We start from the raw sequence: 144,179 nt of genomic DNA on the forward strand, positions 1-144,179 counted from the left end.
ACCAACATAAAACTGAATTATTTATTTACTTTTACATACCTCATTAACTCCACTACCAACATAAAACTGAATTATTTATTTACTTTTACATACCTCATTAACTCCACTACCAACATAGAACTATGAATTATTTATTTATACACCTTTTACCATCCTACTTCTTGTATACTATACCACCTTTAATTATTTATTTATATGCACTTTACCATCTCCACTAATTCCCTATTTATTTATCTGTTTGTTTCAATGTAAAACGTACGAGTATATGTCCCATTTTTAAATTGCTGTTGGGGGCTGTCTGTGTATATGTTCTCCATGAGAGTACTTACTTGCATCTTTGTTTTTGTTTATTAAGTTGAGGATGTTGAAAATGGAACAAAAATTGTGCAAATTCCTGTGTGTGACAAGATGAGATTAAAATGAGCAGCTTCCTCGAAATAGCATATGGTGGTAACAACTGGTTTGTTTGGATTTTTGTGCATGGGAATAGTGAGACACTAACCCGACGAAGGTAGGCGTAACACCTGTGACCAATTGGGTGGTACGAGTTGTGTCATTAAACAGTGTAAAGTCCTGCCTTGGACTTGATTCAACGACGACGTTAACGCCTGAGAATCGAGACAACATGGAGGACCTGGAAATACTGGGAGGTGAAATCAAAGCCATTTTTACTCAGTTCAGCAAAGACGCAGAAATTGATAAAGGTAAACGATTCCTTGTTTGTGACGTCCACCTTTAGTGAGTTTTATGATGAGTGTACTGTCTGGGTGTGTGTGTGTATGTGTGTGTGTGTGTGTGTGTGTGTGTGTGTGTGTGTCTGTGTGTTTGTGTGTGTGTCAGTATGTGTGTGTGTGTGTGTGTATGTGTGTGTGTTTGTGGATGTGAATGTGTGTGTTTGTGTTTGTTTGTGTGTGTATGTGTGTTTGTTTGTGTGTGTATGCTTGTCGGTATCAGTTTATGTGTGCGTATGTGTTTGCGTGTGTTCGTCCGTTTGTGTGTGTCACAGGTTGTTATCTCCATATGCGCGTTTCAGAAGATGGAACGAAGCCCTCTCAGATCTCAAAGTATCCCCCATCGTGTGTGTGTGTGTGTGTGTGTGTGTGTGTGTGTGTGTGTGTGTGTGTGTGTGTGTGTGTGTGTGTGTGTGAGTGCGTGTAAGTTGCTGTTTTTGGCTGCTTTCTCCACACATGGGCGGGTTTCAGAAGATAGAACGGAGACCTACCAGGTTTCAAAGTATCGAACTCGTGTGTGTGTGTGTGTGTGTGTCCGTGTCCATCCACCGAGGCCATGATGCACGACATGACTCATTACAATACTTATTTTCAGTAATTTCATAACTATTTGGTATTCAAAAGAGATCCATCTATGTTGACAATGTTCCTCACGCAGACAAATTTTGATTCAGATCATCCTATATTCATTCCATGTATTCAAATAAATTCTGCTTAATTAATCAGCTATTTATTTATATATCTTGTTTAATACTCCATTGTTAACGAGCCTCAGAGGTGTAATTGTTAAATCTCCTATTTTGCTCGATAAGCAGGTCAAACCCTGGCTGAATCCACACCAAAGACTTTTAAAATGGTTAAAAAACCACCTTTAGAGGCCATTTTTTCCCCACAAGCGGGGGTTGGCCTTTTTCGGGGACCGTGGTTGTTGTTGTTTTTCCGTCCCCTTTTTGAAGCAATGTTTTACGGCCGGATGCCCTTCCTGCCGCCAACCCTTTTTGCCGCCTTTTACGACACACAGGGAATTACCAGTGAACTGGTACTCAATTAGCCGACCTCGGAAGGATGACAGGCTGAGTCAACCCCCCTGGCGTTAATTCAGCGATCGACCGGGATTCGAACCCAAGATCCTAAGCCGGCACCCTAGCCGCTAGCCCAACACCAGGGATTTAAAAATGGTTGATATTCAGCATTTAAAAAATGTTAGAGCAAGGACTAACCAAGCACAAGTTAGTAATAATAGGGTAAGAGTGGAGGCTTCCATGGGTCCAATGGCCTCCTCCTTTGATGTTCCTCATTTTGAACTCTTATTTATTACTTGCAAAATCGAAGATTTTTCAAGTATATTGGTCGGTTGCGTCTGTTGTTACTAGTCGTTGCAAGTATGTTGATCACTCCGGTTTGTGTGTGTGTTTGTTTGTTTGTTTGTGTGTGTGTTTGTTTGTGTGTGTGTTTGTTTGTTTGTGTGTGTGTGTGTTTGTTTGTTTGTGTGTGTGTGTTTGTTTGTTTGTGTGTGTGTTTGTTTGTTTGTGTGTGTGTTTGTTTGTGTGTGTTTGTTTGTGTGTGTGTTTGTCTGTCCGCTCACTTATACTTGCCTACGGGTCACAATTTTAAACCGATCTTCACGAAACTTTACCAAATGGTGGAGTTCGTGGTCCGACAAAATCCTGTACATTTTTGGGGTCAAAAGGTCAACATAGGCCAAAGGTCAACCACTTCTTTCAAATTTCTACAATGCTCAATTTTCATCCGATTGACTTGAAATTTGAATAAGATATACACATCTGCAAACTGAATTCAACCACCAACTATTTTTGAGATCAGCATAGGCCAAAAGAGCAACAAAAGCCAAAAGTGAACAACAATTTCAAATTTTTTAAATCCTCAATTTTCATACGATTCAATTGAAATTTGAATGGGATATACACATCAGTTAACTGAATTCATCCAACAACTATTTTTGAGATCAGCATAGGCCAAAAGGTCAACATAGGCCCAAGGTCAACTGCTTTTTCAAATTTCTAAAAGCCTCAATTTTCATACGATTGACTTGAAATTTGAATCGGATTTTCATATCAACCAACTGAATTCAACCACCAACTATTTTTGAGGTTGAAAGGATTCTCTACTGAGTGCCATTCCACTTTGTTCTGTTTTGCCAAGTGACGCTCAATGAGTGATTTTTCATTCTGTTTGTTTGTTACTGGCTAAATTTTTTTTTTTTTTTGCAAGTATGTTGATCACTCCGGTTTGAGTGTTTGTGTGTTTGTTTGTCCGCTCACTTATACTTGCCTACAGGTCACAGTTTTTAACCGATGTTCACGAAACTTCACCGAATGGTAGAGTTTGTGGTCCGACAAATTCCTATATATTTTCGAGGTCAAAAGGTCAAAAGGTCAACGTAGGCGAAAGGTCAACCACTTTTTTCAAATTTCTATAATCCTCAATTTACATCCGGTTGACTTATATTTGAATAGGATTTACATATCGGATAACTGAATTCAACCACTATTTTTGAGACCAGCGTAGGCCAAAAGGTCAACATAGGCCAAAGGTCAACCACTTTTTTAGAATTTTTTAAATACTCAATTTTAATCCGATTGACTTCAAAATTGAATAGGATTTTCATTTCACCTAACTCAATTCAACCACCAACTATTATTGAGATCAGCATAGGCCAAAGGGACAACATAGGCCAAAGGTCAACAACAATTTCAGATTTCTAAAATCCTCAATTTTCATCCGATTCACTTTACATTTGAAAAGGATTTTCATATCAGCATACTGAACCCAGCCACCAACTATTTTTTGAGGTCAACATAGGCCAGATTTATAAGATTGTCAATTTTAAACCGATTCACTTAAACTTTGAAGATGACTTGCATGTCAAGTCACTGAATTCAACCAATAATCATTTTTGAGGTTAAAAGGTTGCTCTACTGATTGCCAATTCTACTTGGTTATGTTTTGCCAAGTGTCGCTCTATGAGTGATTTTTCATTTGTCTGTTTGTCACCGGCCTAAAGGTTACAATTCTAAACTGATCGTCATGGTACTTCACCAAGTTGTAGAGGTCATCCCAATTGAGAAGCCTATTGATTTTGGAGGTCAATTTTCTAAAATCGCCATTTTTCATCCGATTGACTTGAAAATGTAACAGTATTGGCATATCGAGTCACTAAATAGGGAAACCAAATATTTTTAGGTCATAAGGTCAAAGTTCAATTCAAGGTCAAACTTCCAAAATCATCAATTTTCATCTGAAAAACCGTCAATTTTCATCCGATTGACTTGAAAATAGAACAGCATTTGCACATTGAGTCACTAAATAGGGAAACTAACTATTTTTGAGGTCAAAAGGTCAAAGGTCAACTCAAGGTCAACCTTACAAAATCATCATTTTTCATCTGAAAAATCGTCACTTTTCTTCCTGTTGACCCGAGCTTTGATCAAGATTGTCAATTTTAATCTTGATGAAATGGACAATTTGCTGTATCAATGGAATTTCTTTATTGGGGGTGCGGGGCGGATTTTGCAAATATTCGGCTCCGCATGACGTCTTCTTGTTTATATTGTTGTCTTGCCCATCACAGAGATTGAGCGCGTTTGTGCGGCTTTGGTCGAGGCTGAATGGAGTCCTTCTGAAGTTATTCATCAGGAAGACATCCCTGCGAGCTGCTCTGGGGTTTTCTGCATTGGCCGTGTCATGGAGAACGAGGACGAGGAGACCGAGATCGTGTATGTGGTGGTGATGCGTGCACCGTTGTACCTGCGTTCGGCCGTGCGGTCCATGTTTGACCCCATGAAGGGAAACTCCGAGCTTCGCCAACTCCTGTACGCCACCGCAAACAGTGACCTGTACCTGAAGTGGGTCGAGTCCGAATCACACCTGGTGCACATGTACGTCGGTGCGCATACCACAACGGTAGTGTCAAAGTACAACTTTCACATCCACCAACCAGCACAAGGTGTACCACAAACAATGATGCACTGTGCACGTAGTGCAGCCTATCATTGAGTAAAATGCACATCTGGCGGAGGTATGCTCTCTGCCGAGTGCTATTCTAATTTGTAGCTGTAATGCATGAGCTGTGTGCTCTGTGTGCTCTGTGTGCATGAGCATGACTCGTGTGCGAGCGTGTAGTTTAAATGTATGAGCTTGCTCGAGCAATGTTTCAGCTGATTGCTGTAGAGTGAGTTTGTAGGTGTGATGTTCAAACTTGGAGCGAGAGCATGTGGTTGTGTGAGGTTTAAATGTAAGACCGCATAGTTTGAATGTGCGAGTGTGTCGTTTAAATGTGTGAGGGTGTAGTTTGAATGTGCAAGCGTGTAGTTTGAATGTGCGAGCGCGCAGTTCAAATGAGCGAGCGCGCAGTTTGAATGTGCGAGCGTGCAGTTTAAATGTATGAGCGTGTAGTTTAAATGTGTGAGCACGTAGTTTGAATGTGCGAGCGCGCGGTTTAAATGTGCGAGCATGTAGTTTGAATGTGTGAGCGCATAGTTTGAATGTGCGAGCGCGTGGTTTAAATGTGCGAGTATGTAGTTTGAATGTGTGAGCGCGTAGTTTGAATGTGTAAGCGCATATTTTGAATGTGTGAGTGCATAGGTTGAAAGTGCAAACACGTAGTTTGGATGTGGGAGCTCGCAGTTTAAATGTGTGAGCGCATAATTTGAATGTGCAAGAACGCAGTTTGACTGTGCGAGCGCGCAGTTTGAATGTGCGAGTGCGCAGTTTGAATGTGCGAGCGCACAGTTTGAATGTGCGAGCGCACAGTTTGAATGTGCGAGTGCAAAGTTTGAATGTGCGAACGCGCAGTTTGAATGTGCGAGCGCGCAGTTTGAATGTACAAGAGCGCAGTTTAAATGTGTGAGCGCACAATTTGAATGTGCGAGCGCGCAGTTTGAATGTGCAAGAGCGCCGTTTAAATGTGTGAGCGCACAATTTGACTGTGCGAGCGCGCAGTTTGAATGTGCGAGTGCGCAGTTTGAATGTGCGAGTGCGCAGTTTGAATGTGCGAGCACGCAGTCTGAATATGCGAGCGCGCAGTCTGAATGTGCGAGCGCGCATTTTGAATGTACGGGGGCGTAGTTTGAATGTGTGAGCGCGTAGTTTGAATGTGCAAGCATGTAGTTTGAATGTGCGAGCCTGTAGTTTGAATGTGTGAGCGCATATTTTGAATGTTGAGCCCGTAGTTTGAAGGTGCGAGTGCATAGTTTGAATGTGCAAGCGCATAGTGTGAATGTTGAGCGCGCAGTTTGAATGTGCGAGCGCGTGGTTTGAATGTGTGAGCACGTGGTTTGAATGTGCGAGCGCATGGTTTGAATGTGCGAGTGCATAGTTTGAATGTGCGAACGTGCAGTTTGAATGTGCGAGCGCGCAGTTCGAATGTGCGAGCGTGCAGTTTGAATGTGTGAGCGTGCCATTTGAATGTACGAGCGCACAGTTTGAATGTGTGAGCGCGTAGTTTGAATGTGCGAGCGTGCAGTTTGAATGTGCGAGCGTCAAATTTGAATGTGCGAGCGCGTAGTTTGAATGTGCGTGCGCGTAGTTTAAATGTGCAGGCGCGTAGTTTGAATGTGCGAGCACGTGGTTTGAATGTGCGAGTGTGTAGTTTAAATGTGCGAGTGTGTAGTTTAAATGTGTGAGCACGCAGTTTAAATGTGCGAGCGCATATTTTGAATGTTGAGCCCGTAGTTTGAAGGTGCGAGTGCATAGTTTGAATGTGCAAGCGCATAGTGTGAATGTTGAGCGCGCAGTTTGAATGTGCGAGCGCGTGGTTTGAATGTGTGAGCGCGTGGTTTGAATGTGCGAGCGCATGGTTTGAATGTGCGAGTGCATAGTTTGAATGTGCGAACGCGCAGTTTGAATGTGCGAGCGCGCAGTTTGAATGTGCAAGTGTGCAGTTTGAATGTGCGAGCGTGCAGTTTGAATGTGCGAGCACGCAGTTTGAATGTGTGAGCGTGCCATTTGAATGTACGAGCGCACAGTTTGAATGTGCGAGCACACAGTTTGAATGTGTGAGCGCGTAGTTTGAATGTGCGAGCGTGCAGTTTGAATGTGCGAGCGTCAAATTTGAATGTGCGAGCGCGTAGTTTGAATGTGCGTGCGCGTAGTTTAAATGTGCTAGCACATAGTTTGAATGTGCAAGCGCACAGTTTGAATGTGCAAGCGCACAGTTTGAATGTGCGAGCGGGCAGTTTGAATGTGCGAGCGCGTAGTTTGAATGTGCGAGCACGCAGTTTGAATGTGCGAGCGCATGGTTTGAATGTGCGAGCGCATGGTTTGAATGTACGAGCGCAAAGTTTGAATGTGCTAGCGCAGTTTGAATGTGCGAGCGTGCAGTTTGAATGTGCGAGCGCACAGTTTGACTGTGGGAGCATGCAGTTTGACTGTGGGAGCGTGCAGTTTGACTGTGGGAGCGTGCAGTTTGAATGTGGGAGCGCGCAGTTTGAATGTGTGAGCGTGCACCGATGACGTTTAATATACTGGTGTGTCGTTGGAATATGTGCTCGTGTAGTTTTAATGTACGAGTGTGTAGTTGGAATATGTGTGCGTGTAGTTTTAATATACGAGTGTGTAGTTGGAACATGTTCTCGTGTAGATTTAATATACGAGTGTGTTGTTGGAATATGTGCGCGTGTAGTTTTAATATACGAGTGTGTAGTTGGAATATGTGCGCGTGTAGTTTTAATTTACGAGTGTGTAGTTTGAATATGTGCGCGTGTAGGTTTAATATACGATTGTGTAGTTGGAATATGTGCGCGTGTAGTTTTAATATACGAGTGTGTCGTTGGAATATGTGCTCGTGTAGTTTTAATTTACAAGTGTGTAGTTTGAATGTGTGCGCGTGTAGTTTTAATATACGATTGTGTCGTTGGAATATGTGCGCGTGTAGTTTTAATTTACGTGTGTGTAGTTTGAATGTGTGCGCGTGTAGTTTTAATATACGAGTGTGTAGTTGGAATATGTGCTCGTGTAGCTTTAATTTACGAGTGTGTAGTTTGAATGTGTGTGCGTGCAGTTTTAATATACGAGTGTGTAGTTGGAATATGTGCTTGTGTAGTTTTAATATACGAGTGTGTAGTTGGAATATGTGCGCGTGTAGTTTTAATATACGAGTGTGTAGTTGGAATATGTGCTCGTGTAGTTTTAATTTACGAGTGTGTAGTTTGAATGTGTGCGCGTGTAGTTTTAATATACGATTGTGTAGTTGGAATATGTGCGCGTGTAGTTTTAATATACGATTGTGTAGTTGGAATATGTGCGCGTGTAGTTTTAATATACGAGTGTGTAGTTTGAATGTGTGCGCGTGTAGTTTTAATGTACAAGTGTGTATGTCGCATTGAAATAGATCATGTCTGATGTTTCGTAACACATCCTATGGCCGATAGCACATTGTTGCATGGTATACACTGGACAACTTTGTCCAACATGACATCAAACATATTTTGCACAACAAATTTACAACACCTGGCAAAGGGCGGATGAGCTCCCGTAAGGAGCCAACGGTCATCAAGGAAGGAGATTGTGTTTCCTAAAAAAACACCCATCCGGTTTGGACCAGTTCAAGTCATAAAAAAAGACTTAAAATGGTTCGTGGTGCCCTTCCTTGCTTGAAAAGGATAAAGCATGGACAATCCCCATTGGTTGGCATCGATGGGGAGGAGGAAATTCCTCTTGAGGAAATGCCCCGCTGAGTGCAGTGAGAAAAGCGGCGCCATTGTCATGACGTCGCTGGTAACCTTAGTATCCCAGGAAGTGACGGCAGTGGCGGCACCTCACTCAAGCTCAGTGGTTGTGTGTGTGTGTGTGTGTGTGTGTGTGTGTGTGTGTGTGTGTGTGTGTGTGTGTGTGTGTGTGTGTGTGTCAGCTCTATTACGAGCCTTTGCCGAGGTATTAAAACAAAATTAAAATTCTGTTGGAGTTTGAAAGTCCAAGGTAGTCAGGGCCCTTAGGGATATTTTGGTTCAAATTCTTCCAAAAGCATCAAATTTGGCGCAGATGTTGCCCATGCCATACTCTTTCGATTTTTGATGGGCGCGAAGGGCGGTATGATCCGGGGACCATACCGGTCCATCCCGCCATGTCACCTGACCTATGACGTCATAATTAGGATATGCATCCAATCACATGGCGTACTATAAGTGGTCAAAGTTCAAAATGAATCGATCGAAAAATGAAGGCAGGGATCCATTTTTAAGGTTTTCATAAAATCCAATATGGCCACCAGGTCACATGACCTATGACGTCATATTTATGACATGTATACAATCATGTATACATGAACCCGGATCATGATCGCACAAAAATTAAACACAAGGATATGGCATGCAGTTCATAAAACATCAAAATCCGTACCTTTGTAATTGGACTGATGAACTGCATATGCCTGAAAATTAGGAAATAGACATGTAAATATTTCCTCTAATTGTCAAAAATAAGGTCAGAGTTCGATTACCCAACCCAGAAACATAAAATGGTGAACCTCGCGTAAATCTTGACAAAAAAACTCAAAAACCGACATGTTTGACTCAAAAATGACCTTTAAGATGACCTTGAGGGTTGACCTTGACCTCGAATCATCAAAATAACATCATAATTGGATTCATCGACCTCGAAAACCCCTGAAAAGTGGTATCATACCCTTTTGGTTATTTAACTGATTTTCCTCTAATCCGGGTGGCGACCATTTAGTATTTCGCCAATATGGGGCCCCCCGGGGGGGGGGGGGGCGGGCGCCCGTCAAAAATCGAAAGAGTATGGCATGGGCAACATCTGGGCCAAATTTGGTGCTTTTGGAAGAATTTGAACCAAACGGCCCCAAAATATCCCTGAGGGCCCTGACTAAGGCCACCTTCAGTTTTTTTTGTGAATACTGGAATGCACTGGTAAACTCACTTCCTTGACTCTAATGTTGTTCTTCTCCAACCAGTTTCTAGAAAAAAAAAAATTTAATCAGACTTAATTTAAAATTTTTAAAATTACGGTTATGGTGCTTCTCCCTTGACATTAACCAATATTTTCCTTTGCCAGGATGAAACCAGAAGCTTGTCGTTCAAAGATGGAAGAGTACATCAATTATGAGCCATTATTTGAAGAAGATCCTAAATTTCCATGCAATATTCAGTAAGGAAATTTTGGGGCCAATTATTTTTTAATAATCGGCTTTCTCAGTCATGGCCTAAACCAGGCAACTCGCTTGTTTTCATGGATACTGGTTTTACTCTTCCTGAATACAGGTGTATGTACTCCATGACTTCTCTGTTGTGTAATTCTTTTGGATGAATTAACATTTTACTTCTAAGTTCTGATTACTCTTGGGATTGAAATCGCAAATTTTTCTGCAGTGATAAAACCTCATGCAGAGATTTGTACTTCTGATTACCTGAGAGACAAATATGTTGGTGTGTCAGAGGGGTCCGTTAACGCAGATGTCTATGAGCCAGGGGTGTAAGACCCCCGCAAATTCCGAAACGTTTTAAAAATAGTTTAATGCGCTCACTTAATCCCGAGATTCCCCAAGGATCAACCAAACGAGGCCAAACCAGTCGGGTTTAGGTCCGGTCCGTTGTTGCGCAGGTCTGGTGGGTGGTGACGAGAAGAGACGGCCAAAGAAAGGAGAGGAATGCTGCTTCTCTAAAGGTCCAACAAATGCCGCGCTCAGCAGGGACGCCCATGGCCCTCGTATACTTTGGGACCACCTTCTTGCATGGCAGGTTTCTATCATTGGCCGTTCGTGGCTGTGGGTGTGCCATGTTCCGGGCAATCCCGCCCCACCGGGTGGCCACAATAAAAAAAAAAGTCTTGCGTCCCCCTCTCCAAGGCTCTGCAGCCGATCACACCAAAATGGCTTGTGGTTTGCCGGCCAAACAGTCCATGCTGTTCCTTCCTAAAGCGCAATGCACCTTGCCTGGCTCGAAAACAGGAGGTTTTACACAACAAATGTACTCTATACTGGCTTAAGGTTAACACAATGCCTCCGCAATGTACATGATGACTTACCTATGGTAATGGGACACACACTCCTATCAGAGTGCTATCGCTTTCCAAGCCGGCTGTTCCTGATGAACCGTTTATTGGAGTGCTTGCTTGAGTGCTTAAGCCACTTGGCGAGCGCTCCACATGCTGATTTGTTTTATATATTGGAAGTTTAAAGTCATTAACAATATACAATACGGTGATGTTTAAATGTGAGTGAGAATAATTCGAAATTTTCAAAATGTTTCGTTTCCCTCATTTTAAGCGGAGGTTCAAACCGAAAATCGAAGCGGAGGTGATTTTTATGTAAGCTCACGCCATTTATGGGCAGCTGACTTCCAAGCAGATGGAAGATGACTTCGGATGAATGAATGAATCAGTGAATAAAGCAGAATGTTTGTGAAGTACATTGTCTTTTGAGTAAAATCATCAGCAAAGCAAAGGGTTATTATGCCTGTATTAAAATAAGGAAAAGTTAAGAAAATGGGTGAGGTCTAGTTTGGAGAGGGTGAGTGAGGAGGGGCTTTGAGAGGATGGGGAGAGGAGGAGCTAGGAGAGGGTGGGGTGAGAAGCCTGGAGAGGGTGGGTGAGGAGGAGCTTGGAGAGGGTGGGTTGAGGAGAAGCTTGGAGAGGTTGATGTGAGGGAGAAGAAAGACAGAGACAAGAGGGAAAGGGCCAGCCAATGGGAACCGATCGGCACTCGAACCATGACCTCGCTGCCATGACAAATCTGAGCAGCAGGGAAGAATAGGGAAGATGTGCCCCCCCCCCACATGATTTGGGGGGTACAACCACCGCAAAGAGGCGTCCCCAATACTTGTCCCTCAGGCAAGTATTAAACAATGGTAGCAACCATTAGCAATGAGGTTACGCGTCAAATAAAGGTCACGATTGGGCTGCAAGGGTGTCGGGGACATTATCTCTCATCACAAGTGAAGCCATCGCCGGGAGAAACGATATATGAGGCCTAAACAAGATACAAGTTATAAAAAATCAATATGCAGTTCACATATAATCTGATGGTTAGAAAAATGGAATACATAATTCATGTGTTACATCTCATTTAAGCACGTGTTGCGGCCTAACTAGCGGCCTACCTAGAGGCTTAGTAAATCGAGTCGGCTCAGATCCATTAGTCCTTGTGGGACGCAATGAGCATAGAATGCCTTACGGATGTCGGGTTTCCTCCACATTTCTTTCAGTTTAGTGTTAAACAACATCAGTGACAGTTAAAAAAAAGGTAAACATATTGTTACAGATCGCGGTTTAAGATGTTAGTTACCGAGCGGTTTGGTATTGCCGCGACCTAACAGGATCCCCGACTCACCCGATTCCACCCAAACGTTGGCCGGGTCGCACCACAGCTAGTCAATAGGGAAAAGACAAAGGCGACGAATGCAAAGAGGAAAAAGAAGGCAAAGAGAGGTTTGGAAATACGACTGAATTTATTTACTATTTACACACATAAGCAAAAAGGAGCAATCAAGTTTATTTACAACACATAAGACGCAGGTCACACAGTGCAAATACTAGCTTATCTACAGACTTAACTTATTCCCAGGACAGAACAAACAAAACAAACTCACGTATACAAGAAGGGTGGAAAGGCAGGAGGTGGATGGATGGAGGGAGAGGGAGGTCCAAGGGGGTCCCGCAGCACAACCGGCGCGTTTAGCAGCCGCCGTTCAGGCCCCACGCTGCTGTTTTGGCTGCTGTGGACGTCGCGTGCTTTGCCAGGCCTCGTCGGACGCGTCTGGTCCAAACCCTCCACTCGTTCTTGGTCCACTCACTCTTTACCACCGACTCCTCACCGCAACCAACGCAACCAACTGACCACCACCACCGACTCCTCACCGCAACCAACGCAACCAACTGACCACCGACTCCACTGACTGACTCCTCACGACTCTCTTGGCGACCAACTCAAAGTGCATCTCTCCTCTGTAAAAACGCATCTCTCTCTGGACACGCCCTGCCTTGGGTTATATAGGCCCCCGCCCCTCAACCTTTTCGAACCTCCCCGATCGCTCTTCCTCCGCCCTCTCTAGCCAAACCCCTGGCTCATGGTTGGTCGAGTGGGGCTGGCTCACTCCTCCCCTCTATGACGAGGTGGAGACACGCCTTTCTTCCCCGACTCGAGCCTCGTGGTCAATGGCGGTTATTGGAGGGGAGGTAATATGGGCAATCGAGGCTCGGCAATGACGAGAGGGGATGTAATATGAAATGGAGATTTTGGGGATGGGAAGGAAAGGGGATCTATTCTCTTTCACTGGTGCAATGGAGTATTTCAATTAACTAGGGCATGCCCGTACTATATATAAGCTAGGACGTGCCCGTACGTTCCTTGCCAAAAAAAAAAAAAAAAAAAAAATTTGTGTAGGGGTGTGTGTGTGTAAACATCCTAGGGCGTGCCCGTACGTGGGTGCAAAAAAACATGCGTGCAAACAACAACAACAAAAAAAAAACTTTGAAACCACGTGGCAGTAACGACCACAGAACCCCCCTCCCTCTATTTACATGAATGGTTTGGTCCATTCGCAACGACCACAGAACCCCCCCCTCTATTTACATGAATGGTTTGGTCCATTCGCAAAGCCAAAGCGAACGACCACAGAACCCCCCCCCTCTATTTACATGAATGGTTTGGTCCATTCGCAAAGCCAAAGCGAACGACCACAGAACACCCCCCCCCCCCCTCTATTTACATGAATGGTTTGGTCCATTCGCAAAGCCAAAGCGAACGGCGAACGGCTAAATCGCCATAGCTCGGTAAGTACTTGTCCGATTAATTTCAAACCTTGAAAAGGCACATCCTCGGGTCCCCAGCAATATACCTGGCAAGTTTCAAGTATATCGGACCGGTAGTTGTCGAGAAACAGCGGTCACAGACAAACAAACAAACGTACAAACGTACAAACGTACAAACAAACACACAGAGATTACTGGAATTATAGATAGATGGAAGACACAGCCTTACGCTAATACACATAATAAGGATATAACTGTCAAAAAAAAGATATATCGTGTCCTGCATGTATGTTTTATGGACTAACTACGGGAACGCCCTTTGACCTTTTATACAACCACAACGGAGGGAGGAGGGGTGATATTTTACAACAACCTTTTACAACAACATTTTACCACAACAATAAAATAAAAAAAACATTCTCATATCCACAACAATATGTTGGACAGAATTGACTGAATAGTTTGTGGTTATAATATTTTTTTACTTTTTTCCATGATATGCTATCGATACACCTTAACATGGTGTTCGTCCAAGGCAGAAAAAACCTTCTTGTGGAGGAGGGCAAATGAAGTCACTGCAACCTGAATTTTATGACTTGGTCCCCATGGCAAGTTTGGTTCAGATTGGATCAGTAACGACAGAATATATCACAGTCAGACAGACATACAGATGGACAGACAGACACCAAATTGCGTATTTTAGTATGATATTTATTTATTATGTACTCGCACTATAGCTCACTGTTAGTGTACACACATTGAGAGGTATTATCCCCTGGGTTGTGTATTCCCGAAGGTATAACGTAAAGTGTAAACCATTGCCCTCATTCTTTGCAGGTAAAGTGTTGTGGTCTTTAAATGGTCCGTGGTGACCTATGAAACCAGCAGGCCATTGTGTACCGGTAATGAGTATTGCCTAGTTGCATATTTTTTATGTACTCAAACACGCAATGATACAAAGATTCTCACAAGGAACATGAGCAGCAAAGACAAACTTTGGAACTGAAACGTTTTTTTCTGGCAGACAAACACGTGTCACAATCAACAAAACCTTTTCATCACATAAAAAACTCCCAAATGGTGTTCCGCAGGGAGCTGTCCATTCCTCACCACTTTTAAACTTAGTTTCTCCACAACATTCCAGAACCTTCTCCCCATATAACAATCCTTACTTTGGCAGATGACCTTCCCATAGCAACACAAGCCCACACCATAAATCTTCCACAGATATTTTACCCACAATTCTCTCTGCGCACATGGGCAGAGAGGAGTGGGATACTTTTTAAAAGCGGTGAAGCTGCTTCAATATTTGGCCATGTCCTTCCTACCTTCCATCTCAAATTAAGAAGAACCTTTTTCACCGGTAATTGGACGGAGGACCCTGGACCACGTGGTCGACTAATTGGCGTTCACTGTTGCCTAGCAACCCATCTAGGTTGCGGAGTTATTCGTACTTGGTGGTCTCGGGTGCGGTATTTCGAAAGGAATTTTTTTTGTAAGGAATATGTTTATGTTGCAATGCCATGGAGTTTCCGTACATCTCACAATATTGTCAGTTGGACAGGTGACCGTGATGGCCTATGACATGTAGGAGCTGTTTAGTTCACAGTTTCTGTGAAGTCGTTGATAATGATATATATTGTAGCGGTTACCGCTGGATGTACATAATCGCCTTGCACCGGCCAGAACACGGCCAGACGCGCCTCTCCCGGGCATGCCCGGACTCACTGTTCCCGGGCACGCCCGAACCTCCCGGGCACGCCCGGTCTCGTCTTTCCCGGGCATGCCCGCTCTCGCCTTTCCAGGGCTCGCCCAGAGCGTCCGGGCATGCCCGCTATCGCCTTTCCAGGGCTCGCCCAGAGCGTCCGGGCATGCCCGCTATCGCCTTTCCAGGGCACGCCCAGAGCGTCCGGGCATGCCCGCTATCGCCTTTCCAGGGCTCGCCCAGAGCGTCCGGGCATACCCGCTATCGCCTTTCAGTGCTCGCCCAGAGCGCCCGGGCACGCCCAGCCTCGACTTGCCAGGCCGCAGCCAAACACGCCCGGGCAGGTCCAGACTCGCCTTTCCAAGGCTCGCCCTTGATACCCGGGCATGCCCGGTATAGCTTTTGCCGGGCAAACTTCCCGACATAAATGTGTATATATATTGTTGCCCGAAAAACGGGCTTGTCAGAATACCTGAGCTGTTTTGTTTCAATAAAGCAACTCGGACGAATTCCGTCTTTGGTCGCGTCAATTCTTTCGACTCGCGTTGGAGCGCAGTTCCTTCATTGGTGACCTACCGACATGGATACGGCAGTGACGCTTAAACTGCCTACCTTCTGGGAGACTCACGCGGCTGTTTGGTTCGCCCAGGCGGACTCCCAGTTCGCCCTGCGAGGCATCACCGCGGACGACACCCGCTTCCACCATGTTGTGGCGGCGCTCGGTTCCACCACCGCGGCCCGCGCCTTGAGCCTCCTCCAGCACCTGCCGGCTGCTGACAAATACGACGCGCTGAAGACGCTCCTCCTCGGCGCTTTCGCCCTCTCACCGGCAGCACGCGCACGGCGCCTGCTTGACCTGCCCGAGCTCGGCGACACGCGCCCGTCCGAGCGCATGGACTATATGCTCTCGTTGCTCGGCGAGCACTCTCCGGCATTCCTGTTCCGGGAGCTGTTCCTCCGTCAGCTGCCTAACCCGGTACGCCTCGCCCTAGCTGGCACGTTGATCACGGATTCCCGCGCCCTCGCCAGGGAAGCGGATAAGATCTCCTCGGCGGGCCAGCACATCGGCGCGGTTACCTGGAGCCCGCCGCCGTCCGAGGCGACGCCCACGACGCCCGAGCGCCCTGCGCGGTTGGAGGCCGAACTGCCGGTGCAACTGGCGGCCGCCACGCCGCACCGCCCGCTTCCGACACGACGGCCGGGGCCTCCACCTGACCGGGCGTGGTGTTATTACCACGCCAGGTTCGGACACAAGGCTCGGACGTGCCGGCCCCCGTGCACTTTCGGCAGGTCGGGAAACGGCCGGGCCGGCGTTCATTCCCAGCCATGAGCGCCGGCCACTCGGGCAACTTGCTGTTTATTCGGGACAAAGCGTCTGGACGGCGTTTCCTGTGCGACACCGGCGCCCAACTGAGCGTCATACCTGCCTCCGAGCAGGACAGGCTGGACGCAGTTTGCGGCCCCTCTTTGGTCGCTGCTAATGGCTCGGCCATACGCACTTTCGGCCCACGCGTCGTCACCCTCTGCTTCGGCAGCCAGCGCTTTCAATGGACTTTTGTTACCGCCAGCGTCCCCGTGGCTTTGCTGGGCGCCGACTTCCTCTGCGCGCACGGGCTGCTGGTCGACGTCAAACGACGTCGCCTTGTCCACGCCGAGACCTTCAGCTCCCTGGCGTGCACAATGAGCAGCTCCGCGCCGACCGAACTGGCGTGCGCCCTCCCGGCAACGAACGAGTTCGCTCGCCTGCTCGTGGAATTCCCGGCCCTCACGCGGCCGACGTTTTCGGCCGTCGCGGTGCGGCACGGGATCGAGCACCACATACCCACTACGGGCCCACCGGTCTACGCCAGGGCCCGCCGCCTCGACCCAGCCAAGCTCGCCGTGGCAAAGGCCGAATTCGACGCGTTGGAGCACCTCGGCATCGTGCGGTGCTCCGATAGCGCGTGGGCCTCGCCACTGCACATCGTGCCAAAGCCGGGGGGTGGATGGCGCCCGTGTGGCGACTACCGCCGTCTCAATGACGCTACCACCCCCGACAGGTACCCGATCCCGCATATTCAGGACTTTTCCGCCCGTTTGGCGGGACGGGTCATCTTTTCGAAAATTGACCTGATACGGGGCTACCACCAGGTACCTGTCCGGGCGGCCGACGTCCCGAAGACGGCCGTCATCACGCCGTTCGGCCTGTTCGAATTTTTGCGGATGCCGTTTGGCCTCAAGAACGCGGCCCAGGCGTTCCAGCGCTTGATGGACGGCGTGCTGCGCGACCTGCCGTTTCTTTTCGTCTATCTGGACGACATCCTCGTCGCCAGCACGTCCCGCGCCGAGCACCTCCTCCACCTCCGAACACTGTTCGGTCGCCTCAGCGAGCACGGCTTAATTGTCAACCCGGTCAAATGCCACTTCGGCGCGACGACCGTTGACTTTTTGGGCCACCGCATCACCAAGACCGGGGCCGTGCCGCTGCCGACCAAGGTCGAGGCCATCACCACGTTCCCGCGTCCCCGTTCCATCAAGGCCCTCCAAGAGTTCCTCGGCATGGTGAATTTTTATCACCGATTCGTGCCCCGCGCTGCTCAGCTCATGCGGCCCCTTTACGAGGCCCTCCGGGGCAAGCCGGCCAAGCATGACATTGTTTGGTCCGCGGCCATGGACGCGGCCTTCGCCAGTGCCAAACGGGCCCTTGCCGACGCAACGCTGCTGGCTCACCCGGTGCTCAACGCGCCCATCGCCCTCACTACGGACGCCTCCAACTACGCGGTGGGCGCCGTCCATGAGCAATGGGTGGACGGGGTTTGGCAGCCACTCGCTTTTTTCAGCCGGCAACTCCGGCCGAACGAGTTAAACTACAGCACGTTCGACCGCGAGCTGCTCGGGCTATTCCTGGCCGTTCGCCATTTCCGACACCTCCTGGAGGGCCGCCCGTTCACGGCTTTCGTCGACCACAAGCCGTTGGTCTACGCAATGGCTAAGGTCACGGAGCCGTGGTCGGCCCGCCAGCAGCGCCACCTCTCCGCCGTGTCGGAGTTCACCACGGACATCCAGCACGTTGCCGGCAAAGACAACGCCGTGGCCGACTGCCTTTCGCGGGCCAGCGCGAATGCGGTCCACCTCGGCGTGGACTTCACGCTCATGGCGGCCGACCAGACCACCGACGCCTCGGTGCAGGCACTCCGCGTGGCGGACACGGGCCTCCGCCTGGCCGACATCCCCTTCGCGGGCACCGTCCTGCTCTGCGACGTCTCCCAGGGCCAGCCTCGCCCCATCGTGCCCGTTTCCTGGCAGCGCCGCATCTTCGCCTCCATCCACGGCCTTTCTCACCCGGGCCGGAAAGCTTCTCAGAAGCTGGTGTCGGCGCGTTTCGTCTGGCCCGGCCTTCGACGAAACATCCGCGACTGGGCCAACGCCTGCACGGCCTGCCAGCGAGCCAAGGTCCACCGCCACACCCAGGCCCTGCTGGCACCTTTCGCCGTGCCTGAACGGCGTTTCGACCACGTCCACGTGGACCTGGTGGGTCCCCTGCCCCCCTCGCGGGGGTTCACCCACCTGCTCACCATGGTGGACAGGACCACCAGGTGGCCGGAGGCCGTGCCCCTCACCTCCACCACCACCGCCGACGTGGCGCAGGCGTTCATCGCCACCTGGGTCGCGCGCTTCGGCGCACATCTCGTCCGACCGCGGCCCACAGTTCACGTCTGAGCTTTGGGGCGCGGTCGCCCGTTCGTTGGGGGTCACGCTGCACCGCACCACGGCCTACCACCCCCAAGCCAATGGGTTGTGCGAGCGGTTTCACCGCTCCATGAAGGCCGCACTCATGGCCGGCCTTCAGGACGACGGTTGGGCCGACCGGCTGCCGTGGGTCCTTTTGGGCCTTCGCACGGCCCCCAAGGAAGACCTCCAGGCGTCCGCCGCCGAGCTTGTCTACGGCCAGCCACTCCGCGTCCCGGGCGAATTCGTGCCTGACGCTACCAGTCCCTGGTCCGCCGCTCGCCAGCGCTCGGACCTCCAGGAGGCCGCCCGACGATTTGCCCCCGTGCCGACGTCCCGCCACGGTGGCCCCCAGTCCTACGTCCCCCCGGCGCTTCGCACAGCGGAGTACGTCTTTGTGCGTCATGACGCGCACCGGGGGCCACTCCGGCCGCCGTACGACGGGCCCTTCCGGGTCCTGCGACGGGGCGACAAGTCTTTCATCGTCGACTTCGGCGGCCGGCCGGACTTCTGTGGACCGCCTCAAACCGGCGCACATGGACGTCGACCGACCACCACGGTTGGCCCTTCCTCCGCGGCGAGGCCGCCCCCCGTCCACAGTTCCCCCCGCTCGACCACCCACCACCACGTCAGACCCCTCCCCACGACCCTCCAGGGGTCGCTTCGGCCGGGTCATCCGGACCCCCCTTAAATTGACCCTGCCGGTGCAGGTCGATTCTGGAGGGGCGTGTGTAGCGGTTACCGCTGGATGTACATAATCGCCTTGCACCGGCCAGAACACGGCCAGACGCGCCTCTCCCGGGCATGCCCTGACTCACTGTTCCCGGGCACGCCCGAACCTCCCGGGCACGCCCGGTCTCGTCTTTCCCGGGCTCGCCCAGAGCGTCCGGGCATGCCCGCTATCGCCTTTCCAGGGCTCGCCCAGAGCGTCCGGGCATGCCCGCTATCGCCTTTCCAGGGCACGCCCAGAGCGTCCGGGCATGCCCGCTATTGCCTTTCCAGGGCTCGCCCAGAGCGTCCGGGCATGCCCGCTATCGCCTTTCAGTGCTCGCCCAGAGCGCCCGGGCACGCCCAGCCTCGACTTGCCAGGCCGCAGCCAAACACGCCCGGGCAGGTCCAGACTCGCCTTTCCAAGGCTCGCCCTTGATACCCGGGCATGCCCGGTATAGCTTTTGCCGGGCAAACTTCCCGACATAAATGTGTATATATATTGTTGCCCGAAAAACGGGCTTGTCAGAATACCTGAGCTGTTTTGTTTCAATAAAGCAACTCGGACGAATTCCGTCTTTGGTCGCGTCAATTCTTTCGACTCGCGTTGGAGCGCAGTTCCTTCAATATCATGATAAAGGAGGGGAAATAGTTAAATATTCTGCTGGTTTGATGAGGTAATGAAGAAATATGTAATGATTGATGTGGGAATGGCCATTTGCTTTTGAGTGGGAAGACGGTGAGGTGGGGAGCACTGATTTGGAGTTAAGGCTGGGAAGGCAAAGATGGGACAGAGTAGGGAGAGGAAGTTTGAGACTTGGAAGAGGGGAGGGGAAGGTTGAGGAGTTTTGGTTATGAGAGGGGGGTGGGCAGTGGTTTGAAGGCCTAAAGTGGTAATGGGATTGACACCTTAGATTGGGAGAGGGAAGGTGAGGACTTTGGGTTTGTGAAGGAGGGAGGAAGGGTTGAGGACTTGGAAATCACATTTTACAATGAGTGGATGTTCAGCAAGTCACTGCTAGTACATATATAATGTATGTTTAATCGATCCCTCCTGCAAACTCAGTGAGATCATTGTAACGAACTCAAGCAGACTCCATCGTGCCGGAAGCGGAAAACGCGTTTATTGACGCGGTGATGATTCACTCGTGTCTGACGAATAAGCGCGTCCGATAAACCACAACAACAATGCAAATACAAGTCAGAATAATACGTTACATCCTCCTTTCTTTCAAGGAAGCCACTTTAAAGGAAACCAGCAAAGCAAATAACTCTATAAAGTAAAACTTACACTGAATTAATTAACAAACAGCATCACATTCAGATCACGTGAATCAATTGATTTAAATTTAAAGATCCAGACGTCTGGGAGGGTTAACCGCTCTGCCGCTCCTTGTGATGAACTTGGTATTTCTGGGAGATGCAGTGGCTCGAGGCGATGACACTGTTGGGAGACTTTGGGATTCAGATGCTTGCTCACTTGGACTTGGGGACTTGCAGCAGTTCCCCACTGGGGTGTCCTGTTGAGTGGTGGGATCAGGGAAGTCCCTCATGTCCTGGGAAGAGTAAAAGCGAGAGAGTGGCTGACTTCCCACCGGGCCAACATTGGCTGAATGAGGCACTCTGCGGAGATGGAGCCTGTTACGCCGGTACACATTGTTTGGGGTCCTCAGCAAATATGACCGGGGGCTGTTGTGGCGCGCCTCAACTACAGCCGGAATCCAATGCCTGGCCTCCGGGTTTGGCAACATCCTAACACTGTCTCCCGGCTGGAGCGGTGGCAAATCTGACATAGATGGCTTGTCATGATAGTATTTTTGTTTCTCCTTCTGTGTGTCAAGGCGTGATCTCACAAGGTGATGGTCATACCGCGCAGGCATGAGAAGAGTGCGGTTGCAAGGCAGTGTGTTTCTGGGGCGTCTTCCCATTAGGAGCTGAGCCGGGGACAAGTTTATTCCTTCCAGTGGAGTGGTGCGGTAGTCTAGCAGGGCTAAGTACTTATCTGCTGACTTCTTCCAGAGCCTTTTCACTGTCTGGATCGCTCTTTCTGCCTCTCCATTGGCACGTTGGTGCTTGGGGGACACAATGTCGTGAGTTATGCCATATTCTTTGCAAAACTGAGAAAATTCCTCTGACGTGTACTGACTTCCGGAATCGCTTCGCAGCTTCTCTGGAATACCATGTCGACAAAACTGCTGCTTGAGAGCTTCGATTACAGAGCGAGCTGTAATGTCCTTGAGGCAATCCACCTCCACAAACTTGGAGTAATAATCGACCGTGAGCAAATACTGCTTTGATTCGAAGTCAAAAACGTCGCTTCCAACTTCGATGAATGGAAGATCAGGCGTGTAAGTCGGCAAGAGAGGCTCCCGTTGCTGAGCGCTTTGATACTCTGCACACTTGCAACAATTCCGTACAGTTTCTTCGATGTCAGAGTTCATTGAGGGCCAATACACGACCTCGCGAGCACGCTGCTTACACTTTCACTCCGAGGTGCGATTCATGAATCAAGCTCAGCATTCTGGGTCTGAGGCTTGGCGGGATGACAAGGCGCATGCCTTTGTAGACAACACTGTCTGAGACTGCCAATTGCGTTCTGGAGTCAAAGTACGGACGGACCTGTGCTGGGACTTCCTTTCGGGAGTCAGGCCATCCACTTGCAATGACACCGCAGAGAAGGCTCATTTGACTCAGAGTAGCTTCCTGGATTTCGAGGTATTTCCCACTCGTGATCGCAAGGAACTGGAACATGTTCACAGGCTCAAGGTCTTTCCCAGCTTCTGAGTCGGTGTCCGGTAGAGGTGCACGGGACAATGTGTCGGGGAGCACCATCTCAGAACCACGGCAGTAGTTAACCTCCAAGTCATACCGTTGAAGCTTGAGCAACATACGCTGTAAACGCATGGGAGAAGATAGGAGAGGCTTCTTGAAGATTTCCTCAAGGGGTTTATGGTCATTATATACCACTACTGATTTTCCAAAGATATAGTAGTGAAATGCTTCTGTTGCATGGACGATTGAGAGCATTTCCTTCTCAATCATAGCGTAGCGACACTCAGTATCGGTCATACTGCGTGATGTGAACGCTATAGGGTTGCCATTCTGGAGCAAACAGGCTCCTACAGCGTTTTGGCTGGCATCGGCTTGTATTTCAACTGGCTGACTTACATCGTAGTACTGAAGGACCGGGGCCGAAATACATGCTTGCTTCAGCTTCTTGAAGGACAGCTCCTGAGCTGACTGCCAGGAGAACTCCACGTCCGCCTTGCAGAGATCACGGAGAGGCTTGCTTGTGTCACTTAGGTTGGGGATAAACTTCCCTAAATACTGAACGAATCCAAGGAAACGCTTGACGCCTTGTTTGTCTGTTGGACGTGGCATTTTCTCAACTGCCTTCGTCTTGAATGGATCTGGTAGCACTCCTTCTGCAGTAAGCAGGTGGCCTACATAAGGGACTGAGGTTCGCCGGATGAGGCATTTTCGGAAGTTTAGTTGCAGGTTATAACTTGTAGCTCGTTGCATAACTCGCTTCAGTACACAGTCGTGGTGGGTGATGTCACGACCAGCAACTAAAATGTCATCCATTACCGCTGTTGCCCATTCTATCCCTTCTAGCATCTGGTCCATGATTCGCTGGAATATCTCCGGCGAGCACCTCAATCCATAAGGGAGACGCAGCCAGCGGTATATTGAACAGCAGGTGTATTGAACGTGGTCAAGAATGAAGAAGGCTCGTCAAGGCGAATTTGCATGAACCCACTGCGGGCGTCAAGCACAGAAAATACTTTGGCTCCAGGGATTTGAGCTAAAACTTCCTGAACAGTTCTCATTGGGTAGTGCTCACGTTTTGTGCACTTGTTTAAGTCTTTGGGGTCTATACAGATGCGGACTTTGCCGTTGCGAAGAGCTACTACCATGGAACTCACCCACTCAGTCGGTCGTTCTACCTTCGCGATGTGACCTTCGGTGACCATCTCTTGTAGCTTGTCAACTATTTGCTCTCTCAATGCTGCAGGCTGTCTGCGAGGAGCGTGAACTACTCCCTGTGACCCTTCTACAAGCTTGATCCGATAAGTTCCGGGAAGAGTTCCAGTTGTCTTGGCAACTTCTGGAAACTCAGAGATTACAGCTTCCTGAGACACATTGACTAGAGGCTGAACAAGAGACAACTTATCGAGCTTGACAATGAGGCCTAGGGCTTCCGAGGTAGCGCCTGACATTACATTCTCCTGATCGAGGTCAATGACCTCAAAACTGGCTCTAACGGTCTTGTTTTTGTGAGAGAGAGGGAGTGTCACGGTACCGACAGGATGGATAGTATGGTTCGAGTATGTTTTAAGAACTTTATGCGACGATTGTAGATCGCCTGCGAGGTGCTGGACTAACTGGTAGTCGTTGAGTGTTAGTGTGTTGCACCTTGCACCCGTGTCAATCCGGAACCGAGTCGGCTGACCCAGCAACGTGACGGTCTGTGCCCACTTGTCATGAGTAGCCGTATTGATGCTTGGTTGTAGAGCGGAGATCCTTAAAATTTCAGATTCCTTGACGAGTTCTTGAGGAAGATCTACATGATCTAGACTGGTCTCCTCATCAAGGGACTTTAGGTCGCGCAGTCTCTTCCGACACGCCGCAAACCAGTGACCAGGCTTCTTGCAGTAGGAGCAGCTAGAATTAATTGCTGGACACTTGGCTTGCCTGTGCACTGACTGGCCACATTTGCTGCAGGGACCGTCATTCCGAAACCGATTCTCAGCTTTGAACAGCTCGGTGGCTTGTGTATGCCTATCAGGCTTGCTCTTACAACGTTGAGTCTGGTGCTGAGTTCGTTCGTTTTCAGATCTGAGGGCTGAGATGAGAGCATCTTCATCTCGGACTATTCTCATATGTTTCTGCGAGAACTCTAGCTGTTGGCCAATTTCTATAGCTTTAGCTAGTGAGAGCTCCTCACCCCTATCGAGTAATTTCTCTTGGACCCTCTTATCATGGCTGCCATCAATGATGCAATCGACGATTATGTCGTCTGGGTCTTGGTAATCGCAATCCATGAGAATTATCCTCAGATCTTTTATGAAATGATCAAAAGACTCACCACTCCGCTGGCGCCTTTGTTTCAGTCGGTGTCTGGCAACTCTTTTGTTCTTTCTGGGCTGCACATAGTTCTGGAATTTGTTCAGCACTTCCTGCGGGTCGTCTTTCTCTCCTTCCTCCCAAGATAGAGTTTGGTAGATTTGACGACCTTGTTCGCCGATCCACGTTCCGAGCCATCCTGCTTGACGAGGCTTCGTTATGTCTGCGAGCGGCCCTGACAAGACAAAACTGACGTGATTTCTGAACCGGCAAAACTCCTGGTAGAGATCCAGACTCTCCCAGTCGATCGAGGGATGATCAAAGTTCGGAGATGCCATATTTATGGAGACGAAAGGCGGCTTATGGCGTGAATATCAACGAACTTCTGACACCATGTAACGAACTCAAGCAGACTCCATCGTGCCGGAAGCGGAAAACGCGTTTATTGACGCGGTGATGATTCACTCGTGTCTGACGAATAAGCGCGTCCGATAAACCACAACAACAATGCAAATACAAGTCAGAATAATTAGTTACAATCATATCTATAATAACACGGGCATTTCACAGGAATCAAAGATGGTTGTAATTTTCAATGTTTGTTCATCTACAGTTATTTCCATGTGATACAAATGTGTATTTTTCTTATGTCAAAGTTGTTTTATTTAAAACGATAATGCTATTCCGCCCTCTATATGCACCGCCTGCTACACCGCCCGCTATACCGCCTGCGACACCGCCCGCTAAACCGCCCACTACAACATTTAGTGGTTTCTGAGAGGAATTGAACGAGATTGTTAATTGTTTTACTCTGTTAACGAGATTGTTAACAGTGGAATATATGAATAAACATGTTCAAAAATACTATGACGCGTATGTTACATGAGAGTATAACTAGTTATTTAATAATGTTATTTGTGATGATCAACATCTGACCTGCTCATTTTGACCTCTTGTCTAATTACCGTAAAAAAAAAAATTGGCGGATTTTTTTCCTCACTACTTTACGCTTCTTGAAAAAAATTCTTGTGAAATGTTCGTATTTTTTGTCTTACCCTATTATTACTATTTAGTAGGCTATGGTAACCCCAAATGCATGTTTGTCCAATATTTAGCTTCGACCTATATTGGTAATTATTTTCAAGCTTCCTTTGTTATTATACTTTCTTTCAGTCCTGTTTGGTTTTCTTATTTGGGAATAACCGTTGTAATCTCATGGTAGTACAATTCGAGGTGTGTTGCAATGTTTTATAGCTCATGTGGCTTCCTCGTTGTTTCATATCGTCACTTTTATTTTCCATAACAAGTGAGGTTCACATCTCCATACAATATTATAAAACCTTGGTGTATTACACACTACTAAGTGCGAGGCCATTTGTTTAATTTTGTCATACAGTATTTGAACTTCCTGTCATACAGAATTCGGCTCCTATTTTTAAATTCCTCGTTTCGTTTGATTTCGATTTTCCATTTGTCCTTAATTATGAGGAGCAACTTAAGCGAATAATGTAGTAATGACAATACTGTATTGTGAGCGGTGAATGTTCTACGTCTGCTATATAATACCTTCCACTAAACAGTGCAGAAATTGCACTATTGTAGCATTCCTAGACCAATAACTGTCTGATTAGCCCTCACCTGCCTAAACCCACCAGGTACGTTCTGTATGAACCTGGAGTTTATTTTTAATGGATTGTTCGTGGTTCGTGCTTTATCTTTAAGGCTGTCGTTTGATCGATCGATGGTTCCTTGTTGTTACAGACATGCGGTTTGAAGTTCGTGCCGTCGTCGACGGTGCTCGCCTGGGTCTTCTGTCTGGATTGGGAGCCAAAGGTGCATCTGTGGAGACCCCTGCTTGTTTGGTATATAGTCACGTGGGTTGTGTTCCTCATCTGACGTCGGATCTCCTCGCCTCTCTCGCTGACCTTCCACAGTGTCTGTACCTCCCCCTGCCGGAGTTGTGAGTCATCACAGCCACTAACTACACCACCCGTCTTATAAACATTGTATCATTTCCACGCAGTCTCATTGCACGTGGTTGTTTGCAGGGCTGGACATCAGGATATTTTGGAGAAGAATGGCGATGGAATCAGCAAATTCGTAGGTCAGCAGTGACTGTGTTTAAGCCTAAAGTACACTTGATTACATTGGTGACAGTATGGTGCAGACGAAGGGCACTTACCTTTAACTTAAGCTGTCTAGTCTTGGTTATATTCCCGGCCCGGCTATAAAATGTCGGCTTGGTGCTTCCTAGTCTGGGTTCGATTCCTGATCAGAACTGTGAGTGGTCATCCTGGTGCTCCTCAGGCAGGGCGACGCATCAATACATGTGCCATCACTCAGATGGACGTTAAACTGGTTGTTCCGTCTGCTGGCATTACCCTTATCCAATCTCAACCGAACTTGACAGGAGGACAAAGGGTCACAAGATGGAGGTTGTAGCGACCTGATTTACCAGCCTCCCCAAAGGGGTTGTCTGCCTTAGGTGAAACAGTGTTAAGGTTCATAGATAGCTAATCTGTTAAGATAAAATTGTTAAGATAAAATCTAATAAGCTGTTAAAGATAGCTAATTGTGGCATTTTTCCAAGCCCGCTTCTAATAACAAAAGTAATAACAACATTAATGACAATAGTATAATGTTCATTAATGTTATTTTTTTTACAAAACAATATTAATAATAATAACTAGAACGCCACTCAGTAGAGCGCATACTCCCGCCGTGGGTCAAGTTGGAATAGTACGATTTCACAAAAGTTTGAGGTAGTTTTTTTTGTTTTTTTTTGTATACTGAATCGAGGCTCGTGAAAGAGCTAACATTTATTGGCGCTGAGGAAGCGCCTCTAGCGATTGACTTCCAGCCAGTGTAACGCTAATTCCTGTCACAGGAATTCTGAGATCATATAAGTGGGCGTGGCAGTTCCTGATTGGTTCGTGTTGGGGAACGCCTTCTCGCTGCCGACGTGACGTAAATTCGCGCACGCGCACTGGTGATTGGCGCTGAGGAAGCGCCTCTAGCGAATGACTTCCAGCCAGTGTAACGCTAATTCCTGTCACAGGAATTCTGAGATCATATAAGTGGGCGTGGCAGTTCCTGATTGGTTCGTGTTGGGGAACGCCTTCTCGCTGCCGACGTGACGTAAATTCGCGCACGCGCGCGCACTGGTGAAGCTTACTCGATCTTACTCGATCCCATATTACATGTACTTTCATTGCATACAAATTATACTTCCTCCTAGAAATTGCATGCCCGAACCTCAGCGCAATCCAAGAGGATTCACTTGTTTCACAAACAAATCAACCAGACAAACAAAATATACAAAAAGAGGGAGCGGAAGACAAGATGGGGAAAGAAGGGGAAGCACACAACCACAACATTTGAGAGCAGGGAGAAGTGTGGAGGGAGAGGGCTTGGGGGCAGGAGGCGTGGGAAGGGGAGGGGGGGCGGGGGAGAGGTATAAAACACAAGGGGACCGAAATTAGCGGGGGTAGAAAAGATCAAGGTTTTGGATGGGGGAGGATAAGAGATGGTGGTGAACAGCTGTTTTAAAGACCTGGAGGGTGGAGTGGGATTGAAGAGAGTGAGGGAGTTTGTTCCAGAGGTGGGAGAAAAGAGGAATGAAGGAGTGAAGGTGAGCAGAAAGTCTTGATTTTGGCAGTTTAACCATAAGAGGGTTGCAGGCAGATCTTGTGCGACCTGTAGGAATATTTGGGGGACAGAGCCCAGAGAGAGCTGGGGGGGGGGGGGGGGGCAAGGCCGGAGAGGAGTCGGTAGAAGACTGAAAGACCACCAACCTGTCTGCAGTGAGTGAGTGAAAGGCCCTTGGAGTTAGCTTCATCGTGGGAGATTCCAATGATTCTGAATGCTTTGGTTTCAACAGTGTGAAGACGAGCTAGGTGTGAAGCAGGAGCACCAGACCAGAGGGGAGAGCAGTATTTCATAGAGCTGCGGATGAAAGCCTTGTATGTGGTGAGGAGCTCAGGTGTGCCAAGGAAGGACTTCGCACGACGGAGGATGCCCAGTCGGCGACTGGCTTTGGAGGCCAGATTTGAAATGTGGTTTTCCCAGGAAAGATCATGGCAAATAGTGGGACCCAAAAGCTTGAGTGACAGAACTTCTTGGAGAGGATTATTCAGAAAGTGGATGGGAGGGTTTTCCAGTCGGTCTTTTCGGAGAGACATCGTAAGAGTGTGAGATTTATCAGGATTGAAAGACGTGTTCCATTTGTTTGCCCAGTCTGTGATTTTGTCCAGGTCTGCAGAGAGTGAGGAGGCTGCAGACTGCCGATCTGAGGGATGAGGAATGGAGCGACAGAGAGTAGAGTCGTCAGCAAAAAGATAGAAAGGATTTTCAAGAGAGTCAGAGAGATCATTGATGAAGACCAGAAAAAGCACAGGGCCCAGAACACTACCTTGGGGAACTCCAGCCTGAACAGGAAGAGGAGATGAGAGAAACCCATTCAGGGCCACACGTTGACTATGACCAGAGAGGAAGTCCGCCAGCCATGCGTGGAGATTTCCATGGATACCAAAGAAGGAGAGTTTGGTGAGCAGAGCAGGGTGCCAGACCGTATCGAAGGCACGTGAAATGTCAAGGGAGACAGCTCTAATTTCCTGTTTGGTGTTGAGGACCTCCATCCATTGTTGAGAAAGCAGAAGCAGCATGTCCAGAGTAGAGTGACCAGGTCTGAAACCAAATTGATGATCAGAGATCAAGCCATTGGAGAAGAGGAAAGATTTCATATCTGAAGCAATGATGGATTCCATGACTTTGCTGATAATTGGGAGAAGGCTGATTGGTCTGTAGTTGCTGGGATCTGTTTTTGCACCTTTTTTGTGCAAAGCGGTGATGTTGGCTGATTTCCAAGCAGATGGCAGATGACCTTGAGCAAAAGAGAGGGTGAAGAGAACAGAAAGAGGGAGTGAAAGAGCGGAAGAACATGATTTTAGGACCCGTGGGCTGATGCCGTCAGTTCAGTGACAAGACGAGACAAGACAACACAAGACAGACACTGCACAGGTACAGGGCTGCACATATATATATATATATATATATAGAAGATAATGTAAAAAAAAAAAACAAGGCAATTTCACTTACATTTTCGGATTCAGCGTTCGATTCTATATAAGTGAGTGTATTTTGAGGCATGTGTGACTTCAAATAAAATTGTAAGCCAGGAAAAAACGTGCGTTTCATTCCTTAGGGATACAACATGTAAAACTGGCCCAAACGTCAAAACAAAACTCGCTCATTTTAAGTCGTACAAGCTAATGCGACCACTCATTCTTCTGCGAAGAATCCCGTGCACATGCTTGTCATACTTATAACTCACCTAAGTCTTTATAAGTTCATCAAATACCGACACCGCGGTTGACATTCGCTGAGGTAAATGTTGATATCTCTTCTGAGGTAAAAAAAACAAAAAACAGTTTTAAAGCATTATACGTATCAAACGATACATTTTATGAAACGGGGAAACCGAATACACACTTTGGTGGTTTTAAAATGACAGAATATGTCTTTATTAGAAAAAAAAAAGAACCTTGATGACGCTGCTGCTAACAAAATACACCGCTTTAACGCATAACCACGAGTTTAAACTACATTTCCAACAAATATAAAAACTATTTTCATATCACAATGTTAAATATAGAATATATAGAAGATAATGTTAAAAAAAAATGAGCCCTGTCTTCCAATGGTAAACAATCCTTCAAAAAATTCCTGGATCCGGAATAATATCCTGAGCTTCACCAAAAACTAATCAATTCTTTCTTATCCCAAGGGCAATCATCCCACCAACTTTCATCCAAATCCGTTCAGAACTTTTCCAGATATCTTGTTCACAAACACACGAACACACGCGCGCGCGCACACACACACACACACACACACACACACACACACACACACACACACACACACACACACACACACACACACACACACACACACACACACACACAGACACGATCGAATGCATTACTCCCTGGTGGGAGTAATAATATCCCCCCCTCCCAAAGGAGTTTTCCCTCAACTTCGTATTAATGTGTATAAATAGTTTATCATGGCGTTTTGTGGGGCAAGCCTATGTGGGGTGTGTTCAGTTACCAAGTTTGTTGCAGAGCGCTTGCCAAGTGGCTTGAGCACTCAAGCAAGCACTCCATTCAAAACTGTTGATAAGTAACGGCTCGCTTGGAAAGCACTAGCTAGCTGCTTGGTAATTGAACGTACCCCAGAAATAAAAAATTTAAAAAAAATAAACCACCAATACGTATGATTACCTTTTTGAACTAGAACGGCACTCAGTACAGAGCATACCTCCGCCAGGTGAACAGTTTATGTTTTGTATCCTAGAGTAGACCAGAAAATCACAATACAGAATCACATTTAATCAAAATAATCCATCCACAACTTTTTGAGATATCCTGCTATGTATTGTTTTTGGCCTGATCTCCCAATGGTGAAGAATTACTTGCAAAAATATACCAGTCGGACCCGGATCCAGATCTTCACCAAAATGGAATTGATTCTTCCTTGTCGCACACACAACCGGTCCACAAAGTTTCGTCCAAATCCATCCATAACTTTTTGAGATATCCTGCTATATGTTGGTTTTAGCCCTATCATTCAATGGTGAAGAATCACTTAAGAAATTAAATAATTCTCATATCCGAATCCATATTTCAGAATCATTGGAATCTCCCGCGATGAAGCTAACTCCAAGGGCCTCTCACTCATTCACCGCAGGCAGGTTGGTGGTCTTTCCGTCTTCTACCGACTCCTCTCTGGCCTTGCCCCCCCAGCTCTCTCTGGGCTCTGTCCCGCAAATATTCCTACAGGTCGCACAAGATCTGCCTGCAACCCTCTTATGGTTAAACTGCCAAAATCAAGACTCTCTGATCACCTTCACTCCTTCATTCCTCTTTTCTCCCGCCTCTGGAACAAACTCCCTCACTCTCTTCAATCCCACTCCTCCCTCCAGGTCTTTAAAACAGCTGTTCACCACCATCTCTTATCTTCCCCAATCCAAAACCTTGATCTTTTCTACCCCCGCTAATTTCACCCCAATTCCACTTTTTTGAAATACCAACTTCTGTCCTGGAAGTCTTTGGTGTCCTTGTGTTTTATACTTCTCCCACCCCCCCCCCCCTTCCCACACCTCCTCCCCCCAAGCCCTCTCCCTTCCACACATCTCCCTGCTCTCAAATGTTGTGTTTGTGTGCTTCCCCTTCTCTCCCCATCTTGTTTTCCGCTCCCTCTTTTTATATATTTTGTTTGTCTGGTTGATTTGTTTGTGAAGTAAATGTTAGCTCTTTCACGAGCCTCGATTCAGTATACAAAAAAAATAAAATAAATAAATTCAGATCTTCACCCAAATCGAATCGATTCTTCCTTGTCACACACACACAACCTCTCCACAAAGTTTTGTCCAAATCCGTCCATAACTTTTTGAGATATCCTGCTCTGTATCGTTTTTGGCCCTATCTCCCAATGGTGAAGAATCACTGTTAAAAAATCTAGTATCCGGATCTTCACCAAAATCTAATCATTTCGTTCTTGTCATATATGCTACATCTCTGCCAAATTTCGGCCGAATTCGTCCACAACTTTTTGAGATACCTTGTTCACAAACAAATTAGGAGTTGGGAGGAGGGAAGGGATGTGGAATTGGAATTGGAGTTGGGAGAGGGGGGAGGAATGTGGACATGGAGTTGGGAGAGTTTCGTAATGCAATAGGGCTTGCACCATGTGGATATCGTTGTGATTATAGACAGGGGTGAAAACGTAACCTCCATCCACCTTTGGTGGTGGAGGTAACAATCGCGACTGCTGTTTAACACTAAACTGAAAGGGAGGAAACCCGGCATTGAGGCATTCTATGCTTATTGCCTCCGCCACAGACTAACGGATCCAAGACTAGATCAATTGTTATCTACATACCCCAAGACGGATAATAACATGACTCTTCATCTTGCTCCCATAGGGAGTGGGTGTACTAGTTGCATTTTTTTTTCCAGAAATTTTGTTTGGTTGAGAATCAAATTGAACAAATTGCAATTTTCAGCCCAAATAGTAATGAGTTTCACTGTTATTCGGTGGCATTGTGGTTTGAGCATCTGCTCTGGCTCTGGGAGGTTGGCGGTTTAACCCTAACCCTGGCCAAAGATTTAAAAAACGGTACCTGCTTGGTGGTGGTGCTTCCTCCCTTCGCTCACTCAGCATTTGGATGACAGATCAAAGCTGTGGGATGGCTACTGTTGTATGTGTATGGATCGAGGAAGTCTTAACGAATCAAATGGCCACTCACAGCAGAATATCCTAATCTCAGTCTGTTTTGGTATTCATAATTCTCATTGCTTTTTTTTTTATGCTTCAGCTGACAAAGTAGCTGGAGGCGTTATGTTTTTGGGTTTTACGTCCGTACGTCCGTAAGGGCTAAACCTCGTTTTTCTCAGCAACCATATGGCTGATTGAGACGAAACTTTCAGGGTAGGAGTGACACCCACGCAGAATGTTTTTATGATAATTGTGATGTCATAGGTCACGTGGTATGGCAGCCATCTTGGATTAAAAGCAAATAATAAAAAAATTATTTCTCGGAAATCGCTGAATGGAATTTTTTTTAACTTGGCACATTGTCAAGTCCTCCCAATGGGGAACAAAAGCATTATGTTGCTGACATCATAGGTGAAGTGGTGTACCAGCCAAAAATGTTTTAATCAAATTCCTTATCCTAAAAATCTGAAATTGCATGCACACGATTTATGACCCATTTGTATTGAAATATTAAATTTCTGACATCATAGGTCACATGGTTTGGCAGCCACATTGGGTTGAAGGTAAATATTAAATAATTATATCTCTGAAACCGCTCACCCTATCAATGCAAAATTTTACAATTATCTAACAGCACTGTTGCATATAGTTTGAAAATGAGGATGTCATAGGTCATGTGGTTTGGCAGCCATCTTGGATAGAAAAACGAACCTTATCCGATCAAGATGAAACTTCGCAAACGTGATCACCTACCCATCCATACATATGCAGAGTGATGGCATCTACCCGTTGTGGGACTATGTGGAGGCATATTGGCGACACAGTCACATTGTTCTAGTTTGTTTCCAATATTGTAATTTATCTGTGTTTTTGTAAACCATGCAAAAACGTGCTGAGAGAGATAGAGATAGAGATAGAGATAGACAGATATATAATATAGAGATATATAGAGATATATAGAGATATATAGAGATATATAGAGATATATAGAGATATATAGAGATATATAGAGATAGTGTTGTGGTTTTGAGAACCCACACAGGTAACATCATTAAAGGTTAAAGGTTGCACCCCATAGGTAGGCCACATGCAACACGTAGGTCACCTTAGGACGTTAGTTATTTCATAGTATGTGTTTAGGATAAGGCCATATCCAATAGTTGCATCTGCGTTGTGTAAAACAAATAAGAGTAGGCCCATTCGTCCATTTTAGCAGCCTCCCTCCAAGCGACGCCATTAAGCGCGAGCCAGTCTTTACATCGCCCTCGCCCTTTAGGTTGCCAGCAGCCGTCGTGACCTCGTTGGCCTTCCGCTCAAACCAGCCCAAAGGCCACGAGGTAAGGCCTGAAAATGGGGCGGAGCGCAAGGGTGGAGGTGTGGCCACGTCAAGCAGCCATCAAGGCGGAGCCGGTAAGCCCTCACCAGCCAAGCAGGGCTCGAGGGAGATCGCCTGACAGGGTGTGGCTAGAGATTAGAGAGCGTTCGCTGTGCGTGGCAATGGAACCCCTTGCGCGAGGCCCCCACCTCAGTTATGATGGGAGAGGTGCCTGGTTTGAGTACCTGATTTATGAGGGGAGAGAGGGCTTGAACATTGTACCTGAGTTGTGAGAACGGACGCAACTGTGATCATTGTGAACAAGTTATGAGCGAGGAGAGAGCGGGCTTGATCAAAGCTATGAGACAGGCGCTCGAGTCTTGACCTGATCGGAGTTGAGTAGTTACGAGAGGGAGAGACGCGCTGTGGCAAGCATTTTACAAAGGGCGGACGCGCGGCACATGCTGCAAAGGACTGCAGTGTGAGAAGGACGTTGGTGAAGGGCGCTTGGATCGATCATAGTAATACCGGGAGCGCGTGTGAAGGCGCCGGTACACATATTACGTACGCCGTCTTATCGCCAGCTTACCTATCCCCCGAGATATAATTGTCCGCATCGCGCCTATGTCACGGGGAGAGCTGCCGGCCGTCTTTCATCAATCTGCACGGTACGAGTCGGGGACCGGACGAGCTGTGGACCCTTGGACCCTCAACCCGACCATCTTCAAACCCCGTGTGAGTGACCCTGAGAGTGAGTCTGAGAGTGAACGGGCCCGTGTCCAGGGATAAGTTAAGACTGTGATTAAGGCTGCCCTGTGTACCTGCTTCTTCCTCTTCCCTGTACATTCTTCCTTTTCCTTCCTCTTATTATTAGTGTACAAATTGGTAATAAATTCCTTGTTCTTCCTGGTTTTTTTTTTTGGTTTTTTTGTATACAAGATCGAGGCTCGTGAAAGAGCGAACATTAATCGCACAGAAAGACAAACGGACACATAAAACAAATAACATCGGGAGCGGTAGACAAGATGGGGAGAGAGGGGGAAGGACACAAACACAACATTTGAGAGCAGGGACCGAGAGACATGGAGACATCGAGAGAACTGTGGGAGGGAGAGGGCTTTGGGGGAGGAGGCATGGGAAGGGGGGTGGGGGGTGGGAGAGGTATAAAACATATGGACACTGCCAGGACTTCCAGGAAAGAAGTTGGAATTTCAAACAAGGTGGATCTGGGGTGAATTAGTGGGGGTAGAAAAGATCAAGGTTTTGGATGGGGGAAGATAAGAGATGGTGGTGAACAGCTGTTTTAAAGACCTGGAGGGAGGAGTGTGATTGAAGTGAGTGTGGGAGTTTGTTCCAGAGGCGGGAGAAAAGAGGAATGAAAGAGTGAAGGTGAGCAGAGAGCCGTGATTTCGGCAGTTTAACCATCAGAGGGTGGCTGGCAGATCTTGTGCGACCTGTAGGAATATTTGGGGGACAGAGCACAGAGAGAGCTGGGGGAGCAAGGCCGGAGAGGAGTCGGTAGAAGACAGAAAGACCACCTACCTGCCTGTGGTGAGTGAGTGAAAGGCCCTCAGAGATAGCTTCATCGCGGGAGATTCCAATGATTCTGAAAGCTTTGGATTCAACAGCGTGAAGCCGAGCCAGGTGCGAGGCAGGAGCACCAGCCCATAGGGGAGAACAGTATTCCATTGAGCTGCGGATGAAAGCCTTGTATGTGGTGAGGAGCTCAGGTGTGCCTAGGAAGGACTTCGCACGACGGAGGATGCCCAGTCGGCGACTGGCTTTGGAGGCCAGCTTGGAAATGTGGTTTTCCCAAGAAAGATCATGGCAGATAGTGAGACCCAAAAGCTTGAGCGACAGAACTTCTTGGAGAGGATTGTTGAGAAAGTAGATGGGAGGGTTGTCCAGTCGATCGTTTCGGAGAGACATAGTAAGAGTGTGAGATTTGTCAGGATTGAAAGACATGTTCCACTTGTTTGACCAGTCTGTGATTTTGTCCAGGTCTTCAGAGAGTGAGGAGGCTGCAGACTGCCAATCTGAGGGAAGAGGAATGGAGCGGCAGAGAGTGGAGTCATCAGCAAAGAGATAGAGAGGATTTTCCAGAGAGTCGGAGAGATCTTTGATAAAGACCAGAAAAAGCACAGGGCCCAGCACACTGCCTTGGGGAACTCCAGCCTGAACAGGAAGGGGAGATGAGAGAAATCCATTCAGGGCCACACGTTGACTACGACCAGAGAGGAAGTCCGCAAGCCATGCATGGAGATTTCCATGGATACCATAGGAGGAGAGTTTGGTGAGCAGAGCTGGGTGCCAGACCTTATCGAAGGCACGTGATATGTCAAGTGAGACAGCTCTGATTTCCTGTTTGGCATTGAGGACCTCCATCCATTGTTGAGACAGCAGAAGCAGCATGTCCAGAGTAGAGTGACCTGGTCTGAAACCAAATTGATGATCAGAGATCAAGCCATTGGAGAAGAGGAAAGATTTCATCTTCTTCCATTAGGCACTTACTTTGGGCTGGAGTACAGATTTACAAGTGTCGGGGACAGAGCTGCTTTCAACATTTTATTCCAAACTACATCCACTGCTATTTCTAATTCACATCTGTAGGGAGCTTGTGTGCAATGTTATATATGTCTCCGTATGTCTCCGTATGTCTCCGTATGTCTCCGTATGTCTCCGTATTAGTAAGTGCCTAATGGTAAGTGCCTGGTTTCTTCCTAATTCGATCGTCCTAGTCTTTTCTCCATTGGGTAAGCGTGGCACGATTAGGAACCGCTTAGAATCGGGTTTAGTACCTGCTAACGGCCCGAATCGCGGCTCGCTTCGCTCGGCGTGTCCACTAACGCCGTGGTTCGGGCGGGAGTTGTCTCCTTGCTTCACGGTCGGTGTTAGTACTTAGGTAATAGGACTAAATTCGACCAACAACCCTATTTAACACCGACCGGAAGGAACGTGATAGCTTCGGGATCGCGTCGGGTAGTAAAAGGACAAGGGGATTAACCCCCTCTTGATAAGGGGAAGGCCGACGTTTGAGATCCGCAACAATATATAGAGATATATAGAGATATATAGAGATATATACAGACATACGGAGACATACAGAGACATATATACACAAAGAATTAAGTTAAGCACCCCCCCCGTTTTTTTACAACCTCGCACATTACAAGTTTGTTGTCGTCAAAACAGTGTAATATACCCATGATATTGCTATATTTTCTGGAGAAGTGATATTATGGTCACATAAAAACATAACAATCATGCCGTTTTCAATATTTTATTCTGAATAATTTAAGGTGAAATTTTTTGGGAATTTTAGGCATATTTTCACCTCAATTTAAGTATGGAGCTATAGGTCCATCACGGACAGTGTGGATGACGTTTATGTTTTCTAACGTACAGTCATTGTTCTGAGAAGACCTCTAGCGATCTTTGCGTCAATAACGTGTGTAGGACCCACGTGATCGGATCACTGACTCAACCCTACGTCTCATAGACCCTGTAAGCCGTCGTATGCGTTGCTGTGGCAGGTTGAACCCCCTCGAGCACGTTTGGGACATGTTGGGACGACAAATTGCGAAGATGGTCCCTCCAATAGCCAATCTGGATGAATTGGAACGTGCATTACATCGGGAATGGAACAACCTGCCACAGCAACGCATACGACGGCTTACAGGGTCTATGAGACGTAGGGTTGAGTCAGTGATCCGATCACGTGGGTCCTACACACGTTATTGACGCAAAGATCGCTAGAGGTCTTCTCAGAACAATGACTGTACGTTAGAAAACATAAACGTCATCCACACTGTCCGTGATGGACCTATAGCTCCATACTTAAATTGAGGTGAAAATATGCCTAAAATTCCCAAAAAATTTCACCTTAAATTATTCAGAATAAAATATTGAAAACGGCATGATTGTTATGTTTTTATGTGACCATAATATCACTTCTCCAGAAAATATAGCAATATCATGGGTATATTACACTGTTTTGACGACAACAAACTTGTAATGTGCGAGGTTGTAAAAAAACGGGGGGGGTGCTTAACTTAATTCTTTGTGTATATAACATTGCACACAAGCTCCCTACAGATGTGAATTAGAAATAGCAGTGGATGTAGTTTGGAATAAAATGTTGAAAGCAGCTCTGTCCCCGACACTTGTAAATCTGTACTCCAGCCCAAAGTAAGTGCTTGGAAATGAAGAATAGCTAATTAATAGCCACATGTACAAGGTGACTAACTCACCAGTCTGTGTTTCCAAGTCGTATAACCTCTGGCTTTAGCTCATGAGCATGCTCACCAAACAGGTTTCCTTCCAATAGCTCTAGGGCCTAGGCATGTTTGGACTCAGTATGGCCAAATTGTAAGTTTTTTTAAATTTCGTTTAATTTTTTTACTGAATCATTTTATTGTTTTAGTCTTCTCAGAAAAGTTATTTTTCCCTGAATACTGAAAGGTTATTCTTACCTTCAGAATATTGCATGTTGTAGCTGAGTTTCTCCATAATGTTAATCTTACCTTGAGTATTTCATATTGGAGTTGAGTTTCTCAGAAAAGTTATTCTTACCTTCAGAATATTGCATGTTGTAGCTGAGTTTCTCCATAATGTTAATCTTACCTTCAGAGTATTTCATATTGGAGTTGAGTTTCTCTGAAGGTAAATTTTCCTTGAATATTGAAAGATCATTGCTGCCTTCAGAGTACAGTATTTCATATTGGAGTTTCACTACTGGTGTCAAGTAACCCATTAAGACATTTCCGGGTCATGTATTGAGGGTTCATAGAGAGTATTGTTTCACATGAATCAGAACACCTGCTGCCATGTTCGATTCCTGTCTTAGTTTTTATGAGGTACAACCCAAATGGATGATGTTTCCTCTGCGAAAACTATTACCAATTTGATCTTGCTATGTATGTAAAAATTAGATGCAAGATGAACGATTGTGTCTGAATGGGGTAAACGTTGTAACCACAGCATGTACAATGCTGAATGATAACTCATTTTAGAGCTCTTGGGTCCAGACATTGCATATAGAGGTGTACAAATATTTATATTCATGCAATTTCGAGTTTTATTCATTTTTGTAGCTCAAGTGGTGTATATGCTGAGTCGTTGGTTTGCACACCTTCTGGAAGTAAAAAAAAAAAAAAAAAAATATAACCACAAACTATCCAGTCAATTCTGTTAAAGTATAATTATTGTCCCCCGTCGCACCGCGGAGCGAAAGGGGGACTATGGTTTTCCCCTCTGTCCGTGTGTGCATCCGTGCGTGCGGGCGTGCTTGTGTGCGTACGTGCGTGCGTGCGTAAGCAAAGGACCAAATTCTAATTTGGTGTGTGGTTGCAACGCACGTCAAAATCCAAGATGGCTGCCGCCATGTATGTCTGATGCCATGTATGTCTGAACCTTGTGAGCGGAATATCTTGAAAAATAAGCGAAACTGTACCAACGTCTAATCTGGTGTGTGGGTGTATCTAGGCATCTATATAATAATACCGTAAGGACTCGACTTTGTTATCCCTTTTATGCCGCACCCAGTGACCCGATGCCCATGGCACTAATGGATTTACGATCTACGAACCGCGCTCTTTGTTTATCACGAACAGCCGTACTCGAAAAATCTGAATTAGCCGACGTTGGGGCCCAAAAGCATCCGATTAACTGCCGATACGACGCCATCTTACGACGCCATCGTATTGGCGTCTGCTGGGCGAAGGCGAAGCGAGCCGTCCGCTGATTGGACAGTCGAGTGGTGTGAACATGGGTGGTGTGAACCAAATGGTCTTTTTATTCCCTTGAACATTTTAAATTAGGATATATAAGGAAACGTCTTTATCGTTATTTTAATAAAGTTAAATGGAGTGACGATGCGATACTCAGGGTGCGTTGCATAAATCCTCGTAACACAGAGAGGTGTAGCAGGTGGCGAGACGTAAGGAAGCTTAAAGATAACGAGCTGAAAACAGACGAACGATATGTCAATCTCTTTCTACACCGAACGGAAATAAAAGTATGAGAGCGGGAAGGCATGGCCTGAGCACTTCGAGCAGAGAGGACTGCTTGGACTTAACTTAAAGAGAAAAAATTGGAGCTTAACGGAAGAAGAAGATCCCATGAGCGCTGCCGTCACTTATCGAGGTGTGTTGAGGTCTGAAGAGATGAGGTGGTTTCTAGGAGCGATTTGCACCTTTTTACTGCTTGAGGTGAGTTCGGTTCGTGTTTTGTGACTCGTAGATTTATTAATCAAAACATGGCCACAGTGGCGTCAGGCCCTGTGACCGTGTATGTGACTCATATTCGCGATTACCACAGAAGCACATCGACGGGGAGTATCTATATAATAATAGCGTAAGGACTCGACTTTGTTATCCCTTTTACACCGCACCCAGTGACCCGATGCCCACGGCACTAATGGATTTACCATCTATCCCCTATGCCATCCATAATGGTACACTCTATCCATACACCACATCCTCCCTTCCGTGGATGTTGCACGGGTTTCGGCTAATAAGAAAGAATGCTATTGAAAATTGGGTCACCACGTCAAAATCCAAGATGGCCGCCACCATATATATGTCTCAACCTTGTGAGCGAAATATCTTGAAAAATAAACGAACTACTAACTTCTAATCTGGTGTGTGGGTGTATACGCATAAGGAAGAACGCTATTGAAAATTGGGTCGCCACGTCAAAATCCAAGATGGTCACCGCTATGTATGTCTGAACCTTGTGAGCGGAATATCTTGAAAAATAAGTGAAGTACCAACTTCTAATCTGGCGTGTGGGTGTATCTAGGCATAAGGAAGGACGTTATTGAAAATTGGGTCGCCACGTCAAAATCCAAGATGGCCACCACCATATATATATGTCTGAACCTTGTGAGCGAAATATCTTGAAAAATAAACGAACTACTAACTTCTAATCTGGTGTGTGGGTATATCTATGCACAAGGGAGAACGCTATTGAAAATTGGGTCGACACGTCAAAATCCAAGATGGCCCCCTTGCGTCTTCCACTTTGTCAACTCGCATCACTTCACCGACGGGGGACCTAGGCGTAACGCTTGTTACCTTTCCATCAGTTTACTTCACCGATAAACCTTAGCAGTCATAACACTTATTGACTATTATGTGGACTAGGAGTTGGGCGGAGGGAAGGGATGTGGACTTGGACTTGGAGTTGGGAGAGTTTCGTAATGCAATAGGGTTTGCACCATGTGGATATCATTCTGATTATGATGTACCATACTCTGTTGCAGTGCTGCTGAAGCAGTTTCTTGGTGATGGTTATACTGGGCGGTTTGTCATTGCCTTCCCAGCAGTAGTCATGGCAGGAATTTGGAATTTGTTCCGTGTATCGGCGATAGCTCGTCTACTCTTCGTGAAGAAGACCGTGGGATCTTTAACATCCACCAACTAATGTCGACAGCCAGGACGGCCACTTGATGTCATTGGATCAATGATGGATCACCCTGCCTGTGAAACACCAGGACGATCGTTTATAAATGGGCCGAGATTCGATCCCAGGCTTGGACAGTTTGGAGGCGAGCGTGTGTACCTCTAGAGTCTAGACCATCCTGCCCAACCAGTATATATCAGAGTGAGTGGGGTCGTTTAACCCTCGTGTAATGGCAGGTTAATTGCTATTTCAAATGAATACTCGAAAATGACCCATTTTGTGATGCATTCTTTTTAACCGATGTTATGTTTTAATGTTGAAGGTGTTGCGTCGTCTTAAAACCATATTCCATTTCAGGAATGCCCGAGTATGGTACATTTGTTAGCCAGCATGACCCCATGGCTCCTGTACCCTCTGGATATAATGGCCACAAGGTATTTATTTATCTTTACCTTGCCTACTTATCTGAACACACTGAATTCAAGGGCTATCTATTTATTACATGTGGACATTCTAACATTGTGGGAACAAACAACGTTCCGCTCATGCCGAATATAGTGAGGTGTTGTCTAATCGTGAAGAGATGCAAAAACGATTAGTGATCATTGCTGGTGTGTGAAAGGTGCAATTTGATTACAAAGCAATGTGAATATTAAGTTGTAATTTCATTTTAAGAATGGGGTCAGTATATAGGAGATGGATGAAGTGATAATTAGGTTAATGCAGTCGGGATGTAGGGCTTAAACACTATAGCTTATCAGGTTGGACCTTATGCTCTACTTTATGTTTTTCATTCAGTTGTATCCGTTGTATCCGTTTTTCATTCAGTTGTATCATTTATGTAATCCAGTTAAAATGACCATCAAATATTGAAAACATAGACGTTACGGATCTTCCAACGACATAGTACGTGTTGGCCTTAGGCTTCATGCCTTCATGCCTCACCTTCAGGCCACTTTGGACAAATGAGCCCAAGTTTCTTAATACAGTAGTATCGTTTTCAAAATAATAATAATAATAACGTTAATAATAATAATATTATAGTGAATATGATCATAACACTGCAATCCCTTTGTCGTGACCGCAAAGTTTCTGGATTGAAGTGGTGTATGGTTCATGGATGACTCGAGGAGAAGCGGTGTACTAATTATTGCGGGAGTACAGAATCAGCCTCAGTTTATTAGCCCCCTTTGGACTTTGTCCGAAACGGGGGCTTATGGATTAAGTCTCGTCCGTCCGTCTGCAACCATATCTCGGAGATGCATTGACCTATTTTTTGTTCATACAGTTAAGCATGATACTTAACACAAAGACTATATATGATGGTATACATATGCACATCATTTTGTTTCACGATGCAATCAAAGATGGCCGACTGGTGGCCATTTTAGTTGTAAGAAAAACCCAATGTTGAACACGTTCTCAATCATTTATCGGACATGCATTTACCGACGTTGTTCAAACTTGGCACACTGATAACTAATGATGGCTTACATATGCTTCTCATTTTATTTCGAGATCAGATGCAATATGGCCGACTGGTGGCCATTTTGTTACTAAAACATGTCCCCAACCATTTATTGACATGCATGGACCAATTTTGTTCAAACTTGGCACAAGCGGAGTGCATGATGGCGTGCATATGCAACTCGCTTTATTTTGCGATCTGATCAAAGTTTGCTGACTGGTAGACTGGCGGCCATTTTAGTTGTAAAAAAAACCGATATTGAACACGTCCTCAATCATTTCTCGGACATTCATTTACTGATCTTCTTCAAACTTGGCACACAGAAAATGAATGATGGGTTACATATATGCACGTCATTTTCTTTCGAGATCAGAGTCAAGATGGCTGACTGGCAGCCATTTTGTTACTTAAATGTGTCCCCAACCATTTTTTGACATGCAAGGACCAATTTTGTTCAAACTTGGCACAAATACAATACATGAGAGTATACATATGCAGCATATTTTGTTTTGTAATCTGACCAAAGATGGGATGGCTGATTGATGGCCTTTAACGCCGTACAGCAAAATTACTAAAACCATGGGGGCTCTGACATTTTATGTGTTTTTCTTCATGTTAATACAGTAACATCGTCTTCATAATAATAATAATGTTAATAGCAATAATATAGTAAATATAATTGTAACACTGCAATCCTTTTGTCGTGACTGCAAAGTTACTGGATTGAAGCGGTGTATGGTGGTTAATTGTTGACTCGAAACATATAGAATAAACCAGTGTCTCAATGCAATCTCTTCACTTCCATGGTGACAGAGCTTAGAGACTTAGAGTACTTCAAAATAATTTTATACTTACATTATTTGCTAACTGGTATCTCCACCCAGGTCATACTATCCTCTTCAACTAAAGTATCAAACAAGCCTGACTACACTGCTGTTGGACTTTGCCTTGTTTTAAAATAACAATAAATACAAGGCGCAGGGAGGTGAAATTTGCTGCACGTGATGTGCAACGCACGCAGAGGAAATAGTAAGGGAAACATATGAAAATCTGTTAACTAAATTGTTACCAAAAAATTTCTTCACCAATATGTTTGTAAAGGTGTGTAATAACATGTGTTAAAATGTTGAAGGTCAACTCCCGTGGGAAACCCAGAAAAAAAGCTGTTGAATTCGGGTACCGAAAAATTATTTTCGAGAATTTTTATTTTTTTAAATCGGCCCTTAAGTAACTTATGAGGGGTCAAATAAGGGTTTTTCATGATTCTGAGTTGATTGTTAACATTTATATTTCACCACAGACACTCCTTTGTGGAAAAATAATTTCTAAATATATCTCATTTTCTACTTTGCAGGACATGGAGTCTAGCAATATGGATGAAGACGTTACTCCACCTGTGCTCAATTGCTTCATCTGTGCACGCTCGGATACACCAGCTGAAAGGCTCATACAGGCAACTCCAAAGGGATACTCAACTTTAATGAAACAAGCAGAAACTGTCGAAAATGTTACTGTTGTGGAACGTATGAAGGAGGCTCAAAAGGAAGGAAAACTGAGGTACCACCAGAAGTGTAAAAATGATCTGTACAACAACTTTGTTGCAACCACCAAGAAGTCAGCTCAAGCATCAAAGGCAGAGAAAGAGTCATCAAAGTTGAAGAGAAGACGCACTACTTGTGAGTTCAGTTCATCAACTGGCTGCAGTTCTAGAAGATCACAGTCAGTTGACCTCCTGTATAAGGATGTATGCATTCTTTGCAACCAACCAGCCCAGCTCTACAAAAATAATCCAGCACAAGCTCGAAAGAAATACAGAGTGCCAGATAATTTGACTGCAGATACACTGAAGGCAAGCTTGCTGAAGACAGCACGGAGTCGCGGGGATGACTGGGGCACTGAAGTCACTGGACGCCTGGAAGGGATCAACGACTTGGTAGCAGAAGAAACACTGTACCATTTGCGATGCAAACTTATGTTTGCGAGAGGTGACAGTTTGTCCAAGACTGATGAGGAAGGAAAAAGGAAGAGAGGACAGAGGAGTATTGATGAGGAGCGAGAGGCAGTTTTTATTGAATTCTGCGAATGGTGAGACTCAGAATTAGAGCATGGGGTAATGAACATGGACCAAGTCCATGAAAAGCTGCAGGAGTTTGATCAGTCACCAGAGAAGAGCCTTTCTTATTCAAAGCATTGGCTAAAGATAAAACTTCTAGAGAAATACGAAGACACCTTGTATTTCACAACACAGGAAAGAAGGGCAGATGTACTCTGTCTCAAAGATGGCACCGACAATATTCTGCGAGTGCATCATGCTAATCTTGACCATGGAGATGAGAAGACTCAGATCATAAAGACGGCACTCAAGTTCATATCCAATGATATTGCCTTGATTGATTTAGGTCCAAAGTCATACCCCACCACACACAGTATGACTGACATCGATAGTCAGCTGACACTTGTTCCTGCAAGCCTTCAGATGTTCTTGAGACCGATTGTCAAGACAGACGAAAGAGTTGCCGTTTGGGGGCAGAATTTTATTAAGGCCTGTCGACCTCGGTCTGGAGTATTGCCACACCAAATGGGGCTTGCCATACAACTTGATCATAGATTTGGGTCAAAATGGATGCTCAACAAGTTCCACCGGCTGGGATACACTGAGTCTTACACGGAGACACAAAACTACAAATACTGCTTCCTTAATAGTAGGAGTGGAGATGATGTTCCAGATACTTCTGGCACTCTTGACACCATTGTGGACGAAACCGATGAACAGATCAATGATGAGGTTGCGGTTGATGCTGCGCTTGAGGATCAATCAGTGATGACAGCCAAAGTGCCAGCCAGTGAAAGTGAATTGTCAAGTAATGATCAGGTGGTCTTTATGGAGGTTGGGGAAACAAACAATGCAGTCACTCAGTTTGTTGGAGACAATATAGATTTAAACATTGTCTCTATTCACGGAAACACTCCCTTTCACTCAATGGGTTGGATCGAAGTCACCTCTCCGGCACCACCTTTGCCAGATCCACTCTACCTCCAACAGAGGGAGACTCTACCTCCAACAGAGGGTGCAGCTGCACAACATTCACTCCGTGCCTACCTGCAGACCCGGGACTGGATCCTTCTACAGAGCATGTCTCTGAACCCCATTGACTATGGATGGACAATAGGTGTGCATGGGTATGAGCCAGTTCCAACACTGGACCCCACGGCTCCTGAGGAGCTATTGCAGTTCACGAGCTGTAATTGTCATGGAGATTGCAGCAACCGGCGATGCAGCTGCAAGAAGAATGGGGTCACGTGCATCTCGGCCAGTGGAGTCTGTAATGGCATTACATGCAGAAACTGCAGTCATGATGTTGTTGAGTCTGAAGAAGACATAGACAATGACTGTTGAAACTTCTGACATTGTGAATGAGAAATAACTCTTGAGTATTATATATGTATGTGAAATAAAAGCTACTTTGTGTGTAAATGTAAAAGTGAAAATATAAATGTTAACAATCAACTCAGAATCATGAAAAACCCTTATTTGACCCCTCATAAGTTACTTAAGGGCTGATTAAAAAAAATAAAAATTCTCGAAAATAATTTTTCGGTACCCGAATTCAACAGCTTTTTTTCTGGGTTTCCCACGGGAGTTGAACTTCAACATTTTAACACATGTTATTACACACCTTTACAAACATATTGGTGAAGAAATTTTTTGGTAACAATTTAGTTAACAGATTTGTGAAATATCTCATAAAATGCCCTTACTAAAAACGAATGTTCATTTATATCCGTAGGATCTCTAACAAATAAAGAAGATATAACCACACCTGACACTAGGCCGAGGCTTCAGACTTTGGCACGCTCACGAGGCTGCACCGTCAAATAAACTGTTCCAACCTGTCATTCTGATGGGCTTTTATACTAATCACTAATGTATGTGTGTATGTATATGTATATATATATATATGCACTAATGTATTCATGATTTTTATGTATGATCTGTAAGTAATCCACTTAACCCCATTCACTCATGCTGGATGTACTGCCCCAGACCTCTCCATCCTCCCCTGCTTTGATTATTTATGGAAAAGCCCCTAACTTTGCTTGTATCCTTTCCACGTGCTTTTTTCCCTAGTTTGTGTCTGTGTGGGCCACCGGTGGTCGCGTACAGCTCACCACAGCACGGTTCCTCTCGCTCATAGAGGCCATGCGACCAGACTGTTATGTTGCCATGGCTGACATCTTGTCGGACCATAAATCTATCAAACCCAAGTTCTTGCAACCCGGTGATCATGAGCGCACCAACGTTGCAGATCCAGTGCAGACTGGAGAATCTGTGGTTGATGGACTTGCCAGTGTTACGATTGCTGACAACAAGGTGAATGGACTTTCTAAAGCAAGCACCTTAGAGTCCCAACCTACGACGCAACAAACTCGACGTGCACAGGATCGGACATTGCAGTTCCTGGATGAGTGCCTTGCCCTACAAGCACGTTCGCAGGTTTTTGCACACTTTCTCATGATGATGCACATGTCTAAATACTACCTAATTATTCCAATTTTGACTGATTATTTCCTTAAAACACTGGTTAATCTATATAATAATACATCTGTCTGCCATCTGATATGCCCTGGTTGGAAGTTCTACATAAAAAAAAAAAAAGTAAAATATGGTTATCTGAGGAGCTGGAATATATATTTTTTGTATACAGAATCGAGGCTCGTGAAAGAGCTAACTAACATTTATCACACAAAAAAATCAAACAGACTCACAAAGTGTATAATAAGGGGAGCGGTAGACATGGGGAGAGAAGGGGAAGCACACAAACACAACATTTGAGAGTAGGGACATCGGGAGATCTGTGGGAGGGAGAGGGCTTGGGGGGAGGAGGCGTGGGAAGGGGGGGGGGGGGGGGTAGGAGAAGTATAAAACACAAGGACACTACAAGGACTTCCAGGAAAGAAGTTGGTATTTCAAAAAAGTGGATCTGGGGTGAAATTAGCGGGGGTAGAAAAGATCTAGGTTATGGATGGGGGAAGATAGGAGATGGTGGTGAACAGCTGTTTTAAAGACTTGGAGGGCGGAGTGGGATTGAAGGGAGTGGGGGAGTTTGTTCCAGAGGTGGGAGAAAAGGGGAATGAAGGAGTGAAGGTGAGCAGAGTGTTGATTTTGGCAGGTTAACCATAAGTGGGTTGCTGGTGGATCTTGTGCGACCTGTGGGAATATTTGTGGGACAGAGCCCAGAGAGAGCTGGGGGAGCAAGGCCAGAGAGGAGTTGGTAGAAGATGGAAAGACCACCAACCTGCCTGCGGTGAGTAAGTGAAAGGCCCTCAGAGTTGGCTTCATTGCGGGAGATTCCAATGATTCTGAAAGCTTTGGTTTAAACAGCGTGAAGCCGAGCTAGGTGAGAGGCAGGAGCACCGGCCCAGAGGGGAGAACAGTATTCCATTGAGCTGCGGATGAAAGCCTTGTATGTGGTAAGGAGCTCAGGTGTGCCAAGGAAGGACTTCGCACGACGGAGGATGCCCAGTCAGCGACTGGGTTTGGAGGCCCAATTTGAAATGTGGTTTTCCCAGGAAATATCATGGCAAATAGTGAGACCCAAAAGCTTGAGTGACAGAACTTATAGGAGAGGATTATTCAGAAAGTGGATGGGAGGGTTGTCCAGTCAGTCTTTTTGGAGAGATGTAGTAAGAGTGTGAGATTTGTCAGGATTGAAAGACATGTTCCACTTGTTTGACCAGTCTGTGATTTTGTCCAGGTCTGCAGAGAGTGATTAAGCTGCAGACTGCCGATCTGAGGGCTGAGGAATGGAGCGGCAGAGAGTGGAGTCATCAGCAAAGTGATAGAGAGGGTTCTCAAAGGGAGTCAGAGAGATCATTGATGAAGACCAGAAAAGCACAGGGCCCAGAACACTGCCTTGGGGAACTCCAGTTTTTCACAAAGTACGTTGTAACTTTAAATGATGCCATTTATATCCAATCAGTTTTGTGGTATGCTTTGAACAGAAACTGATCTGGCCAACTCCATTTAAGTATCTTCTTTTTTTTTTTTGTATACCAAGCCGAGGGTCATATTAGAGCGAGCACATATAACATCTAACACAGCGAGTGGGAGTTGAGGGGCCGAGAGAGGGAAGCACAACAGGCGGGAAAAGGGACATCAGGAGATCTGTGGAAGAGAGAGGGCTGGGGCCGGGTACACAGGATAAACAAGATGGACACTACAGGGGCTTTCAGGAAAGAAAACAGGGAATTTGAAGGAGGTGGGTTTGGGGTGGATTAACGGGGGTAGAAAAGATCATTTCATATGTGGGAATATATGAAATGGTGGTGAACAGCTGTTTTAAAGACCTGGAGGGAGAAGTGAGATTGAAGAGAGTGAGGGAGAATGAGAGTGAAGTTGAGCAAAGAGTCTTGATTTTGGCAGTTTCACTAGAAGGGGGTTGCTGGCAGATCTTGTGTGGAAATATTGAGGTGACAGAGCTCAGACAGCTTTTTAAGTGGTTAATAGCACAGGTGTGCCAAGGAAGGACTTGACTCATCGGCGCTGAGGCAGCTCTCTGAGAATGGCCAGAGAGATATCAGATGAACCGATTGGAGCAGATGAAGAACAGCAGACATTTGCTGGGACGTTTGTCATAATCAAGTCTAGAAGAGAAGATGCTCCGTTGACTGAGATCCGGGTCGGGAAGTTGACAGATTGTGTCACTTCCAGTTGGTCGCAGAAGTCCTTTGCTGAGGTGCCATGACTGGTGCGAGCGGTGCCCACACAGCCAGCTGGCATGATGACAGTTAAAGTCGCCACATATGAGGAAGAGAGAGTTGGGATGAGTGGATAGAAGTTGGTCCATGTTGTCAGAGAGTGAGATGTAGATGAGGTCATCGGTACAACAGACATATGAACAAAAGGTGGGAGCGGAGGGGAAGCCGTAGCCAGATGTACTCCTGGGAGTGTGGTGGAGTGAGGGCAGTGCAGGGAGAGTGAGGGAGAGAGTTTTTGATATAAATAAATAGTATTGTGGAGTAAATAGTAAATGTAAATAGATTCTGTAGTAAATTGGCTCTTTTCCTGTATTTGACATTTGGTTGTTGTATGCCTTACCTCATCTTCTACGTGTTTTTTTGTGACTGACCTGTTCATTCAGAAGACTTACCTCTTTACGCCATATGTCTAAATTAAATAACTTGTTTTGGTCAGGCCTTGCGTGACACTTCAATTCTCGCCCCAGTGCTGGGAGCTGGGATGGCAAGTGATGTCATCATGTTTGTCCGCAAGTTGGCCATTAAGCCTATTTCTGGCTTTGCCTTGCTGGGTCGTCAAAGCTGGCCAGATGAACTGTTGACTGCTGTGGTCACAGAACTACCTTATGACAAGTTACGGTAAGAGTTTGTTTCTCATTTTTCAAAACAGGATGGCATAAATTTACGACGCAAATTGTAATATTTTCTTACAATGACAAATGAATTAAAAGTATGATTAGTTCCACGGCCACGGGTTAGTTAAAAAAGGTTGCTTTTGTTGGTGGTTTATAAAATAAAAAATAACCACCTTTAGAGGCCATTTTTCCCCGGGAATTGTGGACATGTGGACATCTCCACCCAGGGAATTACCAGTGAACTGGTACTCAATTAGCCGACCTCGGAAGGATGACAGGCTGAGTCAACCCCCCTGGCATTAATTCGGCGATCGACCGAGATTCGAACCCAGGATCCTAGGATCCTAAGCCGGCACCCTAGCCGCTAGCCCAACACCAGGTGGTTTTTTTTAGAGGCCATTTTTCCCCGCAAAGCGGGGGTTGGCCTTTTTCGGGAACTGTGGTTGTTGTTGTTTTTCGGTCCCCTTTTTGAAGCAATGTTTTACGGCCGGATGCCTTTCCTGACGCCAACCCTTTTTGCCGCCTTTAACGACAAACAGGGAATTACCAGTGAACTGATACTCAATTTGCCGACCTCGGAAGGATGACAGGCTGAGTCAACCCCCCTGGCGTTAATTCAGCGATCGACCGGGATTCGAACCCAGGATCCTTGGATCCTAAGCCGGCACCCTAGCCGTTTATAATATATATATATTTTTTCTGGGTCCCCTGCTCTTCTGATGTGGTAGAATGTTTTCCTCAATAACTAATCATGCCTTGCAATCCTTAGCTTTAGCCCAGGAATAAGTTGTGGTTGCGTGACCGTGAGCAGAATGGTTTGTGGAATCGGGGAGCCCAGCGCAGTGTTGGATTGCGTGAGGAGAGGTGTGGACTTGTTTGACGGTCACTACCCTCAGCTGGCGACGGCATGTGGTTACGCACTCACCTTCTACTACCCAGGCCTTACTGCTGGTAATCAGGAGAGCTATTATTATAAGGAAAAGTTTATATAATTCAAGATTTTGTTTTATTTTTATTTACCAAATTGTTGTGCAAACAATCGAGAATACTGTTTACCCCATTGTTCCAGGCAGTGCTGTGTTCATTGCTTAGCTTAGACAAACAGAACAGAAAAACTATAATTTTTCTTCTTGAAGTAAAAGTTGAATTATTTTGCTGTTTTTACCATCTAATGAAGAAGAGGAGCATTTTATCTTCTGGCTCGCAGCTATGACATACAGCTCACAAGGTATTGTCATGTTCAAGTGGTGTGTTAACACGGATCACCGAACGATGGGCCAAACTGGCTTCGTCAATTTTGGCGGCTTCACACGCACGTGGATGGAAGGAGAAACACAAAAACCTTAGCTCTTTTAAAACAAACGAGTTTATTCCCGAACACAACAAATCAGGGGAAGATTGAATCGGACGGCGGGCAATCCAAGAGTGGGATGGAAGGGGAAATAAATTCAACAAACTATATACAGAGGTAAATACAGAGGATAATACAGAGGTAAGAGGTATATATACAGAGGTAAAATAAATCTAACGGAATGTAAGGGTCCTCACTCCGCACTCGATCACAGACGGTGAATGGGAACAAGAGCAGGGTGGCCTATCACATCCTATCACTCGATCACAGAGTTGGGAAGTCGAAGGTGGGGATGGCGCTGAGCAAGTGGGACAAGCAGGCGATGAGGGGGTGGTGCTGAGCAGCCACGAGCAGGTGGGATGAGCAGGCGATGAGGACGGGGTGGTGCTGAGCAGCCACGAGCAGGTGGGACGATCAGGCGATGAGGTGTTGAGGATGACGAACAGACAGAAGGCAAGTGAAGATCAGGCCCAGGGCGAAGGCAGACAGGACAATCTCCTCCACAAGTTCTCCTCAGCACAATCCAGGAACCCTCTGGCGAACTGCCCTTTTCGCCCTCCCCTCAGCGTCCACTCCCACGTGCCTCTCAAGCTCCTCCCCTTGCTATCCGGACAACACTCCACCCCAGAAGGTGGCCACAGCTCTGCCCCTCTCTTTCCTCTGCCTGTCAGAACCCCACCAAGATGTACATCACTCTCCCCTGCTCTTCTATTGCCACCCGGTGCACACGGTGGATAATAAGTTTTACATACGGACCATACTACTCTATACATTTCTAACTGTATGAAGGTAATCTCCAACCCCCCCACCCCCCCCCTCCTCAAACATAAAAAGTATTTGAAACTCTGAAGGGGATAAGTTGTTCCAATAGTTTGGTTGTTTTTAACTTCCACCACATCGGATACTTCAATCAGAGTTCTGTTAATTTCATCCATGACACTAAATATCCTTGGGTCAAGAGACCACACCAGTGAAGTAAAGTGGTGTCTTTCACACCTCATTGTGTGAACTCTTTTCCCTTTGACTTTCCTTAAACAGAAGTATTCTTGCTTTTTGACAATTTTTGCAGTCCTGCTTTGTTCTTGCTGTTCTTTCTGAGCTTGTAGTACAGTAGGTTTAATAAAGAAGCCATTTTAATCGAAAAATAATTGGCACAGAAATTATTCCACTTACACCTACCTCAATGTACAAAATATCCAAAGCATCAGCTTTTAAATGCAGGAATAACAAATATATGCCATGTCCAATTATGTGTAACTTTAATGAAAACTGCAAATTTACGACTGGAAAAAGTTTTTAATTTCTTCACAGGGACTCCTCGATTTACACTTGAGATGCGTTCCTAAAAAAACTGAATACAACAACAACAACAACAGGCATTTTTTAGACCATTTCCCTGCCAGAGCGGGGGTTAGCCTTGCGGGCCCCATGACAATCTTCTCCTTTTTGCCCTCTTTTCTGCATCTCCCCTTGTTAACCCCCTTGCCCACGTGCAACTATCTTCTCTGCCAGTCCTAAAAGTGGGTTACTCTCTGTTGCCACCCTATTCTTTCTCTGCATTCAACAGCATTTACATATATCTCTTCCATCTTTCTTCCACCACCTTCAGCCAAGTCTTTCTCGGTCTTCCCCATCCTCTACTTCCTTCTACATTCATTTCCATCACTCTTCTCAACCAGTCACTTTCATTCTTCCTCAACAAATAACCAAACCATCTCAAACTGTTTCTCTTCACAGCATCAATCACAGGCTCTATTCCCATCATTTTTCACAATTCATCATTTGTCTTCCTCTCTCTCAACGATACTCTGCACATCCACCGAACCATTCGCCTTTCCAGCCTTCGTTGCTGCTTCCCGCATGGGTTCATTACCCATGTCTCACTCCCATAAATCATAACACTTCTCACACATGCAGCATACACCTTTCCCTTCAGCTTCAACGACACTCCCCTCCTCGTCAGCACGCCACTGAGTTCCCGAAACTTCTTCCATGCACATCTCACTCGAGCAACCGTTGCCGAGTCTGATCCACCTTCTCCATTCAGGATGTCTCCTCGGTAGCAAAATGTTTTCACACCTTCCAGCTTCACGCCGTCTCCAAGATCCAACTCAACATTTCCTCCATCTGAAGCTCCCTCTGTCATCTGAAGAACACCATCTGAACACCATCTGTCATCTGAAGAACACCTTACACTTTAATGTAGCTACCACACTGGTTAATGACCCTATCAGACCACGACATTTTTGATGAACCCACTCAGCGCACATTGTACATTGAATGGAGTTCACTCCGACACTCTTCCTGCACACAGCACACGGCCACTTCCCAGTTCTTTCCACCTCACCACATGCTTTACCACTTGCCATCACCTTCTGTTTTTCCGATATTCACCTTTTTTTTTTTTTTTTTGTATACTGAATCGAGGCTCGTGAAAGAGCTGACATTTACTTCACAAACAAATCAACCAGACAAACAAAATATATAAAAAGAGGGAGCGGAAGACAAGATGGGGAGAGAAGGGGAAGCACACAAACACTTGAGAGCACACAACATTTGAGAGCAGGGACATGTGTGAGAGGGAGAGGGCTTGGGGGGAGGAGGTGTGGGAAGAGGGGGGGGGGGGCGGGTGGGAGAAGTATAAAACACAAGGACACCAAGGACTTCCAGGACAGAAGTTGGTATTTCAAAAAAGTGGAATTGGGGTGAAATTAGCGGGGGTAGAAAAGATCAAGGTTTTGGATGGGGGAAGATAAGAGATGGTGGTGAACAGCTGTTTAAAAGACCTGGAGGGAGGAGAGGGATTGAAGAGAGTGTGGGAGTTTGTTCCAGAGGCGGGGGAAAAGAGGAATGAAGGAATGAAGGAGTGAAGGTGAGCAGAGAGTCTTGATTTTGGCAGTTTAACCATAAGAGGGTTGCAGGCAGATCTTGTGCGACCTGCAGGAATATTTGGGGGACAGAGCCCAGAGAGAGCTGGGGGGGCAAGGCCGGAGAGGAGTCCGTAGAAGACGGAAAGACCACCAACCTGCCTGCGGTGAGTGAGTGAGAGGCCCTTGGAGTTAGCTTCATCGCGGGAGATTCCAATGATTCTGAATGCTTTGGTTTCAACAGCGTGAAGACGAGCTAGGTGTGAGGCAGGAGCACCAGCCCAGAGGGGAGAGCAGTATTCCATTGAGCTGCGGATGAAAGCCTTGTATGTGGTGAGGAGCTCAGGTGTGCCAAGGAAGGACTTCGCACGACGGAGGATGCCCAGTCGGCGACTGGCTTTGGAGGCCAGATTTGAAATGTGGTTTTCCCAGGAAAGATCATGGCAGATAGTGAGACCCAAAAGCTTGAGTGACAGAACTTCTTGGAGAGGATTATTCAGAAAGTGGATGGGAGGGTTGTCCAGTCGGTCTTTTCGGAGAGACATCGTAAGAGTGTGAGAATCGTCAGGATTGAAAGACATGTTCCACTTGTTTGCCCAGTCTGTGGTTTTGTCCAGGTCTGCAGAGAGTGAGGAGGCTGCAGACTGCCGATCTGAGGGATGAAGAATGGAGCGACAGAGAGTCGAGTCATCAGCAAAGAGATAGAGAGGATTTTCAAGAGAGTCAGAGAGATCATTGATGAAGACCAGAAAAAGCACAGGGCCCAGAACACTGCCTTGGGGAACTCCAGCCTGAACAGGAAGAGGAGATGAGAGAAACCCATTCAGGGCCACACGTTGACTACGACTAGAGAGGAAGTCCGCCAGCCATGCGTGGAGATTTCCATGGATACCAAAAGAGGAGAGTTTGGTGAGCAGAGCGGGGTGCCAGACCGTATCGAAGGCACGTGATATGTCGAGGGAGACAGCTCTAATTTCCTGTTTGGCATTGAGGACCTCCATCCATTGTTGAGAAAGCAGAAGCAGCATGTCCAGAGTAGAGTGACCAGGTCTGAAACCAAATTGATGATCAGAGATCAAGCCATTGGAGAAGAATAAAGATTTCATATCTGAAGCAATGATGGATTCCATGACTTTGCTGATAATTGGGAGAAGGCTGATTGGACTGTAGTTGCTGGGATCTGTTTTTGCACCTTTTTTGTGCAAAGCGGTGATGTTGGCAGATTTCCAAGCAGATGGCAGATCACCTTGAGCAAAAGAGAGGGTGAAGAGAACAGAGAGAGGGAGTGAAAGAGCGGAAGAACAGGATTTTAGGACCCGTGGGCTGATGCAGTTAGGTCCAGTTGCAGAATCGGAGTCGAGGGTTGAAAGAAACTTTTCCACCTTGTCAGGAGGAAAGGACACAGAGTCCAGGAGCAGCTGGGTACGACTGGGTACGGTGGGTACAGAGAGGGATGGGTTTTGGACACAAGATATAGAGGCAAACACAGAGTTGAGGCATTCAGCTTTTTCACGTGCGGGGTCAGCCGTGTGGCCGTTTGAGGTGAGGGAGGGGATGTGGGGGGAACAAACACCAGAAACAGATTTGACCAGACGCCACCAGGATTTGGAAGAGGGAGACAGATAAGAGAGTTCTGTCCTGAGAACGGAGAGATATTGTTTTGTGGCTCTCCTGAGGGTGGACACACACTTGTTTCGGGCTTTGTGGAAGGAAATGAGATTTCCTTCCGTTGGATTTGCTTTCCAGGAGACGAAAGCAAGTTGTTTCTGGGCAATAGCCTCACCACAAGATTCCGTGTACCATGGACGGGAGGAAGGGTATTAAAACTGAAGACGAGATGGGATAAATCTGTGCATGAGAGAGAGAGCAATTTACTTTGGAAGAATTCCCAGGATGAGTTGATGTCAGAGGCGGTAGAGATGGGAGACCAGTCCAGATGATTGATGGCTGCTTGAAGACAATGCCAGTTGGCCTGAGTAAAATGCCAGACTCGTCGACGCTGAAGAGGCTCTCTGAGAATGGTCAGAGAGATGTCCACTTTAACAAGCACATGATCAGATGAGCCGATTGGAGCAGAAGAAGAGCAGCAGACATTTTCAGGGAAGTCAGTCATAACCAAGTCCAGAAGAGAAGATGCTCCGTTGACTGAGATCCGGGTCGGGAAATTGACAGATTGTTGTGTCAGTCCCAGTGAGTCACAGAAGTCCTTTGCTGAAGAGCCATGGCTGGTGAGAGAGGTCCGCACACCCAGCCAACTGGCATGGTGACAATTGAAATCACCACATATGAGGAAGAGAGAGTTGGGATGGGTAGATAGAAGTTGGTCCATATTATCAGACAGCGAGATGTAGATGGAGTCATCACTGTTTGGTGGACGGTACAACACACATAACACACACAACACACACCTTCAGACCTTTTGTCTCCATACATTCCTTCCACTTGTTCATCTTCTCCTTCAATCCATCTATACTTTCCGCAATCTACACCAGATCATCTGCATACAACAACTCCCATGGTAAACCCTCCTTTACGTTCCGAGCCAGCTCCTCCATCACAGCAATGTGATGGAGGTGCTGATGGAGGTGCATCAATGCCCATGTCACTACTTCGCGTGGAACCCTATCGAATGCTTTCTCCAGATCAACAAACCCAAGAAACAACTTCTTCCTCTTCTCCATGTACTTCTCCTGCAATTGCCTTACAATAAAAAGCGCGTCTGTCGTTCCTCTTCCTGGCATAAATCCAAACTGCATTTCGCCAATCTTCACTTTCGTCCTTATCCTCTTCTCCAACACCCTTTCCAATACCTTCATTCCATGCTCCAATAACTTTATCGCTCAATACGAGCCACACTCCAGAGGGTCACCTTTCCCCTTGTATAGAGGGACGAGGGTACTCAGTTCCCAATCCACTGGAATGCGGCCTTCTTTCACCACCAGATTACAGATCTCTGTGATTCTTTTCACACCCTAACTTCCTGCTTTAATTTCATCTGGGTCCACAACGATTTGTCCCACTTCATCCTTCAAGCAACTCACCCCCATCTCATCACACCTCTCTTTTGCTATCTGCTTTGCAATCCTGAATACCGCTCTCTGACCCATTTCCGAATCCAAGCGTTCTCCGAACATTTTCCTACATGCCTTCTGCGCCTTTGCTACCTCTTTCTTTGCAGCCTTCTTGGCTGCCTTATAACTTTCATGCTCTGCTTTTTCTGCTCCCGTACCCTTCGCCTTCTGCCACTCCTTGAACTTCTTACTCTTCTCGTCAATCCTCTTTCCAACTTCATCATCCCACCACCATGTTTCCGAGTGCCTCGGTGGTCCTTTTGTCCATCCACATACCTCACCAACGGCTCCCAACAGACTAGCGTTCATTGACATCCAACCACTTTCAAGCCTAACCACATCATCCTCTACCATACTCAGCCTTTCTTATAATGCCTCCCTCACCATCGCCTCTTTCAACGATCACACCTTCATTCTCGGTTGGTACTTCTCCCGCCGAGCTCTCCTCGCACCTTTCACCCTTATGTCGCAGACAACCAAGTGGTGCTGTGAAACAGCCTCCTCCCCCGGGATCACCTTTGTGTCCCAGAGGTGCCCCCTATCTCGCCTACGCACCATCAGGTAGTCAACGGTTGTCGTCGACCCACCTGACGTATATGTAACAAGCTTATTATCCTCTTTCTGGAATTGAGTATTACAAATCAACAAACCAGCTCCATCACCAAACTCCTCAATCCTTTCACCTTCTCCATTCCTCACACCATATCCGTAACCCCCATGAACTCCCTCAAAACCATCTGTACTCCTTCCCCCATGTCCATTTAGGTCTCCTCCTACCACAACAACTTCCTCATCTTTCACGTTTTCCATCAGCTTCTCTATTGCACACCAGAACCTGTCCCTCTCTTCATCGCTCCGACCGACTTGCAGAGCATATTCTGAGATGTCGTTCACCAAGGGCTTTCCAATCATCATTTTCACCATCATCAACCATTCACTCATTCTCGTCACACTCACCACACTGTCTACAAACTCCTCAGAAAACAGGACACCAACACCATTCACGCCATCCGGGCACCCTTGCCACACAAACTTGTATTTCTGTCCCTGCCTACCCTTCACCATTCTCACACCACTTCCCTTCCATCTCGTGTCCTGCAGCACACAACATATGTCCACTCTTCTGCTGACCAATACTTCCACCACTTCTCCTGATCTCCCCGTCATTGTCCCTACATTCCATGTCCCAAACCTCAGAAACCGATATCCACGTGGGGCATCAGACGTTTCGTCGTCATAAATGGAGTGATTTCCACCCTTGCTTTGATCGGGTTCCCCACCTTGATTTTTGACGAGAGGGAGTGAGGTCCCCCACGGGGTACTTCGGGCTGTACTCTGCCCATATGTAGTTGTGATTGTCATGGTTCTCTTTTTGAGGCAATGTTTTATGGCCGGATGCCCTTCCTGACGCCAACCCTTTTAGTCGCCTCTTACGACACGCATGGATACGGTGTACCTATTCTAAACCGGGGTACACACCGGGTCCTAAATTCTAAAAGCCTAAAAAACTGAATGGAAAACGAAAATAGAAAACTATATATTTGTCCTCACATTTGAGGGAGGTAGGTTGAGCATGCAGACAATGTCCACCAAATGCTCCCCACCCTATTGTTCTGACTGACACTTTGTTTTACTAACTACCGTACTTGATTTGGATTTGTCTTGCACAGTAAACCTTTAAATATTGTGGGGGTTACGTTTCGGGAAAATGCTGAGATGGTTAAAACCGCGACTGAAAACCAAGGGCCAATGGAAAAATGGGGAATCAGTTCCTGGGCTTCGAGAAAATGTAGAGGAAGGTTGGTGGCAGCCAGAAATAAACACATCACAATTGAAATAAACATGTAAAGTAAATATAAAGCATGTTAACATGGAAATAAACATGCAAATCGTACAAAAATACGTAATTTGGTGTTTGTCTGTCTGTCTGATGATTTTGTGACTGCGATACATTCCGTCGTTGTGTACCCTGGTGTACCCCTGGAATCTATTCCGGCAAGTAACAAACAGGTAGAGGTGAAAACACAACCTACATCTTACTTTGGTGGGGAAGGTAAAAATAAGACTTTTACCTTTTAATTTTATTCTAAAACAGTGAGGTGATTTTTACAAAACAGCGCGGTGGGTGAGGGTAAGATGAGAACTTTAGCCACCTTGACCCAGAGCAGATCTTCCCTGCTTTGACGGGAAGGTGAGAGATGTAATCGTAGATCGTCCCCCACCCCCATGTTGGGGGGGGGGGGGGCAGGGAGGGAATTTTTTTCCCACTTTGCCTGCAAACTGACCCTGGGTAGTACCATTACGTGTGCAAAATTTGGTGGAGATCAGGCAAGCCCTGTTATTTCTATGATTTTCAGATGTACATTCATAAATACGGGCAATCTTGCCTTATTTAATATGGTAGGATAGAATGAATGTCTTGTCATTGTCTGCTTGTCGTTCTGCACACAGAACCTGCACAGGAAGTCTCTACATCCGAGGGAGACTTTTCAACGTATGGGATCAACCTCAACGACAAGCGGTCAGTGTTTGCTCATTCTAATCACTAAAAAATGTTTTTGTCAAAATGTTTTTTGTTGATCGTTTGTTTTATCCCTTGTGGGTGACTTGAATACTCTCACAGTCACAGCATTAGGAAAATGCAGCGAATAAATTGAGAACTTTTTTTTTTTTTTTGTATACAGGATCGAGGCTCGGGAAAGAGGCTCGGGATAAAGACTTTATGGAACTAAGACTATAAATTGAGAACTTTATATGATACATACATACATCTCGGCTCATGGAAGGGCTAAACGGCAGCAGATTAACTGACTGATGGTGTAGTGGCGGTTTATATGCAGCCTGTGGATTCCTGGCTGCATCATTTTCTGGAGGTGCGGTTGTTCCGCTGATGCAATGCCCCCCCACCCCCTCTCCCCCATTACCAGGGCTTAAACTCAGGTCCCTAAGATCTCAATCTAGCCAACTTAACCATTAAGCCAACACCAGGCATAACAGGCGGCATGGGAAGGAATTGCTCAATCTGTCTTTTCATTGATACACTGTACTGTACACAAAAATTGGGCCAACAGAAATGCCGAATGCTCCAGTTTATATGTAGCTAATTTACAATCCCCTGCCCATCCCCAAGTTCTCAACCGCCTCTGCTTCCAACCCCAAGTTCTCAACCCACCCTTCCTCCCCATTTTTTTTATTTTTTATTTTTTGTTCTTTTTTTTTTGTGTACAAGATCGAGGCTCGTGTAAGAGCTAACATTAATGACAAAAAAAAAACGGACACAAGAGGAAATAAAGGGAGTGGGAGACAAGATGGAGAACGAGGGGGAAGCACACAAGTACACCATTTGAGAGCAGGGACATCGGGAGATCTGTGGGAGGTAGAGGGCTCGGGGGTGGAGGAGGCATGGGAAAGGGGTGGGGGGTGGGAGAGGTAAAAATAATCTACACTAAACCCTCACTTTCCCAGCTCACTGCCCAACACCCCCACTCTCGCCCCATAACCAAACTCTCCCCTCACCCTTTTCACTCTTAACATCATTACATGAGGAACTTTGGCATAGAAGTAGGCCATTTTGGCCCATCATGCCAGCGTTGTTCCTGTTCCTGTTCATTAAGAACAATGTTAAAAGTAAATAAAAAAAACATTTAAGTAAGCTGAATGGTTAAAATCATATTGTCATTGGTATTGGAAAAAAGGAATATACAACCAGAACACCTTGGACAACGACATGTATAATGATATGGGGTTTATGGTCCGTGGTCGAGTAGTGCAAGAGAAAATCGCCGGATATACAAAGGACAAACAAACGGAAGAAGGGTATTATTATTATTATTATCATTATTATTATTATTATTATTATTATTAGGCTATGAGCCAAGGGGGTTGGTCGGTACCATACAGATGGAGTAAGGCTCATTGTGATTTTTAGCAAGATATATGTCCCTAGATATGAAAAAAAAGTGATAGCAGTGTATAACTCTCGGCCATCTCTGTGTTATCACCCGAAATATTATTATACGCCTGCTTCGCTTCGCCAAAAAATGTGATATTTGCTAAAATTGGAATAAATATATGTTTTTAAGGACCAGAGTGCCAATAATTTGCATACTGGATGCCAACTAATATAGTTGGGTAATACAGATGCAAATACAGTAATGTTTAACCCTTTAGCACCTATAATATCAAAATTAGGGGGTATGGTTGAACATATTTTGAACTTTACCAAAATATGTGCCCCAAACAACCACCATATTACAAAGTAATGATATATTCCAATGCAGTGGTTCCTTGCGAAGATTTTGAGGGGTCAAATGTTACTCTGGGAGTTTTCATTTTTGAAATATTGACAAAAATGTACAATGTGAATTCTGAACTCGAAGCGATTTCGACCACTTTTTCACTAAATTTAACATATTTTTTGTCATTATATCAAAAATTTGATAAATAACCCCCACAAATGTTCTATATTTCTATTACTATATTAGTTGGCATCCAGTATGCAAATTATTGGCACTCTGTGGTCCTTAAAAACATATTTATTCCAATTTTAGCAAATATCACATTTTTTGGCGAAGCGAAGCGGGCGTATAATAATATTTCGGGTGATAACACAGAGATGGCTGAGAGTTATACACTGCTATCACTTTTTTTTCATATCTAGGGACATATATCTTGCTAAAAATCACAATGAGCCTTACTCCATCTGTATGGTACCGACCGGTCAATTTGGGGGGTCTGGCTCATAGCCTATATTATTATTATTATTAGACAAGCAAAAGTACCTGTCGCCAGTGATGGGTAAAGTTTAGGTTAATCTATCAATTTAAATTATTTCATGGACTTTAAAAATGTTAATTATGTTGCAAAGAATATAGCCGATAATCTCAGTGAAATAGTTGATGAAAAGAGACCTCTGAAAAGAAAGAGATCTCTTTTCACCAACCTCCGCCCGATTTCCTTTCTCCTTTGCTCCAACGAAGGGTAAGGCCCAAAGTGTCAGCTTCTCACTATTTAAGGTATTTTCTTTCCCATTTGTTTTAATTTGTAAAGTTTGTTAAGACAAATCTCACACTCTCACTTTCTCTCTCCGAAAAGACCGACTGGACAACCCTCCCATCAACTTTCTGAACAATCCTCTCCAAGAAGTTCTGTCACTCAAGCTTTTGGGTCTCACTATCTGCCATGATCTTTTCTGGGAAAACCACATTTCCAAGCTGGCCTCCAAAGCCAGTCGCCGACTGGGCATCCTCCGTCGTGTGAAGTCCTTCCTTGGCACACCTGAGCTCCTCACCACATACAAGGCTTTCATCCGCAGCTCAATGGAATAATGTTCTCCTCTCTGGGCTGGTGCTCCTGCCTCACACCCAGTTCTGCTTCACGCTGTTGAAACCAAAGCTTTCAGAATCGTTGAAATCTCCCGTGATGAAGCTGATTGTGAGGGCCTTTCACTCACTCACCGCAGGCAGGTAGGTGGTCTTTCTGTCTTCTACCGACTCCTCTCCAGCCTAGCTCCCCCAGCTCTGTCTGTGCTCTGTCCCCCAAATATTCCCACAGGTCACACAAGAACTGCCAGCAACCCTCTTCTGGTGAAATTGCCAAAATCTAGGCTCTCTGCTCACCTTCACTCCTTCATTCCTCTTTACTCCCGCCTCTGGAACAAACTCCCTCACTCTCTTCAATCCCACTCCTCCCTCCAGGTCTCTAAAACAGCTGTTCACCACCATCTCTTATCTTCCCCCATCCAAAACCTTGGTCTTTTCTACCCCCGTTAATTCACCCCAGATCCACTTTCTTCCAATACCAACTTCTTTCCTGGAAGTCCTCGCAGTGTCCATGTGTTTTATCCCCCCCCCCCCCCTTCCCATGCCTCTTACCCCCAAGCCCTCTCCCTCCCACAGATCTTCCGATGTCCCTGTTCTCTGCTATTGTACTTGTGTGCTTCCCTCTCTCTCCCCATCTTGTCTCCTGCTCCCTTTATTGTATGTTTTGTGTGTCCGTTTTTTGTTTTTTTGTGATTAATGTTAGCTCTTACACGAGCCTCGATCTTGAATACAAAAAAAAAAAAAAAATTGTGTTGCACTCTTTGTTTCACTGGGAAACTGGCCCAAGCTCTGAGCTACTTTTACCACCCACCGCAAAATGGTGGTGCAACATCGGGCGGCAGAGGTTGCATTTGTCTAAAAAGAGGACAAAATAGCCTGCTTGTGAAATAAAATTTGGCATCGGCCTTTATTAATTCCTGTTCTCCCGTTCTCTCAAAAGTGAATGTTGAGCTTTTCAAACGCAGCGTGGGAAGTGGCCGCCGTAAGCGGGAGACAGATTAATGTACGGACAGACACCACGGTTCACAATATATAATCGATAGGATCGTGGTAATGGAGTTGTGATGAGTAAATTAATTACTTGTGAGCACTATGCTTCCCTCAATTGGCTGTTTTGTTGGTAGACAGTATACATTGTACACTGTTGGTCAATCTCCCAAATATTATAATTTGCTTGTCCCATTTGGAAAAGCATGGTTTTCAAGTGATGATGGGAATTGTTATCTGTCTCGTCAACCATGGCAGTTTCCGTTACTCTGCTCTGTGTGGGTATTTAAGAGCGTTGCAAGCACAGCCTACGAAGTGTCTGATGGTGCTGGAGTCAACTTGGCATTGCCAAAGACTGCGGCGTCCACTTAGCATTCACGAAACTGCTTTTTCAAACCAAAAACAAACGATATCCAGTTTGGTTGTGGGCCTCAATAATTTTTGCAGTCTTCAAATGACCATCTTTTGTGGGTGTTAACAGTTAACCAGTGCATTCTTAAATTCCAATATCTGTTTTCAATCTTCGTGCATTTACTGCCTGCTGGTTTGTTCATAAATATTTGACCATGTGCTCCTCTCCAGGTACCACTCGGACTTTCGGCCCTTGGTTCCTGGTTGCACATGCTGTGCTTGTCAAGCACACTCGCGAGCGTACCTACACCATCTGATGTGCGCACACGAGCTGCTCGCTTCAACACTGCTTGCCTCTCACAATGTGCATCACTACATGGGCTTCTTTGCAGCGATTCGCAAGGCGCTTGCATCCGGCAGGCTGAACCACTTTCACCATGCCCTCAATGCATGTGGACTCGCAGATTAGGATCCTCGCGTTCCGTATCATTCCTCATTGTTATTTATCATATCTAAGTGATCACACAGATTTTACTGTATTGCTCTCACTGCAATCTTTTTCAATTGCAAAAGAAAACTTTACAAAGTCTATCGATTCCCTCCCTGCTCTTGACAATATGGACTGAAATGTGCTTTAAAAAGCAATTCTCAAAGATGATGGTCTGGGCTTTGGGTTTTTAGCTTTTTGAGTTTTTACTGAATTTGGAATTTGGTCGCCTCAAAAGCACATCCGTCCATTTGCCATCTTTCATCGCCGGTGCCCGAAACTGGCATCCTAACTCTTCATGTATCAGTATTTTTTTTATATTTTTTTTTTCCAAAGGTGGTCAATTTTAAACGTTCTGGAGATGAGTGACACTATTTTACTTAATTTGAATCTTCACTCAGCTATACCTTGGTGTTTTGCATGCAGGGTGATGAGGACCCATCGGTGTGTCCACCGTCCATCGGAAGGACGTTAAGTCGGAGAATCGGTTTGACAGCGCTGGCGTTGGTGAATACTAAAGATCACGCGGTGTCTTTCTGGAAGAGTAGGCATGTTATCGCCGGCACCCTGAGCAAATTTCAAATTCCTTCTGCCTTCAATCAAACATCAGGCCTGGCCAGCCGGTTCCCAAAATACTTGGCCCAAAAACGTTCCCCAGCCACACAATAAGTTAGGAATAACTGAGGCCATTAAATAGGTCATCGTAGATCATAGTGCATTTTACCAAAACAATAGTAGGAAGTTTAAGCTTGCATATCGAGTCATTTATCCTGAAGTTTGAATTAATTGACGAAACTTATTGATGGCAGAAATGTTTATATTTTGGATGAAAGATTTTCAAAGCCACCACTGGCCTTCCAAAGGTTGTTTCCAGCTGAAGGAAGCAGTATTCGGTATTCAGATTTTCAGCTTCAGGAAGCTGTTGGGTTCAGAACTACTACTCATTACTGGTTCACCTTACTTATTAACCTATGGCCTTCAGGGTGGATCTGCCTGCCCCATGGGGCCTGGTCTACATGTGATGCTAGTTACTCATTATGATTGACTTTTGTAATCATTCTGAATGATTTTCTGTACTTTGCAACATTAAAAAAGACATTTAATAATCCAAGAAATGGAAAACCTTTTGAGGTTAAAAAAGTCCCAATGTTGTTTATTGTACACCGCTCCTTTCCTATGCCATCTCCAGGCATTGCAAAACGTCATTGCCGGGCACCCAAGGGGCTCGGCAGTGATGCACGCTGAAAGGGAGTACTCAGTTTTCACTCTGGTTGTTTGTTTGTTTGTTTTCTTGGTTGTTTGTTTGTTTTCTTGGTTGTTTGTTTGTTTTCTTGGTTGTTTGTTTGTTTGTTTTCTTGGTTGTTTGTTTGTTTGTTTTCTTGGTTGTTTGTTTGTTTTCTTGGTTGTTTGTTTGTCCGGGCGATATCTCAGCCATCCTTTGAGCTAGGAAGCTGAAATTTCGGCACAATAGTGAGCAAGTTCTTTCTCAAAAACGGTATTTTTTGTTTTTTGATTAATCAATTAAATTGAGGAGTTATTTAATTATTAGCGATGAATTAAGTACTTATTTAATTAATCAAATTTCCTTTCTCTTCTGACCATTAACTCAGGCACCTTTTGAGTTAGGAAGCTGATATTTGGACATGCCAATGACCAGGTGATTTGGCTGCAAAGGATATTTTTGATTTATTGATTAATCAATTAATTAATTAAGCGATTAATTATTTAATTATTCGATTAATGACTACTTTTTTTTTTTTTTGAAGTTACAGATTCTGATGAAATGGTGGTGGTTTACGTATTCTATTAGCCAATAGATTAACTATTTAATTTTTTTATGATTATTATTTATTTATTTTCATTATTAATCATTTATTTATTTTCTTTCTCATCTGGGCAATATCTCAGGCACCTTTTGAGCTAGGAAGCTAATATTTGGACATGACAGTGACCAGGTGATGTGGCCATAAAGGATATTTTTGATTTATTGATTAATCATTTCATTGATTAATTATTTATTGATTAATCGATTAATTATTTATTGGTTAATCAGTTAATTATTTAATTTTTTTATTAGTGACTTATTTAATAAAATTTCTAAAAGATACATCTTCGGATGAAGCACTAGTGGTTTAGTCATGCTATTAGCCAATTGATTAAGAAAATATTTTGTGATAATCTTTTATTGATTTTAATTATACAATTAATCAATCAATTTGTGTGCACCTCTCCCTCCCAATGCCGCGCTGTAGGATATTTAATTATTTGGCATGGGGGCGGTGTACTTTGAATGTATCTGTACTTGTATTGTACTTATTTTTTGAATAGTAAGTGCTGCAGTATATGAAGCTGATCACTGCAAAGGCATATTTTACAATTTCACTTTTGGCTTTTATTTCAAATGGTAGCCTCAGCTTAAATTTTAAATTTGCATTTCTTAAAATAAATTCACTGCTTTTAATTATTTCTTGCAATTGCAAGGGTCATAAATGACAACGCCATTGCAAAGCAACAAATATTTTCTCATGCCATTGATTCAAATTTTAATGTTGGCATTCTGGTATTTCTTGAATGGTCAGATTCGGCAGCCTTATATGTGGTTACTGTCGTAGAAATGAGTCTACAACAATGTCTCAATCGGTGAGTTTAATCGAAATCAATCTCCAGTAGGATCTAGGAAAAAATAAGTAAGCATGATGTCAGTACAGTGCAATCGTACAAGCAGGAATAGATGTGCCCTCCAAGCAAACAAGCAGGCAATACATGATGCGATTCTCCTTACCATTCTAAGCATTAGCATGAATAACACACGCATTAGCATGAATAACATAACATTAGCATGAATAACACGCATAACACACGCAATGAATATCACAGGACTGCCCTACGAAGCTCCGCGTCCCGAGTCTTATAGACGCCATGCAGTGGACAATGGATGCAATTACTCCTGGGTCATTTACTTGCGTACAATTTCACTACATTTACATCTTCAGCTGTTTTGTCACAATGCTGGCTAAAATGTACATTGGAGGTGTGTGTGTGTGTACGTACACATATTATAAAGCAGGAGTGTCTGTCTGTCTGTCCCCAAACTACTCTGTTTTGGGGCTAGCCCCGCCAAACCTCCTGTGGAACGTTTTGGGGTCCCAGCGGATGTTGTAAGGTAGGTCGGAGGTTTAAAAAATTCCTCAATAAAATTATGATTTTGAAATTGACTCGATACGAACCAGCCACAAATCTGGAAGTGGACAGATGACGGCAATGAGATGGTTTGATAATATCGTGATACAATCGTCATTTAACACAGTATTTTGTTAAAGTAACAAGTCATGATTGGAATGACGTTTGGAATTGAGTGAATACAATTACGATTTTGAATTCGTAATTGTATTCACCCAACTGGATGGAACTACTCCACATCCGGATTTCAATATTTGTTTATGTTGATATGTCATGAATGTTGGCAAAAGTTGATTTTTTATTTTTATATTAATGTTATTTAATTTGTGATTGGAGTTATGCTGTTTGGAATGAAAATAGAGACATTGAGTTCAAGTGAATGACGAAATGCCGTGACGGTTTCTACTTTCTAAGCGTGACATTGGCAGATCGCCATATGCAGATTCGCCATTGATTGGGTATGGAACCATTCAAACTGGCAAGTATTTTTTTTTGTGAAAGTCCTTCACGAACCTGCTGTCCATGTCTGATGTGCGACTGAAGGTGCTACAGGAATGTGGAATTTATTGGTTTCATGCTTTAGCATTCACCGTTTCTGCATTATCTGTTTGCTTATGGCCTCCCACCCATGTGTAGCACGGGTACCTCGCTAGTATACATATACAGTCGTGGCCAAAAATATTGGCACCCTTGCACTTTTTTGAAATAACTCACAATTTTCTCTAAAATAAGTTTAAATTGACGAATATTAATGCCTTTGGAATGTTTGTAAAAGCACAGAAATGTTTTTCATACAGGTACAAAGTCATACAATCTCAGATTGTATTTGATACATCAAGAAGCTTGTGTGACATACATGGTCCATTATGAACCTTGGATGACAAAAGTGTGTGTGTGTGTGTGTGTGTGTGTGTGTGTGTGTGTGTGTGTGTGTGTGTGTGTGTGTGTGTGTGTGTGTGTGTGTGTGTGTGTGTGTGCGCGCGCGCACGTGTGCACATACAGTTGTGGCCAAAAATGTTGGCACCCTTGCACTTTTTTCAAATAATGCACAATTTGCTCCAAAGATAAGTTGAAATTAACAAAAGTATTTGGTCTCCACAATTCTTTATTTCACTTAATATTACAGAACCTTTGTTTTTGATTCAGAACTTAATATATCCTTTTAAATCAGAAAATAAAAAGAAATGGCATTGACAAACTTATTGACACCCAATACTTAATATTTGGTAGCACTGCCTTTGGACAAAACAACTGCAGTCAAGCACTTCCTATAGCCATGAATGAGCTTCCAACACCTCTCTACTGGCAGTTTGTCCCACTCTTCTTATGCAAACTGCTCCAGTTCCCCCAGATTTGAAGGGTGCCTTCTCCCAACTGCTGTTTTCAGATCACTCAACAGGTGTTCAATGGGATTTAGATCTGGACAACTGGCAACTTCAGAGTTGCCATTGCTGGCAACTTCATTGCTGTCCAATGTTTTTTCTTGAAGCATTTCTGGGTGCTTTTTGAAATGTGTTTGGGGTCTTTGTCCTGCTGCAAGACCCATGACCTTCGACGGAGACCCAGCTTTCTGACACTGGGTTAAACATTGCGCTCCAAAATGTCTTGGTGATCACCTGATTTAATGATGCCCATGCACACATTCAAGGCACCCACTGCCAGAGGCAGCACAGCAACCCCAAAACATCACTGAACCTCCTCCATGTTTGACTGTAGGGAAGGTGTTCTTTTTTTTGAAGGCTTCTTTTTGTTTTTTTGTAAACATAGAAATGATGTGCTTTACCTAAAAGCTCTAATTTGGTCTCATCTGTCCACAGGACATTGTCCCCAGAAGGATTTTGGCTTGTTCAGGTATGTTTTGGCAAACTCCAGTCGGGCTTTCTCAGCAGTGGGGTCCTCTTGGGTCTCCTACCATAGAACCCCCTTTCATTGAGTTGGCGACGGATGGTGCGAGTTCAAGCTGTCGTACCTTGTGTCTGAAGGTCAGGTTAAATCTGTTTGGCAGTTGACCGAGGTGCTTTCTCCACCATTCGAGCAATCCTTCGCTGCAATCTTCAATGAAGTTTTCTCTTGCGGCCACGTCCAGGGAGGTTGGCTACAGTGCCATGGGCCGTAAACTTCCTGATAACATTGCGTGCAGTGGACACAGGAACATAAACGTCTCTGGAGATGTACTTGTAGCCTTGAGATTGTCCATGCTTGGCTACAATCTTGTGTCTGACCTCCTCAGACAATTCTCTGGTTTTCTTTCTTTTCTCCATGCTCATTGCGGTAAACACAGTGACACAAAACAGCAGAATGAATCCTTTTCTCTATTCAACCTGGTTGAATGAGTGATTTTTATATTGCAGGCACTTGCAACTCACCACCGGTAAGTTCAATTCTAAAGTAAAGGAGAATCACCTGCTTGAAATCTAATTATTTCTAACAACTTCCAAAAGGTGCCAATGTTATTGTCTGGGCCATTTTAAGATTTCTGTGTGGAATAGGCTAAGATTTAGCAATTTTTAATGCTTTTTGGGATTTGTTCCACTGCAAACCAAACAAATACAAATGTGGATACCAAAATGTATTTTTAATTTCAACAATTTTCTGGAAGAAATGGTGCATTATTTGAAAAAAGTGCAAGGGTGCCAATATTTTTGGCCATGACTATATGTATAATATGTTATTCTTTTACTTTTATTCCCTCTCCTGCAGTTCCACCTCGTGCCTCTGACCCTTCTTGCTCATGGACCGGTAGCGTCCAGTGAATTTTTGCTTCGCCTCCTCTGTGATCATGCCATGCCAAAGTGGTGTCGTAACTGGTGTCACCGGTACCAGTGATGTGGCACATTGCAGTGTGCCTTTAGTGGTCTTTGTGCCAGACCGGAGGTCTTGCATCCAAAGCGTGGGCCACGAGTGGGGTTTATATGCCCAAACAGGAACTGCCGACAACTTTGACATGCACCCATTCACCCCATGCACTCACCCTGGTTCACACAGCCTCACCTTTTCTGGACTCACCTCATGGACTTGTATCCTCTTCTCCTGCACCTGCAATGCGTTAACTCGATCTCTATACACGGTTTCAACACATTCCATCAGTTCTGCCTTGATTTTCTGTGCCCCCTCCTCCATCTCTAATCGTTTTCACTTCAATTTATCTATCATAGTTATATCCGTTAGTAGAGACTATTCTGAGAAAACCATTATAGCTAGCTCTACAAAACTTTAACTGATTATAGATACCTAATGTAAACTAGCGCTTGACGAAATTTGTTTTTTGAAATTTGATCTTTTTTGGCCGCCATCTTGGATTTATTGAAAACCTTAAACAATCTTTGCTGAAAGTGCTGAACAGATCAATGCAAAATGTTAAACATATGATAGACTACCGAAGAGGATAAGTTTGTGGAAAAAAGTCATCAGTTATGTGGTTTGGTGGCCATATTGGATTTAAAAATAAAACTTTTAAAATTTCCTTGAAAACTGCTTATCTGATAGATATGAAACTTTAAATAGTGGTATATGATCGTATACCTATGTGGAAAGTGTTGAAATTTTGATGTCATCAGTCAAGTGGTTTGGCCATAATGGATTGAAGGAAAATATTTAAAAAACGATTTATCTGAAACTGCAGAAATGATCATTGCGGAACTTCAAACGTATGATCGCATACACATGGGGAAGAAATGTGGAAAACGATGACGTCATCAGTTGCATGGTTTGGCAGCCATATTGGATTGAAAAAAGAAAAACCTTTAAAATCCCATTCTTCAAAACTGCTCAACTGATCGATATGAAACTTTACAGATAGGATTAACTGTCCATATGGAAAATTTCTTAAATTATGATGTCTTCTGTCACATGGTTTGGCAGCCATATTGCCTGGAAGCTTATCACTGCCTGCAGTTCTATTTTAATTGTTCCTGCCCTTCCTTAAATCCTTTTTATCGCCATCTGTACTTTATTTATTTTGACCTGGCCCACCCATTTTTTTTTTTTTTTTTTTTTTTTTTTTGGATACTGAATCGAGGCTCGTGAAAGAGCTAACATTTACTTCACAAACAAATCAACCAGACAAACAAAATATATAAAAAGAGGGAGCAGAAGACAAGATGGGGAGAGAAGGGGAAGCACACAAACACAACATTTGAGAGCAGGGAGATGTGTGGAAGGGAGAGGGCTTGGGGGGAGGAGGCGTTTGGAAGGGGGGGGGGGGGGGGAGGGAGAGGTATAAGACACAAGGACACCAAGGACTTCCAGGACAGACTGTGAAACATGCACTCCTTTACTCCATTCACCTCCTTCCATGCAGCCTTGATCCTCAATGCCACGTCATTGTTCATCACATCCTGCCATCGCTCAATGCCTCCTGTCCTAACTGCATTTGTGCCAAAAACTGGGCTATTAGGAGCTGCATATTGAACTGCGCTGGTGGTGTGGACTGGCTGCCTTGCAGCGGTAGTTCCATGGGTGCCACATTTTCTGGATGATGACGGTGGGGGGTCCTCAAGCTCCCACAATGTAATTTACATAATCAGTTTCCTCTTCCATATCATCCATTAAACCCACCTGGTCAATCTGCTTGCTTTGGTCTGACATAGCTGCACAATTAATTTTTAAATAAAAATTTCACCCTAATCTGTGCTCTGTTACAATTTCGAGTTTGCACAATCCTGACTCCTGATGCCATGGGGTCCAGAGGTTTGAAAAGTCCCAATCCTGCCAACCAAATATTACCTTTGGGGTTTCATCGTATCCTCACTCTGGACACCAAATGTTATGGCGTCAGCACACGTGCCGGGCTCTCGAGGTGCGTACTCGGACCTGCCGCCACAACCGACCCTGAAGCCACCAGGGCACAGATAACTCTGCAGCCCGACAGGTTGTTACCGTTTGAGATAATTAAGGCTAACAGGGTCCTTTTGGCTTTTTTGTTGTGTTACCTGAGGTGATCCCATGACCTCAACTAAGGTCCTTTCCCTCAGTGTTAACCCATTTTCCAACGACTACTACAGCTGAGCAAACCATGGGTAAACACTGGCTAACAACTACTGAAGCGAAACATCTGTCGACAGTGCATTCAGAAAGTATTCAGACCCCTTCAACTTTTTCACATTTTGTTATGTTGCAGCCTTATGCTGAAATCGTTTAAATTCATTTTTCCCTCATCAATCTACACTCAATACCCCATGATGACAAAGAGAAAACAGGATTTTAGAAAGTTTTGCAAATTTATGAAAAAGAAAAAACTGAAATATCACATTGACATAAGTATTCAGACCCTTTGCTATGACACTTGAAATTTAGCTCAGGTGCCTCCCATTTCTCTTGATCATCTTTGAGATGTTTCTCCACCTTGATTGGAGTCCACCTGTGGTAAATTCAATTGATTGGACATGATTTGGAAAGGCACACACCAGGACTCTTCCTAGAGCTGGCTGTCTGGCCAAACTGAGCAATCGGGGGAGAAGGGCCTTGGTAATAGAGGTGACCAAGAACCCGATGGTCACTCGGGCTGAGCTCCAGAGATCTTGTGTGGAGATGGGTGAAACTTCCAGAAGGACAACCATCACTGCATCACTCCACCGATCTGGTCTTTTTGGCAGAGTGGCCAGACGGAAGCCAAACAGTTCAATATTGGTTTCATCAGACCACAGAATCTTGTTTCTCACAGTCTGAGAGTCCTTTAGGTGCTTTTTTGCAAACTCCAAGCGGGCTTTCAGGTGTCTTTCACGAAGGAGAGGCTTCCGTCTGTCCACTCTGCCATAAAGCCCAGATCGGTGGAGTGTTGCAGTGATGGTTGTCCTTCTGGAAGTTTCTCCCATCTCTACACAGGATCTCTGGAGCTCAGCCCGAGTGACCATCGGGTTATTGGTCACCTCTATTACCAAGGCCCTTCTCCCCAGATTGCTCAGTTTGGCCGGGCGGCCACCTCGATGAAGATTCCTGGTTGTTCCAAACTTCTTCCATTTAAGAATTATGGAGGCCTCTGTGCTCTTGGGAACATTCAATGCAGCAGAAATTTTATTTGTAGGCTTCCCCAAATCTGTGCCTCGACACAATCCTGTCTCTGAGCTCTGCAGGCAGTTCCTTCGACCTCATGGCTTGGTTTTTGCTTTGAAATGCATTGTCAGCTGTGAGACCTTACATGGACAGGTGTGTGCCTCTCCAAATCATCTCCAATCAATTGAATTTACCACAGGTGGACTCCAATCAAGGTGTAGAAACATCTCAAAGATGATCAAGAAAAATGGGAGGCACCTGAGCTAAATTTCAAGTGTCATAGCAAAGGGTCTGAATACTGATGTCAACTTGATATTTCAGTTTTTTCTTTTTAATAAATTTGCAAAACTTTCCAAAATCCTGTTTTCTCTTTGTCATTATGGGGTATTGAGTGTAGATTGATGAGGGAAAAAATGAATTTAAACGATTTCAGCATAAGCCTGCAACATAATAAAATGTGAAAAAGTGAAGGGGTCTGAATACTTTCTGAATGCACTGTTGTAAGTGTGAGATTTGTCAAGATTGAAAGGCATGTTCCACTTGTTTGACCAGTCTGTGATTTTGTCCAGGTCTGCAGAGAGTGAGGAGGCTGCAGACTGCCAATCTGAGGGATGAGGAGTGGAGCGGCAGAGAGTGGTCATCAGCAAAGAGATAGAGAGGATTTTCAAGAGAGTCAGAGAGATCACTGATGAAGCCCAGAAAGAGCACAGGGCCCAGAACACTGCCTTGGGGAACTCCAGCCTGAAGAGGAGATGAGAGAAACCCATTCAGGGCCACACGTTGACTACGACCAAAGAGGAAGTCCGCAAGCCATGCGTGGAGATTTCCATGGATCCCATAGGAGGAGAGTTTGGTGAGCAGAGCGGGGTGCCAGACCGTATAGAAGGCACGTGATATGTCAAGAGAGACAGCTCTAATTTCCTGTTTGGCATTGAGGACGTCCATCCATTGTTGAGACAGCAGAAGCAGCATGTCCAGAGTAGAGTGACCTGGTCTGAAACCAAATTGATGATCAGAGATCAAGCCATTGGAGAAGAGGAAAGATTTCATGTCCGAAGCAATGATGGAATTCCATGACTTTGCTGATAATTGGGAGAAGGCTGATTGGTCTGTAGTTGCAAGGATCTGTTTTTGCACATTTTTTGTGTAAAGCGGAAATGTTGGCTGATTTCCAAGCTGTTGACAGATGACCTTGAGCAAAAGAGAGGGTGAAGAGAAAAGAGAGAGGGTGAGATAGAGCGGCATCGCAGGATTTTCGGACCCATGGGCTGATGCCATCTGGTCCAGTTACAGAATTGTTTTTTTAAATCTCAACTGGAACAGATTTCTGGAGAACATGTTTAATGGCACGTCATCAGCCCGTAAACACTTGCAACTTCTTCTCTGAAACCGCTAATGGGATTGTGACCAAACTTGCCACAAATTATATTTGGTATGTTGCAACTCAAGTTTGTTCATGAAAAAGATTGGGGTTTAAGGCGGTCTACAGGGGGTCAACGTGGGTCCAGGTTTGACCCCCACCCCAAAATAGGGATTTACTTTTTCATCTGAAACTAACACTATTTCGATGAAACTTGACCAGAATCTTCATCACCCATGATGTACCAATGTTGTTTGTTTATTTAAAGTCTTATGATTACGTTAGTATGATTCTTCATGCTTCCCTGTCTTCTAGGAACCATTGAAATTTGTTTAACATACCTTGAGTTGTTGTGGTATACTGCTTTATTCTACCAAGTGAGCGCCAGTAGGCCGGCAGCCCAGAGCATTTTGGTCAAACGAACAAGGTACCAATATCCGAGTACAGAAACATTTATTGTGTAACCGAACATATTCAGATATGGATGTCTGCCGGGGACCCCCTGCTGCGTGGGGCCCGTGGGGCCCAAAGAGGGGGGGGGGGGGCAAATAATGGGCTGGATCAAACATTGGGGGTACCACATGAAACCAAATGGAAATCAACAGGTACATCTCACAGAGCACAGAGTGACCACCGCCAGACAAATTTGCCTCTGCATAGGCCTCCCCAGACCCCCCTCAAAAGGTCCCAAAATTTGGGCTGGATTAAACATAGGAGGTACCACATGAAACCAAGTTAAAATGAATAACTACACTCTACGAAGTATAAAAAACCCATCGCCAGACAGATTGTCTGCTGCATAAGGTCCGCCAGACACCCCAAAAGTTGACCCTGGGGGCACTGTGGTAGAATTGGCCTAGAACATATATCAAAAGTACCACATGAAACCAAGTGGAAATCAACAGGTACATCTCACAGAGCACAGAGTGACCACCGCCAGACAAATTTGCCTCTGCATAGGCCCCCCCAGGCCCCCCTCAAAGGGTCCCAAAATTTGGGCTGGATTAAACATAGGAGGTACCACATGAAACCAAGTTAAAATGAACAATTACACTCTACTAAGTATAAAAAACCCATCACCAGACAGATTGTCTGCTGCATAAGGCCCGCCAGACACCCCCAAAAGTTGATCCCGTGGACACTATGGTATGGTATAATTGCAAGTAAGTTTAAATAAACAGGTACATCTCACAGAGTACAGAATGACCACTACCAGACAAATTTTCCTCTGCATAGAGTACCAGACAATCTGAGTCTGCATAAGGCCTGCCAGACACCTCCAAAAAGTTGACCCTGTGGACACTTTGGTAGAGTTGGCCTAGAACATATATTAAAAGTACCACATGAAACCAAATGGAAATCAACAGGTACATCTCACAGAGCACAGAATGACCACTGCAAGAGACCCCCTAAAAAGGGTCCACAAATTTGGGATGGATTAAACATTGGAGCATAATATACATAATATACATAATATACATAATATACAACCAAGTTAAAATGATCAATTACAATCTAGGACCCGTGGGATTTTAGGACCCGTGGGCTGATGCCGTCAGGTCCAGTTGCAGAATCAGAGTCGAGGGTTGACAGAAACTTTTCCACCTTGTCAGGAGGAAAGGGCACAGAGTCCAGGAGCAACTGGGTACGGTGGGTACAGAGAGGGATGGGTTTGGGACACAAGATTTAGAGGCAAACACAGAGTTGAGGCATTCAGCTTTTTCACGTGCGGAGTCAGCCATGTGGCCATTTGAGGTGAGGGAGGGGATGGAGGGGGAACAAACACCAGAAACAGATTTGACCAGACGCCACCAGGATTTGGAAGAGGGAGACAGATAAGAGAGTTCTGTCCTGAGAACGGAGAGATATTGTTTCCTGGCTCTCCTGAGGGTGGACACACTTGTTTCGGGCTTTGTGAAAGGAAATGAGATTTCCTTCCGTTGGATTTGCTTTCCAGGAGACGAAAGCAAGTTGTTTCTGGGCAATAGCCTCACCACAAGATTCCGTGTACCATGGACGCGAGGAAGGGTATGACAACTGAAGACGAGATGGGATAAATCTGTGCACGAGAGAGAGCAATTTACTTTGGAAGAATTCCCAGGATGAGTTGATGTCAGAGGCGGTAGAGATGGGAGACCAGTCCAGATGATTGATGGCTGCTTGAAGACCGTGCCAGTTGGCCTGAGTGAAATGCCAGACTCGTCGACGCTGAGGAGGCTCTCTGAGAATGGTCAGAGAGATGTCCACTTTAACAAGCACATGATCAGAAGAGCCGATTGGAGCAGAAGAAGAGCAGCAGACAATTTCAGCGAAGTTAGTCATAACCAAGTCCAGAAGAGAAGATGCTCCGTTAACTGAGATCCGGGTCGGGAAATTGACAGATTGTGTCAGTCCCAGTGAGTCACAGAAGTCCTTTGCTGAAGAGCCATGGCTGGTGAGAGAGGTACCCACACCCAGCCAACTGGCATGGTGACAGTTGAAATCACCACATATGAGGAAGAGAGAGTTTGGATGGGTAGATAGAAGTTGGTCCATGTTATCAGACAGCGAGATGTAGATGGAGTCATCACTATTTGGTGGACGGTACAACACACATATGAACAAAAGGTGGGAGCGAAGGGGAAGCCGTAGCCAAAGGTATTCCTGGGGGTGAGGTGGAGAGAGGGCAGTGCAGGGCGAGTGAGGAAGAGTTTTTTAAAATAAAGATAGCAACCCCACCTCCAGGACGAGGCTCAGGTGTATCATACCAAACATCTTCCATTTAAGAATTATGGAGGCCTCTGTGCTCTTGGGAACCTTCAATGCAGCAGAAATTTTTTGGTAGGCTTCTCCAGATCTGCCTCGACACAATCCTGTCTCTGAGTTCTGCAGTCAGTTCCTTCGACCTCATGGCTTGGTTTTTGCTCTGATATGCATTGTCAGCTGTGAGACCTTATATGGACAGGTGTGTGCCTTTCCAAATCATGTCCAATGAATTCAATTTAACACAGGTGGACTCCAATCAAGGTGTAGAAACACCTCAAAGATTATCAAATGAAATGGGGGGGGGGGGGGGGGGGAGGGGGGACCTGAGCTAAATTTCAAGTGTCATAGCAAAGGGTCTGAATACTTATGTAAATGTGATATTTCAGTTTTTTTCTTTTTAATAAATTTGCAAAACTTTTTAAAATCCTGTTTTCTCTTTGTCATTATGGGGTATTGAGTGCAGATTGATGAGGAAAAAATGAATTTAAACGATTTCAGCATAAGGCTGCAACATAACAAAATGTGAAAAAGTGATGGGGTCTGAATACTTTCTGAATGCACTGCATCTATTACGTAACGCTATGCCAGATAAATGAAATAAATTTTCCCTCTCTCCCTCCCCCTCTTGTCTCCCACTCCCTTTATTATATGTTCTATGTGTTAACTTTTATACGAGCCTCGACTTGTTATACAAAAAAAGACATAAGCGAGGCAGTTTGGAAAATGTAACTATTATTTATACACACAAGCAGGCAATTAGCAAGCATGGATTCACAAGCCTTTTTCAGATGAACGGATGTTAGTGTGAATGATAAAAGAATGAGGGGTCCGAATGGTGAGTGACACATGAACAGATGGATTGAATGTGAGGGAATAAAAGAATGAGTGGATCGAATGTACAGATAGACAATTGGGAATGATTAAAAAATGAAGGGTCAGAAACACAAAGGAACAATTGAGTGAGGAGCACCAATGTACAGACGGACCGCAGGACGAGAATAAACCAATCTTGGGGGTGAAGGAGCGGTTGGTGAATTCAGGCAAAGATATTGCTTGAATGGACCAATGATGGATTGAGAGAAAGAGTGCAGAAAATGGGAAGACATCACACCAGATTACACAGACTAACCTCAACGCATTCATCCCCAAAGCTCTAGACAATGAGCAAAGGTTTACCTTCACACCAACTATAGGAATAACGGTTGTGGAACACGTTATGCCCCACAAGTTGCAGAATGAAAACGCTCCACCGCATCTACTGCCAGCTGCCGAATACGGCATCACCCGATAACATCCCCGCAGACAATAGGCAGAGTACTCGCTCCTCTCACAGATACCCACAACACCCGCATGACTACTTATGTCCACCGTGTCCTGGGTCTCAATCGTTCTTCTTTTCCCGTTGGTTTAATCGTTCGATCATGGCTCCCAAGTGCAAGACCTTTGACAGAAATGCCTGGGCTGCCAAGAGGCAGAAGAAAGTGATGAGGCTGAGCCAGAAAGTGGAGCTGCTGGACCCACTTTTGAGAGGAGAGTGTGGCCTCTGTGGGCAGGCATTATGACGTGAATGAATCCACCATTCGCTACATATGGAAGAACGGGAAGGAGATCAGAGAAAGGGTTGCGGCTTGTGCTGTACTAAGCAACAAGGTGGTCACCCAGGTCTGGGATATCCACATAGTAGGAGGGAGAAGGATCCCAGCATATGGATAGAGAACAATGCACAGAAGAGCAAGCCTTTCAGTGGACCTCTCATTCGTGCAAAGGCGAGGCTCATTTACGTTCATCTGGCTGACGCGGGTGGCATGAGTAGGGGTGGCCCAAGCACAAGTGATGCGCTGAGCAATGTGGGTACGAACAGCCCCAGTTAATTTGCATTCACTCGAGCAGGGGATGGTTTCACCGCTTCAAGAAGTGGTTCGGTCTCAAAAATGTAAAGCCCACAGGCGAAGGGCCTCCACAGACTACAAAGCAGCCAAAACATTCCCTGCTCGACTCGTGCAGCTGATCGATGAGAAGGGATACCAGCCAGATGAGAGGTCTTCAATGCAGACGAGACCAGCCTCTTCTGGAAAAAAAATGCCCACAAGAACTTTCATCTCGAAGCGTGAGGGACAGCATTGGGATTTAAAGTTGCCAAGAACCGGGTATCTCTTCTTGGGCAAACACAAAAGGGGACTGTATGACGAAAGCCATGATGTACCATTCTCTGACCCTATGTACTCAAGGGCAGGAACGAACACCTGCTGCCCATGTTTTGGAGGGCCAACAGGAAGATGTGGTTGATGGCAGCAATCTACTTGAACTGGCTTCATAACTATTTCATCTCAGGTGGAGAGGTATCTGGTGAAGCAAAACCTTTCATTTAAGGTTCTGCTCATCGATAATGCTCTTGGCCACCCCGTGGACTTGGACATAGCTCACTCGAACATCAAGGTGATTTTCCTGCTGCCCAACACCATCTCCCTGACCCAAGTGCTCGACCAAGGTGTAAGCTCCACGTTCAAAATGTATTACATCCACCGCAACTTTTGCCACATTTTGGATGTGATGGAGTCTGCCCCAAGACTCACTGCTGGGCAGTGTTGGAAAGAGTTCAACATTGCCCACTGCATCGTCGCCACCAAGTTAGTCGCTGGATTAGGTGAGAGCCTCCACCATCAACATGTGCTGGCACAACCTGTGGCCACAGACAGTGAAAAACTTTACAGGATTTCCAGACAACTCCATGGAGAGAAAGGAAATTGTCTGGTTGTCACGGCAGGTGGGAGGTTGTCAAGGCTTTGACGACATGGAGCCTCAGGAGTTGGAGGATCTTATCACCTTGCATGGCGACGAGCTTATTGAGGAGGAGCTGGAGGCCATTACCAAGGTTTCCGAGGAGGAGAAGGAGGCAGGCAGTGATGAAGAGGTGCCAAAGCCAAACCTCACGGTCAAGTTTCTGGGTGAGGTGTTGCAGGTAGGACATGCAAGCAATTGCGGACAGGGTGCAAGAAGCCATGGTCAATGTGAAGGTCATGGAGCGATACCTTGGAAACTTATCCCCCTTTTCCACTTTGAAAGAATACCCGACTTTCGCGGTGTTGCCATTCATGGCCTGTTTCATGCATCAGGAACCGCCTGGAACCAATCCCTCGTTTATCCAAAGTTTACATGTCCAATCATTTGAATTTACCACAGGTGGACTCCAATCAAAGTGTAGAAACATCTCAAAGATGATCAAGAGAAATGGGATGCCCCTGAGCTAAATTTGAAGTGTCATAGCAAAGGGTCGGAATACTTATGCAAATGTGATCTTTCAGTTTTTTCTTTTTATTAAATTTGCGAAACTTTCTAAAATCCTGTTTTCTCTTTATCATTATGGGGTATTGAGTGTAGATTGATGAGGGAAAAAATGAATTTAAACGATTTCAGCAAAAGGCTGCAACATAACAAATAGTGAAAAAGTGAAGGGGTCTGAATACTTTCTGAATGCACTGTCGGTAATCAACTGATGTGGATCCATGATGAGGTTGTGTTTCCACTGATGTAGGTTATCTACTGATGTGGATCCATGATGAGGTTGTGTTTCCACTGATGTAGGTAATCTACTGATGTGGATCCATGATGAGGTTGTGTTTCCACTGATGTAAGTTATCTACTGATGTGGATCCATGATGAGGTTGTGTTTCCACTCATGTAGGTAATCTACTGATGTGGATCCATGATGAGGTTGTGTATCCACTGATGCAGGTTATCTACTGATGTGGATCCATGATGAGATTGTGTTTCCACTGATGCAGGTTATCTACTGATGTGGATCCATGATGAGGTTGTGTTTCCACTGATGTAGGTTATCTACTGATGTGGATCCATGATGAGGTTGTGTTTCCACTGATGTAGGTAATCTACTAATGTGGATCCATGATGAGGTTGTGTTTCCACTGATGTAGGTTATCTACTGATGTGGATCCATGATGAGGTTGTGTTTCCACTCATGTAGGTTATCTACTGATGTGGATCCATGATGAGGTTGTGTTTCCACTGATGTAGGTTATCTACTGATGTGGATCCATGATGAGGTTGTGTTTCCACTGATGCAGGTTATCTACTGATGTGGATCCATGATGAGGTTGTGTATCCACTTATGTAGGTTATCTACTGATGTGGATCCATGATGAGGTTGTGTTTCCACTGATGTAGGTTATCTACTGATGTGGATCCATGATGAGGTTGTGTATCCACTCATGTAGGTTATCTACTGATGTGGATCCATGATGAGGTTGTGTTTCCACTGATGTAGGTTATCTACTGATGTGGATCCATGATGAGGTTGTGTATCCACTTATGTAGGTTATCTACTGATGTGGATCCATGATGAGGTTGTGTTTCCACTGATGTAGGTTATCTACTGATGTGGATCCATGATGAGGTTGTGTATCCACTCATGTAGGTTATCTACTGATGTGGATCCATGATGAGGTTGTGTTTCCACTGATGTAGGTTATCTACTGATGTGGATCCATGATGAGGTTGTGTATCCACTCATGTAGGTTATCTACTGATGTGGATCCATGATGAGGTTGTGTATCCACTCATGTAGGTTATCTACTGATGTGGATCCATGATGAGGTTGTGTATCCACTGATGTAGGTTATCTACTGATGTGGATCCATGATGAGGTTGTGTTTGCACTGATGTAGGTTATCTACTGATGTGGATCCATGATGAGGTTGTGTATCCACTGATGTAGGTTATCTACTGATGTGGATCCATGATGAGGTTGTGTTTCCACTGATGTAGGTTATCTACTGATGTGGATCCATGATGAGGTTGTGTATCCACTCATGTAGGTTATCTACTGATGTGGATCCATGATGAGGTTGTGTTTCCACTCATGTAGGTTATCTACTGATGTGGATCCATGATGAGGTTGTGTATCCACTGATGTAGGTTATCTACTGATGTGGATCCATGATGAGGTTGTGTTTGCACTGATGTAGGTTATCTACTGATGTGGATCCATGATGAGGTTGTGTATCCACTGATGTAGGTTATCTACTGATGTGGATCCATGATGAGGTTGTGTTTCCACTGATGTAGGTTATCTACTGATGTGGATCCATGATGAGGTTGTGTATCCACTCATGTAGGTTATCTACTGATGTGGATCCATGATGAGGTTGTGTTTCCACTCATGTAGGTTATCTACTGATGTGGATCCATGATGAGGTTGTGTATCCACTGATGTAGGTTATCTACTGATGTGGATCCATGATGAGGTTGTGTTTGCACTGATGTAGGTTATCTACTGATGTGGATCCATGATGAGGTTGTGTATCCACTCATGTAGGTTATCTACTGATGTGGATCCATGATGAGGTTGTGTTTGCACTGATGTAGGTTATCTACTGATGTGGATCCATGATGAGGTTGTGTATCCACTGATGTAGGTTATCTACTGATGTGGATCCATGATGAGGTTGTGTATCCACTCATGTAGGTTATCTACTGATGTGGATCCATGATGAGGTTGTGTTTGCACTGATGTAGGTTATCTACTGATGTGGATCCATGATGAGGTTGTGGATCGACCGTTTGGAGGGATCTGGGCTGAAAGGATCTAAACCTCGATGAAGAACGATGCCCAGGTGATGATCCGTGCAGGTGGGAAACCAGTCAATTGCTTACACGTTATACTTTAGGGAAGGGAACGATGTTTTGAGGTTTACAATTCAAATGAAGTTTCGTACAGGATTTTGTGAAATTAACCTCATTTCGAGCAATTCTTTAGATTATATGAAAGTTTCGGAATAGCTGATGACGTAACTTTGGTTGTTATCTCCATATGCAGGTTTCAGAAGGTGGAGCGGAGTCCTCCCAGGGCTCGAAGTATCCACCTCGGTTTCGATAAGGAATCGCAATTCGTGGACCAAGTTGTGAAGTTTTCTTGTTCGAGTTTTGTTCTGAGCGCTCTTTTTAAGATCCTCAGCGAGCCCCGGACAGCTTCCAACTGTAGTTCGTTTGTAGTAAAGATCTCTCGAAGGTTCTTCATCATTCTTCTTTATCACTGGTACAACTTCAGTGCTCTCCAGCTTCCAGGCTCTTTTGATTTCATTTCTCAGTTGAGGGTTCAAGGTATGCAACGTGTGGAGACAAAATGCAGAGATCATACCTTCACCGTCTCAACAAACATTTCTCCACCTTGAACCTCAAGTTAAATATTAACATCAATAAAAGGACAGGATTGTTCTAGGATAATAGTTCTCTAGATCATGATAAAAAAACAATTACACTTCGATTAAAGTCCACTGAGCAGGGATTTACACTTTCTTCTCAAAGTGGATGTTTGGGCATTAATAGGAAAATGAAGCTTGGACAAACATGGAGCACGTTGGAAATGGTCCTCAGTGTGCTGTTGGTCCTGATGTCAGCTGTTGCCGTGGCAGCAATTGTAATGGCCTGGATCGGATTGAATCCCGATGACACTGGTAAGAATTATCCAGGATTAAGTATATTCTGCAAACGCAGATGTACAAAGAAGTGTAATGATAAGGTGCTGGAAGAATGGTTGTTTAGGAACTGAGCATAGTTCATAAACGTTTCTCTCTTCATCAAATCGGGATTCCAGTCTTGGGGGGGGGGGGGGGGGGGGGGGAAATAAGTCTAAGTTTCAATGGTTTGCTTGAACTACGTATATGATTCGAGACGAGAGTCGAGATGTCGGATAATTATTAGAGGAATCCTTCGATGAAAGTTACGTCTGGTTCATCATCATAATCATCATACCATGGTCATCATCATCATCTTCAGACCATCATCATCATACCATCATCAGCATCGTCATCATACCATCATCATCTTCAGACCATCATCATACCATCATCAGACCATCATCAGCATACCATCATTATCATACCATCGTCATCATACCATCATCATACCATCATATTCAGACCATCGTCACCATCATCATCATCATCAGACCATCATCATACCATCGTCATCATCATACCATCGTCATCATCATACCATCGTCATCATCTTCAGACCATCATCATCAAATAATCATCATACCATCGTCATCATCATACTATCATCATCATCTTCAGACCATCATCATCATATCAGCATCGTCATCATACCATCATCATTTTCAGACCATCATCATACCATCGTCATCATCATCATCAGACCATCATCAGCATACCATCATTATCATACCATCGTCATCATACCATCATCATACCATCATATTCAGACCATCGTCACCATCATCATCATCATCAGACCATCATCATACCATCGTCATCATCATACCATCATTATCATACCATCGTCATCATCATACCATCATTATCATACCATCGTCATCATCATTATCATACCATCGTCATCATCATACCATCATTATCATACCATCGTCATCATCATACCATCGTCATCATACCATCATCATACCATCATTATCATACCATCGTCACCATCATCATCATACCATCGTCATCATACCATCATCATACCATCATTATCATACCATCGTCACCATCATCATCATACCATCATTATCATACCATCGTCATCATCATACCATCATTATCATACCATCGTCATCATCATACCATCATTATCATACCATCATAATCATACCATCATAATCATACCATCGTCATCATACCATCGTCATCATCATACCATCATTATCATACCATCGTCACCATCATCATCATACCATCATTATCATACCATCGTCATCATCATACCATCATTATCATACCATCATAATCATACCATCATAATCATACCATCGTCATCATACCATCGTCATCATACCATCGTCATCATCATACCACCATTATCATACCATCATAATCATACCATCGTCATCATCATACCATCATTATCATACCATCGTCATCATCATACCATCATTATCATACCATCGTCATCATCATACCATCATCATCATACCATCATAATCATACCATCGTCATCATCATACCATCATTATCATACCATCGTCATCATCATACCATCATTATCATACCATCGTCATCATCATACCATCATTATCATACTATCGTCATCATCATACCATCATTATCATACCATCGTCATCATACCATCATCATACCATCGTCATCATCATCATCATACCATCATAATCATACCATCGTCATCATCATACCATCATTATCATACCAGCGTCATCATCATACCATCATTATCATACCATCGTCATCATACCATCATCATACCATCATATTCAGACCATCGTCACCATCATCATCATACCATCATTATCATACCATCGTCATCATCATACCATCATTATCATCATCAGACCAACATCATCAGACCATCATCATACCATCATCATATCATCATCATACCATCATCATAATCATCATTCCATCGTCATCATCATCAGACCATCATATTATCGTTTCATCATACCATCATTATCATACCATCGTCATCATCATACCATCATTATCATACCATCATAATCATCATACCATCATTATCATCATCATCATATTATCGTATCATCATACCATCATTATCATACCATCATCATCATCACACCATCATTATCATACCATCGTAATCATCATACCATCATTATCATCATCATCAGACCAACATCATCAGACCATCATCATACCATCATCATCATCATCATCATTCCATCGTCATCATACCATCATCATATCATTATCATTCCATCATCATACCATCATAATCATACCATCATAATCATCGGACCATCATCGTATTATTGTATCATCAGACCATCATTATCATACCATCGTTATCATACCATCGTCATCATACCATTATAATCATCGGACCATCATCGTATTATTGTATCATCAGACCATCATTATCATACCATCGTTATCATACCATCGTCATCATACCATCGTTATCGTCATCATCAGACCATCATCATCATCATACCATCGTCATCATATCATCATCAGACCGTCATAATCATCATCATATCATCATCAGACCGTCACAATCATCATATCATCATCATCAGACCATCATCATCAGGCCGTCATAATCATCATCAGACCATCACAATCATCATCATATCATCATCATCAGACCATCATACCATCATCAGACCATAATCATACCATCATCATTAGCATATCATCTTTGATTTACATATCAGCGAACTGAATTCAACCACCAACTATTTTTGAGATCAACATAGGCCAAAAGGTCAACATTTTCCAACAACATAGGTCACAAGGTCAATAACTTTCAAATTTCTAAAGTCCTCAATTTTCATCCGATTTACTTGAAATTTGAATGGGATTTTGATGTCAGTTAATTGAATTCAACCAACAACTATTTTTGAGTTCAACATAGGTCACAAGGTCAACATAGGCCAAAGGTCAATAACCCTTTCAAATTCCAAAAATCCTCGATTTTCATCCGATTTACTTGAAATTTGAATATCATTTTCATATCGGCGAACTGAAATCAACCACCAATTATATTTGAGGTCAACTTGGGCCAAAAGGTCAACATATAGACCATAGGGTGAAAAGATGAATACTGTATACCCTATTTTTTGAAAACTGTGACCCCCATCTTGGAATTACATGAAATTGAGAGATTAAGTAGATTTAATGGTGCTGAATCCAAATATGAATGTTGCTGAGCCGTAAATCCGCACGTTTCAATTATAACGGTCACTTGATGTTTTTCTTCGAAATTTGACTATTTTTCCATCCAAAATTGTAATTAAAACTTTTAAACAGCTTATGCAGGCACAGTGAGTCTCAAAATGTTATTTTGCAATGACGTCTATCAAACTGAGATGATGCAGGACTCAAAAGGTACAGTTCAGGTAAAACAGCGTGAACTTGATGTAAATTTACAATGTTGTCAGTGAAAAATACTTTTTTTGACCCGATTTTAAGAAATTGAAATGACGTACTTTTCGCTTCTGCCCTTTGACAATTCTTTTTAAATGTTTGCATACAGGTGAAAAACAGTTCAGTGATTTTATTTAAAAAAAAAAAAAACACATGCATAACAATGCAAATGGAAACCACTTTATTTTGCTGTTATCAACTTTTAATTCCAGCTTTCATTGTGTGTACAATATGATAATTTAACAAATGAAAAATGATAAATATATTTATGTATGTACAGAACAAAGTGTAGATCTTTACCTTATTGTTACTGATGTGGAGTCATGCTTCACTTTAAAATAATATGCTGCTGGTGACAACAAATAATTGAAGTAGACGTTGTTTTGCTTGCTTCCGTTTAATTGTAGTTGAAACCAAATCTTTGCAAACATACCTGATGGAACATATTACCAATGAAGTATAGGTACATTTCACAATTATTATTATTATTTTTTTTGTACACAATATCGAGGCTCGTGAAAGAGCTAACATCAATCACAAAAAAGGACAAACGGACACACAAAGCATACAATAAAGGGAGCGGGAGACAAGATGGGGAGAGAGGGAAGGACACAAACACAACAGCAGAGAACAGGGACAACAGAAGATCCGTGGGAGGGAGAGGGTTTGGGGGGAGGAGGCATGGGAAAGTGGGGGAGGGGGTGGGAAAGGTATAAAACACATGGACACTGCCAGAACTTCCAGGAAAGAAAGAAGTCGGGATTTCAAACAAAAAAGTGGATCTGAGTTGAATTAACGGGGGGGGGGGGGGGTGGGGGGGGGGGGGAGAAAAGATCAAGGTTTTGGATGGGGGAAGATAGGAGATGCTGATGAACAGCTGTTTTAAAGACCTGGAGGGAGGAGTGGGATTGAAGGGAGTGGGGGAGTTTGTTCTAGAGGAATGAAAGAGTGAAGGTGAGCAGAGAGTCTTGATTTTGGCAGTTTAACCATAAGAGGGTTGCAGGCAGATCTTGTGCGACCTTCAGGAATATTTGGGGGACAGAGCACAGACAGAGCTGGGGGGGCAAGGCCGGAGAGGAGTCGGTAGAAGACAGAAAGACCACCAACCTGCCTGCGGTGAGTGAGTGAAAGGCCCTTGGAGTTAGCTTCATCGCGGGAGATTCCAACGATTCTGAAAGCTTTGGTTTCAACAGCGTGAAGACGACCTGGGTGTGAGGCAGGAGCACCAGCCCAGAGCGGAGAGCAGTATTCCATCGGGATACGGATGAAAGCTTTGTTTGTGGTGAGGAGCTCAGAGGTGCCAAAAAAACAAAAACAACCTATGATTCTACTCATAAGAAATAAAGCTCACTTTGTGTAGTAAACCATTTTGCTATGACCTAGTAATCTGAGAAATTGTATATCGTTTGGAAATAGAGCATTCTGGATTGACAATTAAATATTGTGACAAATAAACATGCTTGCATTATTTTCATTACTTTGATAGTCAATGAAAAGAGTCTGCAGTTCTTACCAGGATTTGTGTCTATTCTCCCCCAAATCTGAAACGTCCCTGCGAACATCAATTTCTTACCCAATTCCTTGCCTACAGTATATTCAACCCAATTTGGAACTTACTAGAGACTCTTGGCATTTGTCTTACTTATATGAAATACTTTTTGAGCTTGGAAATTGCTGTTTTTATTAAAATTATCCCAATTGATGCACTTTTTTTTTTTACATGAAAACTCACTCCACGGTCGCCAAAAAGGTTGGTAGTAAGGCCCCCTTTACACAGCACGGAGATCGTTGGGTGACCATTGAGCGATCAAACATTGGCCCGATCTCTCAACGATCTCCTAAGCCTCGAAAAAGCCGTTTCTGTGTAAATCTTTGGGAGATCCCTGTGCGCTCGTTGTGCGATCAAAAATTCCATTTTCGGCAACTTTCATGGCGATCTATAGAGATCTTTGAGCGACCTTGGCGATCATTGAGCACCCATTGAAACATCCTTGAGATATCAATGGAGACTAAGCCTCCTGCAGCGACCATTGAGAGTTTGCTGAGCGCTCGTTGTGTGACCAAGAGAGATCACTGAGAGATATACGGAGATCGCTGAGAGATCAGGTGCGACCAAGAGAGATCACTGAGAGACCAGGAGAGATCACTGAGGGATCATTGAGAGTTCCTTGGGCGACCAAGGAGGTTGCTGAGCGTTTCTTGGGCGACAGGGAGCCTCTGGGTATATATATATGAGAGGTTTATAGTGCTCTTCCATCAGTCTCTGACAAAGTGTTGAAGAATGCCGCACTTCTCATCACCGCGGCAATCTCTCCCCAATCTCTCAACGAACGCTCAACAATCTCTCAAGCGGAAATTGATCGCCCAATGATCTCTCAGCAATCTCCGCCCCGGTCTTTCAATGAACTCTATTGGTCTTTCATCGAACGCTCAGCGATCCCTCACTGATCACTCAGCCATCTCTACCTTCGGGGTGGAAAAATTTGGCGTTCATTGAAAGATTGCTGAGAGATCATTGGGAGATCGATGAGATCGTTGAGTGCTCCTTGAGCGTTCGTTGAGCGTTCGTTGAGAGATCTCTTCCCTTGGCGATCGTTGAGAGATTGTTTTGGACCGAGTCAAAACTTTGAGGAGACCGTGGCGACCGTGGAGATCACTGGAGATCACTGGAAGATCATTGAGAGATCATTGAGAGATCTTGGCGATCGCTGGGCGCTCATTGAGATTTTTTCATCGCTCAACGATCTCTCAACGATCGCCACCCCTGTGTAAAGGGGGTCTAAACTACACCCACCATTCCCTCCCTTTCCCTCACTCACCGGAGAAAGCAGGGATGGTTAAAGATGTCTATGCCTCTGCAGCGACGTGTGGTGAGGCATGCGAAGTGCGTCAATGCACGCTAATACTTATAATACAACAAGAAAGATTCATAGGCCTACCACAGTTGATTCGGCGACTATCTAACCACATAAAATTGTACAGCATCCATCTTAAATATCGCAGTGAACCATGGGTAATGGAAGGATCTGGAATTACAACCGATGACACTACAGGGGACCTGGAATGACAATGTATGACAAAATGTATGACACCTAGTTAACTTCACCTGCTCCAAAAACTATTTCTACAGTGCCAGAGACGACCACAGCAGCACTGAGCACATCTACCATTGAACAAGGTAGTACTACAGCAGTACCAAGTTCCTCGAGTACAGCAGTACCAGGTAAATCCACATGGGTTGTTGTTTCCTTCCCGCTCCTCTCAGTCCATCCTGTTAAGTAAGACCTCAGTGCATTCCCATCTACCATTTTTCACATTGCTCTTTCGTGAGTTTAGACTTTGTGAACAACAAAAAGCGATTATAAGATTGTATTTCAGGTGCCAGTTCTGGAATAATGTTCAACTAACATGGACCCACGGAATGTAAAATGTGACTTCATGTCCTCAATCCAACCCTCCCACTCCCCCCCCCTCCCCAACCCTAAGGCATCAACCCCCTCGCCAATCCAGGCCTTCATAACCCCTCCTCACCGGTACCCCCTCCCCACACCACAACTCAACATCCTCCCCCAAAGCCTCAACGTCCCCAGGAAATCTGTCCCATTTTGCTCTCAACCACCGCTCCCAACCCCAAGTCCTCACCCTCCCTCTCCCACCCTTAAGAAATCCATCCCCTCCCCACTTCAAGCCTGCAAACCCTCACCCAACCTCCCCCAGCCACAACTCCTCAACCCCACCACCCCTCACCGATAGTCCTCAACCCACCCCTCCGCAAAGCGTCAACCTCCTCCTCCCAACTGTCCGATTTTGTTCTCTTCCCCCCCCCCTCCCCCTTCTCTCAAGCCCAACTCTATCCTCCCCTCCTCATCTTCTTCCCACTCATAAAAGCAAATGAGCATTCCCAAATTATTGATCAAGTTACATATTTCTTCATTACCTCATCGAAACAGCGGAATATTTTAGGCTTCCCCCTCCCCATGCTATAACCGACTTCATAGAAACCGAGATTGAAACAGCTCCTACATGTCATGAGCCTTCACGGTCACCTGTCCAACTCGCAATCTGACAAGATATGCGGAACCCACGTGGAATTACAACATAAACGACCCAAAACCAATTATTTTCCTGATGCATGTACAGTTCACAATCGTTAAAAGTAAATGACGGGTGTTTTCTTTCACAATGTTTCGAGATTCCCGGAAGTACTTGGACAAAGCCCTTCATTATGACATGGGTCTTAAGGTCCCTGGTTGAGTTGTTTAAGAGAAAATAGTAGGAAATAATAGCAAGGACCTTCTACATGCAATACGAGATGGTTTTCAAAGAATACTTACCCTGCGCAGTCAACTTATTGCAAGCCAACTCGTCTGTTTTTGAAAAAAAAATTATTTCATCCAATATGGCTGCCAGACCGCGTGAGCGATGACATCATAAATTTATATTCTCTAATATAATTGTTGCATAGATCATGCTCAATACATTTTAAACTAATCAGACCAAGCTTTGTCCCTGTCTAATTATGATGTCATAATTGTGGCACCAATGACGTCATCATTAACAACACCTATTCCCCATATGGAATTATTTACAATGAGCCATGTTTCAATTTTTTCCATGCAGCAGTTTTGGACATATAGAGGTGCAACATTTTTCGGTTTTTCCAAGATGGCGACTGTAACACATGACCTATGACGTCATGATTATCATTAAAATATTCGAAAGGAGGAGGCGCTCCCTTGGTGAAAATTTCGTGTCCATCAGACCAACAGTTGCTGAAAAAAATTAATAATGATCGGATAAGTCTTTCTCCCGCCTTTCCCGGATAAGTTCCGGATCTTTTCTCCCGCCTCTGGAACAAACTCCCCCACTCCCTTCAATCCCACTCCTCCCTCCAGGTCTTTAAAACAGCTGTTCACCACCATCTCTTATCTTCCCCCATCGAAAACCTTGATCTTTTCTACCCCCGCTAATTCACCCCAGATACACTTTTTTTTTTTTTTTGAAATTCCAACTTCTTTCCTGTAAGTCCTTGCAGTGTTCATATGTTTTATACCTCTCCCACCTCCCCCCAAGCCCTCTCCCTCCCACATTTCTCCCGATGTCCCTGCTCTCAAATGTTGTTTGTGTCCTTCCCCCTCTCTCCCCATCTTGTCTACCGCTCCCCTTGTTTTTTGTGTTTTATGTGTCGGTTTCACTTTTTGTGTGATTAATGTTCGCTCTTTCACGAGCCTCGATCTTGTATACAAAAAAAATAAAATAATAATAATAATAATAAGTGTTGTACTTGAAGAATTATGACGTCGTAATGAAGGCACCGGTGACATCATCATTAACATATCTTATTCCCCATGGGTAGTACTTGACAATGAGCCAGGTCTCAATTTTTTCCATGAAGTGGTTACAGAGATATAGAGGTGCGAAGTTTTTCCAAGATGTCGCCTGTACCACGTGACCTATGACGTCATAATAATCATTAAAATATTCTACAGGAGGATGACCTCCTGTGGTGAAAATTTCATGTCGATCAGACCAACGGTTTCCGAGAAAATGAATTTTTTAAATGCAGACACGGCACACGGCACACGTACGGCACACGGCATACAGGACACATACGTAACTGAATGTTTAACCCCGCTTTCGCTTCGCGAGCGCAGGGTAGTAAACGTGTCAGTTATTTCTTGCCCACCCTGCATATTGTGAACCATGGTGTGTGTTCGTGCGTTTGTCTGTCTCCCATTTATTGTGACTGCTTCCCACTCTACGTTTGAAAATTTGCTGATTGGTTATTCTGCATTTTCATTTCACTTTTCTGAATGCAATATCGTCAATCACTTCATTGCCCCTTCCAGTAATCTTTGAAATTAACATGAACATCTGGATTAAAGTAGATTTAATACAGATTTTCATGAAGTTTCACATTATTGAAATTTCTATACTTTCCCCTCTTTTTAGCCAAATCCAACCTCCGTCACCCGATGTTGCACCACCATTTCGCGGTGGGCGGTATAAGTAGCTCGCAGCTTTGGCTCTGAGTAAAACCAAGAGTGCAACACAATTAACCTTTTAAAAGTCTATGAAACAATTTAAAATGATAGATTAACTTAAACTTTTCCCATCACTAAGGGAAAAGTCACGTGATAAACTTTTCCTAAGTCTTCCATTTTTCAACGGACCGGGCTGAAATGTAATACCAACCTGGTCCTTGGGGTAAGGATGCTGCATGTCAAGTTTGATCAGAATCGGTTGATATTTGTGGACACTGGAGTGTTAACGTCGAAAAGTTGACAGACGACGACGACGACAGACGACAGACGCCGGAGGGTTCAGTATGTGAAGAACTCAACTGGACAGTAGTCCCTCGACTCTGAACACGTCGCTATGGTGTATCCCTTAGATACTCCTGCTGAGAAAGTGGTTATTTCAAATGTGCCACCCTTCCTGAACAACGATATAATCCTTACAGCGGTGCAGCGCTATGGACACTGTGTCCCTCTTAATAATGTTCCCTTTGGCCTGTCAAGATGAACTTGCCAGTCACGTGATGAATGTCCACAGGGAGGTATTTATGGTGCTCAAAAAGGAATATCACTCTCTGAACGTTATTTTCAAATTCACATTAAAAGGTCGCGATTACCAAGCGTATGTCACCAATGACACCCTAAAGTGCTTTGGTTGTGCTTCAGTAGGCCACATGAAGCAGTTTTATCCTCGTCGTAAGAAGCAGCCCTTAGCCAAAACGATTAACATCGAGTTAGGATAACTAATGTTAACGTTTCCCTCTCGACAAACGTGCAGGATAAACCAGCTGAACAAGTGGACACGCCACCTCTTAATGAACCAATGGACAGCATTACTGAGGGGTTCGTTAATATTTCCAAAGTAAAAAAAACGTAAATCGGTGATAAGAAAAGTGTCATCTTTTGGGAAAAGATAAATCGGTGAGAACTCCATCACTGACTGGAATTCCATGTGATAACAGTTTTGCCTCATTCGAGGAAGAGGAACATTTAGAAGCTTCCATTAGAACAATGGAGATCTCGTGAGATCTTGCCCGGGAGGTCACGGCTTTTTGAAGCTGTCCATGCTCTCCACGCACGCTCGAAGTTAAGTAATTGTTCACAATTGTATTTTTGTCGAAACTGTATTTATCTTACGTGTGTGTACCTTTCGTGTGTCCCTAGGAAGATTCTCGGTGTTAATCTTTCATACCTATATAAAATAGTCGAGTATTTTGTGCCACGTAATTTGCGGCCTAGTTCTTTAAGCTTCCTACCTTGAGGTTTTGATTTTCTCTCAGCGGTCCATTGTGGTCCATCTACTCTCGTTCTCTCAGTTTTTCCCAGTCTTTTCACCCCATACTTCCTTGTTTAAAATCTTAACTAAAAAACAACAAAAACATTGCCTTCTTTGTACTTTTCGTTCGTTCGTTCTTCGACCACGTGTTTCACCCCCATTTCACCCCCATTTTCACCCCATTCCCCCAGATAGTTTTCACTGTTCAATTTAAAATTGTTTAAACTTTGTTTATGCTTCCCCTTCTCTCCCCATCTTGTCTACTGCTACCCTTATATGTTTTGTGTGTCTGTTTGATTTTTTGTGTGATAAATGTTAGCCCTTTCACGAGCCTCGATCCTGTATACAAAAAAAATTAAAAAAATAAATAATTGTTTTTATGGGCAAAATGGAATCGAACTTGCCAATCCCAATCAGTGTTTCTAACCACGCAGACAGTGTCGGCTCGTCCAAGGACGTTCATTGTGTAGATTCTTCAACAGGTGCAGGACGAAGAAAAGCACTTACAATCTCTTCCTAATCTACCACATATAAAACACAATGTCAGTTTGTGTGTTTGTGTGTTTTTACAGATGTCTGCCCTCCCCCCCCTATAAAACACCATGTCGGTTTGTGTGTTTGTGTGTTTTTACAGATGTCTGCCCCCATCTATAAAACACAGTGAGTTTGTGTGTTTTTACAGATATTCTCTCTATAAAACACAATGTCAGTGTGGTGATATTGTCACCTAAGTTACAACACAGGTGTTATTCTATCTACTGTCCAATACACGGCTCCTATAAGAGCCTGCCCGTTTAGAGCGGAGTGCAGTCCTGTGACATATAATCCTATGGCATCCACATGCCTCATTAGAATGGTAAGGGTTTTGCATTGCGTGCTGCTTGCTTGCTTGAATAGATATCACCTGTATGCACCTGTAGTGTTACTAACATCATGATTGCTGGTTTTCCTTTCGATGCTGTCTGAGATCGATTTCGATTAAACTCAGATTGGAGACACTGTTGCATACTCTGATTTTTACAACAGTCAGTTTGTGTGTTTGTGTGTTTTTACAGATGTCTGCCCCCCCCCCCCCCCATCTATAAAACACAATGTCAGTTTGTGTGTTTTTACAGATGTATGCCCTCCCCCTATATAAAACACAATGTCAGTTTGTGTGTTTGTGTGTTTGTACAGAAATCTGCCCCCCCCCCTTCTATAAAACACAATGTCAGTTTGTGTGTTAGTGTGTTTGTACAGATGTCTGCCCCTCCCCCACCACCCCCTTCATATGGGTTGGTTTTAAAGGCCACTCTTTTAACATAACACGAGTGTGTGTTCACTACGGTCTATTTTGGGGGATAAAATCTCGAAAAACGTTTTCCATAAAAGAGTAATTATGTCTTTTCTATTGGAATTGCAGACTGTAGATTACAAACTGAGCGTCATGGGTGGTGTACAAAAGCGTTAAAAAAAATAGCAATACAAGGCGCAGGGAGGTGAAATTTGCTGCACCTGATGTGCAACGTGTGCAGAGGAAAATGTGTTCAATTACGTCTGTAGGATGTCTAATAAATAAAGATGACCAATAATAGAACAGAGCCTTAGAGAGAGTTAAAGACTGTTTCGGTCAATCTGTTCAGGGGATGTTTTTAATCCTTCTGAACACGACAAAAAAAATAAATAAAAATTATATATATTGTTGCGGATCTCAAACGTCGGCCTTCTCCCCTTACCAAGAGGGGGTTAATCCCCTTGTCTGTGACTGACCGACGTGATCCTGAAGTTACCCCGTTCCTTCCGGTCGGTATTAGTTAGGGTTGCTGGTCAATTTGGTCCTGTTACCTAATTACCAACACCGACCGTGAAGCAAGGAGATAACCTCCCACCCGAGCCGCAGCGATAGTGGATACGCCGAGCAAAGCGAAAAGCGACTCTCGCCGTTAACAATGACTCTAAACCCGATTCTAGCGGTTCCTAATCGTGCCACGTTTACCCAATGAGAGAAAGGACGGATGCGATCGGATGGAGAGGAAACCAGAAGGTAGGAAGAACAAAGATGGTTTATTAACAAATATACAGAAGAAGAGGAAACGAAAGAATGTACAAGAGGAAGAGGAAAAAGCAGCACACAGGGCAGTCTTAAAAACAGTCTTAACTTATTACCCCAGACAAACATACACACTCACACGGGGGTTGTAGCTGGTAGGGTGGAAGGTCCGGCAATGGGGTCCAGGCTCCAGTCGACTCCGGTCCAGCGGTGAAACCCGGCAGGCAGCTCCGCGTATCTTGGAACGCGACCGGACCTTATATATAGCGGGGGTGGGGGGGGGGGGGCTGGTGTCCTGCGTACGTAATATTTGTACGGTCGTGCTAAACGCACCCTCTCCAAGTTCTCTTATCAGCGCCAGCGAGCGAGTCCTCTTCCAAATGTGCGCTCCGTATCAGTCTTTTGAAGCAGCCAGCGTTCCCGATAAGTAGTCCCTTTTCAATGCACTCTCCCGACCAAGTCCGTCTTAGGGTTTTGTGTTTGCGCTTACATAACGCGCCACGCGATCACTCCGTGCTCCACAAAGCCATGCCCGTCGGCGATCTCACCTCAGCCCTGATTGGCTGGTGAGGGCTTCCCGGCCACGCCTTTGACGGCTGGTTGACATGCCACACCTTCTTCTTGGCGTTCCGCCCCCTTTTCCTCGGGCCTAACCGCATGGCTTATGGCGTCGTTTGAGCGAGCGCTAACAAAGGCGCATAACAGAATTGGGAGGGGTCATGAGGCACCGACTGTAGGGGCGCGTAATGGCGTCGCTTGGAGAAGGAGGTCGCAAAATGGACGGAATTGGGACCTACTCTTATTTAATTGATGCAACGCAGATTCAACTATTGGAAGCACGGCCTTATCTAAAACACATAATAATGAAATAACTGAGTTCCTACGGTGGCCTACGTGTTGCTTGTGGACTAACTAGGGGTGCTACCTTTAACCTTTAATGTCATATTTACAAGTGATGTCATATCATCTGAAGTGTGGGTTCTGAAGTGTGGGTTCTAAAACCGCAACAATATATATATACGGTTTTCGCCGCCGTCCTGCCCTTACCAAGGGGAGATTAAGCCCCTTGTTCATTTTGGGTCCGCGCAACCGAGAGACTTGAAACGCCCCTCCCGGGCAAACGCAGGGTAGGGTTCCGGGACGATGTTCGCACGTACCTAAGTACCTGCACCACCGTGGAAGTGGGGAAGCAAGCCTCGCACCGGCCACGCATAATTTGAGTACACCGAGCAGATTGCGTACCACGTGGTCCGTGCAGTTACCTTTGGTATTGGAACCCGATTCGAGCGGTTTTATTCGTACCACGCTTAGTCAATGATGGAAAAGACGAGACAGTCGAATAAAGGAAGAACACAGGTTTAATTATTATTTACACTACTATGTACAAGGATCGGGAGAAAGCAGAGACACATAGCAGTCTTATACAGTCTTATACACAGCCCAGACACGGGCCCGATCACACTCACAGGGGGAAAATGAAGGTAGGATGATGTTCACTCGCTGACTTGGTCATCCAGGAACGGCTCCGCCCGGCATGGATCTCCCCGGTCACAGCACGTCCCGCGATGAAGGCAAGCAGGCGGTGGGAGGGATCCTTGCAGTGCGTCTCTCGAACAAAGGGCAGATCAGGCAGGCGGGAGGGAAATGTACGCGTCTCTCACCGGCTTGGCGGTTTTCACACAGCGCGTTTAATTGACGGCGCGCTCTCACTCGCGTAACCCAATAGAGGCTCAGCCTCAAGCTCAACCTAGCGTTTAATTGGTAAGAGCGCTTATAGCTTGGTTCATGCGTGTCTTCTCTCAGAACTTGTAACTTGCTCAACACTCAAGCACCTTTCCCATAAGAACTTTGCAAGCTCACCACTCCACAGAACTGCACTCTCACAGAACTGCGGTGGGGGCTTCACGCAACGGGTTATATGGCCAACCCCCTTAGCTCTCTCGAATGGTCTAACCACGCCTTATGATGCAGTGCCGCAGCCACTCCCTTCGAGCCCTGATTAGCGGCTTGCTCTTACCGTCAGCTTCTCCTCCGCCCTCCTTCGGTCTTGCCTCGATTTGCCAGGCCTGCCTCGTGTGAATTTGCGCCAAAAAGCCAAAGGCGGCATAAGGCGGCATAAGGCGGCATAAGGCAATAAAGGCGACATAAGACAAGAAAGGCAGCATAAGGCAAGAAAGGACCTAACTCTCATTATTCTACTCAACGCAAAACTAACACAGGAAAAGGACTATGCTTACACATACTGTTACGTATTCGGCCCGAATGATTGTTGTTATGATTATTGTTGTTGGTTCGAAGTATTCTAGATATTATGCTTATTGTGATTTATGGGAAAGGGTTGTTGTGGTTAAAAGATTTAAAAGCGCTGAAAAGCGGGTTGAACCGCAACGTGTACGTCGGAGCGAATCTTTGTGAGGTTCCTCTCCACCGCTGTGTTGCTGGGGGCTGAGCACGTGATCTCGGGGTCGTCTCGCTCGTCTACGCCTCAATTGACCATCGGGCCGTGACTCCCCGATCGCAGGAGCGCACCGAGACATTGGGACTTCGCCTTGGAGGGGAGCAGAGGAGACATTGGGACTTCGCCTTGGAGGGGAGCAGAGACATTGGGGGAGGTGCCGTGAGTGTGGGGTTAAGGGGCTTGACAAGGATATTATCATAAGATCTGAAAGTAGGGGTGATCGCCATTGCTGTATGGCTCTTTGTGTGTGATTTATAATATATTATGGTTTATTTATAACCGGGTGTGGTTGCATCATTGATTCGACTGTTTCATTTGCTGGTTCCAGTGAGGGATATTATTTGCTGGGTTTCAACCAGGGATAAAACATCTTTCTGCCGGGGACCCTCTCGAGGTTCGGAGGTCCACCGAGACCAGAGGTAAGGGGGGGGACCCCGTAACAGAAATTGGGGGCTCGTCCAATTGATATTCGTGGGCTCGCAATTGGGTCTGCGTCCGGGATCTAAAAAATTCCTAAATTTAGTCTGGGAAAGAATTCCCAAGTTTGGAACTTTTTCCAACATTCCCAATTTTTTTCCAAAAACAAACAACAACAAAAAATAATAATAATAATAATTTTGTTTTTGTTTGTTAAAAAATTGTTATGTGAAGGTTAACAGGTGTTACCAGTAGTCACTATGGCGTTTGATGCAGAGAAGTTTACAGTGACCCCTAGTGAAGCACAGTTCAGAGCGTTAGTAAAATCGGACCTCTGGGAATTGGCCAAACATTTTAGCTTGGAGGTCCGAACTAATATGAAGAAGGCAGAGTTGCAGACAGTGGTGATACAATCTATGGTGGGAGTAAAAGCATGGAAAGAGGTAGCCTGGGATTGGTTACCAGAAGAGCAAGAAAATGTGGAGCTCCGGAAACTGGAGATGCAATTACGGAGCCAGGAAAGGGAAAAAGCACTGGAAAGAGAACTCCAGGAAAGGTTAGAAGACAAAAAAAGCAGAGGAAAGGAGAGCTGCAAGAGAACGCGAAGCAGAGGAGAGCAGAGCCGAAAGGGAGTTAAAGGACTGTGAATTGGCGCGTCAGCAGGAAATTAAAGTCAAGGAGCTGGAGTTATTGAGAGAACGGGGAGAGGTACCATCCCTGCTGACTGGTTCGACACCTAGTCAGAACACCTGGGATGTTGGCAGACATGTGAGGCTGGTCCCACCCTTCAATGAAAAGGAGGTAGCCAAGTTTTTTCCACACTTTGAGAAAGTGGCTCGACAGTTAAACTGGCCTGAGGAGTACTGGTCCATACTAGTGCAAAGTGTTCTGGTGGGTAAAGCTCAAGAGATTTATTCGGCTTTACCGATTGACCAATGTGCAGATTACGAGGTATTGAAGAAACACATTCTCAAAGCCTATTAATTGGTCCTGGAAGCTTACCCGCAATAATTCCGGAATGCCAGGAGGAGGGAGAGTGAGACCCACGTGGCGTTTGCCAGATTGAAAGAAACCATGTTTGATAGGTGGTGCGATTCGAAAGGAGTTGGGAAAGACTTCAAACTATTGCGACAATTGATCCTGGTGGAGGAATTCCAACAGTGTGTCCACGAGGACATTAAAATATACCTGGAGGAAAGGAAAGTACCAAAGTTGTATGAGGCAGCAACCATGGCAGATGACTATGCCTTAACACACAGGATGGGGTTCCACAAACCGAACTTCTCACCCAGACCTAGCCAGGGGAGCTATGGTACATCAGGGGCGGAGAATGAAAATCCATGGGGGCGGCCTCGGGATGAAAAGGAGGTCCACTTTGACACCACGCCTTCTAGAAATCAGGAGACTGCGGTTCCAAGACAGACCTATCGTCCGGGGGACTCGAGGCAGACCGCCACCCCCATGCCTTGGCAGACCGCGAGGTTCTCCTCCGGGCCTACTTGCACTTTTTGCCATAAACCGGGACACTGGATGTCCAACTGTTATGCTCTGGGAAAGGAAAATCAGGAGCGGAGTTCGACTAGTACGACTCCAAATGCGATGGCCATTGTGAGAAATCGCCCTCAAAAGGGTTACCAACCATTTATTTCCGAGGGGTTTGTGTCACTGGATGGAGCCTCGACTAACCGGAGACCGGTGAGGATATTGAGGGACACAGGAGCACATCAATCTTTAATGCTTGAAGGCATCTTGCCATGGTCCGAGGAGACGGCAACTGGGGATAGTGTTCGTTTACAGGGGATTGGTGGCTGTGTTAGTGCGCCACTTCATGTCATCCATTTGGAGTCCGATTTGGTGTCAGGACCGGTCACCATCGGTTTACAAGCCACGCTTCCTGTAGAGGGAGTATCGGTTGTTATTGGGAATGATTTGGCTGGTGGTCAAGTTTATGGTAACCCGATGGTGGTTAAAAAGCCCAGTAGGGAAAATAACACCACACCAGTTCGGGATGGCGACAAGTTTATTTAGCAAGTTATTTGTAGGTGGACTGAACTTCAAAACACAGGAAGATGTTTTGGAGTCTGCCTTCAGCAACTATGGACCGTTTTTGGAAGTGCTGCTGATAAAAGACAGGGAGACATGAAAGTCAAGAGGGTTTGGCTTTGTCACGTTTGAAAACTCAAAGGACGCCAGAGAGGCAGAAAAGGATCTGAATAACAAGGAGTTGGAGGGTCGGACCATCACCGTAGGGAAGGCATTTCCTAGGGGTCGAGTGGGCTACAGAGGAGGACCACGGAGTGGTAGTGGTGGTGGCCGCAAGCGATATTATTATGGAGGCTTCCAGAGTTGTGACAGCTCCCAAAGGAAGGGTTGTCGGAGCAGTGGCCGAGAAGGAGACTGCCAGTCAGAGGACTACTGTGACCAGTGGTCCCGCCGTAATTGTTAGAAGTCCAGAGAGGTTGAAGCACTGAATGCTGCGGAGCCACCGAGCCAAGATTCCTACATGGACTAACCGTGAACGCCACGTTCCTAAAGGCGTCCAGGTAGTGAAATTTCCTGCACGGACTAACCGTGAGCTCCACGTTCCTAAAGGCGTCCATGTAGTGAACTTTCCTCCCTGGACTAACCGTGAACTCCACGTTCCTAAAGGCGTCCATGTAGTGAATACTTCCAGGCCTCACCACCCAACCATCATGGAACCTGGCTTTCAGCTCGGCCTCCTGGGGAAAGTGCTATAGATTTGCTGGCCTTTGGGTTTTTTGTCACATCCCCTTAACCTTCATTCATGAGAAACTAGAAGTAAAAATCAGAGGGGCAGGGACAATGGCTTTGTTGACGATTGGTCCAGAGGGAATTAACTTTGGAAAGTTCTGGGGGTTGTGTAAAATTTTGTTGCTTTATTTTTGGGGAAGGTTGAATATTGTTGCCCACGGGGATTGCTGATTTGGGTTGTGAATTTACTTTTGCTTGTTCAAAGAGGGCATGCAAAGAAAGTTTTCGCGGTGTTCAAGCTTTCTTTCTTGAGGGGGGGAAGTGTTACGTATTCGGCCCTAATGATTGTTGTTATGATTATTGTTGTTGGTTTGAAGTATTCTAGATATTATGCTTATTGTGACTTATGGGAAAGGGTTGTTGTGGTTAAAAGATTTAAAAGCGCTCCTGGTAAAATGTGGCCGAAAATCCGGATCGAGACCGGAAGAGGTGGAGCGAAGGAAAAAGAGGTGGGAGGACATCGAAAAGAGACGTGGTGGTTGAAGCTCCGGGCCGAGCGTTCGACGAACAGTGCGAGGGAACTTTGCATCCTTGAGGGGAAGTTCGGTCGATAAGAAAAATCGCCGGAGTGCGTGGAGCCTGTGTCACCGGGTATTCTCATTGAGGTTCTGGAGGATCCAGGCCTTGATAATCTGGGTTGGAGCGAAAGCCATCCGCCATCTTGGCCACGCGAGCACCCTGCAGTGAACAGGCTTTCGTCGTGTCGGCTGGGCATTATTCCCTGGTGGATTGCCGGGAACGGCCGTGCCAGAAAGGGGAACGTGAGAATTCTACGGAGGCTCGCGGGTTGAACCGCAACATGTACGTCGGAGCGAATCTTTGTGAGGTTCCTCTCCACCGCTGTGTTGCTGGGGGCTGAGCACGTGACCCTGGGGTCGTTTCGCTCGTCTACTCCTCAATTGACCATCGGGCCGTGACTCCCCGATCGCGGGAGCGCACCGAGACATTGGGACATTGGGACTTCGCCTTGGAGGGGAGCAGAGGAGACATTGGGACTTCGCCTTGGAGGGGAGCAGAGACATTGGGGGAGGTGCCGTGAGTGTGGGGTTAAGGGGCTTGACAAGGATATTATCGTAAGATCTGAAAGTAGGGGTGATCGCCATTGCTGTATGGCTCTTGTGTGTGATTTATAATATATTATGGTTTGTTTATAACCGGGTGTGGTTGCATCATTGATTCGACTGTTTCACTTGCTGGTTCCAGTGAGGGATATTATTTGCTGGGTTTCAACCAGGGATAAAACATCTTTCTGCCGGGGAGCCTCTCGAGGTTCGGAGGTCCACTGAGACCAGAGGTAAGAGGGGGGGGAGGGGGGGGGGCCCCGTAACAATACTAAGAAATAACTGAACTATCGCGAGGCTACGTGTTGTAGTGTGACTAAACTATGAGGGGGAAATTAACCTGTATTCTACAAACTCAAAACCGCAACAATATATATATATATATATATATATATATATATATATATATATATATATATATATATACACTAGCTTGGCTCGGCTCTCTACACTCCCCTCACCACGCATCGTTACAGAGGAACGGGCTTGTTTTATCTGAGGATAATGACTGTACCTGGGTTGCTGTGTTGTCATGATTTACACCAATTAGAATACAAACAATTAGTTTGGACAAATGTATTTGTAGTGTTTGTAATATTGGATTTTTATAAGCAATTTAGGTTGAAGATTGAAGTTGATTTTTTTTTTTTTTTTTTTTTTTTCAAAAAGAACCCGTCAGCACATACATTTGGGAGGGGTAGGTGCAGACTGGAAGTTTGGGACGATTACACCTCACCACAACGAAATAAAAAAACGTCTCACCACCACGTAATTCAAAACACCTCACCACCACGTAATTCAAAACACCTCACCACCATGTAATTCAAAACACCTCACCACCACGTAATTCAAAACACCTCACCACCATGTAATTCAAAACACCTCACTACCACGTAATTCAAAACACCTCAGCACCATGTAATTCAAAACACCTCACCACCATGTAATTCAAAACACCTCAACACCATGTAATTCAAAACACCTCACCACCACGTGATTCAAAACACCTCACCACCATGTAATTCAAAACACCTCAACACCATGTAATTCAAAACACCTCACCACCACGGAATTCAAAACACCTCACCACCATGTAATTCAAAACACCTCAACACCATGTAATTCAAAACACCTCACCACCACGTAATTCAAAACACCTCACCACCATGTAATTCAAAACACCTCACTACCACGTAATTCAAAACACCTCAGCACCATGTAATTCAAAACACCTCACCACCATGTAATTCAAAACACCTCAACACCATGTAATTCAAAACACCTCACCACCACGTGATTCAAACACCTCACCACCATGTAATTCAAAACACCTCAACACCATGTAATTCAAAACACCTCACCACCACGTGATTCAAAACACCTCACCACCATGTAATTCAAAACACCTCAACACCATGTAATTCAAAACACCTCACCACCACGTAATTCAAAACACCTCACCACCATGTAATTCAAAACACCTCACCACCACGTAATTCAAAACACCTCACCACCATGTAATTCAAAACACCTCACTACCACGTAATTCAAAACACCTCAGCACCATGTAATTCAAAACACCTCACCACCATGTAATTCAAAACACCTCAACACCATGTAATTCAAAACACCTCACCACCACGTGATTCAAAACAGCTCACCACCATGTAATTCAAAACACCTCACCACCATGTAATTCAAAACACCTCAACACCATGTAATTCAAAACAACTCACCACCACGTGATTCAAAACACCTCACCACCATGTAATTCAAAACACCTCAACACCATGTAATTCAAAACACCTCACCACCACGTAATTCAAAACACCTCACCTCCACGTAATTCAAAACACCTCACCACCATGTAATTCAAAACATCTCACCACCACGTAATTCAAAACACCTCACCTCCACGTAATTCAAAACACCTCACCACCATGTAATTCAAAACACCTCACTACCACGTAATTCAAAACACCTCACCACCATGTAATTCAAAAAACCTCACCACCATGTAATTCAAAACACCTCACCACCATGTAATTCAAAACACCTCAACACCATGTAATTCAAAACACCTCACCACCACGTGATTCAAAACACGTCACCACCACGTGATTCAAAACACCTCACCACCACGTGATTCAAAACACCTCACCACCACGTGATTCAAAACACATCACCACCACGTGATTCAAAACACCTCACCACCACGTGATTCAAAACACCTCACCACCACGTAATTCAAAACACCTCACCACCACGTAATTCAAAACACCTCACCACCACGTAATTCAAAACACCCCACCACCACGTAATTCAAGACACCTCACCACCACGTAATTCAAAACACCTCACCACCATGTAATTCAAAACACCCCACCACCATGTAATTCAAGACACCTCACCACCACGTAATTCAAAACACCTCACCACCACGTAATTCAAAACACCTCACAACCACATATAGGTAAATACAGGACATAGGTAAATATTTACAATTTTTGTGGTAAAATATTTATTGAATTCAGACGTGTACAAAATTACTTATGAATTTTGACATGATTTCCATCATTTTCAAGCAGTTTGCATCCTTTTGCGATACTTGAATCAGATGTTTCAGATCTTGAATATTTGCTGGTTTCGTTGCTTAAACCTTGCCCTGACGAAAGGATCACACATATACATATACACACACATACACACCACATTAGTCAATTATGTTGCTCTAAACTCTAAAGAGAAGAGTCATGAGAGGGCTTATAATTATACTGCATAATACCTCAAGAAGAATTCCTTGTTAAAGGTCATTTGGTGCAATCCGAAATGGCTTTCAGCCCTAAGATAATTGTTTTGCTTGTGGTGCTGTGATCTTGTGACATCATAACTTTTACACTCATGTGATCAGATGTGAAGCACGTTTCCTGTTCATTTGAGAATGGATTTTGTGATTGGAAGCCTGACCCTGATGCTCCTTGGAGAGTCTTGAATGGTAGTAATTACCCATCATCAACTGGACCAGAAGTTGATCATACATTTATGAATTCCACCGGTAAGAATATAATTTTTCATCTCCAGCTTTTGTTTCTCTTCTGTATTGTCAAATTATTTGGAAAAATAGAATCGCAAGATAAGATGTATATGCAGTTTTGAATATCTGGAAGATGTATGCAAATTTGAGCCACCCCCTTTTTTTCATAAAACAATGCATTTGTTTTGGAAAATATAGAAAGCAATGGATTTGCTATCAAGGTGTGGAAAACGTCTGGAATTTGGTTTCATTTGGAAAACGAAAAAACAGCGTGAAAACGGAACAAAGATGATCAACATGCTGTTATGGAAATTTTGATACGGAAGCTTCTGAACTCAAATATGTATCCATATTATACACAAGTAATGAAAAATGTAAGAGGATGTCGAGATGGTATGTCAAAAAGCATGTAAACAAGGTAGGGATGGTCACAATAAATTATCATGTGAAATCATCCTCACATCTTCCTTTGAATAATGGTTGTGCCCTGTCCATCTCTCTGTCCATTTGCAATAATGTTTTTTTCCCCCACTGTCCTCATCACGATTGATGCACATTTTTCATCATGCGCACTTTTCAGACACATGTGCGTGTCAATAGGACATACTTCCCTGCATAAATAACCAGTTGATATTCATAGAATACTTACCCTGCACCGTCAACTTGGTGCAAACTAACTCTTTCGTTTTTGAACGTTTTTTTTCTTTGATCCAAAATGGCTGCCAGACCACGTGCGTGATGACATCATAAGTTTATATTCTCGAATATAATTGTTGCGGAGATCATGCTCAATAAATTTCAAACTGATCAGACTAAGCATTGTCCCTGTCGAATGATGACGTCATGATTAAGGCACCAATGACGTCATTGTTCACAACACATATTCACCATTCGGAGTTCTTTACAATGAGCCATCTTTCAATTTTTTTTCCATGGAGCGGTTTTGGAGATATAGAGGTGCAACATTTTTCGGTTTTTCCAAGATGGCGCCTGTACCACGTGACCTCTGACGTCATGATTATCATTAAAATATTCTACAGGAGTCGCCGGTCCTATGGTGAAAATTTCGTGTCAATCGTGACAAAAATTGCACAGAAAAAAAAATTCGCACAGTTTGGATCAAGCATTGTACTTGTTGAATTATCACGTCAACATTAAGTTAACGATGACATCATTAACATAATATCTTATTCCCCATGGGGAGTACTTGACAATGCACCATGTTTAAAGTTTTCCCATGCAGCGGTTTCAGAGATATAGAGGTTCAACATTTTTCGATTTTTAAAAGATGACGCCTGTACCACGTGATCTATGATGTCATAATTACCATTAAAATTCTACAGGAGGAGGCGCTCCTATGGAGAAAATTTCGTGTCAATCGGACCAACGGTTGCAGAGAAAATGTTTTTCACCCCTCAGCCCAAATTGGGCTAAGGGGTATTGTCGTCACGGGCGTCCGGGCGTCCGTCGACTTTTGGTTTCCGTTAATTTCAAGGAGAACGGCTTGTGCGATTAAATCCATTTTTGCAGTGTGTGTTGGGGTTGGGTAGCGGAAGGTTCCTTTCGAAAATGGGCGCGCTGCGATTTTCAATATGGCCGCCACGGCAGCCATCTTTAAATTGGTTTCCACCATGCATGGGCTGAGGGGTTACGCTCGCTTTTTGTTTTAATACTGATCATATCAAGTGTTGTCCTTGTCGAATTGTGACGTCATAATGAAATCACAGATGACATCATCATTAACACATGTTATTCCCCATGGGGAGTACTTGAAAATGAGCCTTGTTTAAGTTTTTTCCATTGAGCGGTTTCGGAGATAGAGGTGTAACGTTTTTCCAAGATGGCGCCCGTACCACGTCACCTATGACGTCATAATTATGAATAAAACATTCTACAGGTGTAGGTGCTCCTATGGTAAAATTTCGTGTCAATCGGACCAACGGAGAAAATGAATTTTAAAAATGCAGACACGTGTGCAACCGATTGCCGAACCGCTTTTCACTTCGCGAGCACAGGGTATAGATCGCAGCTCTGATTTGTATACTTCATTGATTTGTATACATTTCATCTCCCCTTCCTGTTCAGGCTGGAGTTCCCCAAGGAAGTGTGCTGGGCCCTGTGCTTTTTCTGGTCTTTATCAATGATCTCTCTGACTCTCTGGAAAATCCTCTCTATCTCTTTGCTGATGACTCCACTCTCTGCCGCTCCATTCCTCTTCCCTCAGATAGGCAGTCTGCAGCCTCCTCACTCTCTGAAGACCTGGACAAAATCACAGACTGGTCAAACAAGTGGAACATGTCTTTCAATCCTGCCAAATCTCACTCTCTTACTATGTCTCTCCGAAAAGATCGACTGGACAACCCTCCCATCTACTTTCTCAACAATCCTCTCCAAGAAGTTCTGTCACTCAAGCTTTTGGGTCTCACTATCTGCCATGATCTTTCTTGGGAAAACCACATTTCCAAGCTGGCCTCCAAAGCCAGTCGCCGACTGGGCATCCTCCGTCGTGCGAAGTCCTTCCTCGGCACACCTGAGCTCCTCACCACATACAAGGCTTTCATCCGCAGCTCAATGGAATACTGTTCTCCCCTATGGGCTGGTGCTCCTGCCTCACACCTGGCTCGGCTTCACGCTGTTGAATCCAAAGCTTTCAAAATCATTGGAATCTCCCGCGATGAAGCTATCTCTGAGGGCCTTTCACTCACTCACCGCAGGCAGGTAGGTGGTCTTTCTGTCTTCTACCGACTCCTCTCCGGCCTTGCTCCCCCAGCTCTCTCCGTGCTCTGTCCCCCAAATATTCCTACAGGTCGCACAAGATCTGCCAGCAACCCTCTGATGGTTAAACTGCCGAAATCTCGGCTCTCTGCTCACCTTCACTCTTTCATTCCTCTTTTCTCCCGCCTGTGGAACAAACTCCCACACTCCCTTCAATCCCTCTCCTCCCTCCAGGTCTTTAAAACAGCTGTTCACCACCATCTCTTATCTTCCCCCATCCAAAACCTTGATCTTTTCTACCCCCACTAATTCACCCCAGATCCACCTTGTTTGAAATTCCAACTTATTTCCTGGAAATCCTGGCAGTGTCCATATGTTTATACCTCTCCCACCCCCCCCCCTTCACATGCCTCCCCCCCTTCACATGCCTCCCCCCTTCACATGCCTCCCCCCCAAAGCCCTCTCCCTCCCACAGATCTCTCGATGTCTCCATGTCTCTCGGTCCCTGCTCTCAAATGTTGTGTTTGTGTCCTTCCCCGTCTCTCCCCATCTTGTCTACCGCTCCCGATGTTATTTGTTTTATGTGTCTGTTTGTCTTTCTGTGTGATTAATTTTCGCTCTTTCACGAGCCTCGATCTTGTATACAAAAAAAAAAAAAAAAAAATTGTACGAGGTATTACTTTCAAACTGACCTTCAGATATGAACTGCAACATTCGATTGCTGTCAGATTGATACGAGTGTTGGTGAGGCATGTACACTTGTGAAGTTATTTCTGGTAGATTTTGGGTGGCTAAAACAAAACCTCGTTTTCTCTTCCTCTAGGGTCCTACATCACCTGTTGGAGGGGCCCTACGGAATGCATAATCCGGAGCCAAAATCTATCAAGTGACCGGGCTTGTCTCGAGTTCTGGTGAGAAGTCAGAGTGAGTTTATGTCAAGTCTCGGGCAAAATTATAAGTTGTCTTGTTCGCAGTCAGTTTTACTAACTTGCATTCCTTCTTTCTGCTGACATTATCCACCTTTCCTCGCACAACTCATTTAAAATTTTTAATTGTTTAAAGTCCTGGTCACATGTAGAACTAGAACGGCGCTCAGTAGAGAGCAAACCTCCACCTGGTTGGCCATATCACTCAATGGTGAAGAATCACTTTAAAAATTCTACTAGCCGGATCCGAATCCGGATATTCACCAAAATTGAATCTGTTCTTCCTTGTCACACACACAACCTCTACTCCAAGTTTCGTCCAAATCCATCCATCACTTTTTGAGATATCCTGCTATGTATTGTTTTTGGCCCCATCTCCCAATGGTGAAGAATCACTTTAAAAATTCTACTAGCCGGATCCGAATCCGGATATTCACCAAAATTGAATCTGTTCTTCCTTGTCACACACACAACCTCTCCCCAAGTTTCGTCCAAATCCATCCATAACTTTTTGAGATATCCTGCTATGTATTGTTTTTGGCCCTATCTCCCAATGGTGAATAATCACTTAAAAAAAGAAAAATTCTCATATCCGAATCCATATTCAGATCTTTACGAAAATCGATCCGTTTGTTTGTCCGTTTGTGAACAAAATATCTCAAAAAGTTGTTGACGGATTCGGACGAAATTTAGCAGAGATGTAGCGTATGCGACAAGGAAGAAATGATTAGATTTTGGTGAAGATCTGGATCCGGATTCGGTTACGAGAATTTTTAAAGTGATTCTTCACCATTGGGAGATAGGGCCAAAAAGCGATACATAGCAGGATATCTCAAAAAGTTGTGGACGGATGATTTTGATTAAATGTGATTCTGTATCGTGATTTTCTGATCTACTCTGGGATACAAAACGTAAACTGTTCACCTGGCGTAAGTATGCTCACTACTGGGTGCCGTTATAGTTATGGTTGTAGTTGGTCATCTTTCTCCATGTGACCAAGGCCTATGGCTTTTGGAATACCTTATATCTACTTGAAAATGGACAATTATAATCTAATCAATTCGTCCTTGTCAAACACACAACCTGTCCACCAAGTTTGGTCCAAATTTGTCCACAACGTTTTGAGATATCCTGCTCACAGACAGACAAATAGACTAGAAATCACTCATGGAGTGACACTTTGTGAAACCGAACGAAACTAAAACAGCACTCGGTAGAGCGCATACCTCCATCAGGGTGAACAGTTTACCTTTTGCTTCCTTGGTCGGCCACCTACAAACACAAAAAATTCAGAACGATTGCTTCAAAACTGTGGACAATATTTTTTTGACAAACAAACAAAGAAGAAAGATGTTTGAGAGCACGATATTTGCGAAATCCCTAAAATAAATTTGTCATAAAAAATAATTGTTCGTTGAATTTGGGGACCTGATTTGCAAATAATATTCAAATTTCAAGTTAATCGGATGAAAAATTAAGATTTTAGAAATCAAAACTTAAGTTGATCTTTAGCCTATATTGATTGACCTTTTTGTGGAGGTTGGTCTAAAAAATAATTGGTGGTTGAATTAAATCGCCAAATATACAAATACTCTTCAAATTTTAAGTCAATTGGATTGAAATTGATGATTTGAGAAATTTGGCCTGCGTTGACCTTTTGACCTTAAAATATATGATGGTTGAATGCAGTGACATGATGTAAAAATCCTCTTCAAATTTCAAGTCAATCAGATGAAAATTGACGATTTTAGAAATTAAGCCCATGTTGACCTTTTGATCTTTAGACCTCAAAAATAATTGGTGGTGGAATTGAGTGACCTGATATGCAAATCTTGTCAAATTTGAGGATTTTAGAAATATCACCTAAGTTGTTGACCTTTTGGCCTATTTTGTCCTTAAAAATAATTGCTAGTTGAATTCAATAACCAAATATGTAAATCCTCTTCAAATTTCAAGTCAATCGGATGAAAATTGACAATTTTAGAAATTTGGCCTATGTTGACCTTTGGCCTATGTTGACCTGTTGGCCTATGTTGACCTCAAAAATACTTGGTGGTTGAAATCAGTGAACTGATATGCAAATCCTCTTCAAATTTCAAGTCAATCGGATGAAAATTGACAATTTTAGAAATTTGGCCTATGTTGACCTTTGGCCTATGTTGACCTGTTGGCCTGTGTTGAACTCATAAATTAATTGGTGGTTGAAATCAGTGAACTGATCTGCAAATCTTCTTCAAATTTCAAGTCAATCGGATGAAAATTGACAATCTCATAAATTCACCTGATGTTGTTGACCTTTGATCTATGTTGACCTTCTGTAATTTTGACCTCAAAATCAATAGACTTCTTCCTTATGACCAACTGCACCATTTGGTGAAGTTTCGTGAATATCGGTTTAAAATTGTGACCTGTAGGCGATTGACATACAGACAAACAACCAGACAGAATACCACACGTGACCAACCAATATACCTTCGGTGACGGAGGTAACAAAATATTCTTTGAAAACTACTTTTCATTCCGGCTCATGGAAGAGCAGCAGCAAGGTAGAAGTTGTCAGGTCGATCAACCATCAGCGAGGCGAACAGTGGCAGAGGACACCAAACATATACAAACACCTTGGATGGGAGTAAATAATCTGCAGTTAGATTAAGGGGACAGGTGCTGTCATCTGTTGCTTTTTCTCACCCAGGTACTACATGTATGGACGTGATGTCTACAAGTTGTCCGTTTTGGTTGGGACAGGGACCGAGGACGAACAGATTCTCTGGTCCAAGCAAGGCAACCTTGGAAAATCCTGGCTTCCTGGACAAATCTACCTTAATGAGACGGATACATTTTGGGTGAGTTTTATAATTTTACCAAGTACAGACTCTCTTGCTGTAACAATGAAGCCAATCTGTACATTATAGTGTTCGGCCGTGCTCATTTCAAGTGTTCCTCACTTCAGGTGTTCTTCACTTCAGGTGTTCCTCATTTCAGGTGTTCCTCACTTCAGGTGTTCCTCACTTCAGGTGTTCCTCATTTCAGGTGTTCCTCACTTCAGGTGTTCCTCACTTCAGGTGTTCCTCATTTCAGGTGTTCCTCACCTGAAATGAGGCCGTGCTCATGTCAGGTGTCAAAGTTTTATGCCAGACGGACTTGGGCATTGTTATAGGCAAAGTAATTCACAGCTCGTCGCATAAACATGCACAAGTCAGAAACAATGTGAATTTTTGAATTTGAATTTGACTGAATTTGAAGAAATGCTGAGGCATTCTGTTTTCGGGTTGTCCGTCCGTCCGTCCATCCGTCCGGGCTGGCTAAACGTCGTTTTTCTCAGCAACCTTATGTCCGATTGAGACGAAACTTTCAGGGTAGGAGTGACACCCATGCAGAATGTTGTTATGATAATTGTGACGTCATATGTCACGTGGTATGGCAGCCATTTTGGATTAAAAGCAAATAATTAAAAAATTATTTCTCGGAAACCGCTGAATGGAAAAAATTTAAACTTCACACATTGTCAAGTACTCGCAATGGGGAACAAAATCATGATATTGCTGACATTATAGGTAAAGTGGTATAGAACCGCCTTTGGAGGCCATTTTTCCCCGCAGAGCAGGGTTGGTACCTTTTTTTGGGCACCTTGGTCCTCTTTTTGAAGCAATGTTTTATGGCCAGATGCTCTTCCTACTGCCAACCCTGTTAGTCGCCTCTTGCGACACACAGGGAATTACCATGCAAGCTGGTACTCAATTTGCCGACCTCAGAAGGATGACAGGCTGAGTCAACCCCCCTGGCGTTAATTCAGCGATCGACCGGGATTCGAACCCAGGATCCTAGGAATCCCACACAGGCATCCTAACCGCTAAACCAACACCGGGTTAGGTGAAGTGGTATACCAGTCAAACATGTTTTAATCGAATTCCTAATGTTAAAAATCTGAAATTGCATGCACATTATCTATGACCCATTTGTATTGAAATATTAAATTTATGACATCATAGGTCACATGGTTTGGCAGCCATGTTGGATTGAAGGAAAATATTAAATAATTATGTCTCTGAAACCGTTCACCCTATCAATGCGAAATTTTACAAATATCATCTGACAGCACTGTTGCATATAGTTTGAAAATGATTATGTCATAGGTCACGTGGTTTGGCAGCCATCTTGGATAGAAAAAAGAACCTTATCCGATCAACACGAAACTTCACAAACGTGATCTCCTACCCATACATATGCAGCGTGATGGTATCTACCCGTTGTGGGACTATGCGGAGGCATATTGGCGACACAGTCGCATTGATCTCGTTTGTTAACGTTTTCATCGTTCCTTGCACGACATGATGGATGACTATTCTGTCACACTCCTGATTTGAGCTTTCTAGATATTGGAAAGGTCTGGGCAAGTTAGACAATCTCTGAGGGCATAGCATTTGTTTTTTCTTTGTCGACATGTTGTTATGACTGGTGCAGTTTAACATCTAGTTCATAATTGGCCCCTAGGATTGTGCCGTGAGAAAAGGCAGTGAGTGCTTCACCCTAGGTATTGGTAGCACGGACAAATGCTGGTTCATTGTCAGAAACATGAATGGTATTTACCCTGCGCTTGCGAAGCGAAAAGCAGGGCTAGGCATTCGGGTGCGTAAGTGTGGCGTGTCTACATTTTAAAAATTCATTTTCTTGGCAACTGTTGGTCCGATTGACACTAAATCCGCCTTTGTATTAAAAAAAAAAAATCATAATTATGACGTCATAGGCCACGTGGTACTGACGCCACTTGGAAAAAATCACATCTCGATATCTCTGAAACCACTCCATGGAAAAAAAATTGAAACATGGCTCATTGTAAAGAACTCCGCATGGGGAATAAGTGTTTTTAACGATGACGCCATTGGTGCCGTAATTATGACGTCATAATTTGACAGGCACAATGCTTAGTCTGATCAGTTTGAAATTTATTGAGCGTGATGTACGCAACAATTATATTAGAGAATATAAATTTATGATGTAATCGCTCTCTGATTTGGCAGCCATATTGGATCAAAGAAACAAAACGTTCAAAAACAGAAGAGTTGGCTCGTACCAAGTTGGCTGCGCAGGGTAAGTATTCTATGAATACCATCTAGTTAAGTCATTAAATGATCAGCAAACAGCCACACTTGTAAACCAATGATTTCAGATTTGAATTAAATTAAGTTGAACTCAGCAGCAACTTAAAGACACTTGGATAAGAAAATCTCGGGCAGCATGCAGGGGCTTGATTGCACATAATCCTATCTTGCTAATAAGACTTAGATATAAATATAAATGTTTCTGCTTGTTTCTCTCTAATGGTGTGCATTTGTGACGTTTTGTATTTTTATTACTGGTTTTTTGCAGTTTGTGTTTAAGGCTGAAAGGACTCGACGTGGAACTGAAAATGAAATATCTTTGGATGATATTTCTCTAACCATGGGTCCCTGTCCAATAAGGCCCAGTCCTGAACCGAAGCTACTCACCACTGCTGCTCCCTTACCTAGTAAGTTGTACCCTGATTGGATCTCACCTTCCCTATCGCCATGATACTTTGTCTCTCTTTGTGCCTGATTGGATGATTTCTGCACACGACTAAGGTTGTGGACCCATTGATCGGAAAGGTTCTGAGGTTGAGGGTCGAAATCTTTAACAAGGATGGTATGCAGTTGATGATCACTGGATGTTCATTAAATCAAGCAATCGTTAAGTTGAAGGAATCCCTCAGATCTTTCTTGAATCCCTCAGATCTTGATTTTTGCATCTGAATAGAATCCCATCAGAAGCTATGAGCATTGTGTTGAACTTAGTCCAACATGGGGCTTCTGGATTGGGTCTCATCTGTCCGTCTGTGTGTGAGTCCGCAACCATATCACAGAGATGTATGGACCAATTATGTTCAAACTTGGCATAAAGATTATGAATGATGGGTTACATATACACGTCATTTTCTTTCAAGATGAGATCCAAGATGGCCGACTGGTGGCCTACTTGTTACTTAAATATGTCCCCAACCAGTTCTTGAAAATGCATGGTCCGATTTTGTTCAAACTTGGCTGAAGCACAGCTCATGATGGCATATATATGTACTTCATTTTATTTTGTGATCTGATCAAAGATGGCCGACTGGTAGACTGGCGGCCATTTTAGTTGTAAAAAAACCCCGATATTGACCACGTCCTCAACCATTTCTCAGACATGCAGTTACCGATCTTGTTCAAACTTGGCACACAGAAAATGAAAGATGGCTTACGTATGCATGTCAATTTCTTTCGAGATCAGACTCAAGATGGCCGACTGGTAGAATGGCGGCCATTTTAGTTGTAAAAAACCCCGATATTGACCACATCCTCAACTATTTCTCGGACATGCAGTTACCGATCTTGTTCAAACTTGGCACACAGAAAATGAAAGATGGCTTACGTATGCATGTCAATTTCTTTCGAGATCAGACTCAAGATGGCCGACTGGTAGAATGGCGGCCATTTTAGTTGTAAAAAACCCGATATTGACCACGTCCTCAGCTATTTCTCGGACATGCATGGCCCGATTTTGTTAAAACTTGGCACAAAGACAAAACATGAGAGTGCACATAGGCAGAAGATTTTGTTTTGTCATCCGACCAAAGATGGCTGACTGGCGGCCTTTAACTCGGTCCAGCAAAATTACTAAAACCACGGGGGCTATGACATTTTATGTCTCTTTTCTTCTTGTTTTACAAGGAAGATTGTAATTGATTTAATGAAGGGATTGCTATAAAGGTGTCAAAATATTTACAGTATGTTAACTGTTATTTTATTCGATATTGTGTTTCTCCAGAGGACTGTGGAGGACCCAGGATATTCACGGAAGCAAATTCAAGTTTCACATCGCTGGGCTACCCTTCAAGATATCCAGAGGAGGCTGACTGTACAGTCCTTAGACCTATTTGCTTACTCACAACAATGATGTTGCTGCCTCATGATAATTAAATAATGAAGATGATATGTGATCCACAGTTTATTAAAGGAAAACCGGTCATGGGAATTGCTCACCATAAGTCACTGCTAGGTGAGAGATGGGCTTATATCTCAAAGTGGCACACTATACATGATACAGAAAGAATAGTAGGTTATGAATAGCTGAGGTGTGTGATGGCATAACCTACAACCTGTTTACACCAGCACTCGTTACCAATTTGAAAAAATACCCCTCCATCCAACCCCTCTCTGGATTAAAAACAAAACTTGTCAAAGGACTGAGGAGCTCCTAGTGAGCCAACGTCCAACCATATCTGGTGCCAAACGGTGCCTGGGGACGTCCTCCTGCAGTTGGGCTAGCCATTTCTAAGAGGTTGGTGCCAGAGCTTATCGATCGGATTTCTGAACTATACCCTGGTACTGAGAGTACTGTGGGATGTGGTGATTCCATCTCTGGCTTTTATTTATTTTTTTGTACACAAGATCGAGGATCGTGAAAGAGCTAACATTAATCACACAAAAAGTCAAACCGACACATAAAACACAAAATAAGGGAAGCGGTAGACAAGATGGGGGAGAGAGGGGGAAGGACACAAACACAACATTTGAGAGCAGGGACATCGGGAGAAATGTTGGAGGGAGAGGGCTTCGGGGGAGGAGGGAGGGAAAGGGCTTGGGGGGAGGTGGGAGAGGTATAAAACATATGGACACTGCCAGGACTTCCAGGAAAGAAGTTGAAATTTCAAAAAAGTGGATCTGGGGTGAATTAGCGGGGACAGAAAAAATCAAGGTTTTGGATGGGGGAAGATAAGAGATGGTGGTGAACAGCTGTTTTAAAGACCTGGAGGGAGGAGTGGGATTGAAGAGAGTGGGGGAGTTTGTTCCAGAGGTGGGAGAAAATGGGAATGAAATAGTGAAGGTGAGCAGAGAGACTTGATTTTGGCAGTTTAACCATAAGAGGGTTGCTGGCAGATCTTGTGCGACCTGCAGGAATATTTGAGGGGACAGAGCACAGAGATAGCTGGGGGAGCAAGGCCGGAGAGGAGTCGGGAGAAGACAGAAAGACCACCAACGTGCCTGCGGTGAGTGAGTAAAAAGGCCCTCGGAGTTAGCTTCATCGCAGGAGATTCCAATGATTCTGAAAGCTTTGGTTTCAACAGCATGAAGCTGAGCTAGGTGTGAGGCAGGAGCACCTGCCCAGATGAGGGAACAGTATTCCATTGAATTGTGGATGAAAGCCTTGTATGTGGTGAGGAGCCCAGGCGTGCCAAGGAAGGACCTAGCACGACGGAGGATGCCCAGTCAGCGACTGGCTTTGGAGGCCAGATTTGAAATGTAGTTTTCCCAAGAAAGATCATGGCAGATAGTGAGATCCAAAAGCTTGAGCGACAGAACTTCTTGGAGAGGATTGTTGAGAAAGTAGATGGGAGGGTTTTCCAGTCGGTCTTTTCGGAGAGACATAGTAAGAGTGTGAGATTTGTCAGGATTGAAAGACATGTTCCACTTGTTTGACCAGTCTGTGATTTTGTCCAGGTCTGCAGAGAGTAAGGGGGCTGCAGACTGCCGATCTGAGGGATGAGGAATGGAGCAGCAGAGAGTGGAGTCATCAGCAAAGAGATAGAGAGGATTTTCCAGAGAGTCGGAGAGATCATTGATGAAGACCAGAAAAAGCACAGGGCCTAGAACACTACCTTGGGGAACTCCAGCCAGAACAGGAAGTGGAGATGAGAGAAATCCGTTCAGGCCCACATGTTGAGTACGACCAGAGAGGAAGTCCGCAAGCCATGCGTGGAGATTTCCATGGATACTATAGGCGGAGAGTGTGGTGAGCAGAGCTGGGTTCCAGACCGTATCGAAGGCATGTGATATGTCAAGTGAGACAGCTCTGATTTCCTGTTTGGCATCGAGAGCCTGAGCATTGAGGACCTCCATCCATTGTTGAGACAGCAGAAGCAACATGTCCAGAGTAGAATGACCTGGTCTGAATCCAAATTGATGATCGGAGATGAAGCCATTGGAGAAGAGGAAGGATTTGATATCCGAAGCAATGATGGATTCCATGACTTTGCTGATAATTGGGAGCAGGCTGATTGGTCTGTATTTGCAAGGATCTGTTTTTTCACATTTTTTGTGTAAAGCTGTAATGTTTGCTGATTTCCAAGATGCTCGCAGATGACGTTGAGCAAAAGAGAGGATGAAAAAGAACATAGAGAGGGTGAGATAGAGCAGCAGAGCACTATTTTAGGACCCGTGGGCCGTCTGGTCCAGTTGCAGAATCAGAGTCGAGGTTTGACAAAAACTTCTCCACCCTGTCAGGAGAGAAGGACACAGAGTTTAGGAGCATTTGGGTTGGACTGGGTAAGGTGGGATGGGTTTGGGACACAAGATTTTGAGGCAAACACAGAGTTGAGGCATTCGGCTTTGTCATGTGTGGTGTCAACTGTGTAGCCATTTGAGGTAAGGGAGGAGGTGGAGGGGGAACAAACACCAGAAACGGATTTGTGCAGACACCACCAGGATTTGGAGGAAGGAGACAGGTTTGAGTGTTCATTCTGAGGGTGGAGAGATAGTGCTTCCTGGCACTCCTGAGGGTAGACACACACTTGTTCCGAGCTTGGTGGAAGGAACTGAGATTGCCTTCAGTTGGATTAGCCTTCCAAGAAGCAGAGGCAAGTTGTTTCAGGGCAACTGCCTCACCACAAGATTCAGTGTACCAATGTACCATGGACGGGAGGAAGGGGAAGACAAGTGAATACGAGATGGGATAAATCTGTGCATGAGAGAGAGCTGTTTGCTTTGGAAGAATTCCCAGGAAGAATTGATGTCAGAGGCAGTAGAGAAGGGAGACCAGTCCAGATGATTGATGGCTGCTTGTAGACCGTGCCAGTCGGCCTGAGTGAAATGCCAGACTCGTCGACGCGGAGGAGGCTCTCTTTGAGAATGGCCAGAGAGATGTCCACTTCAACAAACACATGATCAGAAGAACCGATTGGAGCAGATGAGCAGCAGACATTTATCTGTAGTTACTAGAATTCGTCAAGGGTGTGTGCTGGCCGCCACACTTTTCTCCGCTTGTATGAACTGGATTCTGCAGAGGATGTCAGAGAGATCTAGGTGTTGTGCATCATTTGTGAATGTCATGATCTCTGACCTTGATTTTGCGAACTATGCAGTCATCTTTGCGGAGACTCTGGATATCCTTATTGGGGCCATTAAGGTGCTGAATGAGTAGACGGAGCCAATGAGATTACAGGTCACAAAACGAAGATCCAGGCTTTCAATGACATCACGGATGTCGCGAGGATGTTGAGGTCACAGAGTGATTCACTTACCTTGTCAGTGATATTCATGTCTCTGCATGTTGTGAGCTAGAGATCGATATACATCTGGGTCGGACCTGGGGAGTCATGGATTCTGGACTATGGGGTGTGGCACTAAAAGGAACCTATGCAGGAGGACGAAAGTCTGAGTCTTTAAGTCCTTCGGCATCCAGTCTTGCTCTATGGACGTGAGACTTGGACTCTGACCAAAGACTTAACTCCTTCGGTACCAGGTGTCTTCGGAGAAACCTTGGCTATCGCTGGTTGGACATTGTGTCTAATGAGCATTTGCTGAGAGAGTCTCAGATGAGATTTGTTACGTGTATTGTCCGTGAGCATCAGATGAAGCTGTATGGACAATGGACATGTGGCTCATTTTCTTGATGCGGATTCTGCTCACCTGATTCTCTCAGTGAGGGAGCCTTGTAAATGGAGGAAGGCAACGGGTGGTTGCAGCAGGTTGATGGGTATCTCATGGAGATGGGGATGGGTCGGGCATCTGACTGGGTGATTAACAGAAAGAGTCACCTGGATTACCAGAGGAAAGTGGACGAGGTGACGCGCTGCTTTGGCGCGTGCTCCCATACGTGACCTGACTCTCCAAGTCTTGTTTTTCCTCAACATTTTTATCCTGGTTTAAGAGCTTGGACAAGTGTATACTAAGATGGTCAGGAAGATGGTTTATGACCCGGTATGAAATATGTCAGTTTAAATGTATGCAATGGAGTGGAAGGAATGTATGGAGGCAAAACGTCTGAAGGTGAATATCGGAAAGACTAAGGTGATGGCAAGTGGTAAAGCATGTGGTGAGGTGGAAAGAACTGGGAAGTGGCCATGTGCTGTGTGCAGGAAGGGTGCCGGAGTGAACTCCATTCAATGTACAACGTGCTCTGAGTGCGTTCATCAAGAATGTAGTGGTCTGAGAGGGTCATTAACCAGTGTGGCAGCTACATTCAAGTGTAAGGTGTGCACAGAGGGAGCTGCAGTGGAGGAAATCTTTCGTTGGATATTGGAGACGGCGTGAAGCTGGAATGTGTGAAACATTTTGTTACCTAGGAGACATGCTGAATGGGGAAGGTGGATCAGACTCGGCAAAGGTTGCTCGAGTGAGATGTGCACTGAATAAGCTTCAGGAACTGAGTGGCGTGCTGACGAGGAGGGGAGTGTCGTTGAAGCTGAAGGGAAAGGTGTATGCTGCATGTGTGAGAAGTGTTATAATTTATGGGAGCGAGACATGGTTAATAAACGTAGAGCAGCAACGAAGATTGGAAAGGGTGGAAATGCGAATGGTTCGATGGATGTGCGGAGTATCGTTGAGAGAGAGGAAGACACATGATGAATTGCGAAAAATCATGGGAATAGAGCCTGTGATTGATGTTGTGAAGAGGAACAGGTTGAGATGGTTTGGTCATGTGTTGAGGAAGGATGAAAGTGACTGGTTGAGAAGAGTGATGGAAATGAATGTAGAAGGAAGTAGAGGAAGTAGAGGACGGAGAAGACCGAGAAAGACTTGGCTAAAGATGGTGGAAGAAGAAATGCGGGCAAGGGGGTTCACAAGGAGAGATGCAGAAAATAGGGCAAAATGGAGAAGATTGTCATGGGGCCCGCAAGGCTAACCCCCGCTCTAGCAGGGAAAATGGCCTTAAAATGCCTGTTGTTCTGTTGTAAATGGACAGTGTATGTGCGTTACCAGAGGAAAACTGGTTTAGCTTGGCAGCTCGTGCAGCATTGGCATATCCAGGTTCACACACACATTCCTTATGATTGCCAACTCCACCATAGGGAGTATAATGGTGCATGTGTGGGCTTTTCAGCTTCTCTCTCCCGTATATGATGCTGTGTAGTATGGAAGTGCAATATGACCTTCTTAAGGTCATGCATGGGTCCAATTAGTTATTGTTGGTTTCGATTTGATGCCAATCTGGAGGAAACCTTCATTGGTCTGGAGGAAACCTTTCCATGGCGAGGTTCACATATGACTTTGTGATATGTCCGGATAGTTGTAATTGCCGGAGTGTGATGATTTCAGAGAGAGGATGTTGTGCTGTGTGCCTTCTGATCTCCATCTGCTCCATATGTCAAGACAAGGATAAAGCAGACAATGGTATTGTCTCTGTTTGGTTTCCAGTTGTATTCTTGACTTCCACACATTCTGATTCAGAGGTTACATGAGACCTCTGTTGAGGAAATGATCTGAAAAGCCAAGAGGAGCATAATATATGATACAACATGTATTCCTAGGAAAGCTGGACATGAATAGGTCAAAGGTTACAGTTGAGTTGACCGAGAACCAGCCATTCAACATGTCGGCAGCCTAATTAACTACAAAGCAGAAACCCAGAAAAAGGATGAGCAGATCGGAAGAGGTCCATGCTGTTAGCAGAGAGGGCCCTATAGATGGCGTCAATAGAGGAGTGGGGTGGGGTTGGGGATGATACATCTTTATTTAAATATTACACCACTTCAACAAAATAATTGGGTACCATCGAGAGATTAAAGTAAGTAAAATGGTGGAATTACAAACCCTCCTTTATATATTCCCATTAAAATCTGTGGACTACCTCTAACTCTCAGCAAATCATCTACCTGAACATTTGTACCATATCTTTCAAAACACGTTTTTACGGTATTGTGCAGTAAACAGTTTGGTTTGGTTGCCTCAGGTTTGTGGTATGTGAAGGCCGCTCCTGGATTGAATGTCCTGCTTAACATCACAGACCTGGATCTTGCGCTTGGTAGAGATCTCCTGGATGTGCTCGATGGAGAAGAGTACAACACCACTCGATTAGGTACCACAAACCCGAGTGCAACACAACCCTGTAAAACGCATGCACATTTCATCAGGTAACATGATTTGAGTGTATACAGCACCACCCAATTGGATCGCTCGGTTAGGTAGTGGGTAGAGCGTCTCCTCTGAATCTGGGTGGTCAACCGGTGGTTCAAACCCTGACCAAGTCATAAAAAGGATTAAAAAAGCTGTACATGTTGCTTCCTTGCTTGACGCTCCGCATTTAAAAGGATAGAACATGGACAAACCACCATAGATTGGCAATCACAGTGCAGGCCTTGATGGGTGTAATGGCAGGCCTTATCCTGCGTTGAAGTTCCCTGTAAGGGAACATATATTATGTATACTAAAAACCAGGGGGGGGGGGGTTATGTTATTATAGTATAAAAGCATGTAAAAATTATGGGTTGGAACAGTTTATTTAACGGTACAGCCTTGTGAGTGTGCCAAAGTCTGAAGCCTCGGCTTCGTGTCAGGTATTGCTTATATCTTCTTTATGTATTAGACATCATACGGATGTAAATGAACACTCGTTTTAATATGCGTGCTTTGCACATCACGTGAAGAGAATTTCACCTCCCGGTGTCTTGTATTTATTGTTATTTCAAAAAAACCGCTTTTGTACACCGCCCTTGAGGCTCGGTTTGCAAGCCACCGTCTACAATTCCAATAGAAGAGATGTAATTACTCATTTATGGAAAATGTTTTTCGAGTTTGTTTTATCCTCGAAAATAGACGGAAGTGAACACACTTTCGTGTTAAAAGATTGGCCTTTAAAACCTAGCCTTATGAAGGGGGACAGACAAACACACAAACGGACTGTTTTATACGGTAAATTGTTTTACTGTAAAGCTGCAGCGACGTAAGTTAACCGTCGCCTTTATGGCCAGATTTACAGTCTGAATCCTGAACTCATTGCATAAAGGCAAAAGCCAAATCTTCAGAATAAAAGGAGGAAATATAGAGGAAAGTAAATCCAGGACAATGCAAAAGAATTCTGCACACAAATCACATATTCCCACTTCAATACCAGAACACAACGTACAAGATAGTACTGACAAGTACTCTGACATACCACGTTGCAAGGAGAGGACTCGAGTCGCATTATCTGGACAAAATACCATGATGGGTTTTCTTTTTTTGCCTTTTGATTGAACATGTTCAGACGTCGGACATAAGGGATACACACACATACAGTACAACCTCAAATCAAGGGCAAAATCCATTCCTGTGAATCTTTCCATCCACCAATTATATCTGCTGTGACTTTATCCTACTTTTCTTAAGAATATTGTATTCTTAAGAAAATAATATTGTAATAAATTTCTTAAGAATATTTCTTAAGAATAAGAATATTGTTTCTTAAGAATGTATATTCTTAAGTTTCATTATCATCATATAATTATAATTCATAATTTCATTTATTTTATTATTCAATTCAATTTCATTGATTAAATTTTAATTAAATATTAATTAATATTAATTATTAAATTATTAATCGTTATTAATTATTAATTAATTTTATTTAATTAAATTAATTTTATTATTATTATTATTATTTAATTCATAATTTTTTTTTTTTATATCATTCATAATTATATATATATCCTAAATCATCTTCCACTGTTTTTCCCTTTAAGCCACACTCACTGGGAATGGACCATTCCAGACCTTGGCTTCACAGACAAATCTTGTCACTCTGCACCTGACGTCTGGTAAACTCACGTCTGGTAAAGGATTTGCAGCCAATTACATCACGGGATACCGTCTGGGCCTCCCACGTGAGTCTTCAATCCTAACCCAATCCAGTCATGGTCTCTTCTTACAGTTTGCGGCTTGTTGTACATGCTTCCAAAGAGCTTCAAAAGTTTTTGGCATGGCTATCCTACCAGATGGTAGATGTAATGTTCTGCCAATAATGCTGAACCTGATGATGTCGAAAATTCCGATAAGATTTTCAAAATTTCTTGCAGCCCCATGTACAGAGAAGGAATTCCGATGTCAGGAAAGCAAAGACTGCATTTCTATGGATACAGTGTGCGATGGGAAGAATGACTGCAACGATGCTTCAGATGAAGTTGATTGCAGTACGTGGTTTGCTTTCACCAAACATCTATATTATAATAGGCGAAGGTGATCTGTCTGTCTATCTGTCTGTCTGTCCGGGGGTGTGGCTTACTCCGTTTAGACAGTAGCTCCACCCATTCTGGGAGAGGCTTCATGTAAACAAATATCCACCATTTTATTACCTCGAATAGCTTTGATGCCTGTTTAGTTAGGCCCGTGCTGTCTTTCTCTCTCACACAGGTTTATTTCAACTCTAATTCGATATATCATTTCATTTTTAACAGTCGCTAATATAGTTTTAGACTCGGTTGAAAAAAAACAGGAAGAGAATCCCATGAAAGTTTCCGTTTATAGAACGAAATGATTTCTCAAAGGCCTGTAAAATAAAGCCCATTCATTGAGTCACCCTCGCGATTTTATCTCAAATTCACCATCTGATTTAATTTTTATCGATGGTTTTAGACTCGGTGTCACAAATAATTGAGAACATTCACACAAACACGGGAAAATGCAGAGATATATTTTGAAAAATCGCGCCACGATGATACACGAAAATACACCGCCTAAAATAACAGTCGGGGAAAATGTCGATATATATTTAAAATTCGCTTTTTATTTTCCATTAAGATATATTACTTTTACTTTTGATGACAGTCGTCACAAAACGACATATATTTCTTCGTTCTTATTTCATTCAACATTATTATCCGGAAGTAAAATGTTTCAGGAAATTACCGAGAGATATTTCTTCGTTTTTTTTTATTCGTTATGTGCGCATACACTTTAAATAGGTTTATTTGAAATCTTTAATTTTCACAATGTAATTTACTTGCCATTTGATGATTATGAGACACTTCCTCTTGAGGATCGTGACAATTCATGCGTTGCGTGGAAACTTCCATTTCCAAAATGAATGAGACGGGAGAGGAGTGAGGAGTTGGAGAGTGAGGAAGTGAGGGGCGAGGGGTTGGAGAGTGAGGGGCGATGGGTTGGAGAGTGAGGAGCGAGGGGTTGGAGAGCGAGGAGCGAGGGGTTGGAGAGCGAGGAGCTAGGGGTTGGAGAGCGAGGAGCTAGGGGTTGGAGAGCGAGGAGCTAGGGGTTGGAGAGCGAGGAGTGAGGGGTTGGAGAGCGAAGAGTTGGAGAGCGAGGAGTGAGGAGTTGGAGAGCGATGAGCTAGGGGTTGGAGAGCAAGGAGTGAGGGGATGGAGAGCAAGGTGCTCGGGGTTGGAGAGCGAGGGGTTGGATAGCGAGGAGCTAGGGGTTGGAGAGCGAGGAGCTAGGGGTTGGAGAGCGAGGAGCTAGGGGTTGGAGAGCGAGGAGGTAGGGTTTGGGGGGTGAGGTGCTAGGGGTTGGAGAGTGAGGGGCTAGGGGTTGGAGAGGAGTTAGGGGTTGGAGAGTGAGGAGCGAGGGGTTGGAGAGCCAGGAGTTGGAGAGTGAGGAGCTAGGGGTTGGAGAGTGAGGAGCGAGGGGTTGGAGAGCGAGGAGCGAGGGGTTTGAGATTGAGGAGCGAGGGGTTGGAGAGCGAGGAGCTAGGGGTTGGAGAGTGAGGAGCGAGGAGTTGGAGAGTGAGGGGCGAGGAGTTGGAGAGCGAGGAGCTAGGGGTTGGAGAGTGAGGAGCGAGGGGATGGAGAGCGAGGCACTAGGGGTTGGAGAGCGAGAAGCGAGGGGTTGGAGAGCGAGGAGCTAGGGGTTGGAGAGCGAGGACCCAGGTGTTGGAGAGCGAGGAGCGAGGAGTTGGAGAGTGAGGAGCAAGGAGTTGGAGAGTGAGGAGCGATTGGAGAGGAGAGTGAGGAGCGTTTGGAGAGGAGAGTGAGGCGCAATTGGAGAGGAGAGTGAGGAGCGATTGGAGGGGAGTGTGAGGGATTTGAGAGGAGTGTGAGGGATTGGAGAGGAGTGTGAGGGATTGGAGAGGAGTCGGAGTAAGTATTGGAGATGAGTGTGAGGAGGTATTGGAGGGGAGTGTGAGGAGGAGTGGGATTGGAGAGGCGTGAGGGTGGAGAGAGGAGAGTGTCAGGTGGAGAGGAGTGAGGGGTCACATATTATGTGAAATAAATAAATTGTGTTCATTACACCATTTCTGGATCTGATTAATTGCCAGTAACCATTTTGTAAAATTTAATGTGCAGCATCTAAATCAAGACGTCCAAATGTCACACACGTCCATGCCCGTGGGATTCCCACGGGTGACCCCACCAGTACTGTATATTGCTCATACCTGTGATTTACCAGGTAACTCGCATCCTGATTTCAAAGTGAATAAGGATGCCCTTCAGCAGAATATGATTCGTTTAATACTGCTATATCTGCCATGGTACCATGAGAGGAGCACTTTATTAATTTATTAACTTGTTAATTAATACAGAAGTCGAGGCTCATGGAGGAGCATTGCAAATGATGCCCAACTTTGTCTTTTGCAATTAAAGACCACCCTGCCAGGTAAACCTAAACTCATTCTCTGTAGATGAGAATTTTTTTCTATTTACTAGGTTGATGACGTCACACGTTAACCTTCGGCTCATTGTTTCCATGATACGACATGACACACTTTGCAGGTTGGATGCTTTTATAGTCTATCCATTCCACTGCAGTTTGCCCGTTCTCTGAAAAATTGCACCAAAAGCCATTATTCCAGCCCTGATTTACGGTACTACCTGTGCTACCGAAGGTGGACGGATGTTGTGTGTTTCACCCCTTTTTGTCTGTCTGTCTGCGGCAGGCTGTTTGTGAGCACGATATCTCAAAACGTTATGGGTGGATTTGGACAAACCTGATTGACGAGTCGAGTGTGCGACAGGGATGAATTTATGAGATTTTCGTGAATCGGATCCAAGAATGTATTTTATTTTCTATGTGATTCTTCATCATTAAGAAGTAGGGCCAAAAACAATATATAGCATGATATCTCAAAAAGTTGCGGACGGATTATGACCTAACTAGGTGGATGAGTCGGACAGGTGACAAGAACAAGCCGATTCGATTTTGGTTCAGATCCGGATCCAGATCCGGCCTATTAGTGGGATACAAAACAAACCGTTCAGCCTGGCGGAGGTATGCGCTCTACTGAGTTCTGTTCTTGTTGTTTGTTGTTGGTGATTTATTTGTTGTATTCAAATTAATCGCTTCAATAAACCAGCTCGAAGTCGCATCTATTTTTCTAAACAGAATAAACATCAAAAACATTTTTTTATTAACAGGCAAATGCAACGTTCCTCTTACTCACAAGGGTCCGTGAGTCCAAACTGATTCAGTTAATCTATCAACATTAATTAAACACTTATTGCTGAGCATAAACCTTTGGCTATAGATTGGCCTCAATCAGAATGGAGACTTGTGCCGATGATTATTTTACACAACTTAATTTTCTGCTTTGGCACCTGCTAGACAACCATTTAGCTGAACAAACTTTGGATGAGACAACCATTTTAATCCTCACATACTTGCTTCCTTAGTGATGCTTTGGAGAGGTAAATATGTGGGACAAGGTGTGGCGAGAGGATTTCTGCCCCCAACATGGCACAGCATCTGTGCGGATGACTCTCTCATGAACTTGGATCAGCTGATCTGCTCGACCCTACACTACCCGTAAATCTTTCTCCATCTTTTCATAAACTTTTCTTACTTAATATATATTACATGAAGCATGCATGTACATATGCGTAAAGCATAGAGTACATTACAGCTTTATATAATTTGTTTTGCTGTATATATGGACACTTGTTCTTTCGCCAATCACAGCTGGTTACATCCATCCAAAGCCCACCTATGGAAACCCAGGAATGCTCCCAGCACAGTTGATGTTATTACCCTCGCCATAGGAGATTGTATTGCATTTCAGTCCGTTTGTTTGTCCGCACAGAATAAATATGATTTTTTTCTGCAACCGTTGGTCCGATTGACAGGAAATTTTCACAGTCGATGCACCTCCTCCTGTAGAATTTCTTAATGATAATTATGACGTCATAGTCACGTGGTATGGGCGCCATCTGGGAAAAACCGATAAAATTTGCACCCCTATATCTCCGAAAGCGCTGAATAGAAAAAATTGAGGCATGGCTCATTATAAAGAACTCTCATTGGGGAATAACATATTGTCCTCTCAACCTGGAGATTAACACTGCTGGGTGACGAATAGCCGTAACGGTTTTAACTCCGAGGCGTGTAGCCGAAACTGGCGGTTGGTCCGTCGCGTGCGGGTGAAGGAAACCAGGTGCTTACCTGGACAAAACACACGGGTTGATTCCTGAAACCCACAGCAAAGAAACACGACACATAAAATGCAACACCATAATGTAATGAAAATAAATGCAATACGTAAGTGGTGAAAATGAAAGGTGAGGTAAAACTAAATCCTACTTTGAGACCTCTCCATTCAGACACAAATACAGACAAGGGAAAAGCGAAAATAAAATAAATGTTCTTTCTAGTCGGCAGGCACTCAGCTCTGGTCTTGACGAGCACTTTGGTGGGGTCGGTCGACGAGAGGACCGCACGTCAAAGCGCCCAAAAATGGTGCCGGCTGATTGCGCGAGCACACCGAGCCATGCAGCAGGCAGCCAAACGTCTTCCGCTCAATCCCGGGCCAGCCAGCACAACACGCCCCCCAGCTCTCCCTAAGAGCACCACAGACCAGCAACACCTCCTCCTTCGACTATTCAAAAGTTCCACAAAGGCTCCGAAAACTCTTCACAAGTGCACGCGGGCCACACACAGTCGAGGAGAGAGAGAGAGAGAGAGAGAGAGAGAGAGAGTCTTCTTCTTCTTCTTCCTGCCCTAAAACCTTCCAGCTCTGATGTCACCCCGACGTCATGCCGAGCGCAATTGGTTTACCCCGTCTCCACGACCAATGACGAACTTCGCGATGTGGCCTGCTGGCTTTGCTTGGCGTGAGCGTCATTAAGGCGCGGCTTACACAATGATTGGCAATGCCCGGCACTGTCGGCAATGGTGGTTATTTAATGTACATTTTGCATGGCCGGCCTTGTAAAGGTAAAAACGTAGGGAAAGCCACAGGAGGCAATCACAAACTGGGGAAAAACTAACACCGCTCCACCCCCCGTGTGAAGACACAAAAAAACCTTAAGCTCCAGTTTCCTTACTTAATACATCGAGATGTCTCCTACGCGTCCACAGTCCATGCTAATACTATACAATCCTACCTGTACTATGGTAATTCATCCTCTACCCCCACAAACGTAACAATATGTTAATGATGACGTCACAATTTAACAAGCACAAAACTTCATCCGATCAAGATGAAATTTCTTGAGCATCATCTCGGGATAAATTGGTGGAGAAAAAAAAAAAGATGACGCCATCGGTCACGTGGTTCGGCCGCCATATTTGTTTTAACACAAAAGCCTTAAAAACCACTAAAAACACGTCCTGGCAAGGGTCTGCAATCTCTAATTGCTCCTACTTGTTCTTGTATTGCTGAACACTTTTGTCAAAAAAAGTGGTGAGGAAGAGGGGAAAAGCTCAGCTTGAGTTAGCCTATATACCCAACAAGGCCAGAAGCAGAACTGCAATCATATATGCGAACAATGGAAGTGCCCGCATGAAAAAGGTAGATGGCACATTTTCCGGCAAACAGAAGAGAGTTTTCAACAACCATGATGAAAACATGTTCTTCGGGGGATATTGCGATAAGTGTGCTGCAAGGATCACTGGGACATTTCTTTCTTTCTTATAAATGAAAGCAAGATTTGACGTTTCTAGTTTGAAGGTAAGCCAAACCGAGCACGTGGTAGGGTGGGTATTGCGGTGGCCGAGTGTACATTTGCGGTGTCTTTTGGCATCCTGGTGCCATCAGTTGTGAATCTTGTGATTCGATTTTATCAGCTGTTGTGGACAAGTTGTCCATCGTCGAAAGTGTTTTCAGCTGCCATTATTGCACGTGGTTTCGTGGAAATCTCAGATCTGTTGATGTTCTGTTTGCTGCACTTTTTAATAATACGGTACTAACATTGAACCCGACTCTACGCTGATGGTAGTTGAACAAAATAACTTGTATATTTTACAATACACCGATACAGTTTATTGACAATCAATATATTATTTTTACCCTGCGCTCGCGAAGTGAAAAGCGGGGTTAAGCATTCACTGCGAACGTGTGTCGTGCGTGTCTGCATTAATAAAAGTCATTTTCTCGGCAACCGTTAGTCCGATTGACATGAAATTTTCACCATAGGAGGGCCTCCTCCTGTAGAATATTTTAATGATAATCATGACGTCATAGGTCATGTGGTACAGGAGCCATCTTGGAAAAACAGAGAAATGTTGCACCTCCACATCTCCAAAACCGCTGAATGGGAAAAATTGAAACATGGCTCATTGTAAAGAACTCCATATGGGGAAAAGGTGTTAACGATGACGTCATTGGTGCCATGATTATGACGTCATAATTCGACAGGGACAACGCTTCGTCTCATCAGTTTGAAATGTATTGAGGGTGATCTATGCAACAATTCTATTAGAGAATACAAATTTATGATGTCATCGCTCACGTCGTCTGGCAGCCATATTGGATCAAAGAAAAAGTTCAAAAACAGAAGAGTTGGCTTGCAACAAGTTGACTGCGCAGGGTAAGTATTCTATGAATACCATCTAGTTTACTACATGTAACGCCTAGTGCTAGATGTAACGCCGCAATGACGTCCCAGCAGAAAAAGCGTGGCAAACAGAGGGACGGATGGGGAAATCCAGATACTTTAATATTAATCACACCATTTCAGTTGATGATGTTGGTATACCTATTCTGATTTACCATCGATTGTGAAGGAAGCTCAAGTTAATGTCTTTGCAGACACAGCCAAGGCAGCACACCCCTGAATGCTTCTGGTTATGGACCCTACGCTATTGCGAATGTGTCGGACTCTGGCAATCTGATTCTCAAACACAGGTATCAACACCTCACGCACATTGTACATTCAGGTAGGAATTTGGAAATTGGATTGCGTAAGGTATCAGCTTCACAATGACCGATGGTTTTTGAAAGGTACCGTGGATTTTCATTTGCCCGTCCACAGCAGGAGACAGGGTTTTGTAATCACTTCTGTGTGTGTGTGTGTGTGTGTGTGTGTGTGTGTGTGTGTGTGTGTGTCTGTCTGTCCGAGCCATAATTTTTTTCTTTTTTTCTTCCCACCATTTGAGCTGTTATCATCAAATTTTCACCCAAGCTTTATTATGATAATATGGAGAAGGCAAAATAATAATAATGTCAAAAGGCCAAAGGTCAGCCTCACATAAAATTATCAATTTTCATCCAATTGACCTGAAATTTCAATTTACCATTTGAGTTTTGTCATCAAATTTTCAATAATATGAAAATTAAATAAATCATTAATATGAATAATATGAATTTATTTTCAATAAATTATCATAATATGGAGAAGCAAAATTGATAATTTGGTCAAAAAGTCAAAAGGTCAAAGGTCAGCATCACATAAAATCGTCAATTTTCATCCGATTGACCTGAAATTTCAAGAAATTGCATATTGCATCACTGAATTGGTTCACCAATCAAAAGCTGCAAGCCGATTGTTTTTTTTATTTATAGATCAGCAGGTCAAAGGTCAAGGTTGCATAAAATTGCAAATTTTCACACAATTTCCCTGAAATTTAAAGAATTTGCATATTGGGTCACTGAATTGGTTCACCAATCAAAAGCTAGAGGCTGATTTCTTTTTTTTTTTAGATCTAAAGCTCAAAGGTCAAGGCTGCATAAAATCATCAATTTTTATTTTGTATTTTAAAAAAAACAAAACCTCGTTATTTTGACCATACAGAAGAAGAAGAAGAAGAAGTTGAGGCCGAAGAAGAAGAAGAAGTAGCAGAAGTCTAATACAAACGGGCGCAGAAGGCTTTGCATTTTCAGATGCTTTCTTGTTTTCTATTGTTAAACATACAAAGAGCGTTAGCAAATCGGACATGTGGTTCCCTTTGAAAGATGGCGTACTCCATCATCAACGTTGTGCTTGCATTAAATGGACATGGATGATGAATAGACATGTGAACACATAACGCTTTGCTTCGGCACTTATTTCTAATCGATACATTGCTCTGCTGTTGCTTTTGGCTTGTTGAATATTAAACGATACAAGGCGAGTGGTGGAAATACATGCTCTTTAATTTCCGGTTATGTGGGAATATGACATTCCGAAAAAAACAAAAACTTAAACATGTGAGGAAGACATTTGGCCGATCATACGATGTCATATTCCCAATTACATGTCATATTGACATCCCAATTACATAACCAACTACTAGTTATATAGTTACCTCAAGTCGTGAACGTGGTGATAAGTTGAATTATGAATCATGTTGACAAAGATATTGTTGCGGATCTTCGAAGCCCGTTCCCGTTACAAAGGGGAGATTAAACCCCTTTTCCCCCCTGGGTCTTCGAAACCGCGAGACCGAGTCGCCACTTCCCGGCAAACGTGGAAAAGTGTTTCGGGACAACTTCGTACGTACCTTTGGTACCCACGCCGCAGCGGAAGCGGGGATCGAGTCTCGCACGAGCCACGCTTAATTGAGTACGCCCGAGCGGAATGCGTATCACGTGACTCGTGCTGTTACTTCTCTATTGGAACCTGATTAGAGCGGTTTTATTCGTACCATGCGAAGTCAATGATGGAAAAGACAGGACTGTAGCGACCCATGGGTCCCCCAAAGCTCGAGACCAGCAACAGAATCTCCTGGCCCAAGCCGGTGACGTAACCGGCGGCCAAACCGCGGCGCCGAGGTTATAATCCTTTGCACCTGTCGGTCACATGACCACCAAAGCGTGCCACGCCTGAGAGGCGGGGCTTTGGTTCTGATGTATGCTTTTTGGTTTGGATATATATATATGCGAACCCGATAAACGGGCTTTCAGAGTTCCCGAGATGATTATACAATAAACATCTTCTCGGACGAGTTTGTGTCTTGTCCGTCACTTCGTCCGTCTCACGCAGGAGCGCTGCTCCTTCACTGGTGACCCCGAGTTTACGACACGCGATGGACACGGCAGTGTCCCTCAAACTGCCCACTTTCTGGGAAGCACATGCCGCCGTCTGGTTTGCTCAGGCGGACTCCCAGTTCGCCCTGCGTGGCATTACGGAGGACACCACGAAATACCATTACGTGGTCGCCGCGCTCGGCTCCGTGACCGCCGCCCGCTGCCTGAGCCTCCTCCAGAGCCCGCCCACTGACGGCAAGTACGATGCCATCAAGGCACTTCTTCTGGGTGCTTTCGCCCTCTCCCCGGCTGAACGTGCACGACGCCTGCTCGACCTTCCTGAGCTCGGCGATACGCGCCCGTCCGAATGTATGGACTACATGCTCACGTTGCTCGGCGAGCATCCCTCGGATTTCCTTTTCCAAGAGCTTTTTCTCCGCCAGCTCCCGGCCCAGGTCCGGGTTGCCCTGGCAAGCACGACCATCACGAACCCCCGCGACCCCGCCAGGGAGGCCGACAAGATCGATTCCTGCAAGCCAGCTCATCGGAGCGGCGAGCCAGCTCGTCGGGGTGGCTGTCGGGAGCCCGCCCGCCGCCCAGTCGGCGCCTGCGGCGCAGTTTCTCGCCCACCCGCCCGACGCCCGCGACGCAGCTTCCTTCCCGGAGGCCGCCGGGCCGGCGCGACTGGCAGCGGCGACGCCGCGTCGCCCGGAGCCCCCGCCAGACCCGGCCTGGTGTTATTTCCATGCCAGGTTCGGGCGGCAGGCCCGATCATGTCGACCCCCGTGCACGTTCGGCAAGTCGGGAAACGGTCGGGCCGGCGCTCACTACCAGCCATGAGCGTCGGCCGTTCCGGAAACCTGCTATTCATCGCGGATCAAGCGTCAGGGCAGCGTTTTCTCTGCGACACCGGTGCTCAGCTGAGCGTCATTCCCGCTTCGGCGGAGGACAGGCGGGCCGCCATTTGCGGCCCCTCCTTAATCGCGGCCAACGGCTCCGCCATCCGCACCTTCGGCCCACGCACCGTCACCCTCCACTTCGGCAGCCAGCTCTTTCGCTGGGAGTTCGTGATGGCGGACGTCCCCATGGCTTTGCTCGGGACCGATTTCCTTTGCGCCCATGGGCTGCTGGTCGACGTTAAACATCGGCGTCTCGTCAACGCCGAAACTTTCAGCTCGCTGGCATGCACCTTGAGCCGTTCCGCGCCCACCGAGCTTTCCTGCGTCCTCCCGTTGGCAGACGACTTCGCGCGTCTCCTCGTGGAGTTCCCGGCCCTCACGCGACCGACGTTTTCGGCCGTCGCGGTGCGTCACGGCATCGCGCATCACATTCCCACTACGGGCCCGCCGGTGTACGCCTGAGCTCGCCGTCTCGACCCAGCCAAACTCGCCGTCGCCAAGGCCGAGTTCGCCGCGCTGGAGCACCTCGGCATCGTGCGGCGCCCCGACAGCACCTGGGCCTCGCTGCTGCACATTGTCCCGAAGCTGGGGGGCGGATGGCAGCCATGCGGCGACTACCGCCACCTCAACGACGCCACTACCCCCGACAGGTACCCCGTCCCGCACATCCAGGATTTTTCCACCCGGTTGGCGGGGCGGACCATTTTTTCAAAAGTGGACCTGATTCGGGGGTACCACCAGGTGCCCTTCCGCCCGGCCGACATCCCGAAGACGGCCGTTATTACACCTTTCAGCCTCTTCGAATTCCTCCGGATGCCCTTCGGCCTCAAAAATGCGGCACAGGCGTTCCAGCGCCTGATGGACGGCGTGCTGCACGATTTGCCGTTCCTCTTTACCTACCTGGACGACATCCTCGTCGCCAGCACGTCCAGAGCCGAGCACCTCCTCCACCTCCGGATGCTGTTCGGCCGCCTCAGCGAGCACGGCTTGATCGTCAACCCGGCCAAATGTCACTTTGGTGCGGCGACGATAGACTTTTTGGGCCACCACATCACCCGGAACGGCACCGTACTGCTACCGGCCAAAGTCGAGGCCATCGCCGCTTTCCCGCACCCCCGCTCCGTCAAGGCGCTGCAGGAGTTCCTCGGGATGGTGAACTTTTACCACCGCTTCATGCCCCGAGCTGCGCAACTCATACGGCCCTTGTACACCGCCCTCCGCGGCCAGCCGGCGAAGCGCGACGTCGTCTGGTCCACGGACATGGACACGGCTTTCACCGGCGTGAAACGGGCCCTCACCAACGCCACGCTGCTGGCCCACCCGGTACCCCATGCTCCCATCGCCCTCACCACGGATGCCTCCGACTACGCCGTGGGCGCGGTTCATGAGCAATGGGTAAACGGGGCCTGGCAGCCGCTCGCGTTCTTCAGCCGGCAACTCCTGCCCAACGAGTTGAAGAACAGCACTTTCGACCGCGAGCTCCTCGGGCTGTACCTGGCCGTCCGCCATTTTCGCCACCTCCTGGAGGGCCGCCCGTTCACGGCCTTTGTCGACCACAAGCCATTGATTTTCGCCATGGCCAAGGTCACGGAGCCGTGGTCGGCCCGCCAGCAGCGCCACTTCTCCGCCGTGTCGGAATACACCACGGACATCCGGCACGTCGCCGGAAAGGACAACGCCGTGGCCGACTGCCTTTCTCGAGCCGGCGCCAACGCCGTCCACCTCGGCGTCGATTTCGCCCTGATGGCGACGGACCAGGCCACCGACGGCACGGTGCAGGCGCTCCGGGTGGCGGACACGGGCCTCCGCTTGGCTGACGTCCCCTTCGCGGACACGGTCCTGCTTTGTGACGTCTCCCAAGGCTGACCTCGCCCCGTTGTGCGGGTCACCTGGCGGCATCGCATTTTTGCTTCGCTCCACGGCCTCTTACACCCGGGCCGGAAGGCGTCCCAGAGGCTGGTGTCGGCACGTTTCGTCTGGCACGGGTTGCGACGGGACGTCCGCGACTGGGCCAACGCCTGCACACCCTGCCAGCGGGCCAAGGTCCACCGTCACACCCAGGCTCCGCTGGCTCCTTTCACCATGCCCGAGCGACGTTTCGACCACATCCACGTGGACCTGGTGGGTCCCCTGCCCCCATCGCAGGGGTTCACCCACCTGCTTACCATGGTGGACAGGACCACCAGGTGGCCGGAGGCCGTGCCCCTCGCCTCCACCACCACCGCCGACGTGGCCCAGGCGTTCATCGCCACCTGGGTCACGCGTTTCGGCGCACCGGCGGACATCTCGTCGGACCGCGGCCCACAGTTCACGTCCGAACTGTGGGGCGTGGTCGCCCGCACGTTGGGCCTTACCCTGCACCGCACCACGACCTACCACCCCCAGGCCAATGGGTTGTGCGAGCGGTTCCACCGCTCCATGAAGGCCGCACTCATGGCCGGCCTCCAGGACGACGGCTGGGCCGACCGGCTCCCGTGAGTCCTTTTGGGCCTCCGCACGGCTCCAAAGGAGGACCTCCAGGCGTCCACCGCCGAGCTGTTGTACGGCCAGGCCCTCCGCGTCCCGGGCGAGTTCGTTCCTGACGCCACCAGCCCCCGGTCCGCCGCGCGCCAGCGCATGGACTTCCAGGAGGCCGCCCAACGTTTCGCCCCGGTGCCCACGTCCCGCCACGGCGACCCCCAATCCTACGTCCCCCCAGCACTCCGCACGACGGAGTACGTCTTTGTGCGCCACGACGCGCACCGGGGGCTGCTCCGACCACCATACGACGGACCCTTCTGGGTCCTACGACGGGACAAGAAGTCCTTCGTCGTCAGCATCGGCGGCTGGGCGGACCGGATTTCGGTGGACCGCCTCAAGCCGGCCCACATGGACGTCGGCCAGCCACCACGGCTGGCTCTTCCACCGCGGCGCGGCCACCCCCCATCCACTGCACCCCCCCCCCCAGCCACCCGCCACCACACCGGACCCCCCCCCCCACCGTGACCAGCCAGGGGTCGTTTCGGTCGGGTCATCCGGACCCCCCTCAGGTTGACCTTCCTGGACCAAGGCGATTCTGGGGGGGCGTGTGTAGTGACCCATGGGTCCCCCAAAGCTCGAGACCAGCAACAGAATCTCCTGGCCCAAGCCGGTGACGTAACCGGCGGCCAAACCGCGGCGCCGAGGTTATAATCCTTTGCACCTGTCGGTCACATGACCACCAAAGCGTGCCTCGCCTGAGAGGCGGGGCTTTGGTTCTGATGTATGCTTTTGGTTTGGATATATATATGCGAACCCGATAAACGGGCTTTCAGAGTTCCCGAGATGATTATACAATAAACATGTTCTCGGACGAGTTTGTGTCTTGTCCGTCACTTCGTCCGTCTCACGCAGGAGCGCTGCTCCTTCAGGACGGTCAAATCAGAAGAAAGTACAAGATTTATTTACACTATGTACAGGAATTGGTAGAAGGAAAGGGACACAGGGCAGAACTTAGTCAGTCTTATACTTAATTTCCAGACAATGGGCCCACTCACATACACGGGGAGATGGAGGAAGGATGTTCGTGCGCCAAACGCGCCTGCTTCGGTCGCTCCTGGAACAGCTCACCCAGCGTGGCCCTCTGGCGGTCACGGCACGTATCCCGGTGAAGGCAGGCAGGAGGGAAATCGCGCGTCTGTGGCCCGGCGCGGGTCGTTCTTTACAGCGCGCGATTAATACTGCGCAGAGCGTGGAGAACAGGGCAAAGTTCGTGTACCACGAGGTAATTCAGTTCATAGGCGATACGACTCAATACGAGGCAATGCTGACGCGCATTCTCAACTCATCTGCGTCTCCTCTCCCGGGCTCCTCTCACCTTCGTCTTCTCATCTGGGCTGATCTCACCGGGAACTCAACTCCCAACTCAACCCAAACTCTCAAACTGAGGTGGGGGGAGGGGGGGGCTCGGGGGGGGGGCTCGGGGGGGGGGCTCGGAGCAGGGTTATATGGCTCCCGCACCAGCCCGACTCGAATGTTCCAAACCCCGCCTCTGCCGCAGTGGTAAGCCACTCCCCTTGAGCCCTGATTGGCGGCTCGTGCTTACCGGCCACTCCCACTCCTCCTGCCCCGCCTTCCTTCGGCCTGGGTCGACTTGTTCAGGCCTGCCGCGTGGTATTTCAGCGCCAAAACCAAACCAAAGCGCCATAAGGACACCTAATTTTCACCGGCCTACTCAACGTAAAACTAACACAGGAAAGGACTACTAGTGGGGCGGCTTAGCCCAAATAATCAAAAGAATTGTGCATTTTGTGATACAAGCACCAAATTTGGCACAAATGTACATTAATATGTTGCGAACATTTTCAGATATTGGGCCACTTGAAATTCCGTAATTTTTTTTTTTCAAATTTTTTCAAATTTCGTAATTTCAAATTTTTCGGGTGACACCGTCACAATTTCGGTCTTCGAGGCCGGCCGATAGGCAAAGTGTGACCGGAAGGGACGAGGTTCTCCTGACCACGTGGCCCTCGATCTGGGAAGCGAGAGGCGTTCCATTAGTGGACGCGCCCCTCACGCCCGACTTTTGGGCGGCCCCGGCAGGCCGTTTGTTTTGACGTTCCGTGACAGGCCCCGCACCCCCACCTCCGGGCCGACCGGAAGCTTGTGCTGAGTACATCATACCTGAACAACTCAGTGAGGCAGAACACAGCAGTGCACACCAGGGTGACCCCTTCAGTGCATAAACCAATTAACCTGTCCACTGCAGGGCATATAGAAATGAAGTTATTTTCTGCATATAATAATAATATAAGTTCAGTTCTATATAACAATTTCTGTTATCACCACTACCACTACAACTACCACTACTACAAGCTTTGTCTGGAATTTTGTGGACTAACAGACAAACAGACATACAGACAAGCTGGGATCAAAACATTACCTCCTTCCACCATTGAGTGTAGAGGTAAACATCATGGAAATTATATCATGCCCTAGATTTAATTCATGCTTACCCGTGTATTTGCTTCACTGGTTCACAAGGTCTTTTGCATACATGTAATTCAGACTCTCGTCTTCATTGCTGACCACACAATGTTCGCAACATATGAATGTACATTTGTGCCAAATTTGGTGCTTGTATCACAAAATGCACAATTCTTTTGAATATTTGGGCTAAGCCGCCCCACTATATCGGCCGGCCTCGAAGACCGAAATTGTGACGGTGTCACCCGAAAAATTTGAAATTACGAAATTTGAAAAAAAAAATTACGGAATTTCAAGTGGCCCAATATCTGAAAATGTTCGCAACATATTAATGTACATTTGTGCCAAATTTGGTGCTTGTATCACAAAATGCACAACAGGTTTGCTATGCTGCTACACTATACGCTTACATTTACGAAGAAATAACGGAACTATCGCGAGGCTACATGTTGTGGTGTAACTAACTAAGAGGGGAAATTAACCTTTATTTCAAAACCGCAACAATATGTTGATAAAAGCACATGCAAGTAAATTGACAAGTTAAATTTATGTTCAGAGCTACCACAACTACCTGTTAGATGTCCAATCTGGGTTTGGTTCCCGGCCTCACTTTAAACTGTCAGATTGGTGCTTCCCAAGTAGAGCGTTGGGTCACAAAGTGTGCCGTCCTTTGGATGTGGACATTAAGCTGGGTTGTCTTGTCTGTCAACAATAGCCAATGAACATTAAATATCCCATGGTGTGTTTCGTGAACACTAGCCGAGTTATCGCCGGCATCCTGAACAAATTACAAATTTTACAAATTACAAATTCCCGCTCGAACCGATTCCATTCAAACGTCGGGCATGCCCAGGCAGTTTGTTCAACACTTTGGCCAAAATGTTCCTTCAGTCGCCCCTGAAGTGAAGATTTAATTCGTAGTAGTAGTAGTAGTAATAGTACATGATGATGATGATGATGAAGTAGTCGTAGTAGTAGTAGAAGATGTAGTAGTAGATGTAGATATAGAAGTATCTGTACGGTAGTTGTAGATGTAGTAGTAGTAGCTGTAGATGTAGTAGTAGATGTAGCAGTTGTAGTAGTAGTAGTAGTAGATGTAGCTGTAGTAGTAGATGTAGTAGTAGCTGTAGATGTAGATGTAGTAGTAGATGTAGTAGAAGTGGTAGTAGTAGTAAATGTAGTAGTAGTAGTAGTAGTAGTAGCTGTAGTAGTAGTACATGATGATGATGATGAAGTAGTCGTAGTAGTAGTAGAAGATGTAGTAGTAGATGTAGAAGTAGCTGTACGGTAGGTGTAGATGTAGTAGAAGTAGATGTAGATGTAAATGTAGTAGTAGTAGTAGTAGTAGTAGTAGTAGTAGTAGTAAATGTAGCTGTAGTAGTAGCAGCTGTAGTAGTAGTAGTAGTAAATGTAGCTGTAGTAGTAGCAGCTGTAGTAGTAGCTGTAGATGGAGTAGTAGATGTAGCTGTAGTAGTAGTAGTAGCTGTAGTTGTAGTAGTAGATGTAGTAGTAGTAGTAGTTGTAGATGTAGATGTAGTAGTAGATGTAGTTGTAGTAGTTGTAGTAAATGTAGATGTAGTAGTAGCTGCAGTAGTAGTAGTAGTAGATTTAGATGTAGTAGTAGCTGTAGCTGTAGTAGTAGATGTAGTAGTAGATGTAGTTGCAGTTGTAGTTGTAGTAGTAGATCTAGATGTAGTAGTAGCTCTAGATGTAGTAGTAGATGTAGATGTAGTAGTAGCTGTTGATGTAGTAGTAGTAGATGTAGTTGTAGTAGTAGCTGTAGTAGATGTAGTAGTAGTAGATGTAGTTGTAGTAGTAGCTGTAGTAGATGTAGTAGTAGTAGATGTAGTAGTAGATGTAGTAGTAGATGTAGTAGTAGTAGTAGTTGTAGTAGTAGATGTAGATGTAGTAGATTTAGATGTAGTAGTGGATGTAGATGTAGTAGTAGCTGTAGATGTAGTAGTAGATGTAGATGTATTAGGAGATGTAGATGTAGATGTAGTAGTAGTAGTAGTAGTAGATGTAGATGTAGTAGTAGTAGTAAATGTAGTAGTAGATGTAGATGTAGTAGTAGTAGTAGCTGTAGATGTAGTGGTAGATGTAGATGTAGATGTAGTAGTAGATGTAGATGCAGATGTAGTGGTAGTAGTAGTAGTAGTAGTAGATGTAGTAGTAGTAGTAGCTGTAGAAGTAGTAGTAGTAGATGTAGTTGTAGTAGTAGCTGTAGTAGTAGATGTAGTTGCAGTTGTAGTTGTAGTTGTAGTAGTAGATCTAGATGTAGTAGTAGATGTAGATGTAGCTGTAGTAGTAGTAGTAAATGTATATGTAGTAGTAGATGTAGATGTAGTAGTAGTAGTAAATGTATATGTAGTAGTAGATGTAGATGTAGTAGTAGTAGATGTAGATGAAGTAGTAGATGTAGTAGTCGATGTAGTAGTAGATGTAGTAGTAGATGTAGGTGTAGATGTAGTAGTAGATGTAGTAGTAGATGTAGTAGTAGTAGTAGATGTAGTAGTAGATGTAGTAGATTTAGATGTAGTAGATTTAGATGTAGTAGTAGATGTAGATGTAGTAGTAGCTGTAGATGTAGTTGTAGATGTAGTAGTAGATGTAGATGTATTAGGAGATGTAGATGTAGTAGTAGTAGTAGATCTTGATGTAGATGTAGATGTAGTAGTAGTAGTAGTTGTAGTAGTAGATGTAGATGTAGTAGTAGTAGTAGTAGTAGTAGTAGTAGATGTAGTAGTAGTAGTAGTAGTAGTAGTAGATGTAGTAGTAGTAGTAGTAGGTGTAGCTGTAGTAGTAGTAGTAGTAGTAGTTGTAGTAGTAGTAGTAGTAGTTGTAGTAGTAGTAGTAGTAGTAGTAGTAGTAGTAGTAGTAGATGTAGATGTAGTAGTAGTAGTAGATGTAGTAGTAGTAATAGTAGATGTAGATGTAGTAGTAGTAGTAGTAGATGTAGTAGTAGTAGTAGTAGTAGTAGTAGTAGATGTAGATGATGTAGTAGTAGTAGTAGTAGATGTAGTAGTAGTAGTAGTAGTAGTAGTAGTAGTAGATGTAGTAGTAGTAGTAGTAGTAGTAGTAGTAGTAGTAGATGTAGATGTAGTAGTAGTAGTAGTAGATGTAGTAGTAGTAGTATTAGTAGTAGATGTAGATGATGTAGTAGTAGTAGTAGTAGTAGTAGTAGTAGTAGTAGTAGATGTAGATGATTTGTCACAAATTGTGGTGTTGTATTATGATCGTCTTAAATTTACCTGGATTACCTTCAAATACAAGTCATTCTTTGTATTAAATTTATTGTGGCCAAGTAGCCCAATAAACGTTTTTGAAACAAAACTGTCACATTCAAACTTGTGAGCATTTTTCTTTGAACATATTCAGCAAAGGCAATGAAGGCCTGCGCTTATTTGGTCTCTATGCATGACAAGAACTGAAAGCTCTAATGCACCTGAATGTGTTCGTGTTTTCACAGTACAAAATGTTTG

The 144,179-nt window shown here is 45.1% G+C and overlaps 3 protein-coding genes across 5 annotated transcripts in view; all 3 read left to right on the forward strand.

Annotated features, from left to right (window-relative positions):
- Positions 1-531: 531 nt before the first annotated feature.
- On the forward strand, positions 532-11,113 carry LOC144888522 (uncharacterized). Of its 2 annotated transcripts, none has more exons than XM_078766845.1 (3): positions 532-704; positions 4,324-4,770; positions 9,765-11,113. In XM_078766845.1, exons 1-2 carry the CDS (start codon positions 626-628, stop codon positions 4,746-4,748), a joined length of 504 nt encoding a protein of 167 aa, XP_078622971.1. In that variant the 5' UTR covers positions 532-625; the 3' UTR covers positions 4,749-4,770; positions 9,765-11,113. The 2 variants fall into 2 exon arrangements, with proteins under 2 accessions (XP_078622971.1, XP_078623010.1); XM_078766884.1 differs by having other exon boundaries at positions 542-704; positions 4,324-4,630.
- A 14,922-nt stretch (positions 11,114-26,035) lies between these two features.
- QTRT2 (queuine tRNA-ribosyltransferase accessory subunit 2) lies at positions 26,036-66,054 on the forward strand. Of its 2 annotated transcripts, XM_068108112.2 has the most exons (9): positions 26,036-26,300; positions 26,407-26,605; positions 26,694-26,749; positions 42,002-42,078; positions 47,242-47,607; positions 50,308-50,489; positions 51,297-51,436; positions 60,226-60,295; positions 64,665-66,054. In XM_068108112.2, the coding sequence occupies exons 2-9, from the start codon at positions 26,409-26,411 to the stop codon at positions 64,900-64,902; spliced, it is 1,326 nt and encodes a 441-aa protein (XP_067964213.1). In that variant the 5' UTR covers positions 26,036-26,300; positions 26,407-26,408; the 3' UTR covers positions 64,903-66,054. The 2 variants fall into 2 exon arrangements, with proteins under 2 accessions (XP_067964213.1, XP_067964223.1); XM_068108122.2 differs by lacking the exons at positions 26,036-26,300; positions 26,407-26,605; positions 26,694-26,749 and adding an exon at positions 41,729-41,845.
- An 18,370-nt stretch (positions 66,055-84,424) lies between these two features.
- Positions 84,425-144,179, forward strand: part of TMPRSS15 (transmembrane serine protease 15) — a 99,121-nt gene continuing 39,366 nt past the window's right edge. The window contains exons 1-13 of the mRNA XM_078767035.1: positions 84,425-84,666; positions 91,205-91,297; positions 107,016-107,159; positions 110,677-110,764; positions 113,472-113,622; positions 116,147-116,285; positions 117,599-117,688; positions 123,722-123,847; positions 125,490-125,630; positions 125,823-125,936; positions 129,366-129,498; positions 132,719-132,814; positions 144,167-144,179. The exon at positions 144,167-144,179 is cut by the window's right edge and continues 37 nt beyond it. Of these exons, the coding sequence (XP_078623161.1) occupies positions 84,543-84,666; positions 91,205-91,297; positions 107,016-107,159; positions 110,677-110,764; positions 113,472-113,622; positions 116,147-116,285; positions 117,599-117,688; positions 123,722-123,847; positions 125,490-125,630; positions 125,823-125,936; positions 129,366-129,498; positions 132,719-132,814; positions 144,167-144,179 (1,452 nt within the window). The 5' untranslated portion in view covers positions 84,425-84,542. The remainder of the gene's footprint in view (positions 84,667-91,204; positions 91,298-107,015; positions 107,160-110,676; positions 110,765-113,471; positions 113,623-116,146; positions 116,286-117,598; positions 117,689-123,721; positions 123,848-125,489; positions 125,631-125,822; positions 125,937-129,365; positions 129,499-132,718; positions 132,815-144,166) is intronic.

The sequence above is a fragment of the Myxine glutinosa genome, chromosome 1, assembly GCF_964187855.1.
Source record: "Myxine glutinosa chromosome 1, kmMyxGlut1.1, whole genome shotgun sequence".
Classification (NCBI taxonomy): domain Eukaryota; kingdom Metazoa; phylum Chordata; class Myxini; order Myxiniformes; family Myxinidae; genus Myxine; species Myxine glutinosa.

What these genes read in the sequence shown, in the direction of transcription:
- QTRT2 (XM_068108112.2), top strand. Translation starts at nt 26,409, where the DNA reads ATGCGGTTTGAAGTTCGTGCCGTCGTCGACGGTGCTCGCCTGGGTCTT. An exon ending in CTGGATATAATGGCCACAAG is followed by an intron (nt 42,079 to 47,241) that starts GTATTTATTTAT and finishes TTTTTTCCCTAG; the next exon opens with TTTGTGTCTGTGTGGGCCAC. An exon ending in CTACCCAGGCCTTACTGCTG is followed by an intron (nt 51,437 to 60,225) that starts GTAATCAGGAGA and finishes TTCTGCACACAG; the next exon opens with AACCTGCACAGGAAGTCTCT.
- LOC144888522 (XM_078766845.1), top strand. Translation starts at nt 626, where the DNA reads ATGGAGGACCTGGAAATACTGGGAGGTGAAATCAAAGCCATTTTTACT. An exon ending in AGACGCAGAAATTGATAAAG is followed by an intron (nt 705 to 4,323) that starts GTAAACGATTCC and finishes TGCCCATCACAG; the next exon opens with AGATTGAGCGCGTTTGTGCG.